The sequence below is a fragment of the Gossypium hirsutum genome, chromosome D09 (assembly GCF_007990345.1).
Source record: "Gossypium hirsutum isolate 1008001.06 chromosome D09, Gossypium_hirsutum_v2.1, whole genome shotgun sequence".
NCBI lineage: Eukaryota > Viridiplantae > Streptophyta > Magnoliopsida > Malvales > Malvaceae > Gossypium > Gossypium hirsutum.
This window is the reverse complement of record NC_053445.1, coordinates 38,815,947-38,960,125: the sequence shown is the minus strand read 5'-3', so window position 1 is coordinate 38,960,125 and position 144,179 is coordinate 38,815,947. Positions and strand designations below refer to the sequence as shown.

General features: G+C 32.0%; 5 protein-coding genes across 6 annotated transcripts; 4 read left to right on the top strand and 1 right to left on the bottom strand.

Annotated features, from left to right (window-relative positions):
* Positions 1-29,884: 29,884 nt before the first annotated feature.
* LOC107901939 (indole-3-acetaldehyde oxidase) lies at positions 29,885-35,868 on the top strand. The gene is made up of 10 exons (XM_016828153.2): positions 29,885-30,159; positions 30,462-32,153; positions 32,248-32,501; positions 32,584-32,787; positions 32,940-33,158; positions 33,325-34,290; positions 34,373-34,468; positions 34,652-34,750; positions 34,894-35,083; positions 35,218-35,868. Exons 1-10 carry the CDS (start codon positions 30,015-30,017, stop codon positions 35,436-35,438), a joined length of 4,086 nt encoding a protein of 1,361 aa, XP_016683642.2. The 5' UTR covers positions 29,885-30,014; the 3' UTR covers positions 35,439-35,868.
* A 5,244-nt stretch (positions 35,869-41,112) lies between these two features.
* On the top strand, positions 41,113-43,308 carry LOC107901859 (transcription factor DIVARICATA). Its single transcript, XM_016828051.2, has 2 exons — positions 41,113-41,669; positions 42,811-43,308. The coding sequence occupies exons 1-2, from the start codon at positions 41,281-41,283 to the stop codon at positions 43,121-43,123; spliced, it is 702 nt and encodes a 233-aa protein (XP_016683540.1). The 5' UTR covers positions 41,113-41,280; the 3' UTR covers positions 43,124-43,308.
* Positions 43,309-52,128: 8,820 nt separating this feature from the next.
* Positions 52,129-56,072, top strand: LOC107901787 (beta-glucosidase BoGH3B-like). The gene is made up of 10 exons (NM_001326911.2): positions 52,129-52,203; positions 52,460-52,719; positions 53,032-53,236; positions 53,449-53,539; positions 53,629-53,774; positions 54,162-54,405; positions 54,491-54,595; positions 54,738-54,920; positions 55,080-55,284; positions 55,524-56,072. The coding sequence occupies exons 2-10, from the start codon at positions 52,500-52,502 to the stop codon at positions 56,009-56,011; spliced, it is 1,887 nt and encodes a 628-aa protein (NP_001313840.1). The 5' UTR covers positions 52,129-52,203; positions 52,460-52,499; the 3' UTR covers positions 56,012-56,072.
* Positions 56,073-77,927: 21,855 nt separating this feature from the next.
* On the top strand, positions 77,928-88,782 carry LOC107901697 (ubiquitin carboxyl-terminal hydrolase 8). Its single transcript, XM_016827824.2, has 13 exons — positions 77,928-78,336; positions 78,771-79,025; positions 80,120-80,261; positions 80,883-80,942; positions 81,026-81,121; positions 82,080-82,427; positions 82,553-82,693; positions 82,811-82,981; positions 83,508-83,765; positions 83,872-84,020; positions 85,612-86,172; positions 87,091-87,364; positions 88,182-88,782. Exons 1-13 carry the CDS (start codon positions 78,215-78,217, stop codon positions 88,293-88,295), a joined length of 2,691 nt encoding a protein of 896 aa, XP_016683313.2. The 5' UTR covers positions 77,928-78,214; the 3' UTR covers positions 88,296-88,782.
* An 8,121-nt stretch (positions 88,783-96,903) lies between these two features.
* Positions 96,904-102,997, bottom strand: LOC107901565 (putative axial regulator YABBY 2). Of its 2 annotated transcripts, none has more exons than XM_016827724.2 (6): positions 102,640-102,997; positions 100,862-100,981; positions 100,241-100,370; positions 99,429-99,477; positions 99,258-99,333; positions 96,904-97,247 (listed from the first exon to the last, which is right to left on the bottom strand). In XM_016827724.2, the coding sequence occupies exons 1-6, from the start codon at positions 102,706-102,708 to the stop codon at positions 97,134-97,136; spliced, it is 558 nt and encodes a 185-aa protein (XP_016683213.1). In that variant the 5' UTR covers positions 102,709-102,997; the 3' UTR covers positions 96,904-97,133. The 2 variants fall into 2 exon arrangements, with proteins under 2 accessions (XP_016683213.1, XP_016683147.1); XM_016827658.2 differs by having other exon boundaries at positions 100,241-100,376; positions 102,640-102,956.
* Between the last annotated feature and the right edge of the window lie 41,182 nt (positions 102,998-144,179).

Sequence of the window (144,179 nt, the reverse complement as noted above, 5' to 3'; positions counted from 1 at the left end):
TCTTTTGCCCACTCTCCCTTCGAAGAGTTCATGCATCTACCTCATGTTCAAATAATTTTATTGTTTAAGATAGGTTGAGTTGGAAACATTTTTAATTTTAAGATATTCTAAAATATAAATATATATTAATGGATTTATTTTGATTTAAATCTGTACTTTGTAATAGCTGGATTACAATTATATTTATTTGAATGTACTTATATCTCATTTATAATTAAAATCATAAAAGTCGAATCCGACTTTTAATTTGAGGTTTGAAAAGTAACAATAAAATCGAATGAAAATGAACTACAATTAATATAATCAAGATTTAAATAACACAAATTTAATCTCTGACATATAATATAATATTTCTTTATAAGCTTAGACATCACTACTTCAAAATATATGATGCAATTTTATCGGGAAGTTTATAAATTATTATATCTTTTAGGTGTATTTATGTTTAAAACCCATTTTACTACGTTAAATTTACTTTTGAAACGATTTTATTAAATTAAAACTACTAACATTTTATTGTCAATTTACTAATAAAAACTCTAATTTAAAAAGGATTAGGAGTGATGTGGAAAAGTTTTTTGAAATTGGATGTTTTTACTACTTTGCATCTTCCCTGGTGCATTTATTTCTATTTTCTGCTCATGTAGTTTATGAGGATTTGAGTAGTTAGTAATAAAAATAGAGAGATTAAATCTTAAATTTTTAGTATAATATAGGGATTAAAATTAAAATTAAACCCGTTAGTTAATATCCTTTTGACTTTTTTAAAGGAGGGTATTGTCTTTTTGTTAAATCTTTAAATGAAAGTGTGTTAAAAGCGTGTGTGTTTTGGTTTTTAATTGTTTATGTTGGACGCGTAGGGATGGGCGGTCCATGAACTAAATCGTGTGGCTAAGACGGTTGATGGAAAGAACAAGTAAACCATAGGGACCAATGAGGCAAGTTTTAGTTTATTTGGTTATGTCATTTGTACCCTCTGAATTTCAGACAAATGAAGATATTATTATTTGGTAAATTGATGTGATGTGACTTTTTTTTTTTCAGTGGTGTATATGTGATTTCATAAAAAAAAATTGGTGTAATGATTATTGAATTAATAGTTCCGTCTAAAATTTTTAAATTTTAAATTATAATAGTTTATGTATTTTTTCAACTAGTGTGGATACTCTTTTTTAATGGAATTCGACGTTTATAAATGTTGAGATATTTGGAAAAATTTTAAATATACAAATTATAATTTATAAACCATTCTTTTAATAGGAGAAGATTTAAAAAATTTAAATTAATTTCGTCACCTATAAATGGTAAGATCTTAATAGAACTCCTAATCGATGTTTGAATCTTCTTTATCACTATCTAATCCTCCAATGGGCACACCCATCAATACCCAGTTTGAAAGGAAAAAAAACATTTCCCTCTTTCGAGTATATAATAAACTGACTTTTAATATAAACATTGTTCAACGTCTTTTACTATTTTTTTTTCCAGTAGCTATATCAAGTGTTCGTCAATATATATAAAAGGTTAAACAAACAAGAAGCAAGCCTATAAATAAAAAAAGGCTAACATAAGCAAAAGCTAATCAAAAGTTGGATAGTTAAGGGCTATGCAATTTGAGTTTTCCTCTGTATGCTTGCCTAGACATTGCTCATACTCTTTTGGAATCATCATGCTCTTGTTTGATGAGAAAAATAACTGGATTAACTGGTATCTTTAAAGACTGGTTGAATGGGGTGGTAAAGATTTCATCATGTCACTGAGGCTAATATTTTAGGATTTCATTGCTTTCCAGATACCAGACAAGAGTAGATTTCTTGTGATAAAAATGTTAACAAAATCTTTCAAGGTCTTGAGCTTGGTCTCATCACCTTATCCTTAACTTTGTCTTTTTTAATATAAACAGATGCTCCACATTCACTTTTGCTGGAAGTCAATTTCTAATGATTTTCTACGGAAGCAAGACCACCTTGTAAGGTAAATTAACTCTTCACGAGTTTCTCCTAAAGGTCTTGTTGGAGGGATTTGAGCTTTTACCTGTATCATACTCACCACTAGCAAAACTATAAGTAGCTCAAGTGGTGAAGATCCCAAAGAAGGTAAACTTCCACATTATATTATCCTCTTCTTCACAATTAGCGAGTACTTTCCTCTTAATCTGTTACGTATTATGTTGTTTAGTTGAAATAAAACTAGCCTCTTCCTTATTCTATTTGCCTTGAACATGGTTGAAATTAACCTTCACTAGAGTAGTTACAAGTTCTGCCAGAGAAGGGACCCACAATTGGGATATCACCATCTATAATGAAAGCCTTTACAAACCTTTTGTGCATAGACAGTTTCCTTGAAGAAGGCTCTTTTAAACTCAAAAGTCATTTGGTTTTGGTTTGAGCTTTAAGAAATCCTTTTTTTTTCTTCTGGCATTATTTCCTCCTGCTATCACTCTCTAAGTTTGCTTGGCTAAGTGACTCAATTTCATGGATGTATTTTCGTTGAATCTAAGAACCCCTTGTGAGTTAGGGAGACACACCTGTGAAGAAACGGTAGTACATGAATGGCTAGAATCTTTTCCACTGAAAATAGATTCAATCTCATTTAAGCCCATCCTACCTATCTAGTATCCATCCCTCAAATTTGCACCCATTTATTACTTTTGTACCTAATTTTTTTTTCTATCAGTTTAATACCTGAAATTTCCAATCCGTTATTAATTTATCCCAACTGCTAATGCTGTTAAGAAAGGGTGACATGGCGATCAGTAGCCTCATTCTGATCACGGCTTTGGTTGGAACATAAATAGATGAACCCACCAACTTCGTACAGGCGATGCTCAGCCCAATAAACATTGTCACTGGGCCGCCATTTACGCCCTCTACTATGGATATATACATATCATTAGCCCTAATGAAGTTAAGCTTCCGAATGCCCAAGTTGTGCCCAGCAGCACCTTATTCCAGAAACAGTCGCCATGAAAATAGCTTATAGTGTAGGGTTCATACTTCACAACTAATGGGAAGATTACAGTTACATCCCTAAAAGATTATATATTCATTAATGCGCAAATATCTACTGATGTACGTATTGTGCCAGCTAACATGCTTGGTTTCAGTTTAAATGTTTTATGTTTTATGTTTTATTGCATTATTTTGGTTATGGGCATCAATTTATTGCATTATTTTGTCTTACGTCTAACTATATCCGTTTTCACACTTTATTATTTTAAATTTTTTTTGTCTTATTTTTTACTTAAATTATTTTTTCATCATAATTTTTGGTCAAAATGTTTAACAATATTAAAAAAGTAAGTCGGACACTCAAACAATGATAATGTATCTTGTGTTTGGCTTTTCATTTGTCATCGATGATATAATCATTAACCTATGATTGACCTATGATATGATTGTTGAATTATGATGAGAATTGACCAAAATGAATTTTGGACAAATGATCATTTAAGTTCTTATATTATTATAAAATTTTTAAAAAGTTGTAAAAATTATTAAAAATTTATAAAAAATATATATAAAATCTTAAAAGTAATTAAAAATTATTAAATTTATAAATTTTTAATGAACATAAATAAAATGACGCTTATGTATATTTGAATCTGGATAATTATTTGTCCAAAGTCTTTCTTAACGTAGTTTAGAATATTCTAACAATTATTAAAAAGTTGTAAATAATTATAAAATTATTAAAATTATTAAAAATTATAAAATAAGAAAAATAATATTATTAAAAATTAGGTATTCATCAAATGTAAAAAAGGAAAAAAGCGACTTTGATTTTTTGTTTGAATTATGAATATAAAAAATTTTGACTTTTCACTTACTATATTCATAATTCATATGAAAAATCAATATGAAGATCTCATTAAATGATTTTTCTTGATTTGAGACATTTTGATAAATACTCAATTTTTAATAATTTTTTTATGATTTTATAATTTTTAGAACATTATAATAATTATTAATAATTCTTATAATATTTTGAATTACATTGATATCAATCATAATACAAATTAAGCTTCTATTTTTAGTATTTTTATTAAGTTTTAAAGTTTTTTTTTTAAATTTAAATTTTTATAATCTTTTAATAATTTTTATAATTTTTTATAATAGATTTTTATAATCTATTTTATTGTCAACATCAATCAATGGCCACATCATCAATAACATAGGAAAAATACAAATATGCAATGCATCCTTTAATTGAGTGTGCTATCTATTTTTGTTAATATTATTAAATTTTTAGATAAAAAACTATAATAGAAAATAATTGATGTACCATAATAAAATAAAAAAAATTTAGGTACCAAAATAGAGAAAAGAAAAAAATTTATCGACAAAATCATGAGATAAATATTTTTCATGACACTTGATCTTCTGAATGGGATGTAAGTTGAACATGTTTACTAGCTTTTATCATAGCACCTCAACAAGTGTAATAAATGATGGCATAACACCCCTAACCCGTATCTTTCGCCGGAATAGGTTTACGGAGCATTACCGGAATTTATAGATTAAATAAACAGATATTTCACATCATATAGCATTCATATTAGAAACCAATTGAAATCAAGCATAATGTCTCTTATGTGAGCCCTCGAGGCCCAAAATACACATTAGAAACAAGTTGGGACACACGCCCAATGGCCAGGCCGTGTGGCTCACACGGTCAAGAGACACGCCCATGTCTTATGCCATGTGGGTATTCGAAATAGGGGCACACAGTCGTGCCCCAACCTGTGTCCAAACTTGTGAGCTCTCTGACTTGGGTCACACGACCAAGCCACATGCCCGTGTGCTAGGCCGTGTGAGTATATTGACTTGCATTCTTAAAAAAGATACAGGGGACGCACGACCGTGTCACCTGGCCGTGTCATACACGGCTGAGACACACACTCGTGTCTTTGCTCGTGTGGACGATAATAGGCCATTTTACAAGCCATATTTATCACCCAATTTGGTGTTAGCCTACAATCAACATTATGTATATCAACAAGCCAAAATTAGGCACTAAAACAAACCAAAATCAAGCTTTTCACATACAATATCTTCACATACAACCAATATGTTTTTAAGCACCTCAGATGACAGATTATAACATGTGTACTCATGTATTCAATATATTCATATGTATAACTAACTTTATGCATATTTGTACCCAAGGTTTACCAAACTAATTTGCATTATTTCAAACCAAGTCACTTACCTACGAAAACATACCATTTGATGCCAAAATGTATTTTAAATACTAGCATATTTAGTTATATATACCTTACATATCAAGGTACCGATTTATGATCAACTCATCGCATACTAAAACACATGAATATAAATGCACGTTTAGCTAACACTTTACCTTTCACTATAAAACCATAAACCAAACCACACATCAACCAAATAAGGCAAATATGCACAAAGTAAAATGTGCCAAAACACAAGCCAAATAAGTGGCTAAGCTCCACAAAATACATATAGGCCAACATTTAGCCAAAATAACCTATATATTCCATTATAACCAAAATCAAAACATCCAAAAGTACCGATAAAACTGATGGATAGTGTGATATAACTCCGACAAGCTTCCAACTCAATCGAGCTTCTTATGATCTGAAAAGCAAAGAAAAACAAATACGTAAGCAATGAATGCTTAGTAAGCTCGTATAAACTTTAATCATATCAATTCATTTCAAATATGAAATTTATACATATCAAGAATAATCCAATATCGATACCGCAAGATTCATGAAGCTATATTCAACAACTCACAAGGTGAATAAATCCACCATCACTTATACATATCATTCCTAGTATAGTAGGATTTTAAATAACTTTAAACATTACCACTCTTTCATGAGCTCAAGCATATTTACATTTGAACACTTACCATTTCAATACAACTTATAATTAAACATATTACCATTCAACCAACAGTTTGGCATTTGCCTAAGCATCAAACAACAACACTTGTTACTATGCTTGAACATATTTCATATAAATTCAACATAGATAACCTTATTATCTCAACATGTCATACTTGAGTTTATTACTCATCTCAACTTACATAATTTCCATGTATCAACATATCAAAGATATTTGTATATGTTCACGTCATGATACATATCATTCTCTTACTATTTCTTCATATACATATATCATCCATTTCAATATATCAATATATCAATATATCATATGCCATCATTTCCATGTATTTCATGTATATACCTGTATTAGTTCGTATCAAACTCATATCGTCTCGTAATAGAACATTTCTCGTTGAACCACTTAGAATATCGTTGGATAACTTTCAAATTCATTAAATAAATCACTTATACCAAGACTTTCCCAAAACGAAAAATGAGTTACGGATAATAGTACATCGTTAACATAAGCTCATAAGAGCTGGGCCTTCCAGATACGCCAACAGAAGCTCGAAAGCTTAATAGAAGCTCATAAGAGCTAAACAGAAACTCATAAGAGCCTGAACAGAAGCTCGTAAGAGCTGAACAGAAGCTCAAAAGAGCTGAACAGAAAGTAAAACACAATAATTTGCAACAAATACTGAACCTTGTTTTACTTGGGTAATTTGCCGATATCTTCCTTCAATAGCATCATGCGCCAAATAACGAATGTACTCAAATCCCGTGTTCCATTCAACCCGAATATTATAATTCCAACAATAATTTATTTTCAACAATAAAATAACTGCATAATACCATTCATAAAATTAATACAAATATTAATTTTTAACCGTACGAACTTAACTGGATAAATTACAGAAATATTAAGATTTAGGGGCATTTTGGTAACTTTCCATTTTCCTCGGTTTTCTACCCGATCTTGATCTAAATTAATAATTTCATTCAATATATTAATTTAGACAAAAAAACAATTCATTTCATGTAATTTGGTCATTTTTTACATTTTTACAAAATTATCCCTAAAGTTATATTTCTATTCAATTTAGTCCCTGAACCCAAAACATGCAAATTAACCATTTTTAATACAAATCCAAGCTAGCCAAATTTTCATGGCATTCAATACAGCATATTTTTGCAATAATTTCACAACAAACCCTTGTATTTATACTATTTCAACAATTTAGTACTTAATCAGAAAATTAATCAAAAATCACTTAATAAAATACTTTTAAATAATAATTAATATATTAAATTCATCGTTTAATATAAAAAATCACAAGGTTCATCAATGGAAACTTTCAAAATCTTTAGCAGTTTCAAAATCGAAGGTACATGCTAGCTGGATCTAGTTGCAACGATCTCAAAAACATAAAAATTATTAAAAACGAGACAAAAAATCACTTACCGATTGGATTTTAAAGCTTGGCCAAACCCTAGCTCTATTTACATGGAAGTTTTCGGTTGTAATTGGGGAAGAAGATGATAACCACACCTTTTTTTTTCTTATGTTTGTATTTTAATTTAATTTAATCCATCAAATTACCATATTACCCTTAGTTAATAATTAATTTAAAATACCAAATCTATGCACATATTTGTCCATCAAATAAATATATGGCACAATTACCATCAAAGGAAGGTTTAATTTTACAATTGGTCTTTCAATTTAATTAAATTCTAACTAAATAAACTTATTTACAATTTAATCCCAAACTTATTAGGACTAAAAGAGAAATTAATCCAAAAGCTAGTGGAATCAATCATAACACCACCGCTTGGAAACTTTGACCATGATTTAATTACCATTTAAGTCCCTTTCCTTTATCAAATACCCATTTAATCAAATAGTGATTAAATTTTGTATCTTTTACAATTTAGTCCTTTTTAATTAATTAACTATGAAAACGTTAAAATTTTTCAACGAAACTTTAATACCACCTTAATGCCACTCTGTAAATATTTTAAAAAATATTCACGGTTCTGTTTATAGAAACGAGGTCCCGATATCTTACTTTCTAAAACCACTTGACCTAAGATTTTACCACTCGAACCTAATAATTTATTATAAAACATAAATTGCCCATTCAAAAATATTTTTAAAACTATATTTAACTCGTAAATATTAAATAATAAAATTTACGAGCCTACTTGCTGAATTTGGTGATCTCAAATCACTATTTCTAACACCATTGAAAAATCGAGCTGTTACAGATGGAGTAAAAAAACTTATCAATGGAGTATTGGTTAAAACTTCCGTTACACTTTTAGATGACACAAAATTTAAATACTCTCATTTCCTCCACTTTTAATATTGTATTGATAAAATACTTGGCTTTCTTTTTTATAACTACAGATATCTTCGTCTATTTTATAGTTTGAGAATAATTTTATGAGATTTGCTTAAATTTGAAATCTAATTTCTATACTTTCATTTTGAAATAATTTTGATTAAAATTTTAACATATCCAAATACACAATCTTTTACTCTCTCTCCCTGTCTCTCTTTTAGATTATATAACAATGGTCAAATTTTAATTTTGGTTTCTATTCTATGCTCAAAATAAAAATTTAATCTCTATAATTTTTGACATAATTTGGTACATCATTTTTTAATTTCATTAGTTAGTCTCAATATATTATTCTAGTTAAAATGTTGGCATGAATTTTGCCAATATTGTCCAAATTCTCTATTTAATTCACGTTTTTTTTGTTTGATTGATACGATATGATTTTTTTAAAAATTTTAATATGTCACACCAATAAATTTAATAGAAGAATATTAACGGCCTTAATAGCTAGACTTGAAATTTTAAATCTAAAAGGTGAAATGACTAAATTTGTAAAGATAAAAGTATCAGAATTATATTTCAAATGTATGAAAAAGAGTGTATGGAGTTAGAGCATATTTTAAACTTCAAAATTTTACTCTATAATTTAGTTCAAAAAATTAATTAACCCAATACAAAGCGTGATGAGAAACCATGTTAGTATTTAATAAAAATAAATAATTTATTTTAATAACTAATTATAATAAATAAATTAATAAAAATTAACTAAGAATGTTTATTTTAAAAATAAATCTGAACTTCTCTTCTTCTTTTTTTAAGCATTTTAAGCCTTGCTTTCAAAACTAATTTATGAAAATTGGCTTAATTTTTATTTTTTTATACATCAAAAAATATTTCTTATTAAATTTTGTCTTCTAGCCATCTAAATTAGTGCTAAGTGCAAAAAATAATTAACAAAACAAGTGAGCCGTAAAAATCAAAGTTTGGTTGTGAAATTTAATCATGTGAAATAGTAAATATTAATCAAAGTAAAATAGTAAATATCTTCATAACATCGTTGGTCCAATCTTAGTTTTAGTCCCTCTATTATGTCTACTTTTGAGATTTAATCTTATACTTTAATTTCTAACGTAATTTGATCTTTATATTTTACAATGTTATTAGTTAGTCCAATAGCTAATATCATTAACTACTTTAATTAAAATGTTAGGTGTGAATTTTTTAAAATTCAATTTCGATTTTTAAATTCATGTTAGCTACTAGATAAACATTATTTAAACTAACTTATGAGATTATAATAATAAAGAGATATAGAGACAAATCAAAGATTTTTCTAAACTAACACTTTTTTAAAATTATTTACCAACAAATTAAATTGATTGACAAATGTGATTTGACGACAGAAAATCCATTTGTTTCCAGCAGCTTACCTTGGGCCTTCATTGGTGCTCTTGGATTATTATCCCAAATACCATCTCTTAGTGCTTCATATTGTCTTTTTAACGACAATGAGTTTAGGGTTACTGATCAATATAATTTTTTATATTATATTATTAAAATTTTCATTTTAAATATATTTTTGTTACTTTTAAGATCTATTACATTTATGAATAAGTGTTTAATTTTACTGAAATAATTGGTTAAAAAAGAAAACCTATTTGATAATATACACAAAAATTTGACTTGATCATTCGGAATCAAATTTATTTATAACTTGAAAAAATAGTTATAATCTCTGAAAATTTATTCAATACAAAGAAAAATATTATTTAATTCTTGATCCAAGGGTCGTTTGACTTTTTCTCAGAATTTCTTTAAGTTTTTCGGCTTCTTCACAGAGATTTTCTAGGTTTTTTGAACTTGTCCATGTGTAGAATGGCTTAAGGTGACCCTTTTTATAGATAATCAATTAGAGATAAAAAATAATCATTTGATATTATCACTTAATTATTTTATTTTTAATTAGTGATAATATAAAATCTTCATATTCATATCTTAATTAATTTAAGGTAATTAAAGAAAAATGATGATGACACAAATATGATGCCATCACTTTTACCATGATAACTTTGACTTTAATCCACAATAATTTTGACATGACATGGGACATTTTGTGATTCGTCCAAAATTTTCTTTATCTATACATAAAAAGCTAAATGAATTTATATATTAAATAAAAAAAAGTTAAAATTTAAATCTAAACTATTATGTTCCCATTAGCCAAATATAAAAAAAATATTTCACATATAAAATCTTATAAATAATACATTTCTATAATATAATATATTTATAGACTATGGAGAAAAAATAAAAATTAATTTACAATATTTCAATTTTTAAGTTTTTCTATGGAACTCCTACTACAAAGCCATAAATTAAAAAAATAAGATGTGCCTCATCATTCGAACATTTTTCAACATGAATGGTCATATGCCACTTTTAATATATAACATTAGTTTCTCACAACAAGAACATGCTCCAAATCACAATTAAGCTACACATTATTTTACCTTAACATCAGTAGTAAAAATCTAAGCTAAATTACTTACTAAGATGCATTAAGAAAGCTATCAAACTTCAACAACTTTTTTCTTCCCTTTGGCCCTTTACATATTAAAAACACACACACAAAAACCGACCAACGTGATGCAATTTGGTACAGCGAGACATTTTCTCACTTGTACAAAAACTCTAAGAGGACTCCACTCTAGCTTAACTAAAGCTAAAATCTGGACTTCTAAACCACATAAACCCACTAGTAGCACCACCCATACCTCTTTCTCTCATTAAAATCTTCTAAGCACTCAATAATGGCAAATTAAGAAATCTTGATTCCTAGTTAACTCACTCCATTCTAAACTCATTTCTAACTACTTGAAAACATGCTTAAACACGAAAACTAAATAGTGATAGAATTTGAAAATCATGTTTCAATGGTTTAGAAACTTAGGTTAGGATTGAAAAACACTTTACCTTTTAAAAAAAATCTCAAAGACCGATCAAAGAATTATCCCACCAAAATTCATGTCAACTTTGAAATTTATCTTTCAAAAATTTATATAAAGGTATTTGAACTTGACAACTTATGCCTATATAGTACTTGAACATTTTTTTTGGAACGTAATTGATACCTAAACTTAACAATTGTAAGCCAACTTGATACCTTTTTTTAGGTACCTAACTAACACCGTTAAAATATGTTAGCGTGACACTAATGACCAATATAGCATAATGATACATGGTAGCCTTACATATATTATATTAATACATTACAATTTTAAAATTTAAATAAATAATTATTTTTATTTAGAGGAAACTTTTTAATTAAAAAAAACCTACTTTTAGAAATATTTTTGTTGAGATTTTCTTTTAAAAAGTCATAAGGGGGTATACACAAATTTAAGGTAAGAGAAATTTTACATAAATCTAATAATTCATGTATTATCCATAATTTATATTATATACATATATTTATTTCGTGATGATTTTATTTTATTTTTGTCGGCATTCTTATATCCTGAAGTTGTATGGTTTCGTGGAGGGCATTTATTGGTTGGATGTGAAGATGAGATGAAGTTGTGGGAGATGTTATTATTCATTCAAGTTGTGGAGCCGCCGATCAAGTTGTAGGAGATGCCATATTCTACTTTTTACTGATTTAGATATACAAAAAAGCAAAATCTATTTTCTTTAAAATATGATGAAATTATATTCATCAATCAGATTGTTTTATTGGTTTAAAAATGAAAAATAAAATAAAATTGGCTTTTGTTAAATCGATTTTTGCTTTCTAATAATGTCAAAGGTGTATTAATTTGGCAATTCCTTTTATGTTTTTTTTACATAAAAAAATACTTTTGTTAAATTAAGTTAGTACTCAAAATATGAAAATTTATTTGATAAATAGTAATTTTTACCCTTTATTATACATAAGCCGTATATCCAACATATCAACTTTTAACTCAAACTTTCAATATATAAAAGTATACGAGTTACATACACATAATCAATTACTTACTTAAGATTGAGGAAAAGTCGAAAAGCCGTCGAGACGTCAAGGCAGTCACGTCAACGGGACGAGCTTTTCTTTCTCGTCGGGATGAGACCCATTGTTTAGGCCGAATGAAGACATTCTCCCACATGCTCACTTTAAAAATTAACAGGAATTAAATTACTCTTAATTTTTTTCAGGTTTCAGTTTACTTAATTTCAAAATTGAGGAGGATTGGAGAGGTTTTTTTATCCGTTAAAAATCAAAATCTCTTCCAAAAATTAATGATTTATGTGGGCAAAGTGCAATGAGAAGAAAATGAATAAATTTTGATTTTCAACGAATTTGAGGAGTTAAATGAGAATAGAAAATTGAATTACCAAAGTAAGAATGAAGAAGTTGAAACAAGTTTGAAGAGAAAATGGATAGAATTTTGGTGGCATACTCTTAGGTGAATCACCAAATACGAACCTCCGGACCCCTATTACCAATTCTATTTTCATCCGGATCAGCACAAATTTTGTACTACCAAATTGGCAGACAAACTCAATTGCAACGGAAGCTTATTTTGGAAGGGAAAGGATATTCTTTTGATAATTGGTCCAGAATTCTGACACAATTAATGGTTTCCAACCTAAAACTTTTTAAAATTAAAACTAAGAATGAAAGAAAATGGGAAAATTTTTCAAAAATTTTAAAATTAATGTTTTTAAAATACTTATTTTTTCAATGTTTATTCTTGTGCGTCATTTAATAGTTATATTAATAATTTTAGTAACAGAATGACATAATTGATATAACATTAAGAATGTAATTAGAATTATTTGAAGTTGAATGACTAATTTAAAATGAAGATCATAATTTAAGGATGTTTGTTGAAATTAACACTTTTTATAAATTTATGGAATTAGTACCACTTTTTGCAATGAAGAGAGAAATATGATAAATTGATTTCGCTTTATCTATACTATTATTTAAACTCCTAATTAAGCTGGCGTCACGAGTTAACGAACACCAACTCAATTAGATAAATTACAAAAATACTCTTCTATGATAAAAATAAATCATATTATTGAAGGATATTTTAGTCTTTTCATTTTAAGAAAAATAAATAAAAATACGTATATAATATGATTTAATCCCACACCAACTTAATTAATAAAACCTTAAATTTAACCATTCAATCAAAACTTCATTTTAATAATTTTTATAAATATTTATTTTAATATGCACAATTTATTATTTTCATCAGTTGTATATCTATATTATTATTTAAGCTTCTGACTGAGTTGGTGTCATGAGCCAACCAAACACCAACTTAGTTACAGAACTTACGGAAATGTCCTCCCGTAATTAAAATTAATTGTAACATCTCAAACCCGGCCTAGACAATATGGCCGAATCTGGAGAAGTTACATCAATTCGTATGAAAATCCAATTTAAAATCTAACTTAGAAGTCGTATTGTCGAAACCATTTTTTGAAAAAAAAAATTTTAGTTATCGACTTAAAAATGAAAATTGGGAGTCACCATCGATCTTTTATTGAGGTGTGATCGGATCACCTTGAAAATAATTTTAGGTCTGCGAATTTTGAGAAAACAGATTCGGGAGTCGGTTACGCACAAGGAAGGGTTAGCACTCTCATGACGCCCAAAATTGGTACCGAATTGATTGTTTAATGTCTTAATGTCGAAGTTTCGAAAAGATTTTAAAATACGATCTTTTGGTGAGAAAACTCGAATAAACTAAATTGAACGATAGGACGCCCTTATTTCGAAGAAATAAATTGTCACACTCAGTGAGTTAGGGTGCTACAATTCAAACTTTGAAATTAAATTTGTCCTTTTTCAAGAAAATCATGTATTTTAAGAAGGTTATTTGATTATTTAAGTCAATCGAGAAATCATAATCCAGTAAGTTAGGGTTCAATTCTCGAAATTCTTAAACATCAAATATTGCCTCTATTTTAAAATCGAGATAACTAAATGTCATATCCAGTAAGCTAGGATCTGACATCTTGAAATCTACAAAGTTTTATTTTGAAAATATACGCTTTTAACAAACAAGCATTTGACTATTTAAATTCATCGAGAAGAATTGAAGCCTAGTAAGTTAAGGCACCATTCTTTCGAGAATTTATGAACATCAAGTTTTTAGGAATTAAGTAATAAAACAACTATGATGCCTTAATAAAATACAATTCTCGCAAAAAGAACATGATTGGATAACAATGCATACAATGTAAAAGATGAAACACAATCTAAATTTAAGCTAATATTAACATTCTTTGATCATGTTATACAAACATCCATATTAATAATAAGCAACCTAAAAAATTAATTATCAATAAAAAATCTTCGGAACAATGAAAAATAATAATAATAACAAGTTTGAATAAATTCTAATGAAAGATTTAAAAAAGGAAAGAAAATAAAAGTGAATAATACAAAATTAATACCTACATTTTGATTTATAAAAATAAAATCTAGCATAAATAATAATACATACATAGTAATAATATACAAAAGTTAAATAAATGAAATAAAATAACAAATTTAAGGAATAAGATTTCTATGCATAAAAAAATCATTTGAAATTAATAACATATTATTATATATATATACGTATGTGTACTAAAAAATACCATGTATAAAAATATGAAGTATTATTGAAAGTTTGAAGTTAATTATATATATACATAAACAAAAACATGTGTAAATTATATTAAGATAGAATCTAAAAACATATATAAAATATTTATAAAATTAGGTAAAGAATACATAAAGTAATATTATATAAAAAAATTTATGGTAAAATTTGACTAATTGATATATAAAAGAAAAATAATAGATATACTAAAAAATAAATGAAATTAATAATAAAATGTTTAACTTAATGAAAAAATGGATTTATTTTAAATTCAAACAAAAATTCCAAGGGTTGATTTGAAATTAATAAGCAAACATCTGTGTTGAAAACCATTGAATATCATAGGGACCATTAGGGCAATTTAACGCAAAATCCTCTTGGGCTTACGAATTGGAATTCTCCAAATGACACTGTTCTAAACTGTACTTAATTGAAATCCAAATCAAATATAACGTATAAATTAAAATAAATAAAACAATTGAATCAAATTCATATGAAATATAGAAGGACTTGCTGCATAAATAATCCATAAAGGCAAAACGCGCGGATCCCTCCCTCGGATCGGGTCACCGCTCGGATCCCTGCCCGCAAATGACGCCGTTTCGGAGCCGTGGTCCTAGCATCAAACGATGACATCCCCTTTACCTTCTAAAACACAAAACCCTAAGCCATTTGAAATTTACCCTAATCGAAAAGAAAATCAAAAGAGAAACAAAAAGGAAAAAAAAAAACTCTGCGCCGCTTCCTGAAAAACCGCACAAAACGAGACCTCCGAATCCTCGCTCTAGCCCCGACTGCGACGGAGAGAATGAGGATTCGACCGCAAGGTATGCTTTTTTTACAAACGCCGCTAAAGATAATGTTCTTTAGCAGCGCTTTTGTACAAAAACGTCACTATTTTTGGAATTTTTTTATATTAAATTTTTCATTTTTTCAGCCCTCCTGTAGCAACAAATCAAAAGCTACCAGATCTAAACCAGCCAAAAGCAATAAATTTATATAATATTTCAAATTAAACGAATAAAATAATACTAATATCAATAAATAAATGTGAATTCATATTATTTTTGCAAAAATGTTAAAAGTTAAAATGATAAAAATATTTATGCCATACACTATGACGGCGGAAGTTGCGACTGAAACATCTTCATCATACTCTGAAGTTGCTGCTGAAGTTTGTCGTACTTTCTGCTCTGCTCTACTTCTCTCGATGCCGCATCAGCTTTAAGTCGTAGCTGGAGTTCTTCATATTTCTTTTGAACCTCTGCTTCTCTCGCTGTAGCCTCTGCTTCCCTCGCTGTCGCCTCTGCTTTAAGTTGTAGCTGGAGTTCTTCATATTTCCTTTGAACCTCAGCTGTGGTCGCTTGCATCTGAGTCATTTGGTCTTTTAACCTCTGAACTTCAGCTTGAGCCTGGCTCCCCGAAGCCATGTATTGCTGCGAGCTGGATCCAAAATATTGGGTTGGGCTAACAAAAGATCCTTGAAATCGAACCCGACCATACCTCTCAGGACCCAAAACTTCAGTAATAATCCGGTTATCAATGTCTTCAAGATGAACAGAACTATCACTAGAAGCAATCGCTTCGTACTCCGCCTTTTTATCCTTTAGTTTTTCCTAATAAATAAATCACATATTTAGGAACGCAATATATATTAAAAAACATATGCAACATAACAATAGTCGCATTACAAGCAATGAATTAAACCATTAGAAAATAAACACTATAAATAACTAAAACAAGTCAAATCGTATTAAGTAAACGTACCATTATTTCACCAGTTTCAGGAGTCATGGGAGATTCATCTTTCTTCCTATGTGTAATTTCAAAAAGTTGAAGGCATCCAACTTTTTGATCGAACGACAGTTCCTACAATATGGTAGTAAAAATATTATTTAATGGAAATTTATACATATTTGACAATATTAAAAAATTAAAAATACCTCCGCCTCAGCTACACATGCAAAACTTCTCGACCCGGCTGTGTGAGTGAATTTTTGTTTCTGCCTGCTACTTTTTCCAACTTGTTCACGATCCTACGTTATGAAATTTTTAGTACGTAAATAGTAAATACTATAAACCAAAATAATTACAATAGTTTGGAAGTACATCATACCTCGCCTTTCTTCGAATGCCAAAATTTAACCGCATCTTCCCATTGGTACCTCAACATACCCGGCGGGACATTTTGCTTATACGAGTTATACTCGTCATTGAGGGTTGTTTTTGTCTTATAATAATTTTTCTTCAAAGTACTTTTATTGTCTCTCCATCTTTTTCCCAATGCCTTCTTTACATAAGCATCTGAGACCTCTAAAGCAAACCTCACCTACAAAAAACACAAGTTAATAAAGTAAATATAAATGAAACTATTTCCCAAGCATCACAGATGACATTAAGTAGCGCGTTACCTTAATATTATCGAGGGCTTGGTTTTTCTTGCTATCGGGCATTTGATGCCATGACTCGTAGTTGATAGGCAACATAATCGCATTTCGTGCTAAAATGCCCATGTATCCTGCTAAAAGTCGAGCTTCTGATCCAACAGGCTGACCAAAACTATTTCGTCCAACTTTGACACGCTCGACTGGATCTAACTCGTATAACTCTCTAAGTAGTGTACGTCCTCGACCTCTACGCATCCCACCATTTTCAGCTACAAATGGTATATTATAATATAAGAATTTGAAAAATAAATCAATTATAAGTCAATAGGCATGTAAATTAAATGTAAAATTACTTTAAACTTCTGTAGGATCCTCAGGTGTAATCGGAACATTCGAAGATCCAATTACTGTCTGTTGTTCAATACTATTTGTTTCTGTCGAGTTTGGATCATTTTGAAAAATGCTTCCCCTTATATTTTTTCTTCTAGGCATTTTATCTGCAATACACATAAAATAGTTGAAAACTTAAAACTAGTTACAACAATAACAGCACATATAAAATAGTTGAAATATATAATAAGACCAAGATTTAAATTATGATATTACATATAATTAAACAATCATAAAATCTTACTACATTATTATTCGTAAATATCTTCATCCGTATCCTGACGAACCCATTGAAATTGTGCACTAGTACTAAGGATATTATCGTTTAAGTTTTGTTCTTGAAAGGACAAAGTTTCTGATCTGTTGTCGATGTTATCTCTACTTCCATTGCTCATGTCAAACAAGTCTCTAGGGATGTTATGGAGTACAACGTACCAACCCTCATCAGTTGGATCTTTTGAGTAAAAAACTTGTTTGACTTGAGATAAGAATACATACGGCTTATCTATCAGTTGTTGTCCTATGTGAATCAATCGGTCAAAGTTCACCATTATAAAACCAAATTGATCTTGCTTAATTCCACAAGCTGTATTAACATTGGCCCAATCACCTCGAAATAAGACAACTTTTCATTTTTCGTAGTAATCCAACTCAATTATGTCAGTAAGATGTCTGAAATATTCCACATTTCCCTCAACAGGATTATTGTCCCTAGCACTAGCATAACTTGTAATTGCAGAATTAACAACTATTCCACAATTTTGCGTTCTCCTCAACTTCTCGCGATATTTTGTATGAAATCTGAATCCGTTGATGAGGAACGCACTACATCTTTTAACCACTTGATTTGGACCTTGGGAGAGCCATTTAACTTCGTCGTTTACGTTCTTCCCACTTCAAACCTATTGAATGGAAAGTAAACTGAGTAATTAAAAATTATATGAGAAAATATTATTATTTATAAGCGGAAGCTCCAACTGCATACCGTTTGGCTTAACCATTCATAAAAAGATTTTGTAAACAACTTATTGATATCTCGATGTTGTGTTCTTCGGGAGCGCGAACGGGATCTTAATATTTGTTTGTACTCACTATGTTAAAAAAATGTTCACTTTGTTAGAAGATAAACAATTTTTAGTTTGATAAATATTTATCAAATTTGTAGAACTTACTTCCGTAAAGGTTCCATTGATTCGTGGTGAAACAGAACATATCGATGTGCTTGTTCCCACGATAAATTATCTAATTCTGCAATTTCAACTTTGCCGATTGGTTCTTCAAAACTTTGGAACAAATAAGTATCGGCTAAGTTATGGTCCGTGAGTCCAGCATTCCTATTTGGTCTGTTCAACCTTGTTTCAACATCTTCCAAATATCTTGAGCAGAAGGTCATACATTCCTCTGCCAAGCAGCCTTCAGCAATCGATTCTTCTGGATATCGCTTGTTGCGGCAGTAAGACTTTAATTTGGATAGGAACCTAAACACGTTATACAACATTATCAAAAGTTGTAACTAAAGGGCATAGAGGTGAATGAAGGAAAATTTTAAAAATTTTAATTAACACCTTTCTATGGGATACATCCATCGATAGAAAATGGGTCCGCCAAGAATTACTTCGTGCGGGAGATGGATTATCAAGTGAACCATAATGGTGAAGAAGGGAGGTGGGAAGATTTTCTCCATGTTGCATAAAGTCAAAGTGGCTCGATCCTGTACCTTCTGAAGTTCTTGAATATCCAAAACTTTGCCACAAATGACTTTCATTATATTGGATAGTTCAATTATACAAGACGTCACCTTCTTGGACATACAACATCGTAGAGCGACTGGTAGTAAATCTTGCATCAAGATGTTATAGTCATGTGATTTTAGCGAATATAATCTTCAATCTTTAACACTAACACATCGAGATATGTTTGATGCATACGCATCTAGAACCTTTATATCCTTCAACACCATGCAAAACAGTTCTTTCTCCGTCTTAGACATTGAGAAAATAGAAGGTGGCAACCGATATTTCTCATTCGGAAGTGGATCCGGATGAAGATTAGGTCGAATTCCCATCTGAACTAAATCAAGTCGACTCTGAAGATTGTCTTTTGATTTTCCGTCTACATTCAAAATTGTACCAACAATGTTCTCGCAGACATTTTTCTCAATATGCATAACATCAAGATTGTGTCGTAATAGGTGGTGCTCCCAATAAGGCAACTCAAAAAAAATACTTCTTTTTTTCCACAAGTCCGCCTCATACGAATCATCCTCTTCATCGGAATCATCATCAGCTTCATCATTTGATCTTTTATTTCTTTGCGTGTTTACTGGTTGGTTCATCTTCCCATAACTAAAATTCATATCTTCCAACATTAACAAGATTTCAGATCCACTTGTTTGCGAGGGAGCTTCTCTGAACTCTTCAGTACCGTCAAATGCCGAAGTCTGAAATCTAAATCTATGATTTTCCGGTAACCACCAACGGTGCCCCATGTAAGAGAACTTCTTCTCATTGTATAACCATTGCGAACATGTTTGTGCAGCACAACAAGGACACGCATAACGACCCTTGGTACTCCAGCCGGATAAATTGGCATAAGCGGGGAAGTCATTAACGGTCCACATCAAAACTGCACGTAAATTAAAGTTCTCCTTTCTCAGCACATGGTGTGTCTCGACACCAACCCATAATTGTTTTAAATCTTCAATAAGTGGCTGTAAATAAATGTCGATATCATTCCCGGGCCCTTTATCTCCAGGGATAATCATAGATAAGATAAGGGAAGATTGCTTCATGCAAATCCACGGAGGCAGATTGTAAGGAACAAGCACTACTGGCCAAGTACTGTACGCAGTACTCATGATCTTGTACGGATTAAATCCATCAGATGCTAAGCCAAGCCTTACACTCCTAGGATCGCTTGCAAAGCTTGGAAATTTATTGTCAAATGATTTCCAAGCTAAAGAATCTGCCAGATGCCCCATCTTCCCATCATCGGTTCGTCCATCATGGTGCCACGTCATAGACTCCGCTGTCTTCGACGACATGAAAAGCCTTTGAAGCCTTGGTATCAGCAAAAAATACCGCAAAATCTTGACCGGCTTCTTTCTTGGCTGTGTATCATTTTCATCGTCATTCCCCTCTTCTGTATTTCTATTTATCCAACATGATTGGCTGCATATGTGACAGCACTGTTGGTTTCTCCGATTGCCCCAATACAACATGCAATCATTTGAGCAACTATGGATTTTGGTGTACCCAAGACTTAAATCTTTTATCATTTTCTTCATATCTTTGCATGATTGAGAGATTTTTGCAAACGGAAACATCTCTCTCAAAAACTCTAACAGCATTGTCAAAGAGTTCCCGGTCTACCCTCCCAAACACTTTAACTGGAAAAGACGAATACAGAAAGACAATTTTGAGAATTTTGATCCCTCAAACAGTTCTTCATTCATGTCATTAAGTAACGCGTAGAACTTCGCCGCTTCTCCATTCGGCTCTTCATGATGTACACTTCTTCCGGGTTCAGTAAAAGTATTTCCACCGATATTACAATCATCAGATGCCACAAAGTCTGTTGGGAACGACTGTAAACCATGATTGTGAATATTAAATGCTTCCCGCAACATCCCTTCTATGTCATCCCCTCTAACAGACTAATGGTAAGTAGTACTGTCATAAGATACATCCATCCTTGAAGAGGAAGTACTAGGCGGGCATTCTCCATGAAAAAGCCATTGTTTATAACCCTGAACAAACCCATCAACAATTAGATGCTCGTATACAACTTCACAATAATGCCAGTTTATGTTGACACACTTCTTACACGGGCAAAGAATCATGTTCTCCTGGCTTGCATATTGAAATGCAAAATTTAGAAAAGTCTGTACCCCATTTCGATAACCGTCGCTTACTCTTGACAAATTCATCCAAGACCGGTCCATTTCTTATTTCTTGACGTCTGATTTTTACCAGAAATTACAAGGGTAAGTTGTTCAGTGGCAAGTATAAATGAGTTATGTAAGTATATCATGAAGATAAAACTAAAAATGTAGAATCAATGCTTTGATGAATTACAGAAGTTAGGGTTTTAACTTGGACCAAAGAAATATTTATATCAGTTATTTGAATTGTAAAATTTTAATTTTGACTTGAAATTAAAATTTGAATTACAAGTTAACTTGAAAAAAGTAAATAATTTGATTCGATTAACTTAAAATTTAATTTTTTTTTTAATTTTGTAAATCGAATCAAATTTTACTCATATAATTTTCCATTTTTCCATACATGTTAAACTTAATTTATTGTTTAATAAATTTATTTAAAAGTGGAGTCTCCATATTTAAGTTATTTAAAGTTATTTAAAGTTTTTTTTTCAATTTTCCATAAGAATTTTCCCTTTTTTTTAAGTTAAAATTTTAAATATTGGAAAATCATAGAGGAAGGAATTTCTAGGTTCTAAATATTCTTAAGAGTTAGAAATTACGGTAATAAAAGTTGTTAGGAAAATCATGAAACTTTGCTTTTCATCAACTATTAAGGAATATATGTAATTTAGTTCAACATTGACAATTAAAGTTACAAATCAAAATGCAATTGTTCATGTACAACACACTGATAGGCTAGATTATGGGATGCATTTCTGGACTTAGGTATGAGAATATGACTTCCAAAGACGAAAAAAGAATATAAAAAAAATGGAACATATCCTTGTTAGACATATGCTCTTATCTGTCATTCAAACTCAAAGTTGGAGTAACATAGCTAGGAAGTGAAATAACAACTTTAGATCAATGAATATGGCTGCAACTGAGCAGCAGCAACATACTCTAGTAGACAACAAGGCAAACTAACAACACCCAATTACAAGAGCAATGTACTAAATAAAGAAAATAGAAAGAATAGAAAAATAGAAAAGAGCAGTGTACCGGTTTGAAGGGTTACTGTTGCTGCAAACTAACAACACCCAATTACTTCATGCATTGTTTGGGGACGGTCGCAAAAGAAGACAACATCAATGTAAGTTTACAACCAAGCAGACGAGGCATAAAGTCAAAAAAGATTTATAAATTTTTCCCACACTAAAAATATAACTTACCGGTGGTTGCGGGAGCAGAGAGCGACGGTGACGGTAACGGTGACGATGATGCAGTAGATGAGACAGCGATGGTGATGAAGCAGGCGACGGTCACGGTCACGGCGAAGCTGGTCGGGTTTGGGGGGATTAGGAGCTGAGGAAGCTAGGGATTTCGGCATAAAAAATTGGAGGAAAGTGATGAAGAAGAATCGGGTTTTGCCTGGTTAAAAGCATTTCAAAGAAAACGACGCCGTTTCCACAGATAAATGAACCCACTGATTGTGGCGTTTATAAGCAAGCGCCACAAAATGTCCACAGAAACGAAGTCGTTTCAGGAACAGACAGTCATATTTTTGGCGTTTTGGCATAAAACGCCACTCAAAACATTGAAAAACGACGACGTTTTCAATGACTAAACTAACAAATTTGCGGCGTTTCTAAATAAGCGCCACTAAACAAACCCGAAAACGATGACGTTTCCCAAACAGTTATGACAATATTAACCCATTTGCGGCATTTATTCCAAAGTGCCGCAAAATAAAATTATAAACGATGTCATCCCTCAGCCAGTTAGTCAAATTTGTGGCGTTTAGGCATAAGCGTCACTCAATTAACAGTGACTAAACGAATAACTTTACGGCGTTTACACAAAAGCGCCACTAAATTAACCGTCCAAACGAAGTCGTTTCCCAAAAAAGTAGGACAAGTTTCTGGCGTTTTGGCACAAAACGCCACTAAGAACATCGAAAAACGACGACGTATTCATGACTAAATGAACCTGTTTGCGGCGTTTATAACCTTGTGCCACTAAGTAACCACCGAAATGACGTCGTTTGCAACGAAATAAAAATGAAACACAGTCGTTTTCCTGATAATTAGGATAATTTTGCGGCGTTTTTTCGTAAAACGCCACTAAGAACATGGAAAATTTTTAAAAATTAAGTTAATTATATCAATATTTTTGTATATTTTTATTTTTAATAAATATAAATATTTATGTATATATGTCATATTAAATAAAAAATTGATGTTAATTATATCAATAACATGTGTTAATATTTTACAAGCTCTGGATCAAGTTAAACTTCATGTATACAATTGAACATTAAATCATTATTCATGTACGCTTTTGGGATTTAACCCATTTTGCTTTATATTTATATTTTTAAATTGATAATTTATATATATCTTATTTAGATTCAGAAAATATAAAAAACTTAAATTAAACCCTAAACCCTAAATTAACCATAATTAATCTTAAACCATATTTTCAGGAATTCGTGTTGCTAATGTTAGTGTGTAGTACAAAACATATATTTTAACCTTAAATTATAAACTGCAAACCGTTAACCACAAGCATCAAGCCCTAAAACAGTCATCAACCTCTTAACATGACTAAAGCGGCCTAAACCCCAAATTATAAACTCTAAACTTTTAAACCCTAAACCCAAAACAGCAAAACCTACATCATAAACCCTAAACTCAAAACTCTAATATTCACAAAATAATCAACATTATATAATGATTAACCCTAAAACCCTAAACTATATACAATATTAAACTTTTTAACTTATAATAATCACTGAACTTTAATCACCAAACTCTCAAACCCTAAACCAACAACACTAAACATATATCGTAAACCCTAAACCCTAAACTGTAATCCAAAAATAATAAACATTATATAATATAATAAACTACATTATATAATAACCTACACTATATAATAAACTACATATATAATAAACTACATTATATAATAACCTCGCGGCGCTTCCCACAACGCGCCGCTAATAATATGCTTTAGCGGAGTTTTACCATAAGCGCCACTAATGCTAGTATACATCAAGACCAAAGCGCTGCGTTTTTGTTAATATTTTGCGGCGCTTTACACCAAGCGCCGCTAATAATATGTTTTAGCGGCGTTTTACCATAAGCGCCACTAATGCTAGTATACCTCAAGACCAAACTCTGCGTTTTGGTTAAGATATATTGCGGCGCTTTTCACGACTCGCCGCTAATACTATGCTTTAGCGGCATTTTACCATAAGCGCCACTAATGCTAGTATACATCAAGACCAAAGCGCTGCGTTTTTGTTAATATTTTGCGACGCTTTACACCAAGCGCCGCTAATAATATGTTTTAGCGGCGTTTTACCATAAGCGCCACTAATGCTAGTATACCTCAAAACCAAACTCTGCGTTTCGGTTAAGATATATTGCGGCGCTTTTCACGACTCGCCGCTAATACTATGCTTTATTGGCGTTTTCCTAAAAGCGCCATTAATGCTAGTATACCTCAAGACCAAACTCTGTGTTTTGGTTAAGATATATTGCGGCACATTTGACGACACGTCGTTAATACTATGCTTTCGCTGCGATTTTAGATAAGCGCCACGAATACTTTCTTTAGCGGCGTTTCTTAGAGGTGCTCATAGGCCGAGCGGCCCGGCCCGACGGCCCGCCCGAAATATAAGAGGGTTTGTGTAAAAATATAGGCCCAAAATATGGGCTTGGGCAAAAAAACGAGGCCCGATTAAAAAACGGGCCGGGCCTCGGGCACCACTTTTTTGGCCCGGGCCCGGCCCGAATACAATAATTTTTTTTTAAATTTAAAATACTTTTAAAATACTTTTTTTAAATTTTTTAAATTTTAAAATATTTTTAAAATACTTTTAATTTTTTTAATTTTAAAATATTTTTAAAATAATTTTTTTATTTTTGTTTTAATTTTTAAAATAATTTTTTGGTATTTATTTAAAAAACGGGCCGGGCCCGGGCTTATGAATTTTTTCTCGGGCCGGGCCTGGGCAAAATTCTAGGCCCATATTTCGAGCCGGGCTGGGCCCGGGCCTAGGACCCGGGCTAAAATTTTTTTTCGGGCTCGGCCTGAACCTGGCCCGGCCCGGCCCATGAGCACCTCTAGCGTTTCCCCATAATCGCCACTAATTATACAATACACATCTAGTCCAAAACGCTGCGTTTTGGTTAAGAGCTTTTGCGGCGCTTGATAGTAAACGTCGCTAAAGATGTTCTTTTACGGCGTTTATTCAGAAAACGCCACTATATGCCCGACTTTTACCGACGTTTTATGAGGATCGCCGCTAATGCTAGATATTTAGCGGCGTTTTATGCTTTGCGCCGCTAATGCTCGATTTTTAGCGGCGTTTGTAGTCCAAACACCACAAAAGGTGCCGCTAAAAGTCTGTTTTGGTGTAGTGAGTGACTAAAATAATTAAATATTTTGTTACCTCCAATATTATATAAAACAAATAACCTCAAACACATAAATATAGACACAAGAGTATAATTTTAAGTAACTTTAGATACCATCTTATAATCTGAGAATATTAAGCATACAACTTTTGAAAATTTATTTTTGGACTTTGAAAACTCCCTAGTTAGTATTAAACTAATAGAAATCATTTTCGTTTTCTTGAAAAGTGATAAACATTATAGAAAGTGCGTATGATTGGAAATTTTAAAAGTGATTTTTAAAAAGATTTAATACATAATTTAGTATTTAAATTCAATACTTTTATCTAATGTAGTATTTGTGTTATTTTTTATCCAATTTAGTATTTGTATTTGATAAAAATTATATATTTTGGTACCCACACTTAATTGTGTTAATTTTTTAGTGTTTAATTCAGGTATTAGGGTTGATTTGATGAAAGTTTATTGCTAATATTATTAGGTTTGAATTTTTCATTATTCTTTATAGTATTTCCTATTTACGTACTAATAATTTCATAACGTAGGATCATGAACGAGTTAGAAAAAGCAGCAGGCAGAAACAGAAATTCACTCACACGGCCGGGTCGAGAAGTTTTGCTTGTGTAGCTGAGGCCGAGGTATTTTTACATTTTTAAAACAGTTACTTATGTATTACTTTCCATTAAATTCTTTTTTACTACTATATTTTAGGAACAGTCGTCCGGTCAAAAAGTTGGACGTCTTCAACTTTTTGAAATTACATATAAGAAGAAAGATGGATCCCCTATGACTCCTAAAGCTGCAGAAATTATGGTACGTTTACTTAAAACAATTTGACTTGTTTTAGTTATTTATAGTGTTTATTTTATAATGGTTTAATTCATTGCTTGTAATGCAACTACTGTTACTACATTTGTTTTTTAAATATATATAGTGTTCCTAACTATGTCATTTATTTTTTAGGAAAAACTAAAGGATAAAAAGGCAGAGTACGAAGCGATTGCTTCCAGTGATAGTTCTGTTCATCTTAAAGACATTGATAACCGGATTCTTACTGAAGTTCTGGGTCCTGAAAGATATGGTCGGGTTCGATTTCAAGGATCTTTTGTTAACCCAACCAAATATTTTGGATCAGCTCGCAGCAATACATGCCTTCGGGAAGTCAGACTCAAGCTGAAGTTCAGAGGTTAAAAGACCAAATAGCTCAGATGCAAGCGACCACAGTTGAGGTTCAAAGGAAATATGAAGAACTTCAGCAGCAACTTAAAGCTGAGGCGGAAGTGAGGGAAGCGGAGGCTGCAGCGAGGGAAGCAGAGCAGAGTAGAAAATACGACGAACTCCAACAGTAGCTTCAGATTATGATGAAGATGTTTCAGCAGTCGCAACATCCGCCGTCATAGTGTATTGTATAAATTTTTTTATCATTTTAAGTTTTAACATTTTTGTAAAAATAATATAAATTATATTTGATTTATTGATATTTATATTATTTTATTCATTTAATTTGAAATATTATATAAATTTATTGCTTTTGGCTGGTTTAGATTTGCTTGCTTTTGATTTGTTGCTACAAGAGGGCTCAAAATATAAAAATTTATAATTTAAAAAATTCCAATATTAGTGGCGTTTTTCGAAAAAGCGCCGTTAAAAGTCGCCAAACACTAGCGGCGTTTGTGAGAAAAGCGCCGCTAAAAGTCAGAATCCATTACGACGTTTTTGGAAAAAGCGCCGCTAAAGAACATGACCTTTAGCGGCGTTTGTGGAATAAGCGCCGCTAAAGAACATGACCTTTAACGGCGTTTGTGGGATAAGCGCCGCTAAAGAACATAACCTTTAGTGGCGTTTGTGAAATAAGCGCCGCTAAAGGTAATGACCTTATAAACGCCGCAAAACTTAGAGACATTGTAGTGGTGTTTTTTGCGGCGCTTGTGAAAGCGCCGCAAATACTTTTAGTGGCGCTAAAAAGCGCCGCTAAAGACCTATTTTGGTGTAGTGACAGCCCGATGGATGTGATTTAATTCGGGATTTTAGGTTCAATTTGATAAAGGTTAATTTCTAATATTATCATCTAATTATGAATTTTCATCAAGTCGAACTCTAAAACCCGAATTAAACACTAGAAAGTTAACAATGTTACTATTGAGTAATATAAAAATTTTGTCAAATATAAGTACCGAATTGAACCAAAAAAGAACATAGATATCACATTTTAAAAATGTCAAACCAGGCACCAAACTATATATTAAGCCTTTTTTTAAAAATAAAAATAAACATACGTGAAAAATTAGAAAATAATGAAAAAAAACAATGAAAAGTTGCTTTCATTATTTTCACTGAAAATATTTTGTAAAAGTTAAAATGATGAAAATAAGAGTTTTAACATTTAATGATTTGATTCTGTTTCAAACTCATATAAATACAAAATATTTTTTTAATTATTTTCCAAATATTAAATTTGGTACCTAGTTCAAATCCATATAAAGTTTTTTTTTTTTGTAAAAATTTGATGTTTCTATTATAGAAAAATAGTTGTCAAACATATTTTAATTTTTTATTTATCAATTTTTTTTTTAATTTTTCAATGTGCAGGTGCTGCATTGAACATTTTATGAAAGAACAAATACTAGTAATGATTAATTATTAATAAACAGTATTTTAAAAGTTATATTTTTAACAATATTTTCATGATTTTAAATTTTAAATTTTTTAATATTTACTTCTAATTAAACAATATCTTAGTAAATGCATGATGGCTTGTCAACAACTTAATTGAAACCCCCCAAGAATTTAAGCTTGAGAGCTTTTTGAAAGAGAAAACTGAAGTTGAGACCAATAACCATGACTTCCGCTACCTCCCATGTAATGAGAAGAAGTTGTCCCATAATTATCGTATACAAAATTTTATTAGGGAGAAAGGTGAATAGTTCCGTCTCTATATTTTTTAAGTATTCCACCATTATTGCCATGTAATTTTAATTTATTTACAATTTTAATGTGAAAATATTAGTGCTGTTGTGTAACACTGTAAATCTAATTTTGTATGTTTAGTAATAAATTTGATTGTCATACTAAAATGTTATTATGAAAAGCTAATTATTATAAATAGGATTGACTACGTGTAAATGTAACATGAAATTCAAACGAAGCAATCACCACTGGGCTTAAAAGATCATCAATTCTCTTTCACTTTAGAAACCTCTTCAAATAATTGATGCATTTGGTGTAACCAAATGGAGGAGCAGTCGGCAAAGTTGAGCAGCAAGTTCTAAACAAATACTTGAAGCATGGTTCTGGCTTAATGGACAGTAAAGAAGGTGCAATACAAACAACACTCATTTATAAATGCAACATATTAAAACAGTAAAAATTAACTCAGTACTACAAATTAAAGAGCAGAGGGCGGCAAATGGTGCTTCAAACAATCCTCATGCATCATTGAGACAATAACTTGAATTTTAAAAGGGTGAATGCGCGTTCTATTTAACTCCTATCCTTCGATTTGGTTTCCATATATGTTGCTATCTATCTTCTTTATCTATTACTAATGACCTCCACTATCCTGTCCTTGTATGCGTGGTTAAATTGTAACTAAGCTCTTCATTAATGAATTGGATAAATTGTGCTCTGAGTCCTTTGATTTCCTTTCAAGCTTCAAATTGGTCATTTTTACTACTTTATTCACATATAAGTCCCTCTACTAAATTCCTTTTGCTAAAATCATTTAATTCTGAGCCATCATTTATATAAATATATATATGAACATATTACAGAATTACAATCATCTCAAATTTCACTATTCAAGCCTTAGAATAGATGTTATTGACATTGGAAAGTTTAGCACGTTACATTTTATCTATGTATTAAAAAAAGATTACTGATTTATTTGACTGTAATAAAAATAAAAATAATAATAGATGTTGATGTTTCAACATATAAATGGGCTATTATAGAATAAGTTGTCGTGCGTAACGTTGATTAAAATAAATGGATTAAACTTACTTTATCTTTTGCGTACCAGTTGGTGTTGAAATCGAGTTCAATATTCAGTTTTTTTAATCAGATTTGATAAACGGTGAAGAAGAAGAAGAACGCCATGGATACAACAACAAAACAGAGATTGGTTTTTGCTGTAAATGGACAGAGGTTTGAGGTGTGTAGCATTGACCCTTCAACTACTTTGCTTGAGTTTCTGCGGTCTCAAACTCCTTTCAAAAGTGTCAAGCTCAGTTGTGGAGAAGGTCATTTTTTCCCCCTTTTGTTACCACCTCTCTTTTTATCTCTATATGTTTGAATAGAATGGATTTTCTTTGTTGTGTAAGTGGTTTTTCTGCTTCTCAACCTACAAATTGTATATGTTTATTTATTTGTTATGATGGCCTTTCATCTTTTTCATCGACTTTTAAGTGATTGTTCTTGTTGTTTGATCTTTATCCTTTTGAAATGTTTTGAGGAGTATTTTTAATCTTATACTCTGTTAACATATAATGATCCTTGTTATGTTGTTATATGTCAATGAGATATTCGTTCGTATGCCTAACAGGAGGATGTGGTGCTTGCGTTGTCCTACTTTCAAAGTATGATCATGTTCACAATAAGGTTGAGGATTTCACTGTGAGTTCCTGCCTAACATTGTTATGCAGTATAAATGGATGCTCAATCACTACAGCTGAGGGAATTGGGAACAGCAAGGATGGGTTCCACCCCATTCAACAACGATTCTCGGGTTTCCATGCTTCTCAATGTGGCTTTTGCACTCCTGGAATGTGTGTTTCTCTCTATGCATCTCTTGTCAATGCTGATAAGACGAATAATCCAGCAGAGCCCTCACCAGGATTTTCCAAGCTGACAGTTTCTGAAGCTGAAAAGTCTATTGCAGGAAATCTTTGTCGATGTACCGGTTACCGACCCATTGTTGATGCCTGTAAAAGTTTTGCTACTGATGTTGACATGGAGGATTTGGGGTTTAACTCCTTCTGGAGAAAAGGGGAAAGCAATGAAGTAAAGTTGAGTAGGTTACCTCCGTACAATTGCAACTATGTGACTCGTGTGTTTCCCGAGTTTTTAAAGAAGGAAACTGCAGTTGGTCCCAATCTGGGCTCTGAAAGGTATCATTGGTATAGTCCTGTTAGTCTTGAGGAGCTACAATGTTTATTGCAAATGGAAGCTAATGGGGGAACTTCAATGAAGATTATAGTTGGTAACACTGGAATGGGTTATTACAAGAAGCTAGTACACTATGACAAGTACATTGATCTGAGATACATTCCTGAGCTTTCAATAGTTAGAAAGGATTCAACAGGGATTGAAATTGGAGCAGCTGTGATGATTTCTAAAGCTATTGAAGCGTTGAAGGAAGAAAACGAAGGTGGATTCAGTAAAGAAGCTAAACTGGTATTCGAAAAAATCGGTGACCACATGGACAAGATTGCTTCCAAGTTCATTAGGAATTCAGGTAGTGTAGGTGGGAATCTGATGATGGCCCAGAGGAAACATTTTCCTTCAGATATTGCTACAATACTACTTTCTGTGGATACAATTTTAGAAATAATGACAGGTGAGAGACGTTTGAAGCTTACACTAGAGGAGTTCCTTGGAAGGCCTCCATTGGATTCCAAAACTGTTCTGTTAAGTATTAAAATCCCATGCTGGGAATCAAGTAGGGATGCTTCTTCTGATGCCTGCAATAAGTTATTTTTCGAAACATATCGAGCTGCACCACGTCCTCTTGGAAATGCACTCCCCTATTTGAATGCTGCTTTCTTGGCTCAGGTGTCTCTCTGTAAGAATCCTACAGGATTTATGCTAAAAAACTGTCGGTTCGCTTTTGGTGCTTACGGAACCAAGCACTCTATTAGGGTGAAGGAGGTTGAGGAGTTTCTATATGGAAAATTGCTAAGTTTTGGTGTGCTGTATGAGGCTATTAAATTGCTTGAAACTTTGGTAATACCTGAAGATGGCACTTCTAGTCCAGCATATCGATCAAGCTTGGCTGTTGGCTTTCTTTTCGAGTTCCTAAGCCCCTTAATTGACTCCCCTATCGACTTTTCTGATGGTCTTGTTAATGGATTTAATAGTACTTCGTTGTCCAAGAATTCAAATCAGCAGCTTGATCTCGGTCAAATCGAATTCCCAACTCTGTTATCATCCTCAAGGCAGGTGATTCAGTTAAATAAAGAATATCATCCAGTCGGAGAGCCAACAATAAAAACCGGAGCTATCCTCCAAGCCTCTGGTTTGTTATACTTTCTTGTTTTCTTGTAAGTTATTGACAAAAAACTTAAATAATCAAATTGCTCATGTTGCTTACACCATTTTCAATGATGTAGGTGAAGCTATTTATATAGATGACATTCCATCTCCTAAAGATTGCCTATACGGAGCATTTATATATAGCTTGGAGCCTCGGGCACGGGTGAAGGGTATCAAGTTCAACCCTGGATCATCACCAAAAGGAGTTATTGCACTTATTACTTCTAAAGACATTCCTGGTTTGAATTTGGGTTCTAAGATTGTATTTGGAACTGAACCTTTATATGCTGATGATCTTACCGAAGGCGTTGGTCAACGGATTGCCTTTGTGGTAGTTTCATGTTTATAATTAACATTGATGTGTTAATGATGTCTAAGCTTTTAGAACTTGATTATGGAAATTATAATTTCAGGTTGCGGATACGCAGAAAAATGCAGACATCGCAGCTGATCTTGCAGTGGTTGATTATGACAAGGAAAATCTAGAACCTCCAATATTATCAGTAGAAGAGGCAGTTGAGAGAAGTAGCTTTTACGCTCCTTTCTTTTATCCTGAACAGTGTGGTGATTTCTCGAAAGGAATGGCCGAAGCTGATCACCGAATTCTCAACTCTCAGGTATTCCTTTTCGAATAACGACCTTGGAAATCTATATTTGTTTAAATTTAACCATACTACACTTGATATTGACTCATCACTTACTAGGGATCTAATCATCAACTTTTATCATGGAAAGCATGTTAATGTTTCAATTAAATTGTTACATCTAGATCAAACTTGGGTCGCAATACTATTTTTATATGGAGACACAAACCGCTCTTGCCGTGCCGGATGAGGACAACTGCATGGTGGTATACAGTTCTATTCAATGCCCCGAATTTGCTCATGATACTATAGCTGGATGCCTCGGTGTTCCTGCCCATAATGTTCGTGTAAAAACTAGAAGGCTTGGAGGAGGATTTGGCGGAAAGGCTGTAAAATCCATAGCAGTATGCTCCTTTTCCTTCTTTTATACTTATTTTTTTATCATCTCTACTGAGTTCTTCATATTATAGCAAAAAAGAAAGTAAATCCCAAAGGTTCATTGCAATTCATCTAATTGAATAAGTCACGGTGATTCCTTATATCCTATTTTCTTTGTCCTTATATTGATAGGTTGCATCAGCATGTGCCGTAGCTGCTTACAAGTTAAACCGTCCGGTCCGAATTTATATGGATAGGAAGACTGATATGATAATGTCAGGAGGAAGGCATCCGATGAAAATAACATACAGTGTGGGATTCAAAAGTACCGGAAAGATTACAGCCCTGAAACTTGATATATTGATTGATTCAGGGATGTTTGTCGATGTAAGTCCAATATTGCCAGATCATATGCTAGGGTCACTTAAAAAGTATGATTGGGGTGCTTTATCTTTCGATATAAAGCTTTGCAAAACGAATCTTCCAAGCCGAGCAGCGATGAGAGCCCCTGGAGATGTGCAGGCCTCGTACATAGCTGAAGTTGTAATTGAACATATTGCATCGACCCTTTCTATGGACGTTGATTCTGTTCGAAATATTAATCTCCACACTCACAACAGCCTCGACTTATTCTTTGCGAGTGCTGCAGGAGAACCATCAGAGTATACGTTACCTTCAATATGGGACAAGTTGGCCACTTCTTCGAGCTTTTACCACAGGACCGAAATGGTTAAAGAATTCAATAGGTGCCATAAATGGAAGAAAAGAGGTATTTCAAGGGTGCCTATTGTCCACGAAGTGAAGATGAGATCAACACCGGGGAAAGTAAGCATCCTACGTGATGGATCGATTGTGGTTGAGGTTGGAGGAATCGAGATGGGGCAGGGTCTTTGGACAAAAGTAAAACAAATGACTGCATATGGTCTTGGTTTGGTTAAATGTAGTGGAACACAAGATCTTTTGGAGAAAGTAAGGGTCATAGAAGCTGATACTTTGAGTGTAATTCAAGGTGGTATGACTGCGGGAAGCACTACATCGGAGTCAAGCTGTGAAGCAGTACGACTTTGCTGCAAAGTGTTGGTTGAAAGACTTGTCCCTCTCAAGCAAAGGTTGATGGAGCAAATTGGATCCTTAGAGTGGGAGACGCTGATCCTTGAGGTACCCATTTCCACTTCTTTCTTTGACATTTTCATGAGGTGATAACAGTCACGGTTTCACTTTTTTCATCTCCTGTATGCAGGCATATCGCAACTCTGTAAACTTATCAGCAAGTTCACTATACGTACCGAACTTCTCCACCATGCACTACCTAAACTATGCTGCAGCTGTGAGCGAGGCAAGTCTCTTTTTTTGATATTCTCTATTTTGCTTTCTGTTCCATGCTTGTATTACAAGCAATGCAGTTCCTATCGAACTACATTCAGATTTAAGCCAATGAACATGATAATAGTCATGATAGATCATGGCATAGTCTTGGATTGATTTCACAGTTATCACTTTCAAACATTTGATTCTGCAGGTGGAGGTAAACCTTATAACAGGCGAAACTACAATTCTACAGACAGATATCATATATGACTGTGGTGAAAGCTTAAATCCTGCTGTCGATTTAGGACAGGTTAGCCGGGATACAGTCCTTTGTCTGATATATGGTTTAAGAATTTGTTTAGGACTGTCAGAAAGTTATCACCAAGTTCATTGCTCATACTCATGTGATAGTAAAGAAATGAAACTCTTTTTTTTGGGTGGTGGTTATTGCAGATTGAAGGAGCTTATGTTCAAGGAATTGGGTTCTTTATGCTTGAGGAATACACCAAAAACTCAGATGGATTAGTGATTACAAATAACACATGGACTTACAAGATCCCCACAGTGGACACCATTCCCAAACAATTCAATGTTGAAATCTTCAACAGTGGGAATCATAAAAACCGCGTTCTTTCTTCCAAAGGCAAGTTTGGGTTCTTTTTTCTCCATGTTCCAAGGTTAATCATAGTAAATATGGAACTCCACTGAATAGATGGACGATTATGTAACTGCAATGCTAAACTGCAAATCTGTACTGTTTTTGTTTTACCTTTGCAGCTTCTGGTGAGCCGCCATTAACGCTAGCAGTTTCAGTTCACTGTGCAACAAGAGCAGCTATAAGAGAAGCCAGACGGCAACTTGTTTCATGGAGTGGCCCAAACGAGGCTGGTTCAACATTAGTCCAATTAGAGGTACCTGCCACCATGCCGGTGGTCAAGGAGCTTTGCGGGCTTGACAGTGTTCAGAAGTTTTTGCAGTGGACAACTGCCAAAAACTGAGGCCAAAAACATTACTGTACATATATATTCAGGTGTAGACAAGAATAAGTTGATAGATTTCTTCACGTTGAAGCGAAGATAAACATCACTACGCTACAGGTTTATTTAATATATTTGAGTTGAAAGATGAAGCGGTCTAAAAAAAAAACCAAAAATGGACGAGAGATTTGAAATGACACCACACTTGGGTTAATGATAGCTTTCCTAAAACGATATGAAAGTCGAAATCCAGAAGAGTGGACGTCACAAAAAGTGGAACTACTTTCCTGAAAAGATAAGTTGGTTTTAAAATTTTCATCCGAATCCATGTCAGGGTTCATTGTCCCTGATGTATGTATCTAATTTAGTCTACTTCCCGAACCGTCTATGTTCATTGTGTCTGATGTCAAAAGTTTACTGGCAATTTCAGTGACAGGTGTTTGATGCTTCATCATTGCATGCTTGTGTGTTCAGTTGACCAATCTGTGTTTAGGGCCCATTTGTTTTCCGGATGAAACTTCTCTCTTTCACACGCATTGCAACCTCATTCACACGCTCTGCAACATTTTCTGAATTTTGATTTTTTGTACACATGTTTTGTTGGGTTGTATATTTTTAAATAAAATTTTAGATTCACATATTTTGAATGAAATATATGAATTTCAGGAAAAAAAACTAAACATATAGGTTAAAATTTTGATTATTTAGAAAAATAAACAAATTTTTCGTAGATGTGGCAAAAACATGTCATGGAAAAAATATTTTCTACAAAAAGCACATTCTTTTGACATGTTCGTTTCTCTAGTCAGATGGTGGTGAAGCATTACTATCTTCAGTCTTAAGTCGTAAATTTGATTTTTATATCATAACTATATATTTTTTATTTTTTATTTAAATAAAGGAGTTATTTATTAAAAAATATTTTTAACATAATAAAATATATAGAATATATTTTAATTATATAATTACATATTTATTATTTTATTTATATAAATAAAATAACTTGAAAATAACATATTTATTAATTAAAATTTAAAACAATATTAAATAATAATAAACAAATGTGGTTGCAAGGATGAATGAAAAAAGAAGATGCATTTTGTAGAATGCGTTTTTTAAAAAATATTTTTTTTCAAGAATGTTTTTATTACATCTATAAAAAATCGATTTATTTCCTTAAATTATCAAATTTTGACTTATGTCTTTGATTTTCTTTTAAAAATATAACATATATTCTTAATTTTACCTATAAAATTTCATCGACTTAATTTAAACCCATTATAATAAGGAATACCCAATTTGCAAATAAGAAAGAAATTATTAGTGAGCCAATTATGTTGGCTGGCTGGTCAGATAAAAATATAGCTAGAGAGGTGGTTATGTAATCTACATATACACAACCATTAATTAGATTAAAATTTTTATCACACGAATTATTATAAAATTAATGAATATAATAAAATCTGAATGATAAAAAAGTTTATATAATAAATATAATTATTAAGGAGTTTGAAATTTATATGTGAAAATTAAATGTAATTTTAATTGAGATGATATTAAATATTTGAAATTTATTGTGTTAGGTTAAATCTTATAATGATTGAGTTTTTTTTTAATTTAATTTTATATTATCATATAAAAAGACAAAAATGCTTCCAAAATAACATAATTTACTTTGTATACAAAAGGGTTTTTTAATAATTTCTCAATTAAATTGGAATCTAATTGATTTATGACACCAACTTAGTCCGGGGCTTAAATATAAGTATAGATAAAAAATTTCTAATTTTTTAAGGGTAAAAATGTGCTCCCATGTAGTCTTCGTACATATGGAATTTAATCTCCTTACTTTTATTTTTAGGAATTTAGTCCTTCTACTTTTCGAATTTAAAAATACAACCTCAATTTTTTTTTGTTACATAGCTATCAAGTGAGTATTTTTCTTATTTTAAATTGTCACACCAAAAAATTTAATAGAATAATTTTTACGGTGTTGTTACCAATTAGACTTAAAATTTAAAAATAAATGTACAAAATTTTTAAAAATAAAAATAATATATTTAAATTCTGAATGTGCAAACACATTTGAACCTCTTTTAAATATTCAAATATATATATTTATTATTCAAAATATTATTATCTAAAATTACATTCGAGTTATAGATATTGAATATATAAGTAATCTATATTTATTTATTTTCATCAAATATTTGTTCTCAAAATTCAAACAAGTAAACAAAAGATAATTCCATTTAAAAAATGATTTAATTAAGTGAAGAAAAAAAAGAGATGTAAGGTGATGGGGATATAGTATTTTAAATATTCAAACATAAGTTGATTTAATTATATAATATTCAAATCCATTTTATTTATACCTTTCAATATCATTATTCCAATTTACATTTGAATTATAGATATCCAATATCTAATCCCTTATTTCTAGCCATTCATTTTTCTTTTCTAAAAGAAAAGAAATTGGTTTTGGCAGAAAATACTTTTAATTCTTAATACTATTAACAAAACTTATTGCTTAATGTTTAGGATATTAAAAAGAATTTTGAGATAAAAATTAACTGAAATCCATACAATACGTGTCAGAATGGTATTGTGCAGAATAATTGTTGTTCTAGTTATATGCGGAATCACTATGTTTAGAACAGGGCTTTAATTAGAAGAATGGTTATTCGGTGCAGTTCTTATTTGAGAATAACTCCTGTCGAGAACACTCAAAGTTCGAAATAACTCTTGCTTAGAAAAATGACATTTTAGGAATAGTTATGTTTAGAACAACCATTGTTTGAAACAACTTGTATTTAGAATAATTGTGTTTTGTTGAAAGAGTTATTATTCAGAACAAGCTCTATCAAGAAAAGCATAACCGTAGAAACAACTCTTGTTCGGAACAACCTCTATATTGATAACGACAATAACTCACGTTTGGAACAAGTCAAAAAACCATTATTTAGAAACAATTCTCATCCAAGAACAACCATAATCTTGTAATTCAAGAGATGTTCTTGGGTTATTGGGTTGTCTTCACACTTGGGATGTTTTGAAGAGCTTGGCTTGGTGGATTAGATATGGAGGTAGGTAAAAGGTTTCCTCTTAACCTTTTATTGTAACATTAAGTGCATTTTTCTTCTTCAGTACTATTTATCATCACTATCAACAACAAAATGTTTCACCATCCCTTTTTAGGGTGGGTTTGGATACCTGCGGTTAGTGTAAAAACAGCAGTGGCGGTGAGATTAAGTACTGTAGCGTGAAACAAAAAGTAAGCTAAACACACCCCATCGCCCATCCAAACCCACCCTTAATCATTAGTGTCATTGTAACTGAAAATTAATTTCATTACTCATATTAATTACCTAGCTTGTAACTCTCATTTTCTAAAATCTACAAACATGAGCCATTCACAACTAGTGAAGAGACTTTTGGCATTTTGAAATTCTAACTCTCAAAGCTCTTTCTAAAATTCTCTCAACTTGTTTTCTTTATTTAGCCTTATCGTCAACCACGTTTCCTTTCTCCACTTTACCAGTCATCACCTGCCATTACACTCATTGTTACCAAATTTGTTATAATCTTCTTATTTACTTTATCTCGATACATCTTATTCATTTATTTGCAATGTTTCCTCCCTCTAACAAAGAACCCTCTACATTTTTATACAAAAATTATTTTAGGCACCTCAATTGCGCAGTGTGTGAAAGATGTCGGAAGCATGACCACTACGTATAGCTGATTGATTAGGGTTGGTGTCTTTTCTTAGCAAAGGTTGTCCTGCCATTTACACTTCATTTCTTTTTCTTTTTCTTTTTCTTTTTTTTATTCCTCAATGGATACTATTGCTAGCCTTGATAGGGATTTGCTAAGATTGCTTTTCATGGGATTTGCCCATCTCTTTATGGGCTAATATTATTATAGGAACTTTATCCTTCATCTTTTTGGTCTCACATTGTGGTAAAACAATACATTCTCCCAAGGTTAAAGAGTGGTTATAAAGTGATTGGTTAAAGATCTGGAAATCATGTTTAGGGATGTTTATGACAAGATTTTAAGGGTTGCTTATTAAATAAATCGAACACAAGCAAAGCTTATTCAGTTTATTCATGTTCATGACTAAATTCGTTTATGTTTGTTTAAAGCTCGTTTAATAAATCATTTAAAGCTTGTTTACTGTTCCAATAGTATATATTAATAAATTTATTAAGGCTTGTGTGTTTATTTTTTTATTTATAATATAATTATTAATAGTTATATTTGACTATTTCATATCTAAAAAATAATATATATATTTATTGTTTGTTAGCTCGTTTAATAAATCATTAACATTGTTTGTTTAACTTGAACGAAGGAACATGAACACACATAATTTTAAATAAATAAACACGAACAAATGAACATAAACAAAAGTACATTTATTCAAGCCCGATTCATTTACAACCCTAGTTAAGTTCTAACGAAATATTATGATTACATAAGTAACCTCTAAAAAGATAATTCTAATTTCAGCATTTAATCATATTATATGAGCATAAATAATAATAAATACAAATATATAAATATATTATAAAGAAAAAAAAAGGCAAAGCAAAAGAATACTTTTCTTTCATTAAACCCAATCAAATCAAATGGTATTTAAATTACTAATATAAAAAAAATATTTTTATTTATTTATTACTTAAACTTGTATATCAAACAGAGTTGCGTAAAGAAAGAGTTTAGACAGAGAAAAGAAATTAGGAGGAGGAGGTGCACCCAAAAAATTATTTATTTATTTTGAAACCAAATAAAAAATAAAAAATAAAAAAAAATTAGTATTTGACCAATGCTTATATAAAAAGAATTCCGACTAGTTGATTACGCCTTTTATAAATTACCATATCCTGACCAATTTAAAGGTACAACCGGACAACCCTACATTTTCTCTTTTTAATTTTACTCTTAATATTTTATATATCTACCGAATAATCACAACTGAATCCATTTTACTTTCGTGGATACATTATTTAAATAATGAAAATGTTTTATTTAAAAAAAATGTATATAAGCCCTATCCCTAGGTATTACTTTGAAATTATACTCTCTACAATGAGTAAAACAATATGACAATGTTGTTTACAAGACAGCTGGATGGTTTATAATTATAAACAAAAAGGCTTAACATCAAATTTAGCCACTAATATTTGTATTTTTGTCAAAATGAACCTGATTGTAATTTTGAGCTTCTTCTTTTTTGCTATCAACTTTTATTCTTTTTCTCAAATTTCTTTTTTTTTAACAGATTTCATATGTGAAATATTTTGAATGAGATGTAATCTATTACTTAGGTCACTCAGTAAAATAATTACATGTGAAAAATGATAAAATAAATAAATAATTCATGAATTTAAAAAATAAATGTAATTATCTAAAAAAAAGATTTCAAAATGAATGCACACCTTCAATATTTTTGGTATAGATTACATCTCATTAAAAATATTTCATGTCATCCCGTTAAATTTTTTAACGGTAGTTTTATCAAATCTGTTAAAAAAAAGTAATTTGAGAAAAATAATAAAGGTTGATAGTTAAAAAAGCTCAAAAATACAATTAGGGTCATTTTGATAAAACATGTAAATATCAGTGGCCAAATTTGTCATTAAACTTAAAAAGAAATTTATAAAAAAGAGAGATTTATCCAATAAAAAACAAAGCGTGTTGAATAAAAAGTCTAAACAGATACAAATACTGACAAAAAGAATTCAAAAAGAACATAAAATCGTAAAACCCCTCCCAACAATCCGAAATACCAACAATTTCAAATTTCTATCTTCTTCAACTCCAACACAAATTACTTTATTAGCTACCCCCAATCGGCATGTACCAGGATAACAACCACTGCAACGGTGATCCGTTATTTATTGAGTCGGTGGCGGCGGCGAGCACTCACTGGACCCGTCTTGAGGATAAGGTTTTTGAGCAGTGTTTGGTTTTGTTTCCGGAGGGGATTTCTGATCGCTGGGAGAAGATCGCTGAACAGATTCCCGGAAAGTCAGCTAAAGAAGTTGAACAACATTTTCATATGCTTGTCTATGATGTTTATGAGATCGATGCGGGTCGAGTTCAGGTTCCTCAGTATGCTGATGATTCGGTAATGTTGTCACAGGGTTGGGATTCCCAAAATCAGATTTCATTCGTTTCCAAGTCCAAACATCACGGAGAGGGTGAAAGAAAGAAGGGAACTCCCTGGACAGAAGAAGAACACAAGTATGTCGCTTTTTTATTTTTTATTTTTTTATTTTGAACCAAGTCCATTACCTAATTGAATCTAAAATTTGAAGTATGTATGAAGGGTTTTAGGAAATCTAGTATTTAGCGGGCGGTTAGAGTTGATGTGAAATAATTAACGATGTTAGATTTGAATGATTGATTGTGAAAGTTAAAAGTTTTAATGTGAATGATAACTTTCTAACTTCTGAACAGCGATAAATCATGCTGGTTGAGGGTCGGACCCTGAGTGGGAGTGCCTGAACATATGAACCTTAAAAATGAATGAATTTGTGCACGCTTAGACCATGACTTATGACATATAGGCTGTGGTGTTGCTGGAGAGACATTTTCCCGGCCACGTGCAAGCACATAATCAAGGTTCCTGTTTTGGTTAAGGTGTGGATTTAAGTGCTTGCATCCGGGCTTGGCTTTGATTCTCTTTGGTGTCAGAAACTCGATCTCAAAGTTCGAATCGAGTTTTACTTCTGAAACTTGAAAATACATTTGAGATGAAAATTGCAGTGCTTGAACTCGCTCAATTAGATTGGTTTAGCTAGGAAAAAAATGAGTTTGGTTATCATACGCGATTAAAGCTTGGTTATTTGTGTTCAAGTGGAGTTGAAATTTATCACTGTAAATTAAAAATAGAATAGTTGCAATTGACTTATGTTGTTTAAGTCCCTGTTGACATCAGGTCTTGTATATTATATGTACTATTGTTAATTCTGAGTTTATTGTCACTTTGTTTTTCTAACGTATATAGGATTATTTTATATAAAGAACCAAAGAAGCTCAAGCCACTTGAATCAAGTATGACTATATTTAATCCACTTTGCTTGATATCTTAAAACTACTTAAAAGCGACTCAAGAAATGTCAGCTGAACTGAAGTCTTGGAACTAAACCCTAGTATGTTGCGAGCACGGGTTTATGTGTGTTGCTCGTTCAATATTTATCGAGTTATTTGAGGTAATGTATATCATTTTTAATTGACTTCGTTGTTGTCTGGATAGTAATTGTGCTGCAAAATGAATTACACTATTACTATCTTCTGCTATATATGTACTCCATGATTGTTTTCCTGTGATTCATTTAGTGGATAACATGTTATCTTCAATTGGTCTTTAATGGACGAACAGGTTATTTTTAATTGGTCTGCAAAAATTTGGCAAGGGTGATTGGCGGAGTATATCAAGAAACGTGGTGGTGACACGGACACCGACTCAAGTGGCTAGCCATGCTCAAAAGTATTTTCTCCGGCAGAGTGCAGTGAAAAAGGAGAGAAAACGGTCGAGTATCCATGACATTACCACAGTCGATAGCAAAACGATGGATGTGCCCGTCGAACAAAACCGGGGTTCTGAACCACATGGTATGGTTCAACAGGCACCTCAACTGCAACAGATGCCGCATACAGGCCATTTTGTGGGAAAATACGGCTATCCAATGTAGAGATGAGATCAGAGCTCCAAAACTCTGTATATAAGCCAATTTTATTTTTAGAGTATCAAAACTTAGACGTAATTTAATTTGTCAAACCTGATGTTCATTTTAAAGCTATGACATTCTGATGTAAAACCATGTATAGAAAACTAATTCCTTTGAATTTAATTTGGGATACATGAATTTTGATTTAATATGTAATTGTATATATAAACTTTAATTTGGTGCAATTATACATGTAAAATTCTAATTGTGGTTTAAATGTATACTTGAAACTTTAATTTTGATTTAATCATTCACATTTAAAGAAATAAATATATCAATTTATTTTTATATGGAGCTGCGACCGATACATCACATGTTTATTTGCTCTTGGGAGGTTTGTGTTAGACATATTCCCCAATAGTAAAATACAGTGGTGGATCTTTTGGTCAAAATTGAAGATCTAGAGTTATTGCGATTTCATCCAGAGTTATTGCAATTTCACCTATTGGAGGAACCTCTAAATTCTATTAGGGAGCAGCTTATGGCGGATTATAATCTTTTTGTATTGTATTAGGTTGTTCTTTTACCTCGCTTATGCTGTCTTATTTTACTAAAAATATATATATTTATTTATTTATGAAATATATAAATATAAAACGATAATTATCTGTAAAACTATTTTAAATTTAATGTTGTTGACAGTTTCTATATACGCAGTCAATCATTGCAATTCCAACTTACAGAAACTTCATTGTAGTTTCGCATGAGGCATATCTCAATTCTGGCAATATATCTATAAGTTTTATATCATGTATGTAACCTAAACTGGTGTTGCAGTACGGCAAGTTAATCAGCTTTACTGACTTAAGGTGGGTTTGGATGGGCGATTGGGTGCGGTGCGTTTAGCTTACTTTTTGTCTCACGCTACAGTATTGCTACAGTATCTAATCTCACCGGTACCGCTGTTTTTACACTAACCGCAGATAAATGCACCGCCCATCCAAACTCACCCTTAGTTATCATTGACCTAAACTGGTGTTGCAGCACATGTAGTGTGAGTCCACTCATTATTCCAGGATTATTATTTTTATTTTATAGAATGATTAGATTTTTTTTTTGGTAGTTATCATTTACCTAAACTGTGTTTCTTTGCTCTTAAAGTATCCCACATTGGTTAGATTATGTAAAGGGTTAAGACCTCGTGGAGAGATGAGAGAACGTCTTAATATTGTCTATATTTGAAGCTTTAAATCATGTTCTTCAAGACATTTCAATAGATACCGTAACCATGCCAACTTATTCACTTTTAGAGATTAGCTCTATAATCTACATGTAATTGCGAATTTCACTAGCTGTTGATGCATGGTTTGAGGATTGGTGATCGATGGAGGTGATGAGAGCCACTAAGAAGGTTGTTTTGGGGGGGCGGGGGGGAGAGTATGTTGATGATATATGGAACTTTGGATTGAACTTGGAAGAATGGCAATTTTTGTGTCAGACTATAGTAATTTAATCCACATACAAATTATAAAAATACATAAAAATATTGATTTTAATATTTTGAGAGGATCTTTTATACGAGGGAGAAGGTATGTTACCAGCTCAATAGAGAATGATTATTTATTTTATAAAAGATGTCTTTATGGAGTCAAATCGGAGATGATTGGATTATATTAAAGATTTGGTATTGGATTACGACAAGCATAGCAAAAGTTACGAGTGCATGTAATGCGACTTGATTAGTTGATGAGTGTGATTGCCACATTTAATATAACTTGATTAGTTGTTGGATAAACTTTACCTTGTGGGTGAGCCATCTTCTTAGCTGAGATCGATTGAGAGGAACTTATGTATAATAATAATGTGACCTGCGCTTGGACAATGGTGTTTGCATGCAAGTGGATTAGGTTGTCAAGTATAGGCAATTGAAGGACTGCTATTGGTGTGTGGTTGGAACTAGGTTTTCAATTTCCAAGTTGCAATGAATTGCCTGCGTTTGATTAACTTTGGTATGGTCATAATGACGGGGACACTCCATTTTCTCATTCATTTTCCATTTTTGGTGCATGGAATGCAATGATTGACTTCTTTTTTTTTGGCATGTTTTTTTTTTTTGTTTTAGTAGTTATTTTTATTGTGGTGTTTCCTTTTACGAATTGTAGTATTTTATACACAATCTGAAGGTCTAGCTCAAATGCAAAATGTTATACTGGTCATCAAAGCACATAATAATATAAATTTTCGAGCATACAATTATATTTTTTAAAGTCATTTATTTACCAAAACGCAAAATTTAAGCATATTACGAAAATTAGATTGTAAACGAAGAAAATTTACATGTCAATTGCAAAGCACCACATACAAGACAAAATTATTATGGGGTAAAGCCAAAGTTATCATGGGTAAAAATGATGAGATCATGTCACAATTATTTTTCTTTAATTAGTTTAAATGAATTAAGAGATAAATAATATTTTTTTATATTATCACTAATTAAAATAAAATAATTAAGTGATGATCTCTAATTAATTAAATTAATAAATAATAAATAATAAATAATTTTAAATTTTTGTAGAACAATCAAATAAAGTAGTTAAATTCTACAAAAAGAATCACCCCAAGCAATTCTATAGATGAACAAGTTCAGGAAAATTAGAAAATCTTTGCAGAATTCTTTGAAAAAGTTGAAGAACTTGAAAAATTATGAAAAACACCGTATCAATTCTGAATAAAAGCCGTCTTCCAATCCAATTCAATCATGGAGAAGAAGCCAAAAGTCGTTTTTCAATAAAGTCACCTTTAACCCAAATCAGCTGAAAAAGAGGGTCAAACCCGTTTCAAGAGCAAGTCAACACGACACTTGTAGCAATCCACAACCATCCAATATCAAATCAGATTACCCTTGGATCAAAGTCAAATTGGAGAGAAGAATTGAAGAACTTTTCTTGTAGAAATTTCTAGTGTAACACTTCTATACCCGACCCGATCGTCGAGTCAGGATTTTGAGATGCTACATTTGTTGCCAAAGCAATGACAGTCAAATTCATTTGGTTCTGAATATTTATTTAATCAATTTGATCACTTTAAGTTTTTGGTATACCTTAGTGTCATTTCCAAGTTGTATATGGGTTTATTGCAACCTTTAAAATAGTATAAAGAGGAACAGAGACTAAAGTGAAAGGTTCTCAAAATTTCGGGTGACATTGCGACGTCAGGGGTTCCTTGTCACGACACCACAAATTGACTTATGTTGTCACGACGTGGTTCCTCCGTCGTTGCGATGAGAATCATATTTCTCATGTTTTACCATATTTCAAGTTTTTAACTTCTAAGTTTTTTTTCAAAGCTCAAAATCCAATCAATTCAACTCATTTCATATATCATTCACATTTACCCAATTATAATATCAAGTCCACATAATAAAACATGATATTTAATTAGAGATAGTAAAGCTATTAAAATTTACACAATTATCGAAGTTTTACAAATAAGTTCATTAGAGGGCTTACACTTACAGATACAATTTACTCTTTCTACATACCATAACTATTGCCAACATATACCAATCAATTTATCAATTAGGACTACTTTAATTCATTTTATAATCATTATTCACTTCTTAGCAAATCCATTATTTGCAACAACTTCTTAGCAATATCACTCTTCTACTATTTTTCCCTCCTCCTCTCTATTTCACTTCCTTAATATTTATATTTACATGTATATGTATATGAATCTTTGGCTCTTAACATATCATGCTTATATGTAATCGAGGTTATCCATTTGAGTGAGTCACTAATTTATTTATATCTTGTCTATATAATTCGAAATTAAGATCCGTTTGTTTTGTTTGAAACTATACTCAACGAGCTTTATACCATAAAAATTTCAAAATTTCTACTTAAACCAATTAATACAGTTTTTTCTTCAAATCTTCCCTATTTTGCTGCTAGGCAGTTTTGACCTTCTTCACTAAAAATTAAATATCTTTCAGTAAAATTCTTGTATCATGTTTCCGTTTGTTTTCCTTGAAAATAGACTCATTAATATTTTAGGCATATAAATTTCATCTCTAAACATTTTTTTACAATGATTTTTAAAGATGGAACAAGGGAACCCCAAATCATTCTGAAATTGTCTCACAAAATTTATTATATCTCATAATTTACAATATCATTGCTTACACCGTTTCTTCTATGGAAAACTAGGCTCAATAAGCTTTAATTTCATATTTGATTCAACCTCTAATTCGATTTCTACAATTTTTGGTGATTTTTCAAAGTTGAACCATTGTTGTTGTCCATAAACTATTTTAATGCTAATTTTACTCTTTCATGGTTCTTTGTATTAACTTTCATTTAGACATAATTAATCATTATACTTTTAATTATTGTCCAATTTAATCCTTAAAACTCACTTATCATCAACATATGGTTTTATTATAACTTCTCTTATTTCAATTATAAATTTCACAAGTTTACAATTTAATTCCTAATATCTTGAAAATTAATTATTTACTATAATTTCACATTAACATCACTTTGTAACTAATTCTCTAACACTTAACATTCCATTTAAACATCCTTACACAATACTTTATTTCACACATAAACTTTTGTACACTTTACAATTTAGTCCTTATTATAAAAAAATTAATGTAACTTGAATTCACTTTTTATATCATCACATTTCATTTGTATTCTCTTTTAAACATTCAAATTCACATAACCTATTTTGTTTACTGCACAAATTATTCTCTCTTTCTACTACTTCAATATACCGTTTTAATTTTCATACATAATATTAGCACATTCACAATTAATTCAACTAATTTAGCATACTCTATACTTGATTAAAATTAAATAAAGTAAATTTCTTGAAGTACTTACCTTGTCTCTTTAATTTCCTCACTTTTTCTACCACTTTCTCCACTTTCACTTCCAATTTCTTTCTTCCAAGATGATATTTTAACTCTCTAGTGTCTCTATTTCACTTCTTCTTTTGGGTAATTATGAAAATTTTCAAAGAATTTGAGAGAAAAAGTGGAATTTCATAGTAAATGACCAAATTGTAAAGAAATGAAAACCCTTCTACTTCTATTTATAACCAACGTGATAATGTTCTACACTTTTCTCCAAAAATATTTCATTTAGTTATTTAATTAAAATATTAAAATATTTTACAAAATATTAAAATGATCAACCAAGCACAATTGAACACCTTTAGTCCTTAATAATTATAGCATATAATTATCTAATTTGTGTAATGACCATTTTACCCTTCACATTTCTTCAAAATTCCATTCTTGAGTCACTACTCACTTTTGATAAATTTGTGATTTAGTCCCTCATATTTCTTTCACTTATCCAATTTGGTTCCTACATCCCAATTTTATATCTTAAGAAATTGGATTATTTACTTTTGATCCTTTAAATTTTCTCATGTTTACACTTTAACCCCTTGAATTCTGAATAATTGTACTCATGTCTCAAAATTTTTGACATTATTACAATCTAATCCCTTCCTTAGATCGACATTCTTCTTAATTCAATTTTTTTTGGTATCACTTACCCCTTTCTTTTATCATCTTTATATCTTCTTCCCATTTTATCGGTAAATCAATTATACACTATTTTTTAATACTACATTTATAATATATCGATTTTAGGGGTGTTACATCTAGAGATTGTAACTTTTCTTTTAAAGTTCTCAATAAATTTTACTTCGAATTTTCAAATTAACTTTTGGCTCGAAATTTTTGTGTACATAAATACTTAAATTTTTATTTATGAAGGATCATTATTTAAGAATCAAAACAACAAATCAATAGCTCTAATTGAATTTAAGTCAATGAAGCCAAAATGTCTACGAAACCAATCAAATAAAAAAAATCCAAAATTGTAAACAGTCTTAAGTACATACCTTAACAAATTAAAATTGAAGAAATAAAAGCCTTTATGGAAGTAAATAATGCGAAAAACTTGAAACAAATGGCAATCCAAAACGCTAAGTGAGGATGTCCATTTTATAAATAATCATATATATTAGAGTTTTAAAAAATAATTTAAATCTAATAATTAAGGTGTTCATCGTCTCAAGTATATTTAAATTTAAATTACGTTAGTTGCATTGCTATTATGGTTTTGCCCTCCACTTATAATTCACCGAGACAATCTAAAATCACAAAATTTAAATCTAAAAAACATTTTTTAACGTATAAATATTAATTAATAATTTAAAAGTTTTACTCAAGTAACACATAAAGAAATTACATGACATATGAGTATTTAACCATCCAACATTCCAAATATGTAAAGCTCAACTACACCCGAAATATTCGAGATACACGATTCTGGTTTGCCACAATTTGAAGTTAAATAGCTCATCGCATCTCCCATCAATCTACAGTTTGTGGAATTCACAACATTTCCCACTAACCAAATATTCACTAGTGGATATTTATTTTGGCATTCAAAAACATTCCAATTAATCATAACCTAAGGACCTATCCATCAATTTTCAATCTCCAATAACTCAGTATTTAAACTAAATTAATGGATCATCAACAGTCAATTGAGTCGACGTTATTGTCAATGTAAGAAGATATGAGTTCAAGTGTACTGGAGTAAATTATTTTTGTATTTATGAGTTAAGGAAAGACTATAGATAATTTTACGTATTATATTAAAAATAAACAGATATAATAAATCTGTAACGAGATTATTCTAAAAAAATTATAAAAAAAAGTTCACCATGAATTTATAGTTTGAAGGGTTGAAGAGAGGTTCTCTCTTTCTTGTTCCACCAATGAATGAGAGATGGAAAGAATAATTTTCACCTGTCATTTTAATAATGTCGTTTATGATTTTTGGAGAAAAGTCAAAGAAGTTTTTCCTCCTTTTCACAAGACAGCACAAAAGAGAAGACTCACTTTCTTTAGAAACTGCAGCACAATGAAGTAGGAATGACGTGAATTTTGTTTCCATAGAACTTGGGGATATTGACCTTAAGACCCTTGATACATTTACCACTTAAAACTCTCCTATCCATTTTTGGTACTAAAATGAATCCATACCCCAGTTAAAATCTCAATAACTACTAAAATCCTTTAATTAATTTTTAACTCCCAATGATTAATACATTTTACAGTAATTAATTCTCACTGAACTTCACGATAACAAAATTTGACACTACAAATTTCGGAGCATTACACAAATGTCTTTGTAGTGAAATTTAGTGAGACAAATGGCATGTAAGAGTAAGGAAAGGGAAAGATAGCGAATTGAAGCCAAAAATCTAGGCCTATTGTTGTGCTTGTATAGTGTCATGAGTTTGAATGTACAATGACGACGTAAGAAATGGAAAAGATTAATGTTAGAACTTAGGGTTGAGCACATTCCCCATTTTGGCTTTGATTTCAAGATTTCATTTGAGCAATGTGGAATATGGTGGCAGAGGGTTTTACTTGCCCTTGTACTCTTCAGAGGTTGGGTTTTATCTTCCATTGAATTCGTGATTTGCGAAGGTGCTGGAACCCAAGTTTAGTGCCTTTTGGACGATGTTCCAATTAAGTCACTCTAGGAGTGAGAATCCGATTGTAAGTCCAAAAATAAAATTAACTTACTCATGTTTTATTAAAACCTCTTAAAATTAAATATTTACATTATATTTAAAAAACTGATTGAGTTAATATCATTCATCAATCAAATCTCAATTCAGTTTAACAATTATCGAGAACTTTCGCTTTTATAAAATAATAATGTTTTATTAATTTAAATAATGTGAAATTTAAAAAAAATATATTTGATAAAATCCAAACTCAAAATATTCTAACTTTTATCACTTCAGCTAATATTTTAAAATTGAATATATTTATAAAGAAATAAAATTTGTTAAAAGTAATGTGTAGTTGAAGATAGGATAGAGAGATTAAATAATAAAAAGAAGATCCAAATCCAAACTTCATTCTACAGACTTACCCGATTGACCCGTTGGAATTTAATTGGAGCCGTTGATCCCGATTCCCACAACGGTCATATTCAAGGAAAAGCACTCTTTTCTATAATATATAAATATTCCACGCTTTTACCCTTTTATCCTTTCTATTATTCCTCTTTCCCATCTCCAATAACATCAGTTTATTCATATCTTTGGTTAATGGTAGTTGAAAATACAATAATTTAATAAATGATTTTATTTTTATGTTCATTTGCATATACAAATTAAAAAAATTAATTTTTGTAAGTTGAGCCCATGTTACATTTAATATTTAAAATATAAAAAAGTATTCTCTCTCCTTCATTATGATTCATGTTTCAGATATAATGGATAAAAATAAAAAAGTATGGGATTGGAATCAACTGAAAAATAATTACTTGAAATTTTATTTAAAATCAGATTATGTGTTGTCCTGAAGAGATAAGACTTGCAACTAAATATAGATTATTTTTTAAAAAGTTTTCAATAAGAAATTAATTATTTCCCCCACTTTAAGCCGCGTTCTAAGAGGTTGGCTTCTGCCAGGAAGGTACGCACGTTCATGTTATTCAAAATTTCGCACCGAATTTGTTGAAAAAAGAAATCAACTCCTTTAAGAAGTGATGGAATTGTGAAAACAAAGCGAAGTGTGAAGCACTTCAAAATTTTACTAAAATAAAAAATAAAAGGAAAATGTGAGAATACACCCAAAAACACACTCTTTTGCTCCTTGGATTTTCATCTTTTAATTTTTTAGTACATTATTTACGTTATCATCTTTAAAATAATGATATTGTTTTGAGGCGACAAACAGATCAATATAAATTATGATATTTTAAGTACGATTGAGATTTATAAAAATAAAACATGAAAGGAAAATGAAGTGCATTTTCAAAGTTTGAATTCGTCAGTTAAAAAAAAAAAAAAAGACAAACTACAAATAGAAAGAAATTTTGTTGGAAAAAGTAATAATATAAAAAAGAGTGTTGGTTGGGACCCTTTTTTATTATTATGTTTCTCTATAAATGACTGTGATTTTTCATTGGGACTGCGACTCTACATCTCTCTCTCTTTCCCCCATTTTCATTCTCCGTGTATTATAGTTTCTCAGCTAGTAGTGCTTTCCAGTAAGTTCAAAGTTCCAATCTTTTTTAGAGTCTTTGATTTTTGGGGTTGTTTTATTTTATTTTTCCACTCATTTTATCTTTTAACTATCTGATAGCAATGAAAATGCTTATCCTTTTATCTCACAGCAATCAAAATGCTTCAGAGTATTTGAGTTTTAGCTTACAACAGATAGCCTTCACATTTGATTTATATGGTCTTCTGCCACTTTCTAGATTTTAATCTTCACATACGGTCTAACTTTCTTTACATCTTCAGACTTTCAGAGCTAAAGCTTGATCCGGGAACTCGAAAAAATATGGGTAAATTTTCTATACCCAAGTTGGGATTTCTACTGCTATGCTGCTTAGCTGCTCTTACGGAAGCAACCTATGTGAAGTACAAAGACCCAAAACAGCCATTGGGTGTTAGAATCAAAGATTTAATGCGTAGGATGACTTTGGCTGAAAAGATTGGCCAAATGACTCAGATTGAGCGCACTGTTGCTACCCCAGATGCGATGAAGAACTACTTCATTGGTATAAAACCAAACCCATCTTTTAACAGTCTTTAATAAGTCCACATTTTAGTTTTTTCCTCGTGTTTTGTTTATATGCCGAATTTCTTCCAAGAGTGTATGTTTGATGGACAATCCTCTATGATTTTGTTTATTTAGTTTCATTTGCCTGTGGATTTATGCCCTTGCTGCCAAATATTAATTTCATTGAATATGCTAACTCTTTCGTTTTATTTTATTATGTTTATTTATGTAAATGGTTGCCATGCTTAATGCTGTCGTTTTAGGAAAATGAGTTATGTGGTAATTGGAGGTGGTTTCATGGTTTGTGCAGGGAGTGTTCTGAGTGGTGGAGGGAGTGTGCCAGCTCAAAAAGCTACTCCTGAAACTTGGATTGAGATGGTGAATACGATGCAAAAGGCATCTTTATCCACCCGTCTTGGAATTCCGATGATATACGGGATTGATGCAGTTCATGGTCACAACAATGTGTACAAAGCCACCATTTTTCCTCATAATATTGGTCTTGGAGTGACCAGGCAAGTCTTATATCTTGAGGCAAAAATGATCATTGAATTATTTCTTTATCAATTATTCAAGGTTTTGCATTTTGCCTTAGATATAGACTTTCATCTTTTGTCTTATTATGAAGTGGCTAAGAGTTCAAGATTCGCTTTCAACCCGCATTGGTCTAATTGGAACTAAATTTAGTGGATGAAATGTTGAGCAATGGTGATTTTTTTCCCTGCAGGGATCCTAACCTTGTCAAGAGGATTGGTGAAGCAACTGCACTCGAAGTTAGAGCTACAGGAATCCCATATGTTTTTGCTCCATGCATCGCGGTAATTAAACATTAGAACATGCTTGAATGCTGACATATTTTGAAGCATGCACCATGTGTACTAATTTCTTTTGTTTGCTTTTACTACAGGTTTGCAGGGATCCAAGGTGGGGTCGATGCTATGAAAGCTACAGTGAGGATCATAAGATTGTTCAAATGATGACTGAGATTATAACTGGTTTACAAGGAGGCCTCCCTGTCCATTCTAAAAAGGGTGTTCCCTTTGTTGCTGGAAAGTAAGAGTCTTTACTATAAACCAACCACTTAAAAGGCTAGCGTTCCTAATTTTACTTGTGATGAGAATTTCCCGAACTACAAGTGTCCCAAATTTCTCTTAAATCTTTTGGACGTCGTTAGGTGTAATCATGTGGCAGGCTTTCATTGTGGGTCACTTAGTCATCTAAATATAAAACAAGACTTGAATAATGAAGCAAAGTAATAGGTCCACCAAACTCTTCTGTATCATACCCTGTTAGATAGATCAGATTGAGTCATCTGCTCTTAGTTATGAAGATTTATAGGTTCTCCTAATGTACATTTTCAGATTAGACATGAAGTAATAACTTAATTGGTTGAATTAGAAAGTATTGAGTTTCCCATAATCAATTAATTTCTTTTTCTAGGAACAAGGTGGCAGCCTGTGCTAAGCATTATGTGGGAGATGGAGGTACGACAAAAGGCATAAACGAGAACAATACTGTTATTAGCTGGAACGGATTACTCGGCATCCACATGCCTGCATATTTTAACTCTATTGCAAAGGGCGTTGCAACAATTATGACATCCTATTCTAGCTGGAATGGAAAAAAGATGCATGCTAATCACGATCTTGTGACCGACTTCTTGAAAAACAAGCTTAAGTTCAGGGTAACATAAACTAAAAACTTGTCTCCACTCACTATAACCAGTATAAACCATTTGGTTTTGACTTGTTTCTTTGGGTGTATTTCAGGGTTTCGTTATATCAGATTGGCAGGGTCTTGATAGGATTACCTCTCCTCCACATGCTAACTACTCATATTCTGTAGAAGCTGGAGTCGGTGCCGGGATTGATATGGTCAGTCCATATTTAGTACTATATATGTCAGGCTATTCAAACTTTTTGAGTCTATCAGAGTACCAATCTTTATTTTGCATATGGTACTTTGACAAGTTGAGCTTCTCTCTTGTCTTCTAATGAAATCTCTGGTGTCGTGCAGGTCATGGTTCCTTATAACTTCACAGAATTTATTGATGACCTAACCTATCAGGTTAAAAACAATATCATTCCAATGAGCCGGATTGATGATGCTGTAAAGCGAATCTTGAGGGTTAAATTTGTGATGGGTCTCTTTGAGAATCCAATGGCTGATAACAGCCTGGTCAACCAACTTGGGAGTCAGGTATGTTGAATCCATTCTGTTGTTATAATAGGACTTGTATGCCCTTTGATTATCCTCATTTATGCGATCAAAGAGTCATATCTGCAATGCGGAATGTTGGGTTAGCATATTGGTGAAAAAAAAGCATAGTTTTACTAAATGGCAACATGCTTTGAATAGGAACATCGGGAGTTGGCAAGGGAAGCTGTGAGGAAAAGTCTTGTCCTACTGAAGAATGGCGAGTCTGCCGACAAGCCATTGTTACCCCTTCCAAAGAAAGCAACTAAGATACTAGTTGCTGGAACTCATGCCGATAACTTGGGCTATCAGTGTGGAGGCTGGACCATTACATGGCAGGGTCTTGGTGGCAACGATCTCACAACTGGTACGATTTTAGACTTTACACTCGAAACAATTAAAAACATAAATAGGTTGACAAATAAAATGACCCAGAAAAGCATTTAAGTTGTGGTGTTGCCTCTGAATTTGCCATTATTTGTTAACTACTCCTAACTTAAGGAGTTTGTTAATATCAAAATAGATAGTTGGGCTTTGTTTAATCCTTGTTGAATCCCTTATGCACTTATCCCTTATGAATTGACTGAACACAATCTTCTCAAACAGGTACGACTATCCTCCAGGCTGTCAAAAATACAGTTGATTCAAGTACTCAAGTTGTATACAGTGAGAACCCGGATGCAGGGTTTGTCAAGTCTGGCGAATTCTCTTATGCCATTGTGGTTGTGGGAGAACCCCCGTACGCAGAAACATATGGTGACAGCCTGAATCTTACAATATCAGAGCCGGGTCCCATGACTATTTACAATGTTTGTGGGTCTGTGAAATGTGTTGTTGTTGTCATCTCTGGTCGGCCGGTTGTTGTACAGCCATTTGTCTCGTCGGTTGATGCACTTGTAGCTGCTTGGCTTCCGGGGACCGAGGGCCAAGGTGTCTCTGATGTCTTGTTTGGTGACTACGGGTTCACCGGCAAGCTAGCAAGGACATGGTTCAAGACCGTTGACCAGCTTCCAATGAATGTCGGTGATCCACATTATGACCCTCTCTTTCCCTTTGGCTTTGGTTTGACTACTAAACCAACCCACCAGAATTAATATCATTGTAGAGACTGAGTTTGCTGCTTTATATTAGGCATTTCCCCTTGCATGGTAGAAACTTTAAATTATTTTTCCTCTACATTAGAGGTATTTATGAACCGGGGCCAGGTTGGGCCTAAGGCATCACATATCAGCATTTTACTATACTGCTTTAATTCTACGAATTTCTTGAAATATCCATGTCCAAAATTCGTATTAAATGCTTATCCAAACAGGATTCAATATCATAAGGAAACAATTCTGGGCTTTTTTTGAAACAATTCTGCAACACTTTTAAAACAAGTGGCTTTTAAATATGTTTAGAGCTAAGGGCTTAAACTTTCCAATGGAAATTATTTACGAAAATGGATCACTCCAAAAAATAATAATGGGTATTGACTGAAAACATTAAAATACGCTGATGTGGGCGTGTTTTCAGAGGATAATGTAAAAAAATGCTTCTACATCAACATTTTTTTCCTTGTGTCAGGCAATAGTACGTTAACATAGATGCGCTTTTTTCGTACTCAAACTAAATTTTCAATAAAGGTTATTTTTTTAAAATATTATAAAAATAGACTAATATTTTTAAAATTTAGGAGAATAAGCCTTTATAAAGACCCAAAGTGACAGCACCACTTTTTAATTTTTGTGCCACTAATTAATGTGAAAATAAAACTTACAAAACAGATATTTATATAGATCCAAAGTCTTATTTTCCTTATTTTCTTAAGCAATGTAGGATGTGAAATATGTGTATATATAAACTAATGAATAGGTTTGCACCTTGTTCCTAGACAATGCGAGATCCCTCCCTCTTTTAACTAACGACATAAGATTAAATGCTACATTATATTTTAGATTTTTTTTTACATATAGAGTTTTTTTTTATAAAAAGTTAACATTTGTTACATTATAAATCATAGTTAAGTGACTACTAATATAATTTAATCTAGATAAAATATGAAAAATAATTATTATATTATATATTTCTATAAAAAAACTTATTTAACATTATTATATACTATTTTTAAATAGATTATCTATCTAGTCAAAATACATCTGAAATAAATTTATCATCATTTATTAGGTGATGAAAATTAAATTAAAAATTAAGATTAAAAAATTAATGAGCATAGTAAAATAGTAAAAAATATCAATTTTTTTAAATTACAAAAAAAATATTATCTGAGTACCAAATACTCACTATTTATTTATTAATCAAACATTCATAACTTAAAATAAAATAAATAAATAAAAATTAAAAGTATAACTTCTAAATTGAAATAATAGAAAATTATTTTAAAAATTAGAATTGCATGGATATTAACTTAAAACATTTAAAATTGAATAGAAGATTAGTGCATGTACAAGTTTTATACGTGCAGTTTGTTCCTTTTTTTATGGTCTTTTTGTATATGCTAACAATTCTAAAATGCAACCAGATTAAAGATCTTAAAGATAATTTTATAATATGAGAAAATGTTAACAAAATATAAAAAAATTTATTTTGTAAAAAAATATAAAATATAGTGTAGCATTTAATATTATGTTGTTAGTTAAAAGAGGAATGAATCCCACATTGTCTAGGAACAAGCTGCAAACCTATTCATGAATCTATATAAAAATTTATTTTGTAAGTTTTATTTTCACATTAACTGGTAGCACTAAAAAAAATGGTGCTACCACTTTGGTTCTTTGTAAAGGCTTATTCTCGTAAATTTTCAAAAATTTGGTTTATTTTTGTAACATTTTTTAAAAATGACATTTTTTAAAAAATGACATCAGCGTGCTTTTGCCTGACACAAGGAAAAAAACACTGACGTGGAAGCGTTTTTCTGGGTTATCCATTGAAAACGCGTCCACGTCAGCTCGTTTTGGGATTTTCGGTTCATACCCGTAATTATTTTTAGAAACAACCTATTTATTTACGGAAATGGGCCTTTATTGGTACTATGCCCCTTTCCAACATCACCAAGCTTGATGAGGTCAAAATCAACTCTGAGATATGGAACCAATGCTACAGTCTTGATCATCATGGGTGCTTCAACCACGATTATTGGAGACCCAATTTTAAGGCTTGAGCTTCTATTTAAGTCAATGGAGGGTGACTTACACCTTGAGCAGCAAGGATGGATTTTGAATCCGAGTGGCCGAGCTGCTGGGTATAAAAAATTGATTGTTGTGCGAAGTGGAGCATGGATATGTTGAAGTATAAGAAAGTGAATATGTGATACATGAGAATTGAGATATGAGAAATGTTTCTGTGGCTTCAAGGAGAGGCCACTGTGTTTTTCCTGCCTAACTTTTATAGTCATTCAAAAAAAATTGCATTAGTTTTTTTTTCTTTTCTTGGGAATAAACCTGATTAAGCAAAGAACAACTAAAATAACGAATAAAATTGAAAAGATCGAATACAAATATTTACTTGGAAAAACTCTTCAAATTAGGATAAAAAATTGTAAACAAAGATAATTTCACTGTAATGGCAAAAAACTGAAAGTATAAAGATGAAGATAAATACTAAACCTTCAAACCCGAAAATAAGAACTCTCAAAACTTAAACACAAAATTCAATTTCGTAGGTCAAATAATATTAAAATAATTTATACTAATTAGAGTTTGACTGAAACAAATAATCAGTTTAACTAGGAGAAAAAAACTAAGAAAATTGTATGACACGTTGCCACGTTGTAACGTGGAATTTGTGTCGTCGAGATGAGGTGGCGTCGCGTCATTGAGATGACGGTCTTCTTCTCATTGTGACGTCAGCAGCTCGTTGGGACAAAGAGCTCCTCCTTGATATGGCATCACTCTCTAATTGTGTCCTAATATTAACGAAATACGGGACAAACTCCACAAATCTTCACCCTGACTCGTATTTCTATAACATTTTCTTTGCCAAAACTGCCACGGGTCTATCTCGAACTATGCAGAATATTAACTGAGTCGAATTTGTACTTGAACTTTGAAGCTAAAAGACTTCTAGTCTTCAACTTGTTCAATGCCAAATCAAAACTGACCCAAGTCTGATTTCCACGAATGCAGTACCTTATCTTTTCAAAACCTGCACCCAAAAGAGAACCTCTCTTATACAAAATAGTCATAAATTTTCCCTCCTATGACCAGGTTACCTCCGCTTTAAACGAGCCAACTTTAACTTCTTAACGGATGAGGGACGTATTGTTTCACCGGTCATTGTTGATCCCTAGAACATAAAGACTGTCAACCCTTTTACCTTTCATCAAAACGAGAACCCTACGAGATACCTTAATGTCACTTAACTCGATGTTAATTCTACAATCCTTCAAATTTAAATTTCCCAAGGAGATGTGATTTTTCTTTAAATCGGGTACATACTTGACGTCTAGTAGTGTCTTGATTGTCTTATCGTGCATCCTGATCTGAACAGTACTGATACCGATTACCTTACTAGGTGAACCATTTCCTATACGCACAACTCTACCTTCAACTGAATTGTATGTGGAGAATCAGTCCTTATTGGAACACATATGGAAATAACACTTCGAATCTAGGATCCACTCGGACATAAGCTTGGAGCTTTCACTTGTTGACACCAATAAAAAATCATCACCCTTGTTAATAACCAATTTTTCTAACTTGATTTTTAGATTTTTTTTATAAATTTTTTAGAAGCATATATTTTTATAATTTATAATTCTTTTATATTTTATATATTTTTCTTTTAATTTTTTTAAATATCTTTATAAAAAAAATAGATTATGGCACTATTGGTGCCATGTATCTTATATTTAACACCCTGACAAGAAAAGTACTAAAACCCTTGACGGGTTAAAAATTCAAGTACCAACTTAGTGCAAAAAAAATCGTAAATACCAACTTGGGAGAATGTGTCAAGTTTCGGGGGGGGGGGGCTAAATGCATATTTGAGCCTCATAATTAAATATAAACACATATAAATAATATTATATTTTGTACTTTTTCATAATATATACTTTATATTTAATTATATGTGTTTAAGGATTAAATTGATAGAATGTGTAAGTATTGAGAACTAAATGCATTATTATACCAGTTAATAAAACGTTACATCGTCACTTTGGTTAACTATTGAATAGAGAGTGACCAAAATAGAAATGATATAAAACATGAGTGACCAAAATAAAAATTATTTAAAACTTTAGTGGCTAAATTAAATCTTTTTTATAATTTAGTGACTAAAGCAGAATGGTAGTAGTTAAGTGACTATTTTTAGGGTGTAGCCCATGATTTGTGGTGCTTGAATTATTTTTCCATCCACCCTTGTACGCGGTTAAATTCAAGACAAATGACGTTGACACCAAAATTAAAAATATAAAAACTTTATAAATACAAAGTATGAAACTGAATGGCATCAGGGCTGAGAGGTGAGGTGAAATCAGTAGAGGAAAAAGACCTTCATCAGTGGATACCTTTTAATTTACGTCTTCTGTTTTTCTTAATCCATGCGAAACTCATTTGGTGGCTAAAAAATGTGAATGGAAAGAAATGGCTTCATATAAAATAGAATTAAAAGACACGACACTCCTAGTGAATGAATATTTTCATTATTCTTTTTTTATTTATATATATTTCTAATTCTTTTTTGTTTTTTTGAGGTTATAAAATATTTGAGTAAACTATACTCAAGGTCACTCTAAAATAAAATTTGTCTTATTTTAATCACTCTAATTTTTTTCTTAATTTAATCAAGATAATTGTACGAACTAGTCACAGCAGTTAAAAATTTAACTAACTGTTGACGTGGCACATTAGCTAATTATCTTAATTAGAATGGTCAAAATAGGACAAATCCTATTTTAGAGTGACTTTGAGAGTAATTTACTCAAAATATTTTGATTTTTTATTTAAAATTAAAAAATACATTTTTTTTACTTTTAAAAATAGATTTAAAGAGTTTTCGAATGATATATCATTATAACATAATAACTACCAAGTGTCAATGTCACAAGGTGCCATTTGTAACAATGTTATCAAAAAGTACCGGAATGATGGACGGAAAAATAATTCCCATACCAAATTTAAAAAGAAAGAAGAAACTATAAATATTAATCGAAGAGAAAGTGTGAATTGCTAAATGCATATTTAAGTTTTTCTTTTCCATCTCTATCTATAATTTTGTGATATTGGCAATTGAATCAAAGCGCATAATCCCTTATCCAAGCAATCTACAAGGAGCCCGCCCAAATATATTAAATAATGTCTCCCCAATTCACTCTTGTGCTTACAACAACCTCCTCTCTTTTTTTCCCCTTAATTGATTAATCTTTTTTTATTATTGCATTTGGAAGGATGAAATGCATAGCCTCATAATTTTAAACATTAAAGAATTGCATGTATAAGTTGTGCTCTTCTAGTATAAGTGTAAAAATAGAATGTCGGTAATAACAATATATCGCAAAGAAAAGAGAAATAAAAATAAAGAACATACAGATTTTTACGTGGAAACCCTTTTGGGAAAAAGCTACGGGCAGAGGAGAAGAAAATTCACTTTGTCGAATTCAAATAATTACAAGAGGAATAGATTATGTCTTTTTATAGGCTTGTCAAACCATATTCTAATAGGAGTGTATTAAGATTGAAACACCTTATTCTAATTAATATCAAATAGATGGAGTTTAATAAAGTTTAAAAAACATTATTCTAAAATAAAATAAAAAAATGTAGTTCTATAGGGATTTTGCTTTTATTTTATTTTACCATTGTATTTTATTTAAATAAGGATTCGGGTCACTTAATTCTAACAATCTCCACCTTGACACGAATTCTCAATGAACAAGTTCTTCACTGCGAACTCTCAACGAACAAGTTCTCCACTTCTTCCATAAAACCCCTTAAGAGTTTAACTTCAACAATGAGCACCAATCAAGTTTAAGCAATGCTCAAACTTGGTTATAGGAAGTGACTTAGTCATCATATCTGCAGGATTTTCATGAGTACAAATTTTGCTCACAACAATATCATCACGAGCAATAATATCACGAACAAAATGATACCTAACATCAATGTGTTTTGTTTTCTCATGAAACATTTGATCTTTTGTAAGGAAGATGGCACTCTAACTGTCACAAATACTATATTGATTTGAAGGTCTTCATTGAGTTCACTAAAGAGTCCCTTCAACCAAATAGCTTCTTTACAAGCCTCAATAATCGTCATGTACTCAACTTCAGTGGTAGACAAAGCGACTGTAGTTCTTCCAACCAAAGATATCTTCTTATATTAAGGTTTCCAGCAAAATCAGCATCAACATATCCAATGACTCCATCTCTAGTTCTTTCAACCTGTAAGAAAACATCAGTATTACCTCGTAAGTATCTTAAAATTCACTGAACTGCTTTCCAATGTTCTTTACTAGGATTCGCCATGTATCTGTTAATTGCACTGACTGTATATGATATATTTGGACGTGAAAAAGCCATAGCATACATGAGAGATCCCACTGCACTAGAGTATGGAACATGTGGCCTGTACTCAATCTCATCATCTGATTGTGGAGACAAAGTCGATGAAAGTTTGAAATGGGCTGCTAAATGAGTACTAACAGGTTAGCACTCTGCATATTGAACCTACAAAAAACTTTCTTAATGTACCCCTTTTGACTTAGGTACAATTTACTTACTTTTCTATCTCTGAGAATCTTCATACCAAGTATCTTCTTTACTGGTCTCAAATATTTCATCTCAAATTCTTCACTTAGTTGGGCTTTGACATTTCTTATCTCTCCTTTATCTTTCGCTGCTATCAACATGTCATCAACATAAAGGAGTAGATACACAAAAGAACCATCACTGTTTTTCTTAAAGTAAACACAACTATCAAAGCTACTTCTTTGAAATCATGAGAAGTCATAAAGGAATCAAACATCTTGTACCACTGTATTGGTGACTGTTTCAAATCGTAAAGAGATTTTTTTCACCAAGCAAACATAGTCCTCTTTTTCTGAGATTGTAAAATCCTCTGGTTGTTGCATGTAAATATCCTCATCAAGTTCTCTATGTAAAAATGCAGTGTTTACATCTAACTGCTCAAGCTCTAAATCATGCATGGCCACAATACCAAGCAAAGCTCAAATCATACTATGCTTCACAACTAGGGAGAACACATCTGTGAAGTCCACTCCTGGAATTTGACTGTAACCATTTGCAACAAGCCTTACTTTATATATGGGTTCTTCAACTCTTAGAGTCTCCTTTTTCTTTTTAAACACCCATTTACAACGAACAACCTTTTTACCTTTAGGAAGTTTCATAAGATCTCATGTTTTGTTTTTGTGAAGTGATTCCATCTCCTCTTGCATAGCAAACATCCACTTTTCTGAGTCTTCACAGCTAACCGCCTCAGAATAATTAGATGGCTCTTAGTTTGCATCTATATCTTCAGTCATATTTAAAGTATAAGCAACTAGATCAGCCTCGGCATACTTCTGGAGGTTTAATTTCTCTTCTCGTTCTATTTTTGGCGATAGAGTATTGTGGTGAAGAAACAACTCTATTCTAAATTTTTTTTACTAGCTTAAAGAGTTGACTCTATTGTCGATTCTGGATGAATCTGATGTTCCACCTGCTTTTTATTTTCTTTATTGGAAGAGCCTTTAAGAGATAAGTTAGGTAGCATAGAAGTTTCATAAAAAATAACATCTCTGCTAATCACAACTTTTCTATTTTCAGGACACCATAACTTATACCCTTTTACACCAGCTTTATAACCAAGAAAAATACATTTAATGGATCTCGGTTCTAATTTTACATTATCAACATGAGCATACACAAGACACCCAAAGATCTTTAAATCAGAATAGTCAACAGGATTACCAGACCATATCTCTTGTGGAGTCTTTTTCTCAATGGCAACGGATGGAGATCGATTGATAAAAAAACATGTAGTAGAGGCTGCTTTAGCCCAAAATGACTTTTGTAAGTTGGCATTTGACAACATACATCGAACCTTCTCCATGATCATTCTGTTCATTCGTTCTGCAACACCGTTTTGCTATGGAGTATGACGAACTATCAAGTGTTTCACGATCCCTTTTGACTTGCATAGTTTCTTAAAATCATTAGAACAAAACTCTAAGCCATTATTTGTGCAGAGGTACTTTATTTGTTTTTCCATCTGTTTTTAAATAATAGTTTTCCAATACTTAAATGCAAAAAACACATCACTTTCCTGCTTCAGGAATAACACCCAAAATTTTCTGGAAAAATCATCAATAAAAGTTATCATGTAATTAGCTCCACCTTTCGCACTCTGGATGGCCCCTACAAATCAGAATGAATATACTCCAACGTTCCCTTCATTTTATGAATTCCTCTGGTGAATCAAACTCTCTTTTGCTTCCCAAAAATACAATGCTCACAGAGCTTCAGTTTGTAAATTCCTTGCCCATCAAGAAGTCCTCTTTTGTTCAATTCTACCATGTCATTCTCACTCATATGCCCTAGGCGCATATGCCAAAGTTTAGTAATATCATCATCTGACAAGGAAAAGGAAGCGACAATTGCATCACTAGTAACAGTAGAACTCTGCAGAACATATAACTTTGCAGTCTTTCTCTGCCCTTTCATCACAACGAGGGAACCTTTGAAAATATTGAAAACCCCACTTTCAGCTGTGTATTTGTACCCTTTTAAATTAAGAGTACTCAACGAAATTATATTTCTCTTCAAATCTGGAACATGTCGTACGTCACTAAGTGTTCTGACAACTCCATCAAACATATTAACTTTAATTGTTCCAACACCTGCGATTTTACATGAAGCATTATTTCCCAACAAAACAACACTTTCAGACATTGTTTTATAAGTTGTAAACCAATCTTGATTGAGACTCATGTGGAAGGTGCAGCCCGAATCAAGGATTCACTCCTCGCTCACTTTGGAATTGTTGACAAAAGTGACTAGAAGTTCACCATCGCTGTAGTCTTCTACAACATCAGCTTCACCAGAATTTTCTGGTTGTTTCCCCTTTCGATCATATTCTGTAGCTTATAGCACTCAGATTTAATATGTCTTTTCTTCTTGCAGAAGTTACAAGTTTTACCTCTGTTTGAAGATTTCGATCTACCCTTAGATTTATCGCGAGGATTCTATTCCTGTGTCCTTCCACAATCATCATCAGTATTTCGATCTTGTCTCCTACAACAATGAGACCCTCTCCTTATGAGTCTATTTTAACCATAAGATGTTTCATCTTATCATACGAGGTCGAAGAATCGTAAACCTCATCAACTGTGAGAGACTCGCGGCTATATAAAATTTTATCTCTAAAGGTTGAATAAGACGGGGGCAACGACCAAAATAGAATCAACCCTAGATCTTCCTTACCATACTGAACCTTTATGGCCTTTAAGTTTGAGATAATTTCTTTAAACACTTTTAAGTGTTCGTGCACAAACGCACCTTTCTTTAAACGATGAGCATAAAGACGCTGCTTCATATGGAGCTTGTTGGTTAGAGTTTTTGACATACATATTTGTTCTAGCCTTTTCCATAATACAGTGGCGGTCTTCTCCATCATCACATCTTGTAAATTTTCGTTAGACAAATGCAGATGTAACTGTGTTAACGTATTTCGTTCCTTACGCTTCTTCTCTTCCTCCGTCAATGTCGAAAGCACCTTATCTACCCCTAACAGGGCTTCCTCTCTAAGTCCATCTATGCAAGAACTGCCTGTATTTTTATCTACCACAACACGAATCTGGTGGTATTGCGATCCAACAACGAAATTTCATACTTCAAAGACGCCATTACCGTGATTAAAATGAACAACCTAGAAGCTCTGATACCAATTTGTAAAAATAGAATATCGGTAATGATAATATATCGTAAAAAAAGAGGAATAAAAATAAAGAACACACATATTTTTACGTGGAAACTCTTTCGAGAAAAAACCACGGGCAGAGGAGAAGAAAATTTACTATGTCGAATTCGAATAATTACAAGAGGAGTAGATTATGTCTATTTATAGGCTTGTAAAACCATATTCTAATAGGAGTGTAGTAAGATTGAAACACCTTATTCTAATCAATATCAAATAGATGGAGTTTAATAAATTTTAAAAAACCTTATTTTAAAATAAAATAAAAGAAGTGTAGTTCTATAGGGATTTTACTTTTATTTTATTTTACCACTGTATTTTATTTAAATAATGATTCGGGTCACTTAATTCTAACAATAAGAAACAAACTTCGTTGCCTACCAATCAATCTTTGCATTTCTAAGTTCAAAGGTGGTGCACAATCTTTATGTTAATTGCCTTGTTACAAGTGGTACCCCTAAATAACAAATCACAAATGCGTAAGATTATTATTTTTTTCACTTAAAATAGTATTGTAACAATCTAGCTATATCCAATATCTTAGATAAAATATACATCACTTTCACAAAAAGATAATGGGAGAGCGAAATTTCTTGTTAAATACCTCTAGCTCCTTTGAAATATCCAAGACCACCATTTTTTGATATAGAATATTTGCAGTGGCGAAGCCAGGGGGTTGGTAGGGATTTCAGTCCTCCTAAAATGAAATTTTTTTCATTTAGACCCTTTATAACTTATAAAATTTTAAATTAGTTACGGTAAGATTACATTTTGCCCCCAATATGATAACAATTTAATTCTGCCACCCCTTAAAAAAAATTTTGACTTCAGCCTTGAATACTTGGGTATAGTAATACATTCCTTAACCTATGAAATAAACAAAAAAAAAGGCAACCCAATAGTTGTTAGAAAAACAAGCAAAAGAATCCAACTAGTAAAATCAAAAGCTCTTTGTAAATCAATCTTTAAAGTAGATCGAAGGAAAATATTCTTCCTACCAAACCCTTTACAAGTGTTAGGCAAGTATTTAGTTAACCTCCTTGTTAAAATTCTAGTGATGCAATTGTAAACTACAGAGTAGCAAGATATGGGTCTGTAATCCTTTATGTAATTAGGATTTGGTTTTTTAGGTACCAAAGCAATTGTTGCGAAATTAAAATTAGTAAAAACTAAAATGTGTACGCATCTAGCCCAAGAGCCTTATTTTCATTTTCTTATTTTTTAGGTATTTGATTGAGTTGGTGTCACTTATCAACTACATCCCAACTTGGTTGGAAATTTACCGAAAACCTATTATTTTTACAAAGTAACAAATATTATTGTGTAAACTATACTATTAGTCACCTAACTATTAGTGGGTTTTTATTTTGGTCACCAAACTATAAAAATTTTCAAAATTTTGTCACTAATGTTTTAGATCGTTTCTATTTTGGTCACTCTTCATTAAATGATTAACAAAAATGATGACGTGGTCTTTTTCTAATTGACATAATAACACATTTAGTCTTCAATGGTTACACTTTCTATCAACTTGATCCTAGTTCTAAATAATTCAATAAATTTAACCTTTTACATTTACAAATTCTATCAATTTAATCCTCAAGCACTTGTAATTAAATATAAATATAATTAAATGATCATTATATTATGAAAAAGTAAAAAATATAAGATATTAAGACTTTTACGATTGATGGGTTTTAGTTAAAAATCTTTTTGTAAAAATTCTACCTTACATCGATGACAATGTTTTTCTTGTTAAAAGAAGCATGAAATAGTTTAATTTTTCAGAAGGTGAGATATGAGAGAAGCAAGTTTGCTTCATCATCTCCTCACATTCATAGGAAAGATTCAATTGAATTTTGGAGTCTATAAATTCAATGTTAATAATTGTACAAATGAAGCTACATTAATATACGATGAAACTGGATTGAGGTTTTCCTTTTCCTTTTTATGTTCATTATATTAATAATGGAGAGTTCAATCATGGTACTTTTAGTGGATTGTAATTAATAGACAAAGAGCCATAATTTAATTACAAATTATTTAAGCCCTAATTATATATTCGAATTGGTCCCTCTGCTAGCTCAACACAACCATTTACGGATTGCATTTGAACTGGTATGTTGAATGAATGAAAACGACGAAAAGAGAAATAGTTTGCATGTATCACTATCAATAGTGAATGCATTTTCTCGCAATGATCAAAAGATGACTTAGTAATTAAATAAATAATATTTTAGGAATAAAAAACTAGTTATTGGGTTGGCTAAATTATATGAGTTGGTTTAAAGACTAGATAACACGTATAATTATACTCAATACATGAATGAGCCCAATAAGCCCATTTAAAATTGAATGGGCAACACCATGGTTCCTAGAAGGGGTATGCCGCCGTTCATCATGTAGTAGTCCCAATAGGACTATATGTATTTTATATTAAATTATCATTATTTTGTCTCCTCTTGTTCAAATTAGAACTTTTGTGATTTTTTCCTATAAATATGGACTATAAGTTAAGTTCAAAACACACATTCTGAGCATAGCTATCCTGTCAGAAATAGTGAGATTTATTAGAAATGGAGTTAGATTTCTTACCGATGGAAAGAATTAATTTTCCCACTTGAAAATTAAAAAGTTTTCCTTGTGTATTTGATTTGTGAATAAGTGCTCACTCTATAAACAAACCGAGGGTTTGAAAATAGTGGAGAAGATTGTGTTGGTTGAAAGTTGAGAATCAACTAGAACTATTAAGCCAAAAACACAGGTAATAATTTGGTAAAGTTTATTGCTATAAATAATACAAAGGTTCGATTTTAGAAAAAAACTTAAATTTTCATCATGCAAACAAGCATGTTTTCTAAACTGATTTCTCTAACAACCTTTTCAAAGTTCTTGTTTTTCCTAATCAACTTGTTGAATGTCTTCTTAAAGTTTTTGGTGAAAGGGGCTAAATGCTCTTATAAGTCTTCAACAATAGTTTCACCTCCAGTTACAACTAGGGATGCAACTAATAGCGCAAAGTTCTTTTTTGCGTTGCCCTTACTCCTTTCTCTTCAAGATTCATCTCAAAAGTTTGTAAGGAATCAATGAGTTCATCTCTCCTCATTATGTTATATCTTTGACCTTTTCAATAATAATTACCTTAGCCGCAAATCGTTTCAAGAGAGACCTCAAAACTTTTATGACTAGCTTAACATTGGAGTACTCTTCACTAGGAGAAATGCTTGGTTAGTATGTCACAAAGTTTTGCATAGAAATTTGATAATAATTCATTATCAAGCATTCTGCAAGTTTCAAACCTAGTTGTTAACATTTGAAGTTTGAACTGCTTGGTAGTGCTTGTGCTTTCATGAGATGTTTCTAAAATTGTTTATGCTTATTTGGTAGTGGTGCGTTTTGAGACCCGCCTAAACTCGTAAGGATACACGTCACTAAAAATGGTATTGGCATTTGCTAACTTGTCCTTATTAGTAATCTAGGTGACTTTTGGTTTGAGAGCCTTTATGTCACCCACGTCAATTATAGGAGGCTCCAACTAGTCAATATAGTTTTCTATGCTTTCACTTAATAAATGCCTTCATCTTTGCCTTTTAGTAGGTATAGTTGGAGCCATAAAAGTATAAGGGACCTTGAAACTAAATTCATTTCCATATCTTAAGCAATTCAACAGCAGGATCATCACTTAGTGAGTCAAGTGTCTAGTTTTGATACTAATTGAGAATTTGTTAAAATTGCTTATTTAATGACCCGAAATTCATTGGTGTCAGAAATTGTGATTTTGGAATCCCATTTCCGTAAACTGAACCTATAAAATATTTACAAAGTTAAGATATAAGTGAATTGAATTTCGGTCAAGTAATTTTGTTGAATTAGTGCTTAATTAGGGATCATGACTAAAATGTAAAAGTGATAAAAGTTCAATTACAATATGTTTTTATTAATTAGAAATGGAATAATGACTAAAGTGGTAATTATACCATTTTAGAGGTATAGTGGACGGTAGCTTGATTATTTTATAAAGAAAAAAGTTATAAAATTTTAAATTAAAATAAATAAAATAAGAATATGTATAAAATAAATTAATAATAAAATATAAAGAAAAAGAAACTTAGTTGAGAAAAACAAAACATTTTCCCCCAAATTGTTCATGCAAGCGTGAGGTGAGAAGAAATAAAGGGGAGTGTTCAGTCCAGGGGTTTCCAACTTCAATTTTAAAACTGGTTAGTGCAATTTAGTCTTTTTGTAACAACTTATTTTTTAGTGGTGTTGGAATAGTAGTTTCGGGGCCATAAATTCGACATGTGAGTCCGTAAATATTATTATTTAATATTTACGAATAATATATGGTGTGATAATAAAATTTGATTTAATGATTTTTGGTTAAATAGAAGAACAAATAGGTTCAAGTGGTATGACACTAAGATCAAGTGGTTTTAGAAAATAAAGTATCAGGACCTCTTTTCTATAAACCAAGCTGTAAATATTTTTATAAATATTTACGGAGTGTTATTAAGGTTGTATTAAAGTTTCGTTAAGAAATTTTAATATTTCGATAGTTAATTAAGCAAAAAGGATTAAATCGTAAAAGTTAAAAAAGTCAATAGCTATTAGTTTAAAGGTTTTAATTGATTAAAGAATCATAATTGGATGGACTTAATGGATAAATAAACCATCCTTAAAATAGTGGTACAGTATGATGCTTTAATTTATTTTAATTTTAATGTTTTATATGTTATTATAATATTAAAATAAAATAATAAAAGGTAAAAATTATAAGAAAACATAATGTTTTCTTCTTCAAATTACTTTGTTCACCACTGAAACTCAATGGCAAGATGCTTCAATTCATGCATGGTAAGCCATTTTTCCACCCGTTTTTAATAATTTTTATGTTTTTGAGATCGTTGCAACTAGGTTCAGCTAGCCCGTACCTTCGTTTTTGAAACTGTTAAAGATTTTAAATGTTTACATTGATGAATCTATGTGATTTTAAATGTTAAATTATGAATTTGATGTATTATTTGTGATTTACAAGTATTTTCTTAAGTGATTTTGATGAATTTAACGATTAGGTATTAAATTATTGAAATAGTAAAAATACAAGGATTTGGTGTAAAATTTTTGCAAAAATAGGCTGAAATGGAAGCTATCACTATTCAAATGGTATGAATTTGCAATAAAAATGGTTAATTTGCATGTTTTAGGCTTAGGGACTAAATTGAATAAAAATAAAATGTTAGGGGTAATTTTATAAAAATTTGAAAAATGAATAAATTGTATAAAATGAATTAGTTTTACTATCTAAATTAATGAATTGAATTGAATTATTAATTTAGATCAAGATAAAATTATCAAATAACCCATATACTTTGACATTTCTGCAATTTAGCTAGGTAAGTTCGTACGATTTAGAATTTATCATCTATATGAATTGTTAAGTAGAATAACATGGTACGATATATATTCAATTTTTAATAATGGATGATTATTTGAGATATATAGTTGAATTTGATGCTCAGTTTGGATTGATCGCTGGATAAAGTACAGTCGTGATTTGTTGTGTTATGGAGGGATTGGAGTGGAGATGGTTTCGGAGTGATACGTATATATTACCCTGAGTAAATCGAGTTTCAATATTTGTTGCGAACTCTCATGTTATACTCTCTGTTTGGTGTGTTTCGGAGGGACTAGCTCTTTGGAGCATTGGTGTGTTTCGGTTGGACTAGCTCTTATGAGCATTGGTGTGTTTCGGTTGGACTAGCTCTTATGAGCATTGGTGTGTTTTGGAGGGATTGGCTCGTGTGATCATCTAGTGTGTCTTGGAGGCATTGGCTCATGTGAGCATCTGGTGTGTTTTGGTTGGACTGATGATGTACTCTTATCCGTAAGTTGTTCAAAGGATTAAAAATCTTTGTAAGGTAAATTGATGAGTAATTTTTGATGAATTTACCATATATTTGATTTGAATTGAACATTTGTAATCTATCGGTTGAGATTGTGGATGATAGGAACACATATGGTTGATTTTTTTTAAGTTTATACTTTGTACTATGCAAATGAAATGAGTAAGAAAAGAAAAGGAATGATAAGTATTCAAATGACTTATATTATGAAAGCTATGAAAAAGGAATGAAAAGAAAATGTTAAATGAAGGTATGTCTATATTCATGAAATTGATGATTTCAAGTGTGGTATTTCATGTTTAATGACTTGTCTTATGTTAATTCAAGTGAATTATGAATTGATGCACTAACGTGTGCTGCTGATGATGCTTAGGCTTGTGCCAAACTACTGGTTGGATTGCATTATGTTTACTTTTAAAGTTATGCATTGAAATGATAAGAATCAAAGTATGTATTTTCTAATAAAATGGTTTATCATGTGGGTGATGTTTATGCTTATGTCTTGTATTATGCAAATGAAACAGGTAAGAAAAGGTAACGAAACGGTAAGTTCAAAGTTGTGATGTAATATGATGAAAAGGGGATTGATGAGTTGAATGATGTACATATATGTGAGAAACTTACGTATGCTATGGATGAATTTACCTAGTTTATGAGAAAATATACTAATTAGTGAATTGATGTTGTTAATTAAGTTTATGCTAAGTAAATGAAATGGACAGTAAGTAAATGGAATGGTAAGAAAGTAAATTGAGTGATTCATAGTATTATGAAAGGGTTAATGATTGAGTAATATGTTTTATAAATCCTAGTATGTTAGGAATGAAAAATATTTGTGATATTGATGAACTTATTGATTTATGAGTTGATGGTTATAAAGTTTGATAAACTTTGTGGAATTGGTATAGGTTTATAATTACCCCATAAAGTTCATTATTAAAACGGTATGTTATGTTTAAAGTTTATACGAGCTTACTAGGCATCTATTGCTTATGTAGTTATTTTCTTTTACTTTTCAGATTATCAGAAGCTCGATCGGTTTGGAAGCTTGTCGGAGATCTATCACACTATCCAGAGATTATATTGGTAGATTTTGATGTTTTAAGCAAGGTTATAATGGCATGTATAGGTGGATTTGTGTATAAATGATCTAGTTGTTGTGTTGGTATGTATAAGTGTCATTATGGTTAATGTACTTATGGTATTTTGATGGTTGGTGTTAATATGGTCAAGTTGATGCATGGTTCTATGTCCAAAGTGGTAAGTTTGGCATGTTTGCAATATGGTTAATTATCTTATAACTTGGTATGGAATTAAGCTAGATATACATGGATGAGTTATGGTTAAATATGTACAAGTTAGGTATATGTGTTTGAGATGAATGAGAATAATGGTTCAAATAGTAAGTTATATTGACATGGTATAAGTCAAGTATGGTATGTTTTGTAATGGTAGTAAGGTGACCAATTATGCACATGTGTAGTTAAGCTGAATGCTTGCTTTTGAGGTGCCTTATATGGCATATTGTTTGAATGAAATTAGGTCATTTGAATTGGTCATATTATGTATGTTTTGGTATGTTTATGATGCCTTTGTCATATGTGCAAAATGTGTTTAGGTACAAGCTTGAAAGGGGTGATGGAAATAGCTTGTTTTTGGTTTATTTCTTGTCCACATGGCCTAAGACATGGGTGTGTGTTTGATCCATGTGTGACACACGGTCATGCGACACGGTCGTGTGTCCCCTGTAAGTTTTAAAGGGTTGCAAGTCAGGCAGTTACACGGCCTAGCACATGGGTGTGTAAGGCCATTTCGAGAGTTACATGGCCTGGCACATGGGCATGTGGCTTGGCCGTGTGACCTAAGTTAGAGAGTTACACGGGCACGGACACGGGCTGGGACACGATTGTGTGTCCCTATTTCGAATGTTACATGGCTTGAGACATGGGGTGTGTCTCAACCGTGTGAGTCACACGGCCATGTGACCCCTGTAGTTTAAGTTTTTTCCAACATTTTCCTCAAAGATTTAAATGTTTTCAATTTAGTCCCGAATTGTTTCTAAAGTGTTTCTAAGGTCTCGAAGGCTCGATTAAGGGACGTTATGCATGTGTATGAATAGGCTTTGCTATGTTTAATGAAATAATTAGAAATTTATGTTTTTATGTTACGGTTTTACGATAATGTTTTGTAACCTTATTCCCACGATGAATACAGGTTAGGGGTGTTACACATTTTCTTGTAATTTTTATTTTTTTTGGAATCCTAGGAGCTTAAGTTAGCTGACCCGTATATTGATTTTTAGAACTATTAAAGATTTAGGATGTTGCCATTGTTGGATATTTGAAGTTTTAGGTGTTAACTTGATACATTTTAAGTTTGGAGTTGAAAAAAGACTAAATTGTAAAGTCAATTGATGGTTTTGTCCAATAGGGACTAAAATGCACAAATTTAAAAATTTGTGGTAAAAGTGAGAAATATGAGGTCCAATAAGGACTATAGTGAAACTGACATGAAAAATTGAGGATAGAATTGAAAGTTATGTTAGTCCCGATTTTAGGGATTAAATTGAATAAAATGCAAAAGTTGCTTAAATTAGCAATTGAGTGTGAATTTGTTTGTATATTGATGATTTTGTATGTTTATGTTAATTCGTAGCTAATGTCGACCCAAATTCCTCAAAAAAGAAAGGAAAAGACAAAGTCGTTGACGAATAACTTGAAGTTTATGGTTTGTGTTTCTATAATCCAATTTACATTGTAATTGACGCTTATTGAATTGTTTGTGCATGGTAAGAACATAAGGTGAGATACCTTGTCACAATGAGTTACTTTGGATCAATTTGAATTGATAAATGTTAGGGAGGACTGAAACGAATACAAGTGAAAAATGTGTATGTTTATATAAATATGTGATTGAATACATATTGAGATGATTTGTGTTGCCATATGCATGGATAAATGATTTCATGGTAAAAATACATGTGAATTGAGTTATTGGTTGATAATAAAATGAGAAATGAATACCCTATTAACTGTTCGAGCAAAGCCGAATATAGTTGGCATGCATAGGATAGGAAAAGTTTAGGGTTACTTCGACCATGAGTCGATGAGGCAACGGGTGCCAAATTTACTTCGGCGTTGTTCGATGAGGCACTGGGTGCTAAATTTACTTCGGTTATATCGATGAGCGCTGGATGCGACTTATTACTTCAGATTTATCCGATTAGGCACTGGGTGCCAAACTGGTGTGTTGGTTGGATATGTGTATCCATCCGAGTCCGAGTCTAGGGAGGTATATGGTAAAGATGAAATATTCAAAATTGAAATGGTGATGATGAATAAATCCTCAAATCCATGATATTGAAAAATCTAATATGAGATGTGGAATTTGTTATTGAGATTTCAAATGAATATGAAATGGAAGTGAAATGTAAGATAGAATATCTATTTGTGAAATGAGTTGAAACATTGATTGTTATATTCATTAAATTCATTAATTTGGAAATTGATATAGAATGAGCTACCTTATGAATTGAGATATAAAATGATATTTGAAGTGGATTTTCCATGCTAATATATTACTGATTTATGTTAGATTGAACAAGGAATGTGAGAAATGGTATAATTGACATGTTAATTGCATATTATTATTTGTTTTTGACTTATACATTTTAATTGATGTGTGTTATGTTATAATGTTCGTATTATAGAAATACCACTGAGTTATACTTAGCATATGATTTTGTTTTCTGTACGCAAGTTAAGTTCTTTTTGGTTCAATCGTCAACTTCAACATTCAGCGACAATCCTAGACTCAAAGTGTTGGTGATGTCTCTTGTTGTAATGGCATGTACTTAGTAAGGTCTTATGTTATATAATGTTATGCTATGAATGGAATTGCATTTTGAATGTCATGTATATATATATAAAAGAGTTGGTAATGATATTTGCTAATGGTGATCGTGTTGAGTATTATACATGCATGTCTATTTGCTTAAAAGGGTGATTAGGTGATCTGCCATGAAATAGATAGGAGAGTGATTCATATGCCTATGTTATACTTGAGGTAATTTGGTAAGTTTAGTGCATGCTTATAAGGTTGAGTTTGAGGTTGCTTGAATGGCTAAATTGATGTAAATTTGTTGGTTGTATCGAGGTGCCCTTGAAGGCATACCAGAGTGTTTTGGATATAGTATTTTGGTTGATTTTGAATTGTTGATTTGAGGTTCCAAATTGTGACATATTGGTTATGCACGTAGGATGGTTGTTAAAGTGATGTTTTTGGCATGTTTTTGATGCTTTTAAATTGGTTGAGAGAATGGTATAATGCTTGCTTGTGGCTTAAGTGAACTTAGGACTAGAAAACTTATTTTGAAAGGTTTTTTCAAGTATACATGGCCTGACACATGGTCGTGTGGTCTGTATAATTTGGGTGATAATTGGTGCACACGGTCACAGTCTCTCACATGGCCTGGTGGCACGACCATGTGAATGTTTGCAATATTTTACAATTAGGTACACACATGACCATAGTCTATTACATGGCCTGACAACACGATCGTGTGACTCTGTATTACAAGGTCTTTCTTCTTGCACACGATTGGGCTATACAGTTGTGTGTTTCAATCCCACACGGCCTCAACCTTCCACATGGTCAGGGGACATGATTGTGTGACCCTTGCTTACAAAATTTTCCCATTTTTTTTATGTTTGTTTGAAAGTGATCCCTGATTCATGTCGAGTTAAATTAAAGATTTCGTAAGCTCAATTTAAACCTGAATTTGGTTGTTTTGCATGTTATAATCGATCATATGCGATAAATTGTTATTGAATTGAAACTCTGAACTATGAATTGCATGTAAACATTCCGTATTTGTTTGTAGCACCTTATTGATCGGGTTTGGCAACCGGATCGAGTAATGGGTGTTATAGCTTATTATTTGCACGTCCAGTTTCAGCGAGAAGAGTAAAAGTGGATATGGGCACAAAATTTGTTTATATAGTTCAGAAAACTTTTCTACGTCTATGAAGCCTTACTTAGAGAGTAATCCACTATCAATTTGCAATAGAAGATGTGATTTAAGTTTAATTGACTTACCAAATTGTAATCTCATTCTTATACAACAACTAGATCACTTTTCCACTAAGACTTTTCCATTCAAAGATTACTTACAAATTGAACATGAATAATTTCTTTATAAAGTAATTGCACTGAAAATAATTCCTCACAAGAAATAGATGAATGCTCTCTCACTCAATCTTATATTATGAAAATAGACGAGCTTTATTTGTAATAAGTGTAAACGTTCTTCCTTTATAAAATGCTTTAAAAAGTCTTCAATAAAAAAACTAAATATGTTGAAGTATTGAAGGGATAGATTTTTAAAGAAACTGGATCTCTTTAATTAAGGGCATAAAGTCTTCAAAAAGATATCTTGCTTCAGTGATATTCAGCATGATCTGATCACTAATTTACTGCTTAAGATATTTGGATGAAAATAATACCAATAAATATAGCAAATTCCAAATTGTACAACTCCCTTGCATTTGAGATGGGAAGCTGCGAACAATTAGCAAAGTTTTAAATAATCGAACAAACTATCATTTAAATTACTATTTTTTGTTGAGTTTTTTTTTATATGATTTTTTGATGAAAAAATTAAATTTGTTTTAAGTGGTAAAGACTAAAGATAGATTAATGTAAGGTTTTTAATTCCAAGCTATAGTTTTTGGAATCTAATATCGGATTGGTGGAATTAGAATTTGATTTGAAATAAAAAGTTGGGTCGGTTAATCCATAAACGGATATGAACCAATTGAACCGACTAATAAGTTGATTATTTTTTTTTTGTTTTTATGATTTTTAATAGAATTGATCGAACTGATGAATTGATGTATGACTGATCCAATCATTGGTTCAATTTTAAAAAACTTAATCCAAAAGATCAAATAAAATAATCATATCGAAAAAAATTCTCCAAATTGTTTAATTATAAAAATATTAGAAGTTAATATTAAATTTAATAATAGAAATTAATTAGAAGTTAATATTAAATTTAATTAATATTGTAATTTATACAGTAAATAAAATTTAATAACAACTTATTCCATCACCAATCCGATCAAACTTACTGAAATGAATCTAGGCCTTGATTATTTATTTATTTATTAGTTTTTCAATTCATTTGTCCGAAAACTTATTTTCCAACATCAATCCATAAATAATGGAAAAAATAAACCCAAAAATATATGTTTTCCCCTCCTTGAATCCTCTTCACAAGAAGGGGAAAAAAAAAAACTCCACTTGTTTTGTTTGTTTCTTCCTTTATTTTGAGAAATCCGGCATTTTTTTCCCTCTCTGTTCTCTCAAAATATATAGCGAAAAGCAATAATGATGAGTACCCTTTTCTCTCTTCATTTGTAAGCTCTCCTTCGCTCTTTCTTTTCTTTTCTTTTCTTTCGTTCTTTCTCTTCCGGAAATGGTGGGTCTCCCTTCTGAGGATTCCTCAGATTCCACTCACCGAGTCGACTCAGACGACGATGGCAACAACAACAACATCAGTAACAACGATGACCAGCGAGTTTACTTTGTGCCCTTCAGGTCAGTTTCCTTTACAGCAAAACATTTCTTGAAATCTAAAATAACCCAACTTAAAAATTGATCCAATCACAATAAAAAAAAGGGTTTTTCTATTGTTGGGTATTGGGTATTAATGTAGTAGTCAATCTCGGGTAATGTGATTTGGAATGTTGATAAACATTTACTTTTTATGGTGTTCTTTAACGGGTAACTTTCTTAGTAACCAAAAAGATAATGTTTTCGATCCTTCATTTAGATTTGCTTCAATTGGGTTTTCGTTAAAATTTATAAGGATTTGCTTGGATTTCTTTTTTACGAACTGTTTGAAGTGAGATATCTACCTTTCAAAATTTTTAGTGTTGTATTTTAAGATTTTGACCTTTTTTTTTTATTTGATAATGTCTACACTCTACATTGGTTAAGAGTTGATTCATATTTATACTTTTCTCTTAAAGGTGGTGGAAGGATGCACAGGATTCAACTTCAAGCGAATCTGATTCGAAGAAGGGGATTTTGTATACGGCTACACCAGGAACCTCGTATGCGGGTCCCATGAAGTTAATCAACAACATTTTCAACTCAGATCTAGCTTTCAATTTAAAGAAGGAAGAGGACAGTTCTTTGCACAATGGTGAAAATGGAGAGGTTGGTGTTTCAGGAAGGGACTATGCATTGGTTCCTGGTGAAATGTGGTTGCAGGCTCTTAAGTGGTGAGTGTTTTAAGATTGATTTTTCAGTATAATCAGATCAGATACTGTAGCCTTTGATGTTAAATAGTTTGAATAGGTGGTTCTACTTATCTACTGTTCTTTGCATGCTTTTTGGTTCCTGCCTTGGGTGCATTGCATCTAAGAGTTTAAGCAATGGGTATTAATTGGATTGATAGGAATAAAGAGGAAAGAATGGAACTTGTATGAGGCAAGTGAATCAAAGTGAAGTGTGGATCTGCTTCAAATGTTCGGATTAGAGAAAAGTGATAATTTTAGCATATTCTAGTTTTTGATCCCAGTCTACCTTTAAAAAGATCCTTAAGTTCTCTGTTAAGTATAGTTTCTTCATTAAGTGAGCTATTTGCTTCCTCTTTAAGATCGTGGGAATGTCTCCATTGCTCCTTGAAACATAAGCACAGTAAGTCTATGGAAAACTAGGTCAACAATTCTTGACATGGGGAATTATCCTACTTTGGGATCTTTGCATCGCACCTCAATATATATTCTAGTACAATTCCTGCTTTCTTGACATGGAAAACTATGTGTGACCTTTTAAAACTGATTTTGCTTAAGATCTGCTTTCTGAACTTTTATGTCACTGTAGTCTTTATTAATCAGGGAAGCCCGCTAATATGGACTGAAAATTTATGACAAGCTTATTTCAGATGAAAACTGTAACTGCGCATATTCCACATCTTTTCTAAGATTGCTCCTTCATTGTAGCAAAATTAAACTTGTTAATCCTAGTTTTAGAAGAGTATGACCTCCTATATTAAGAATGATCTGTTTACTCTATTTGCGACAACAGTCAATTTATAATCAGCTTTTATGCATCATTTCCATTTTTTTTTGGATCTTTTACTTTGGGATATTTACATGGCTTATTCTTCCATTTCTGCTTTGCTTTTTATTCTCCTGTTATTTGCCACTGGTCGAATGAATTTTAGAATGAAAAGCAATGTGTATTTGACTTACTAAGATTTGATACCTGGAATTCTGTTCTAGCGCTTGATGAATCAATTCTATGTGGCCCTTAGAAACTAAAAAGAGTTTTTTAATATCTCTCAAGTTCTACTTTGTGCTGTTCCTTGCAGGCATAGCGATGCTAAAGTTGCAGCAAAAGGTGGAAAAAGCTTTTCAGCTGCTGAAGATGACATGGCGGATGTGTATCCCTTACATCTAAGACTTTCTATTCCAAGGGAAACAAATTCATTGGCAGTAAAAATTAGCAAAAAGGTAAGTTCATTTAAGTAACCCATTTTTCCACATTTGGTCTGTGACTCTGGTCTGGCCATAGATTTGTATAAGTCTAATTTTTAGTTTTAATGTTTCCACCAATCTTATTTGTAAAGTGGATATTGAGCATGATATTGATAGCATAAGACTAAAGGTCTATGTTCATTTTTCACTCTGGAGATGGGCTTAGTTTCTTCATTCCATGTTTGTTATAAAAAATGTTTAAAAAATAATTAGTTCTATTTTCATAGGACCAGTTGTGTTATTTATATAATTTTTCCAGTTAGAGGACTAAATGCATTTCTGATTTGAGTCCTTTGTTGTAATGTAACGACTTAGTTTGAAACTTTATTATTGACAGACAAATCGACTCCATATAAATTGAATTTTTGATTCATAACATTTTGCTTGCATCTTGGGATTTTAGATGTTCTTACAATTAAAGTGTTCTAGAATCATGCTATAGTTTACAGTTTTCTCACCTGTACTAAAAGATGTTTTCTCATTAGTTGTTATTTGGTTAAATTTTACGTGTTCTTGCATTTCTGAATCATTAGCCCTCATCCTTATTATTGAATGCCCTTGGTTCTGTGTGCCCACTTTATGTTTCACTTTTTACAGGACAATGCAGTGGAACTTTTCAGAAGAGCCTGCAAAATCTTTAGTATAGATTCTGAGCAGGTAATTTTCCTTATCTTTAGGGAGGATTTTTCTTTTTAGTTATTTTTCAATGAGATGGCTATCTATGTTTCTCTATTGCACAGTTACGCATTTGGGACTTTTCCTGGCCGACAGCTCTATATTTTGTGAATGAGAGAGATAGATTTCTCAAAGATTCTCAACGCCAATCAGATCAGGAGGTAAGAGGTATCTTTTTGGGTTTTAAATGAGATATTGGTTTACATCTACACGTTTATTTGATTCTGTTCACTCTCCCTCCAAGATGTCATCCTTAGTTTTTTAAAACTCACTCTTTTAACTATTGTGCTTGTCTGCAAGCATTGTTCTTAATAAGTTCATAATTGGCCTAACTACTCAAGCATATAGAATCTGACACTGTCTTCATGTTTAGTATAACATTTTGATGAAATTCATTTCTAATATGATTGTTATAAATAAAACTAAATACTAATTCATAAACGTTGAATCTGTTGTATGTTTCATGCTCCAGTGTTTGGCTAGTCAATAAAGAAAATTGGAAGAATCCTTTATTGATGTGATTAAAGATTACATGAGACTTTTTTTATGAAGTAAGATTACATGAGATTAATTGTGCCTTTTGAGACAAATCTTGACATTTGAATTTCCTTCAAGAGAGTTTCATGTTTCTTTTCCTTACAAGGGATGTTCTAATGCTTTCCTTTTCCCATTTGATTGATTCTTTTTATGGTACAATTTAAGCCACTTGTCATGTATCAATTATTCCTACCATATACTATTGTTTTTTCATTGATTGCTTTATTATACTAAAATTTCTAGCAATTATGTCTCACCAAATTTGAGCCCCCAAAAGGTCAAATTCTGTGGCAATAAATAATCTTATGTAACCTTAAAAGGATATTTTATATACTTGAGGTAATTTTTACTATGACTCAAATTTTAAAATAAGGGGATGAATCTGAAGATGATGCCAGCTGTGAGTAGGAAGCAATGTGTGGCAGAGTGTCAACCAGTATTGACTCTATGGGCAAACTGATTTTCATCTTCATTTTAATATACTGCTCTCTTCTGCTGTCTTGTTGATCAGATCAATGACAAATCATTTGTTGTAGTTTTGATGCATGCCCATAACGGTTTGTTACGTTTGTTTATCTGTAGATTCTCCTGGAGTTGCAAGTCTATGGGTTGTCAGATTCCATGAAATGCAGGGAGGGGAGAAAAGATGAAATGTTAGGACATCCAGCAAATTGCTCTTCTGGTGCTCCAGTCTTGTCAAATGGTTGCAATGGCACTGCAAATTCCAATTTTGGCAGCACAAATGCTTCAATATTCTGTGGACGATCTGGAGAAGCTGGTTCTTTGGGATTAACTGGATTACAAAATCTCGGGAACACTTGTTTCATGAACAGTGCCATTCAGTGCTTGGCTCATACACCAAAGGTGGTTGATTATTTTCTTGGAGATTATACTAGAGAAATAAATCCCGACAATCCTTTGGGAATGAAAGTACGTTATATTTACATCAGTCCCTCTGCTTTCATGTTTCATTACATTTATTATAGGTTTCAGAATAGTTTGAAGTTTGAACTGTTCTTAGTTGTATGCATCCATAAAGCATGCGAATTTTTCAGGGTGAGATTGCTTCAGCCTTCGGGGATCTGTTGAGGAAGTTATGGGCCCCTGGAGCAACCCCTGTGGCACCGAGAACATTTAAGTCAAAGCTTGCTCGTTTTGCTCCTCAGTTTAGTGGCTTCAATCAGCATGATTCTCAAGTCGGTGAACGTTTTCTTGATCTCAATAGTTGAGTTTTGTTTTCCCTTTGGTGGGTGATTGTAATGTGATAATATTCCATGTTTTTCTTTATTAATTTGATGTGCCTTTTATCTTAGGAACTTCTTGCATTTTTGTTGGATGGACTTCATGAGGATCTCAACCGTGTGAAAAGTAAGCCTTATGTTGAAATGAAGGACAGCGAAGGTCGCCAAGATGAAGAAGTAGCTGATGAATATTGGCAAAATCACATCGCTCGCAATGATTCTATCATCGTTGATGTGTGCCAAGTAATTTTTCCCCCTCTGATTTGACTTTGTTCTGAGTACTCATTTAAAGGTTCCATCAGTATTGTTCACATAGTAATCACTTTCATTTTCCGTTGGTTGTTATTTAATTTCCATTCTTTTGAACTTCTAACTTCTAAAGATATTCATTACTTGTGTAAGTTGTATATGGCATTGGTCCCCACCAGGGGGTGGGGGGGGGGTGGGGCGGAAGTAATGGATAGTATAAAATTCCTTTTCTTTTGGAGGAGGGGGACACGGTGATAGCATTTTGGAAGATTCACTATTCATTTTTGCTTAAATGTTTCATTATAGAATTATAATAATGTTGCTTGTAGATTGAATCAATTATTCATTTATACCATAGTTAATTTTGTTTACTTAATCAAATACCTCAGGCAAGTTGGATCTAATTTTGTTACGATCTTAAGTAACACTATGTATTCCAGTATAAAAGTAGGTGGTGTTTGCTTTATTTGTTTGCATGTTTGTTATTCCACTTAATTGGTCAAGATCATATTCATTGCAGGGTCAGTATAAATCAACTTTAGTTTGTCCACAATGCAAAAAGGTTTCTGTAACGTTTGATCCATTCATGTACCTGTCACTACCTCTACCATCAACAACTTCGCGAACAATGACTGTAACTGTCATCAGTACTGATGGAACCTTTCAACCATCTCCATTTACAATTACTGTCCCAAAGAGTGGGAAACTTGAAGACCTTATACAGGCTCTCAGTGTTGCTTGTTCTTTGGGGGCTGATGAGACCCTTCTGGTGGCAGAGGTATATTACATTCTTTACAACATTTGCATTTGTTGGATTATTTACTAATATTGTTTTTATGCTTATAAATGTTTAATTAATCTGTAAGCATTAACTTATATTGCAGATATACAACCACCGAATTATACGTTATCTTGAAGAGCTTTCTGATTCGTTATCCTTGATTAGAGACGATGACACGCTGGTTGCTTATCGATTAAATAAAGACATTGAGAAAGCTCCTTTAGTTGTGTTTATGCATCAGCAGATGGAGGAGTAAGTTCGTTTAATTCCTGCTTGACTGTTTTCAGCACTCAACATCAATGTTGTCAAGAGTGCTAGGTGCACTCGAGGCGCTAAGACCTCTATATAGCCTGAGGTGCAAGGCACAAAAAAAGCACTCACCCAAGTAAACTGAGGCACAAGCATATAAATATAAATATATAAGTAAAATGTATATAAAAACATATGTAACTAATACATATAATTGATAAGTATTAATCAGTAAAAGAAAGATAAATTTTAATATAGTTCAATTTATAAATTCAAAACATTGTTCTATAGTTTAAGTTGAATAATTTACTTGAATGTATTGTAAAATAAAACACCATAAGAATGAAATTAAATATATCATCAGAAACTAGCTCTAAATTTCCTTCATCTTCTCTTAAAAGTTTTAACTTTTAAGAGTTAACTAGGATTTTATATAATAAAATTAGGTCAATAATTAATTTAAAAAAAGTCATTTATTATACTTTTCTTTTAAAAGTCAAAATGAAAAACAAAAAGGGGGAATGGAATGGCTCTTTAGTGAGGCATGCTTCTTTTGCGCCTGGGTTTGCAACAAAGGCGCCCGAAAAGCACACCAGGAGCTTGCCTGATTGAAGTTGCCTCGCCTTGAGGTGGCTGAGGTGGTAATTGCCATTTGCACTGTGCCTTAGCGCCTAGGTGCTCGCCTTGACATCACTGCTCAACATCCCATTCCCACCCTCTTCAGGATTTAGATTTGACTTTTATATGTTTGCATCTCTTGTTTTACTTTGCTAAAAGAATATTCTAGTTCATGTAAATTGAAAATAAGTAGTTTGGGTTATATATGACTACCAAATTTTGCTATTCCTAGTCTATATTTTGTATTTACAAGTGCTTGTTACTGAAGGCGCATGTTTGAGCCAAAACATGTTAGTAAAGTTGTCCTATAGTTGCATCTTTGTATTGGTACTCAGAATTCTTGCATCTCTTTATGGTATTATCAAGTTTAATGGCTTTATAAAGTTGTTTACCGATCATTTATTGTAGATTTGATAGAATACAATTCATTTCATATTATTTAAACCTTACTGCTTGCTTCGTAAGGACACACATTTTGAGATTGCTTGATGGATCCTATGGGTAAGACAACTAAGGTCTGGCTCAATCAATGCTTGAACTTAATAGCAGAAACTGATGATATATGTATACATATACATATATGTATGTATATATATCAAATGAATTATTTTGTAAGCTCTAGTTTTTACCTATCTATGTTACTTGGAAAAGAAACATGGGTTTTAACATGTTGAGCATTAAGCTCTCACATGGTGTTTTACCTTCTAAAGATATAAAACTCTCACATGGATTGTACTGTTTTTCCTGTTTCTTCTTGTTCGTTTTCCTTTTCCTTTCTCCACTTGCTGATAACCCCTATGATTGGCTAGATATATTTTAATTAAATGTTACTTGTTTTCTTTTGACTCAAAAAATTATCTTTGTTGTTCACCCACCTACTGCTGCACAACAAATACTTTGGGTTTGTTTAAAGAATATCAGTTAGTTTGGTTGGTGTATCCTTATAACCTAAGGTTTTTGAATTTCATATTTTTAGGCAGTGTATGCTTGGGAAACTGACTTCAAGTTGGAAAACATTTGGAATTCCTCTTGTAGCAAGGCTTTCTAATGTTGAAACTGGATCTGACATCCATGGTCTATATCTCAAATTACTAAATTCATTTCAGACACAGGCTGAAGATGTCTTAGAAGACCATGATACCTCTGAGAGTACTGCAGTTGAAGACATTTCTCTGAAAGAGCATGATGCATCATCTCCGATTTCAAACGGCATTGAAAAGCCTCCCGATGCAAATGGGGTTTCTGCACTCTCAGAGGCTGAATTACAACTTTACATAACAGATGACAAGGGAATAGTCAAGGAATCCCAGATACTTATGGCTGAAGCAGTACCAGCTGCTGGCATGTCTAGAAGGTTACATGTGCTCGTTCCTTGGCCAGAAAAATATGTTAAGCAGTATGATACACAGCTTCTTGGCTCTTTACCGCAGATTTTTAAGTCCTGCTTTTTTGCTAAGCGACCTCAGGAATCTGTTTCTCTTTATAAATGTCTTCAAGCATTCTTAATGGAGGAGCCACTTGGACCAGAAGATATGTGGTTAGTGTCTAAATTTTCACTTTTGTAACTTTGCTTAAGAAATATTTTGAATCTTAAAGTAACTAGAATGTGTTCCTTATTTGGGAGGATTAACTTTTATCAGCAAGTTGAATATTATTTTGCTGATTATTTTGATCCTAGCAATGTTTCCTTGTCTTTGCTTTGCATTGTGATAGAAAACTTTGTCTACAGGTGTTTCCTATTTGGAAGATGCAATGTCCTTGTATGAACTAATAGCTCATCATTACTATTCTATTTGTTAAGAGGTCCCTTGATTTAGGATTTAATATATATCTGCTTAGACTCTATGTTCCGCATCTGTTTTTCAAAGCTATAGACCTCTAGTAGGCTTGCTTAACCAGTCGATGCATTTTTTTGCAGATCAAAAGAAAAAAAATGTCATTCTGTTTTTAATGCGTGAGATACAGTTTTTAAAATCTATTTGTTTCTTGAATTGACACAATCTCTCCAAGCCTCGATTAGTTGTTTATATGAGTACTTGAAACATTAGCCTACTATATATATCAATGCATGCATGTATATTAGGAAGGGTTAATATTATATTTGGTACTTGAGTTTGGCTTTAATTTTCAATTTAGTACTTGAGTTTTCTTGTCCCAATTTGGTACCGGAGGCCGAGTTTTCCATTTTGATACTTGAGTTTTTTATCCCAGTTAAATACCTGAGTGTGGCTTCAATATTCAATTTGGTATCTAAGCTTTTTTCCTTTCAATTAAGCACCTGTATTTTGTACTAGTACACATGGGTCAAACATTCATCGGGCCATATGATGCTTTTTGGTCTGGGTACCAAATGTTGAAGCCAAACTTAGGTACCAAATGGTTTATTAACCCTTCGCGTGGAGGCTTTGGTGGTCATTGTCTATCTAATGTCTGGTCTTGTTTAATGTGATTTTAGGTACTGTCCACGCTGCAAAGAGCACCGTCAAGCCAGTAAAAAGTTGGATCTTTGGAGGCTGCCTGAGATTGTGGTTATTCATTTAAAACGATTTTCTTATAATCGATTCCTGAAAAACAAGCTGGAGACATATGTTGACTTCCCCATTGACAATCTTGATTTGTCAAATTATATTGGCTCTAGGAATGGCGAGTTATCTAATCGTTACATGCTTTATGCTGTCAGTAACCACTATGGAAGCATGGGAGGTGGTCATTATACTGCATTTGTCCATGTAAGTGATGAAATAAGCTGGAATCTGATTTTTGTTTCCATAGAATAAAAAAGGGCAAAAAGCTTTTTATTGGCTTTTTTAATTAATAAATTAATTTCATATTATCATATTAGCATGTGCCATCATGAACTGTAGGTTTGTTCATGTGGAAAGAACAAAACACACTCACACTAACACCCCTAGAGTTGCTGTAAACGTCAAACCTGTTTCAGTAAATTCGAAACCATGGTGGTCAGTCTCAACATTGGTCAGGGTAGGGGAACCTTTTGAAATAGTGCATGGATATTGCTCTGTACCAAAGGCATAGTGCCTTAATCTTTTAACCTTATGATCTGATAGCAAAATTTCAGGTGGACGATTAAACTAATTAGTTTAGCATTCTTGAGCTTAGCTTATTTACTTCTTTGTAGTTATCTCAATTCGGCACATATTAATGGAGGACTTCATTCGTGAAGTTAATCCTGAGTACAACATCTTTCAAGTTTCAGAACGTGCTTCTTGCACTTCTCAAGCCCCAGACCCTCCCCCAGTCCCCCTAAATGTTGTCCAAAATTTTGACATTGGATTGTATGATGCAGGCTTGTATCAGAAGAGGATGCACATGTATAAATACCAATATATTATGATGATGCTACTGATCAATTTGTTTAGCATGAAATATAGAAGTATTCAAACCCAGGAATTAGCTCATTTAATTTATGTGGTCACCCTTCTAGGATTCAAATCTAAGAAATATAAATTCCCCTTCTCATTCGAAAGATTTGTGATTGCATGTTGGCATTGCTAGAATAATCTAAATTTTGTTTTTGTGATGTAGCATGGGGGTGGACAATGGTATGAGTTCGATGATAGCCATGTTTTTCCCATCAGCCTGGAGAAGATAAAGACATCTGCTGCTTATCTTCTTTTCTACAGAAGAGTTGTAGAATAAAAACATCCGAGACATCATTTACCGAGTAAACAATTTCAAGCCAGGTATTATTTGTTGGTGAGTATATCAAAGTTCATGCTGCCTTACAAATTATCAACTAAATCTCAAAAGAGTAGCATGCTTTCATGTTTGGCACTGTTTAAGCCTAAGTTGATAGCAGCCAGTGTTACAAAGGAAGGGGAATGATAATCTTAGAGTTGATGCCATTGATGATTGTAACATAGTAGCAAGAAAGAGGTGAGAGTGATCGAAGAAGGGGATCTTTTCTTTTTCCTTTTTTACCCCCTTTTATACCTATAATCATTTGTGAAATGAAGTGTCTAGCCTTATCTTCTTCTTCCTCCTTTTTTTTTTCTTTTATAATATTGTGAAAGGTTTAACAAATGTTGTTGGTTTTAATCCATGAAAGCGTAGTTTTTGTTTACCGTTATTAATGTACAATTGTTGATTGAACACTGAATTAATTGATTGATAGCTAATTCATGAATTTCCATTTTGTCCAAAATGTGATTTCATAACCCATTGCCTGTATGCTTCGCTTATAATCTAAATGACATCTTGATGCCTGCATGCATACATGCTCAAATTCAGATTTACATAGGGATTGCCTTGAATTTTGATGTGAAGACAGAATGAAGTAAATTCTCAGGGAAAAATGTCTGTTTTTGTTTATAATGTAGGATAAGAAGGAAGATGCTATGTGTTTTTTTATTTCAGAGTTCTACCAGTAATGGTGGGCCACAGTTCTTTTCCCATTTTGGTGTAAGATGTGACCAGACTCTCTTCGATAGTACCATGGCAGCCATGAAATGAGCCCGGTTAAATTCCAGGACCACTATCCCTTGGTTCACATTTTGGTCAGGTCATGTCGGGTCCCTATCGCAGCCCCTGTGGTTCTCATTATTCACCCTCTTTAGCCCAATTGCCTTTTCTCCCATAAAAACCAAAGTTTCAAGCTTTGATGCCTCTATTCCCTACATGGATTTAAATGAATAACTTAAGCTCGTATCATCCCTTGTTTATCTACTAGCATTGCTTTAAATAATTTTCTTGTTCTTTATTCTTAACGTTACCTACATGTTAATGAAATTACGTGATCCATCATCGTTGCTAATGATGTTATATTCAGTACAAAAATCCAAAGACGTGATATTGATCCTTTTTTTTTTAACCTTAAAATGGATATGCATATAGGGTAACCCTGTCATAAAATAATTTGATCAAAACAAGACCAGAGGGGGGGGCATCATTTAATAATGTGGGTGAGATTTGGTTTCTGGTTTTTGCATCAAAAATAAGATGAACAAACAGCCACCACACGAATTCCTTCCATCTTTTTGTGTTGATAGGAGGAAAGTTTTATATATTTGCAATGAAGGGAGTTGATATTGTTCAACCATACTCTGAAATGGATTGCTATCATTTCCATGGATTTTTTATATATCCATAACCATTCTATCTCATCCCTTTTTATTGTACATTTGACCCATCGGTCGATCCTGTTTTTGGATCAAGCTTGAGTCTAGATATTAGATTATTCAATAGGCTCGTTTTATTTATAATTAAATTTAAAGAAAATATTTTATTATTATTCTTAAGCGGTAAGATGAGCCATTTTGACAGGGCAGGATAGCACCTCTATTTGACACAGAAGAATAAATTATAAATACCTCATTTAAATATATAAAGTGTTGATGCGAAGATGAACAAGGGAAGAGAAGGGGAGCAGTTCACCCTTGTCGTAAAGAAAGAGGGTAGAATGGTAGATAGGTCTGCTTAGGCCCTCCCTCATAGGTTTGGAGGTTACTAATAGGAGATTTAGTCGTGGAGTGCGTATGGTGGGGCCTATACTATTCTATCCAATCTTGCTTAAATGGATCCCAAGAATGTTGGCATGTAGAGATGTGGGTGCCCGGAGGAGTGGGTAGCGTCTTTTGGAATGAATGATCAGAGCCCTTCCGGGGAAACGAGAGGTAGAGCTTAAACACATCCTGGGCAATGAATAACGAAGTGTCACTCGCAAGCTTGCGCTTCTCTAATAACTATATTCAAACTAACACAAAATGTGTCTTGAAACCCCAGTGTTGGAAATGGATGGGGTTGCTGGCATTTCACCATCCCTAATTAATGTTACCCTTTATATTTTGGCTGACCACTACAAGCTTATCAATCTTTGATTCGTCAACGCGAGTGTGTTTTTGAATTACTTTTTTCTATTTTTAATATTTCATAAATAGAATTAAAAATTTATATTCAATAATAACAATATAAAAACATGAGAAATAAATTCCATAACAAAATTGATATTTAAAAACTGTCTAAACAAAAGAATATGTTTTAGTTCAACCATCATCAATTTATTTCAAATTTACCAGCCTTAATTTCAAATTTTCAATTTTACAAAAAAAAAAATTTAGTGAAAATAAATGAAAAAAACTTTTAATTTTTTTTCTTTTACATGTTTTTATTTTCATTTTCAAAAATTAAAAATTTCAATTTTATTTAATGTTTTTTATTTTCAAGAAAACAAAAATGAAAAAAAAAAAACCTTCTATTTTTTATTCCAATTGGAACCTATTTTTTAAGGGGTGAGTCTTTGGTACATTAGTAGTTTATTTCTTTTATTTCACAATCAACCTTAAAATATTGACATGTGTCTCTTTTTAAAAATATTTATTTTTTAATATTTTACTATATTTTTATAAGATATTTGTCAATCCCCTAACTCTACTTGTGGGGTCTAAAAACTCCAATTACAATGTACCAAATAAATTCCTCTTTTTAGTGGTTCATTGAGTTTCTAATTTTATATATGATGTGAAATCAAAGAAGTATCTCTTATTTCTAATTGAATCAATTTAATTGATCAAAATTTTGAAATTTAGGATCGACACACTAACAAAATTGATTTCATTTAAAACTTAATATTTTAAATAAATTAAAAATAAATTCTAAATTTATAGTGAATTTTACTTTTTTTCTTTAATAAACTCATTATAGGTTCTAATCGTATTTTTTTTACACAATGTCTAAAACTATTCATAGTACCTCCCCAACCCATCAATAAGCACACACGAACTCACATCCTCTTACATTAACAATAATGCTCATACCAGACTACTCATCACTTTCAAAGTTTCTGGGACTTCGATTGTCTACTTGCTCATCCCCAATGACTAAAAAACTTACAGCTAATTGAAAAGGTTGAATTACTTTGTAAAAGATGAGACTTAGGACAAAAGAAAGTACCAAATAATGGAAATTTGAAAAAGGTAAGAAGAGTGTATAATATGAATATATACTTTTTCATTTGTTTAAAATTTTGTTTTTTAGATGAATTAAATCTGTAAAATGAGAATTAAAAAAGAAAAAGAATTAAACTGCTCACAAAGGAAAAAAAAATGGGGACTTGATGTGCGCTTTAACCTAAATTTTTGTTTAACAGTGAGTACAAATCGATAATATTAATTAGTGATCATTTTATAATAAATTAAAGTTGGGTGACCTAAACCACACATAAGTGACTATTTTTATATTTTACCCTTAAAATTTTTAACTAAAAAAATTCAAATTAATAAAAAAAATATAATTATAAATTTTGGAAAGCTTGAATTAGCAGTTTAGAAAGTGGAGTGGGAGTGCAGCGTCTCTGATTTCTCAAACCAAATTTGTACAAATCATGATTTTGTATGTGATTTTTAATTTGAATTTAAGAAATTAATAATTATAGTTCATAAATTTGTGTAATATTTTATTTGCTTTTTTAATGTATTATGTGATATCATATATATATATATATATTATCTCAACATATCTTATATAATTTATGATAATTATATAATATTAATATTAAATTATTTAATATAATTAAAATTATTTTTATAAATTAATTATTTAAACCGGAGTAAGAATATCTACTATTACTATCTGATATATAGTTTTTTTTTTCTTTTTTCTAATTTAGAATTTGGACATCCATTTTAAGATATATTTTGTACTGATATTAGAAATGGAGATAATGCATGACGTTGGGTTTTTTTTTTGGAAAAATTATATAAAAAATGACCAATTTGCTATTAGTGGAAGTTAGTGTTACTTGACCTACCGGTGGCACCATCTCTTTTTTACCCTTGATCATTACTCATTCATCAATTTTTTTTAAAAAAAAGATTATATAGGTGTCGTTATTGTGTCAGGTGGCACATGTATGTATTTTTTTTGAAATACTTGTGAAAAATATAAATATTCACGGTGGAGAAAAAAATATTTTTTTAATGGGTGTTGTCGGTCTGACAGGCAGCACCGGTCCAACTTTTTTTGAAAAATATGAAAAAAGTTTTTTTTTTGTTGGTCATTGATGCATCAAGTGACAACTGTGAGAATTTTTTTTTAAAGTGAAACAAAAAAAAAGGTTGAAAAGAAACCGTTAAAATAGAAAAAAATCGAAAAAAGAATAAAGGAGAAAGTCTGTGATCGATGCTTGCTTCATAGGTAGCTCTTGTCTTCTTAACTTGCCAATGCCACCATTAGTGGATTGAAAAACTCAGTAAAGGACAACTAAATAATATTTGTGTTTAGTTTTCATTTTCTAAATTTTTCAATCCACTAGTGGTGGCATCAATAAGTCAAGAATAGAGCCACCTATAAAACAAGCATCGGTCATAGGCTCTCTTCTTTATTTTATTTTTTTGGGTTTTTTTATTTATATTTCAATTGTTTCTTTTCATTTTTTTTTGTTTCACTTGCTTTTTTTTAAAAAAAATTGACCGGTGCTACCTGACACATCAGCAACACTCATTAAAAAAACATTTTTTTCTTTTTTTTATCTATTATGGATACCTATATTTTTCACAAGTATCTTAAAAAATATATACGAGATTTTTTTTTTAAAATCTAATGATTGAGTGATGATTAAGAGAAAATGGTACCGCCAATGTATCAGATAACACCATAAATGAGTCATTTTCATATATAAAATATCTTTCATATTAATTTTGTAATTAATTAATATTTTTAGATTATTTATATAAAAAAACCTGATGTTTTGGCAAGCGAGAAAATAAGGTTATGTCACTACTGACTTGACTCATCCCCTTTTTTCTTCCTACCTGCTACTGCTGCTGTCTGCTACGGAAACCACCAACATCTCTCTCTCTTTCCTCAATCTTAGGCTGATGGAATTTCTGTAGAGTCGAATTAAAATTTTTAATCATAATATTCAAATTTAATATATTACTTAAAAAAATCAAAATTATTACTGTTTGAATTCAAATTTTAATGTATAAAAATGTATAGCCTCTGATTTATACCCGACATGACAACACAATCCACTCATCTTCTTCGTATCAGAAAAATATAAAATATAAAAAGAAAACCAGGCAGCATACATATACATATTCTTCCAACTGGGTTGTAGACACTTCCATTTACACCCCCAAATCTTTCACTTTCTCTTTCCCTCGGCCATTTTTACTTTGGCTTTTTGCCCAAATAGCAAAATGAGTTTTGTGAATGACCTCATTTAAGAATCATTTAGGCGTGATATCATATTCATTATGCAATTAAACCCCACTTTATTATGACTCACATCAATTATTGGAGGAGAGAATAGAAGTGTAGAATACGATCTGGTGGGATCCTTGAATCTATATGCACAGCATAATGCATGCGCATTCGACATCTGTGGTAAACAATTATTACAATTAACAATAAACCCAAAATATGAACTACTATGTCTTTGTCATGTGTATTTATATGATATTAAAAATTAAAAATTAATCAAAATACATACATGATTGTCTTAACATTAGTCATTCATTATGAACTATGTAATCAAGTGAACAATATTTGAGATAAATATCAAAATTATACATCAACTTTAGTTCAATCTGTGATTTAATACATGAATTTTGATTTAGTGTAATTATTTACATGTAGTTTAAATCTACACATGAAATTCTTATTTTTATTCGATTGTGTACATTTATAAAAATAAATATTTTTATTGAATAAATATAATTGTTTCTGCATATATATATATATATATATCAATTATTGTATTTGTAATTTGTCAAAACTTTTTTATTTTTTAACTCTCTATCAATATTCTACCAACTAAATCAGACCTTTAAATTAAGTCTTCATCCTCAAACATGAATCCAACTTTTTATCGAGGGGAGTGAAAATGCAGAGAAATAAAAGCAGAGTTGAAGAGAGGTTTGAACTGAAATTGGAATACCAAGCATCCTCTGTATGACAAGTGGCAGTCCTTGAACAATATTTGTATGATTGGGTTGGTCAATCCAAAACCTTATAAATGTTACTTTTTGTGAACTCCAAGGTGGTGTGTTTGTGTGTGTCCGTCGTGTATTGGTGTAACTCTTTCTGCATGGTTTTTGTGCCATCAAATTATGTGGAGAGAACCCAACAATATACTTGTTTCACTGAAAATAGTTTTCTGAAAATAATTTTTAAAAATTTAATATTTTTTGATATTTGGATGAATTTGTGTAAAATATTTTCTGTTATTTGATAGACTTCTTACAAATATTTCATAAAAATCGTTTTCAATAAAACAAACATACATTTGAGATTTTTTTTATCTTTTCACTGTTTAATTGAATTTATTTTATATCTATAAATTTATCTTTTATATATTTTTTTACATATATTAAAAATATTTTGTTAAATTTAGGTTCAGTATAATGTCATTTTTTAGCTACATGACTATCAAGTGAGTATTTTTTTTAAATGTGATATAAAAAAATTAAAAAAACTCAACAATTGGATTTGATTTTCAAATCTAAAAAATAGAGGGACTAAGTTTTTGAAAATAAAAGTACAAAGACTAAATTGCAATTTTGTGAAGAGTACATAGACTTATTACATATTTTAACCTTTATACTATAAAATATTTATTATTAAAATATTAATATTGAATATTTTCAATAATATGTGAAGAATATTATTTAAAATTATAATTTTAAAAAATTTGTTATTAAAATAAAATTGAAATATTAAATAATTTATTAATATAATTTATTATATGACTAAATATAAATAATTAAATATGTATGTTTAATATTATTTATTATATGACTAAATAATTTATTAATATAATTTATTATTAACATTTCAATAATTTTAAATATTTTTAAAAATAAAAATCAAACTTATTATCGATATAATAATATTAAGCTTTATTTAAGTTAACTTTTATATAAAAATAAAATTACCTATAGATGAGCTCTTTTTTGAAAAATGACTTACCCTTTTGAAAAGCGTAAGTCATTTTATGGGAAAAGAGCTTATTTTACAATTACCTATAAGTCATTTTTCATTGACTAAACTGTTTTCTGTGAAACAAACACAAAAAAAATGTAAAAAATATTTTTTTGTAAAACTTTTTATATGTAAACAAACAGACCCGTAATATTTGATCATTTGAGTTTAATTTGACATCTAAACACCAATGGACACATGCGAAACAATGCTTATATATCAATATTAATTATCATATCTCACCTATTGATAAGATTATGTGAAACAACCTTGAGAAAGCTTTTATCATGAATTTTCTAAACTCTCTTCTATGTGTAATAATAAATATAATTAACAGATGAGGTTTTGATTGAATGTTAAATTATAAAGTGTTTAAAATTATAAATGTTTGTAGCGGCGGATCTTGAGATTAAATTTTGAGAAGAGAGTTTAATAAAATTTTAAAAAATTTTAAAGAGTTTAATGAGAATTTTTTATAAAAGAATTAGGGTCCAATTAATCTTTTTGTGAGATTAATGAAAGTTTTCAAAATTTTTAAGAGAGTTTAATTAAAATATTCAAAAAAATTTTAAAAAAGTATAAAGAGAATTTTCAAATATTTGAGGGGCTTAATTAAGATATTCTAAAAATTTCAACCAAAAAAAAAAATCAAAATTTCCTAAAATTTGGAGGGCAAGAAGGTCCCCTAGGCCCTCAAAAGGATCCCTCTCGATGTTTGAGTTCAAATCTTATTATGTGTATTTATATTTCTATTTTTCTATATAAAAAAAATGATTTAACCGCACAAACGTCTAAAGCAAGCATTAAATCATGAACAAAATGTCATATTGGCTAAGTAGTGAATGAATCAAAGTGCCTGTCGTGGACTATAGAATTGAAAAGAATTAAGAGAAAAACAGAAAAGAGAGATTTTGGCAGAATTTATTTGTTATAACCTATTGGTTAGTGGCGGAGTGGATTGATTTACCCTATTTAGGATAGGGGGAGAGCCGATGATATGGTGGCTGGAGTGTGGTAAGGAAGCTTAGTGCTTCTCTAGAGAGATGATTCAGATGGAGAGAAGAGAATAGAGGCACCCCTTGCAGAGGGTCCATGCTTAACTATATAAAGGGGCCTTAGTAGGTTTTTGCTTAAACATTTAAGTTATGTATTTTTATGAGAATTAAAATACAATTTCATCAATATTGTATATTAACTTGTATATATTTATAACTTTTAAAAGATTAAATTAAAATATTATTATTTTGGGGGTCAAAATGCAATTTGACAATTTACTAAAATCTTCCCATATTAGGGGGACTTAGTATCTATCACCCCTGTCGCATGATGAACCAAAAGAAATTGCAACATATTATTCCCTGGAATAAAGTTATGAGCTGAATTCAACATGCATAAATGCAAGCGCTAGAATAGAAGCAAATTAGTTGTGAACAGTGCAAAACACGCAAATAGCAAGGTCAGGAGAGGACAGCCTTCCTAGTAATAACTTTGTTTTGTAAATAAACATATCTATGATGATTGGCTTGTGCCTTGTAGTCACAAGTTGCCACTGTGTATTCAGTAGTAGTTGTTAGACTTTTGAGCACCTTGGTCTGCAAATGACTGGTCCAGTTTTGCTTGCTTGTTTCCCTCCAGTTTTAGCCCAAAGTGAATGTGAGGAAAATGTGCCCACTGCAAAAGCATTTATGTTGTTATTTGCATTCTATCATGTCTTTGGGAAGGATTAGTGCAAGTCTTCTAAAATACACTTATAATCTTCCAATATAAACACATATTCATATAAGAAGTCAAACCCAAATAATCGGGGCTAAATTGTTTCTTCACTTGTCAATATAAAGACAGGATGTGGAAGATATTTTCAAGGCATGGCAAAAGTCCTACATTTCTTCTTTCCTTCAACATGTGGAGAACAAATCATTAGCTCTCAACCCAAATTAATAGCCTGGCATTAGGGACGTAATTTCATTACGAAAGGTGTGTATTATTCATTGGATAAATGGATAATGTTTAAGTATTTTTTAATATATTTTTTATTTATATCTATATAATAGATTATAACACAATCACGACATGGATAAAAAATGTATATAATAATTTTTTTAAAAAAATTATAATAATCGAATATAACTTTAGTTGAAATGATAAAATTAAAATTAAAAATCTTCAAAAATAACTTAATCCTAATTTAGTGTAAAATACACATATCCCTATGATTTTTAGAATGCCCTTATGCCTCCTATTTTAAGAAAATTCTATAAACCGTTAGATCTATTAGCTAAGCAATTTTTCAATGAAAAGATAAAATAATAAAAATATTGTCACTATTTATCTATATATTTTCTATTTTTTATTTATTTTTATAGTTTTAATTACAAGTTAATCAAGAGGACACGGGTTCAATTACATGTTGAGAAAGGTTATGGTAGAAGTAGGCATAAATTGATTGTATAAAAAATAAAAAATAAATAAAATTTAATTACATATTGAAGTATTATAATATTAAATATATTTTATTATAAAAATTATATTTGACTGCAATTTAAATTAGGTATTTAAATTTTATATTTAATTTAGTTATATGTTAACCTTAAGATGAATTCTATGTAAAACAATAAGTTACCATTATTCAAAAAGTTTTAATGGAAAAAAATACTAAAATATAAAAAATCTCAAAATTAATATATAATTAAATTTTAAAAGGTTGTAACATGTATTTGCATAACAAATTATTAGAAAAAAAAATAAAAGAGAAGCTAAAAATAAAATACGGGCAATGAAGTCTTACATTAATGGGTAAGGTTAAATCCACAATAATTTTAACATCTCAATTTCAAGTACATTTTGTATAAATCATGTATAGATTCTTAATTCATATTTATTTCTTATTATATTTGGGTCATGTATAAATTTATTTTAGTCTGAGTTTAAATATATTTTGTTATCAAATTAATCGTGCTTTATAATAATTAATTATCGTTATAGTTATTCCAATCTATTTTTTATTAATCGCAATGTATTTTTAACTTAAAAAAATTTATTTAATATATTAATTGAAAATACATTATATTTAAAATATGATTATTTTAAAATATAAAACAATTTATAATTTAATTTGTTTTGATATAAGCCTGGATCATATTTTGGTTATTAATCTAATCGTATTTTATAATGATTAAGGCTATCCGATCTATTCTTTGTAGTTACAATGTGAATGTATTTGTAATCTCAAGAAAAACTTGTATATATTAATTGAAAAATACATTATGTTTAACATATGATTACAAAATAATTTATAATTTAATTTAATAATAATTAAAATATTTCATAATTAATTATGTTTTTATTATTTTTAATTTAAAATTATTGAAAATAAAGATTGAAGATAACAAGAACAAATTAAAAAATAAGAAATTATTAAAAGGGAAGTTTTTATTTTATTTACAATTTGTTTAATAAGTAAATGTATTTTTATCAAACTTTAGGAGATAAGTGGGTATTTTTCAAACTTTAGGAGGAAGTAGATATTTTTTTTTATCAAATTTATTTCTTCTTAAAAAGAGTAAGTTCGACCCATCAACTTAAAACAACAACAAGAAGAAGAAAAGATTTCTTATAATGGAGTTATGGTTAATTGCATTAGATAAGCAATGAGTATATATTGTATGTATCCCAAAAACTTACATTTTTTGCAGCAGTGCTGAAAGCTTCCCTGTGGCTGATGTCTGGATTACTTGCCTTAATCCTTTGGATTTCCTCCCTAAATATAGCATTATCCAAGTAAAGAGAACGTGTGAAAGATGGTTTACCATCCATCATCCATAATCAAGTAACCATGTGTTTGGTTCAACTTACTTTATAAACCTGTTATATGCAGAAGGAACACGTTGTCTCTTCTCAGGGGCTGCATTATTTCATCATACTTCATCAAACATTTAATTATAAGCAAGCTTAAATTTAACAAAACTCTGGATCTAAGGCTTCACATCTCTATGCAATGTTTTTTCCATACTTATGTGATCATATATAGAGAATGTAGGCAGATATATAGTAGATGCTAAAACATAGGAAGGAAATTTTTTCAACTGGCATAGGCAATCAGCATTTGTGGCATGTGAAACTTGACAGTATAGGGTTCCAACCTGGGTGCTCAAATGGTGGTCCATTTTCATGCAGACGTAAGCATACGAATTGTTTGTGATAATTAATATATAACAATTTAACGTATGCTGTAGGGGCAACTTTGATATGGTATAGGCTATGGTGTAGGAAACTGTTAATAATTAATGAGGAGTTAAACTTGTTATGTAAGGTCACCATCTTGTAGGGGCTATGATTGGAAAGGAGAGCTCAGATAAGTTGCTTAATGTGTTGATTTATTTACTTTTGCCAGTTGTGAGGGAGCCCCTTTTTATCCTTTTGGTTCCAAGTTTTCCATATCCGTCATACAAAAGCTAGGTATTTGGTTCTACATTTAACCTTATGGTATCAACTATGCATTGGGCTTTTGCATAAGGAACTTAGCTCAATGCATTTGCGTACATATATATATATAAGTACAATAAATATGAGTTAAAAATTTGATGTATTATCAGTGAACTAAGAGAGCATAGAATTTGATAGTCCATCAAATATAAATACTATATATGAGAGGGAGAGAGACTAACGGCGAATAGGAGGCATTCTGGGTGCTTCGTTTTGTGCAGAATCAAATGCAGAAAACTGCTTGTTGCATTTGGAAGACGACCCACATTCCTTATTTGAAGGATCTTCATCAATGTTTATGATCTGCTGTTTCTGCAACTCCACTCAAAACAAAGTAAACAAGTGAATCCTCCAAACAGTCCCTTTCTGATTTGGCCCACAACGCTTTTGATAGCATTGAGAAGAGCATTGAAGCTCCACTTTGGCCTTGGTTTAAAAAACACATCCAAAGACCAAGGTACATATATTACTTTTAACGAAAAACACCCAACAAAAGAAACTAAAAGGGTTAGTATGTATAATAATATCAGAGTATAAGGGGAAAGAGGTCAAATCAACTGAAGCAACAGATTTATTGTTTTATATAGTATTTTGAGAACACACCAGAGTATAATATTATTAATATCAGCTAAAAGGGTTAGGAACCCATAAAATAATAGTATGCTTTGGAATCTTTGGTTAATGAAAAAATATGCATTCCTTGTCTTAAATGCTTACCCTTCTTTTCCATAATCTTTTAGTATTGAGTTTAATATTCAGGAAGTCATAAGAGGGGGGCAATAGAACCTTGATTATATTTATACCTGAGCATCTTGAATGGGAACTGTTTGCTGTGAAGTTCCCATATTTACAGACAGCAGATTGGCACAATGCCCGCATCTAACAGTCACAATTTTGAACAAGCTGTTGTATGGAACACTAACCTGCAAAATGTTAGCATTTGGGAAGCTTAGTAAAGTAGTGAGAACTGATTAGAAGCAACAAACTGTATATATATATGTGTTATGTTTGTTTCATATATTATAATATTATCAAACCCTAAGCGAAGAAATCAAAGTTCCAAGCCTAATATCCTCAGAGACCATGACATTTTCCTTCTATGGTCCCCGGATCTGCCATTTTCTGAGAATCCAAACACTTGCAAATGAGAGAAAGAGGGGAGGGGAGTCATGAACATGAAGTAATCCTTTGTTAAAAAAACTACGTATGGCTTTCAGTTTTCGTTGATGGTTCTATTTATATGGGGGAGGAGATAGACATGATAGCAGGTGCCAAGTTTATACTAATAAGACATCAAAGTTGAAAGAGGTGAGTGATTTGATTAGCTCACATGGGCAATAACTACAAGTACAAAGGACTTCTCATTTCTCCCCCAATATTATTATGTATTTTCCTTTCGGTGCGCCTCACTTTTTTGGCTGACACCGCAAGCTAGATGATAAAAGATAGAAAAAAGAAAAAAAGAAAACCCAGAGTGAAAGAGAGAGATGAAAACGACGTGACTGGAACAGAAACCATAAAAGTCATGAGCTATCAAAGATGGCCATTGAATAAAGAAAAAGATTAAAAAAACATTTATCATGAATGGCGATTGATTTACTGATCTATGTGCAGTATTTGGGATCCTGTAAATGTGGTTTTATTTGTTTTCGGAGCATGTTATGAGGAAAAGATGGTTGAAAAAGAAAAGCAGCACTTGGGTTTTATTGCTTGCTGCTTATTATCCATGACCACCTCTCTCTCCACCTCTTTCTTTTTGATATTTATATCGAATACATGTCCATCACAAAAAGCACCCATAAGAGTAAAGATCTTAAAAGAAGAAAGATTGTTGATGCAGTAGCTGTTTAGCTGATAAAATGAAGAAGATCTAAGAGGATTTCTAATTGAAAAAACCTAAAGCAACTTGTAGGCTTGAATTTGTAGAGGAGAGGAGTGGTAAATCAGACATGAAATACCATGAATAACATTGACTTTGAAAGGTAGGAAAAGGAAAGAATCTCCTCCATTGTTGACTTGTACCTTGACCTGGAAGAACCCTAAATAATGCTTACCTGTAGCCCTAGTCATAGCCCGAAAAAGCTTTTACCACCAGAACAAGTCCCTTTGGAGGATATTTTGTTTCCCCTTTTGAACTGTTGAAACTCACTTCATTTGCTTGTTTATGAGGGATCAATCTTTTGAAGAGTTTCAAATCATAGAATCCCCAACCAGGCTAAAATTTCTCATAAAATATGACATAAGAAGAAGAATTTTAAGCTGCTTTTTTCCAAGTCAAATCAAGAAATCACATGATCCGTGAATTATGATAGGTAAAGTGAGTATTATTTTTGTGTTTTTTTTGGCCATAAAATTAAGAAGAAGAAAATTGGAGGAGTAAAAGGGCATATGTTAAGTGTTAAATCTTTTCAGGTGAATTCCCACACACTGTTCTTCAAGAAAAGAACCCAATTCAGCAAAACCAAAAGGGTAGGCATTGAAAACAAGCCAGTCATGGGCAATTCAACTCTCTTTTCCCAAAAACAAAAAAAGAAAAGCTATATAAACAGAGAAAAAGAAAATCAGAATTAGAGTGGTGTACCGCTAAAATGGTGTTGCAGAAGTTGCAGTGAACATAACAAACACGTTCAGATGCCAAATCCAGTGACATTTTTGTTCCAACTTTTTTTCTCTCTTTTTAAATATATATATTCCCCTAGAACCAACAACAACAAAATAAAGAAATGATGAAAGGTTGAAGAATTGATGGAGAGAAGTGGGAGGACAAAGAACAAGAAATTTGTTGGGTTTTCTTTTGGCTTATAATTTATATAGAAATGTATAAAAATCTGATAGGACTAGTCTGGTCGGGAGAGAGAGAAAGAGTGTAGTGAAGTGGGGGTGGAAGAAGTGATAGTGGGTAGGGAAGTGTTTTTTTTATTTCCCTTTTCATTATTAGCATTTTTTAAAATTAAAATGTGGTATTTGAATTATATTAATAAATCATTTAAATTTGAACTATCATATTTTTTTAAAAAAAATCCTAGACCCACATGTTTCATTTTTAAATTAATTAATTAATTAATTATTCTAACATTGTTTTACATAATTAAATTACTTAGGTTATTATTATTTCAACTAATTTTTTTATCAAATAAATATAGTTTTTCTTCCTATTTTCTTTTCTAGTCAGCTTGTAAGTGCGTCATGATCTTCTTCTATAAACATACCTTATTAAGTTGTATAGAATTTAAAAGTTACATCTGAATACAATTATGTAAAATAAAGATGACATCAAGAAATATCAATGAGGCATTACTTTCATTTTGATTGTGGTTCGGATGTATATTGTTTATTTGTGACTATATTATAATTTCGAGAAAAATGTATATAATAAATTTAAAAAACTTGATACAATAATAAAAAATGGTTTAAGTAGAAATGATAAAATTAAAAATCACAATAATGTTTTAGGTTCAAATCACTGCAAGTATTTTGTAGATTATATATAAAAAGATGGAATAATATCTATTGATTATTAAAAAAGAGGGGTTTATGGTAAATTCATTACTGGACTCGTAATTTAGTTCAGGGTGACACCAACTCAATAAAATATTTAAATACAATCAATTACAAATGAGGGGCTTTTAGTAAATTCATTAATGAGTTGGTGATTTGATTAAGGGTGACACAAATTTAATAAAATATTTAAATATAGTAATAGAATATACAATAGAAAAATAAAAGTATATAAAAAATTTATATGAAAAATTATTTGATGCATTGCCAGTGGAATATTTTAGACTGTGCAAGCAAATTGAGTATACGATAAGTGTATCATAGGGTGTAGTAAAAAATAAAGTAAAAATTTGTATAAATAAATGTGACATTTGTCACGCCCTTAAACCGCTTGTGCTAACAGTATATCAAAAAATTAAATTACGATAAACACACATGTGGGAGAAAAATAAAATTATGTAACAAATATATTTATTAAAATTTGATATAAATAGTAAATGTGACTTTGGTTGAATGGTAAAGTTTAAATGTTGAAAACTTTGAAGACGTAGGTTCAAATTTTATCATGGGCATGTTTTGCTATTTTCTATGTAAAATATATAAAATGATAAAAAAGCCCATAAAAATATAATTTACTTTGTAAAATAAATGTATTTTTGTTACCTTACAACTGATTTGGGACCCAGTTAATGGGTAACACTAACTCAATCAAATGCTTAATAATAGTATAGATAGATATAGGTGAAAGCACTTGAGAAGTCCTTTTATAATAGGGACATGATCAAATTAATCCCTATATTATTAAACGGAGGAATTTAATCATTTATTTAAAAAATCAAATAAAACTAAATTAGAATATACATAACATTTATTGTTTTAAAAATGACATAAAAATATTATTTTTATTTACAATTTAACTCTAAATAAAATATTTCATTTACAAAATTATAAAAAGTTTTAAAAAAAATATTTTAAACTAACTTCATTAAAGTTTGACTTTATTTAATTATTTTAATAATAAAAAGATTAATTCAAGTAAATTTATTGGTAGAATATAAAATAGGATTGGGATATGAAAAGATAGGAGGGGGGAGAGAGAGAGAGAGGGGGGGATGGGAATTATGATTGAGGGAATGAGTGGGTGGGAGTTACCCAACTCTCAAGTCATTTAAGTTAACCATCCATTCATACCTGGGTTTGTGTAGCGGACGAGGAGGAGCCCCCACTCTTGTTTATGCTTTCGAATGTTTTAGGGATTTGAGATTAAATCCCCCCATAAAATCTCTTCACATTGGCTCAACACATCAGCTTTTATCATCATCTTATTCAACTTTACTTTTTTCTATAATATTAATTGATTAATATTTTAAGATTACTCTTTTTTTCCCCTTAAAAACTGGGTTAAAAGAGATGTGAAGGTGATTGGGGAAAGGAGAGATGAGGAAGTTGAATGTATATATATTTTGATAACATCATTACTTCATTAAATAGGCAGTTGGTGCGTTATAATCAAATTTGTTGATGAGTTTGAATGGCAAATGTTTTTTGTTTCGGAAAATGTGTACAACAAACTAAACATCATGTAATCTTAAAAATATATATTATACATATTATAAATTTAAAAATAATATAGAATAAATAGTGAAATGTACGGTTTGAAATTAATTAATAATACACGTAATATTTATAATATTAAAATAAAAAATTGATTATATTGTGAATAAAATAAAATTTAAATACGTAAATATATCAGATTAAGAATATTAAATACACTATAATTATTTATCATAGTGTTGTCATCAATCTTTAATTGATATCAAGTTAACTTGCGACACCGACTCATAACATTATTAATGTATAAAATTAAAATGTATTAGATATTTTAAGATAAAGTTTTGATTTAGTGATAAAGTTTTAAGTTTGTCGAATCCCAGCATATACAAATTATTTATTATTTCTTTTAAAATAAAAAAAGGCTAAAATATCGTAGAATAACATAACTTATTTTAAATATAAAATAACATTTTTTGTAATTTTTCTAATTGAGTTTTTACCCCCATTGATTCATTACACTAACTCAAAATAATAGTATAAATATGCAATTTATAGAGGTAATATAGTATGCATAAAAAAATTAAAATACTATAAATATATTAAAATAAAACTTTGATTAAGTGGTAAAATTAATGTTTTAACAATGCAAATGACATAAGTTCAAATTTCATCCTATACAAATTATTTATTAGTTTTTTTTTTAAATTAAAAGACCAGAGTGCATTAGAATAATAAAACTTATTTTAAATATGGAAGGTCATTTTCATAATTTTCTTAACCAAATTGGTTTCGATAGACTCATGTCACCAACTCAATAAGGGGCGTAAATAATAGTATAGATTAAATAATTATAATAAGAAGTGTATATACAAATGTTATACATATTAAGTAAAATTAAAAATGTATGTAATGAGTTTCACCTCAAATTATAATCTTTTAACTTGTATAAAGTGGTGGTTAAAATTTTTATCAGATATTTGTTTTATACAAATTTAAATGTTGTTATGACACTCTTCAAAGTTTTTAAATATAAATAAAATGAACAAAATGAATATATTAATTAACAACAATGTATTAAATATATTTATTGATAACTTAGTTTACCATTTTCATAGCCTTGGACGAAAAACGTAAAGAATATTTTTAAAACCAATTTTTTTAGACCTGCAGCCTAATTTTAAGGAACCAATTAATTGATGAATTTGTTTAAGATTTAAAGATTAATCTTAAAATTATGTATGAATTTTGATTTGATACATGAATTTTAATTTGGTGTAATAACATACATGAAATTTTTATTATGATTTAAATTTTTAATTTTGATTTAATCATACATATTTAGATAAATATATCAATTAATTTTATATTAGATAAATATAATTACTTCTGTATGTAATAAATAAACATAAAATGACGTTACATTAATAATTGTGTTAATAATTTGTGAGAATTGAATCAAATTGGAGTTTCATTTATAATATTATTCACGTATACAATTACACATTATTATTTTTTTAAATAAATTAAAATTTTAAATATATATATATATTTCAACATCTAATGATCATATTCCATCCTGCTATTGCTTAGCCACATAATATGGACAGAAATAGATTTCATCTTCTTCTATTGCTTGTGCTTGTACACATGTTGGAGGAGGTGAGACCTTTGACTAATATATTCTAAGCAACTAATTAAGCATTTTCCTTAATAATGAGATTTCGCATAATAGCAGAGGGTGAAACCTTTGTCTAACATACTCCAAGCAACTAATTAAGAATTTTCCTAAACCTAAATATTGTTTAGCTAGAGAAATCTAATTACACATGTCTGATTATTAGATCTAACTGTGATACATAGGATTAGTTTCTTCTTCAAATTGCTTTTAACATATATATGAATGATATGTCAATCCACAGTAAAAAAAAATTGTTAAAGAGATCAAAATAAAGTAACAAAATGTGGGAAGGTAAAAATTAAAAATTGCATTAAAAATTTAAATTAAATTATTATATTTTTAAAAAACTAAAAATCTAAAATATTCCATTTAATTAAAAGCTAATAAGGTTAAATTAAATATTTTAATTCTTGGAAAGGCCAAAAGCAGAGCCAACCCAAGGTCCTACTTCCCCTATGTCAATCAAACCATAAGTGAAACAGGAAAAAATTTGTGTTAAAATTTTCAATCCATGCCTACTATCTGAGATTAATAAATTCCTTTGCTTCTATCCCTATTCTTACGATATTGGTTAGCAAAATTAAACCGTTTTTGTGGAGACTTACCTTTAGAAGAAATCTAGGGGAGCATATATAAAGTGATTCTTAATGGTCTATAATATTTTCTGTTATTCCAAACTACATGCTCCTTTATAAAAAGATATTAATTCTTTTTGAATTAATAAAAAGATATTAATTAAACCTAAAAATATTGTTAAAATATTCACCAAGTCTTGGGTGCAGTATTGCAGAAGTCACATACCCAACACACCAACTTTTGATTCCTTATCTATTTAAACTTAGGCTTTTACTTACACCAAAGTATACGAGTCATACATACGTAGTCTGTCATCTATTTAGGATTAAGGTATGTCACACTTTGAATGTCACAAGTGAATAAATTCATAAACAAATTCACGATCTATTCTTCTTGGGTCTTGATGCAATGATACGAGTCTCAATGCCCAATTTCAGGCCCATGGATGTGATGAGTTTACACTACCTCAAGGCCCAACAACATGGTCAAAGGTCAAGCAAATCAAACTAAGATTCGACCAAAGCCAGCATGTGAGGATGAATCTTTTCGAGGAAACGAGGAATGATATATGCACAAAATGGGTGAATTGTATTAAAATCAATTCAATCGAACTGTCAATTTTTAAGTTGAAAAGATTAGTCAACTTGCGATAAATTTTTCGTTGGGATCCAAACATTTCTGGATTAAGATGTCTTCATAGTATTCTACTCAGTCATATCTATGTCTTTATCATCTGGGAGTCATCCGTTCTGATGCCCAAGCCAAAACATCTCCCCAGTTGGACTTGATAGACAATATATTAGTCTTTCAACCAATTTGCTCATTTTCGATTAGACTAAGGACATGTTTAAGTTCATCTACTAATATAAGTTGTCTTTCCGTTTTACGATCCGACCACGTAATATTGTTTAATATTAGTTTAAAATTAGACAACCAATGAGCCAATATTTTCTTCTATTTTACTTTACATGCAAAAACCAAATTAGGAAATTATACAAAATATTTTAATGTAATCCATGATTTATTTTATTAACCAATCCGTTTGAAAATATTATAAGTGTACTTAGACGAAAATACTACACTTAAGGCACCAGATCCAAAATTTTGCATGACATAGTTTCACTTACAATAATGAATTCATAGCCTAATAAATGGTAAATGATATCGCCTTGTTGATATTACATGATAGATGAAAAGGAATGTGATAATGAGTCATTTGTCTTAGAGATAAATGATTTAATTATTATTTGTTAGTAATTGACTTTTCATGAAGGAAGATGTAATGGTTACCATGAGATAGAATAAGATTATAGTGGAAGAACAAATTTATCCCAAAGAGATTAAGGTTATCTTATGAGGGTAACACACATATGATAAGGTTATTGGACGAGCACTTAGTAAATTAGCTTTCGTAAAGACATATAATAGAGAGAAAATAGTCATGATACTTTAGTGGAATGACTTAATGACTAAATAATATTGTAATTAATAGATGAAGAGTCGGAACTTAATTACAAAATATTTGATCCCTAATTTTATATGTTCTGTAACACCCCAAATTTTGGGGTTAGAAGATTTGAGGTTTGAAGTAAGGTTCATTGAGTAGGTCGAACAATTGAGTTAATTTATGCGTTTTAGTGTGAAAATGGGCCTGTTGGTTTGGTCTAGTGGTTGGTTGAGTGTTAGTGTACCTTTGGGTTCTGGGTTTGAATCCTCATGTGCGTTTTGAAGAATTTTTTTATTTTTGTTGCTTTCAAGTTTTCAGTATCTATTTATTTATTTATTTTAAGACTTATTTTATTTTTATCTCAAAATCAAAGATTCCACGTTCTTTTCCTCTCTTTTCATGTTTTTTTCTTAATTTTCTTTTAATATTTGATTTTCTTCTTCTGCTCCGTTTTTTTGGTTTGTTTTCGTCTCGATTGGAATCCTGTTCTTTTTGCTTCTACTCCATTTCTTTTGCTTTGTTTTACAATTTCATCGATGAGAGTTTCCGGGTAAGTTTTAGCATTGTTTTGTGATTATTCTCTGAATTTTAGATTAGCTGCTTAAGGTTTTATGTTGATTAATGAGGTTTTCAGAATTAGTAGATTTGAGGCATCGATCGTTTTAGGGAGTTTAAGTCGCAAATTCAGGTGTGTGTTTGGAAACTTTTTTATTTTGGTTTTAAATTTCTGAGTGGAATCTGTAGGGATCGAGATTATATGAAATCTTACAATTTCTGGTATGTTTTTGGGTTTAAGCAATTGGGGGGTCAGTTTGGTGATGAATTACGCCATTGGCAGCCAATTTCGGTGTGGTTTTGTGACCACACGGTGTGCCTCACATGCACAGTTCACACGGCCGATTCACACGACTGTGTGTAATTGAGAATTAGGGTTTTTGAGAAATTTTAGGGCCACGCGATCTTGTGGCTGAATTTGGGGATTTTAGTCGATTTTCACACGAGTTTGTTTTCTGGACACACGGTCGTGTCCCGTGGGCACACGAGCATATGAGACTTTCACACGTCCGTGTTTGCCCTGCACCTTATTTTAGCCAATTTGGACAGAGAGTTACACAGGCTGTTCATACGACCATGTCCCTAGACACACGGGCGTGTGTCATCTTCACATGGTCGTGTAGACCTCCACACGGCCTAGGCACATGGCCGTGTGGCCTTTCACAAATTTTCGTTATGTGTCAGATTTTGACTTGTTTGTGTTCTTGTGTGTTCCGACCCTCGGCCAGGCCTTAGTAAAGGTGGTTAGGACTCTATTTTGGCTCGGACTTATGAATTATTTGTAATTATTGCACTAGTTTAATGATTTGTTTAAGTGTTAAGTGATGTTACCTAGTAATTAAGTATTGTTATAACTGATTTTGAATCTGGTCGATTTAATATGTTTACCTCTAATCCTATTTAATTGATGTACGACTGTTTGTAAATTGTGTACATTGTTTTTGTAACTCTGTTATTGATCTGTTCGCATACATAAATTTGCATAAAATTTTGGGTTTGGTTTCGAAGAGAATGAAGTCTAATCTGATTTGGCAGTTTTAATTGCAACATATTTGTACAGCAGTTTATCGTAATGTACTGTACATATGCTAGCTCAGCTTCATATTGTTACTTCAATGGCTTAGTTCCATGTGTGGTGTATAGGGTTGGGTGGGCCTTTCAAGGTCCTATATGGTGTGCAGGGTTGGTTGGGCTTGATTAGCTCATATGTGGTGTGTTGGGTGGTCGAATGGGTGTTCGGTTGGTTGGGCGGGATTTCTGATTATTGCATAATTCACACGTCAGAGTCTATGTATGTTTTTTTGATTAATTAACATCTAAATGAAACGCTCTGATTAATCCATATTTGTTTGGGTACATGTGTGCTTGGAATGATAACGTATATGAGTTAGGTTTGTTAATGTTAACTCTCAATTTATCAGATTGTCATTTGAGCTATCCGTATGTGATTTGTAAGAACCACCCATTGGACTACTATTTTTTTTTGTCTATTTCGAACTCACACTGAGCTCGTGTAGCTCACCCCCTTAGTTTTTCCCTTTTAGGTACTCTCGTGTTCTAAAGTTGGACTTGGCATGCCAGAGGTCTCGGAGTGACATGTTTTTAAACATGCTAATAAAGTATTTCTTTAATTCTATGTGTAAATAAATGTTTTGGATTGTAATTACTATTTTGAAAACTATGGTACAAATTTTGTGTCATACATAAGTGTTGTTTGTATTGAAGTTTGGAAATTGGGGATTTTATTTTTGAACATGTTTCATCGTATCCTAATTATCGTTTTGATTTCGGCATATTTTGTTAAATGATTGAGCTCGATTAAAGCAAAAAAATTTTGACGAAGTCTAAAACAGCTCGTTTTGTAAAAACTTTCTACGATCACTTCGGTGATCAATGTAACCTCCGAGATTCGGTCTAAACTTCTAGGTTGGGTTTTGGGGCGTTACATGTTCAATCAGTCCCTCTGTTAGCTCGATATAATCTTGATGGTTTGCATTTAATTGATAAAACGAAAAAATGTGAAACGACGAATTAGAGAGATAAATCGCATGAATCAATATCCGTAGTGAATGAGATTGCTCACCATGAACAAAAAGTTACTTAGAAATTTATTTATATCTTTGAATTATTATTTAATTTGAAATTAAATAATTGAAATTTGAAGTACAAATTAAGTTAATTAAGTCCTTATAATTTCATGGGAGCATCTCATAGATTCTAGTATGGTAAAGTTGTCATGACTTTGACGGAATTTTAATTGGGTTCAAAAAATAATTTAATTAGTTTAAGTAATTAAAAGTATAGATAATATTTTAGGCATAGGAAAATATATTTATTAAGCTTGGATAAATTATATGAGTTGGTTTAAAGACCAAATAACATATATAATTAACTTGATACATGACGAGGCCCAACAGACCCAATCTAATAGTAAGGGGTGGCAAACCCTAGTATTAGATTAGGGTTGTCATCACCCCTATGATATACTCCAAGTAGGAGTTGTATTTTCCTAGTTAAATATTATTATTCAGTTAACACTTGTTCAATTAAAAGTCTTGTTACATTCTATATAAATAGAGATTAAGGGGTAGGTCAAAGATATACCTCATATATATCTATATTCTGTCAAAATATAGAAAAGTTATTTTCACAAATATATTCTATCTTTTGACAAGAATTCATGTTTTGGTTTTTATCTCTTAAAAGTTTCACATTGAAGTTTTCATCGATTTGATGATAGAGTCCACACTCTAACAAACCAAGGTTGATGATAGCGAAGAATATCAAGTGGTTGAAAGTTGGAAATGATTTAGTTTGTCTCATACAAAACCTAGGTACGATCTAGGTAAATAGGTTTATTACTATAAACATCACAACTGGTCGTTTTCAATTTTTTTTTTAAATTCTACTGTGCACTATTTCGCTATTTTCAAACCGATTTTTCTAACACCACCCACATATCCAAGCCCTATTTGGCATCTCCAACCTCTTAAAGCCTCACCATAATCCTCTGTCATCACCATACTCCCCATTATTGACCCTATAATTAACCAACAATCCTCTATTGAACCTTAACACGAGACCTTTTTCCTAGGAAAATATCCTTTTCTTAATAAACCAGAAATAAATCGCAAGAGCAAACAAAAAGGAAACAATAACAACAAAAAAGTAGTCAAAACAAAAAGGAGTCGAGGAAATCGCAAGCTCAAACCTAAAAAAAAAGAAACAAAGAATACAAAATCAACAAATAATTAAAAGTAGAGAGCTAGTGAAAAGAGAAAGGAAAGGAAAATATTTTAAAAACCTAAAAACAAATAGATTAAAAATGAGATAAGAGGTTTTATTTGGGGTTGTTTTGAAGTCGGTTCTCTAGTGAGCCTTTGGGAGAGGAGAAGCCATGGATGTTGTAGTATGGAGTTGCAATTCTTTAAAGTTAAAGGTGGGATTTTACATCTTTGGGGCTCTTCTTTTGAAATCTAAATCGTGGTGGAGAAAAGGCTTCGATTTGAAACCCTTTGTAACGCCTTGATTTTTAGGAAGTTTAATTTTTAGCTAGATTTCTTAAATAAGCTATTTTGGGAAGTTAAATAGAGAGATTTTTAGGAATGAGCAATGTGTTAATTTAGAGGTTGATTAGTGTGTAACACCCTTCACTCGTCTTCGTTGTTGAAATTGAATTACGAGATGGTACAGTAATAAATAGAATAGGAACATGGGAATTTAATTTAAAAATTTAACAAAACATTCATCATATTTAAATTATTCAAACAAACATGTTTTTCATACGATTTCGAGCTTACAAAAACTCTACAATCATCTCGAAAACAATCAAGGACAGAATTGAAACATTTCAAAAAAGAATGGGAAAAAGTGTAAAACTGAAGTCACACAGCCGTGTAACCAGGCTGAGACCGTGTGGCATTGACTTACACGACTGTGTGTCTAGGTCGTGTAACTTACTGAGGTTATGTGGGTCAAACTGTAAAGTTTCAACAAATGTCATACGACCGTGTGGTTGGACTATATAACTGACTGTGGCCGTGTGATTTGAAAGTAACCAAAAATCAAATTGCACATGATTGTGTCATAACCTGTGTATGACACACGGCCGTGTGGTAATTCATGTAACCCAAAAATGTACCTTAATATGCAAGCTATCAACCCAAACCTTCATCTATGTCACGAATATGAATATTATTAGATTGTGGGTATTCCTTGTGGCACAGTGAAAACTTTATTACGGTGATCGTCAACCACGGATCCATGTAGAAGGCATGAATCGGGTCGAAATAAGGTTGAAGATATACCTTTTAAAACTGAAAATGGCGAATAACGTTGTTGGTTGAAATCTTTTGAACGATGTCAATCCTAACTGTAACAAAATGTCTCGGAGAGTATCCAAACTTTTAACTACTAGACCTAGTTTGATTTTCTTACTCACCTTTACATAATCCGGGGTTGTATTCCTTTTTTTAATAATATCATGCATATTAAAATGGAATAAATCCCTTTTACTTTTCAAAGAAAATCATAGAAGGTATTTAAATTATATTCTTTTCAAAAGAGTACTAACTTTCATAAATATTAACTCTGGAAAGAAGTTGTGAATCGTATCTGCTAATTGCGAATCATATTTTCCAAATACCATTGGCCGCTAGGCAATGTTGTCCCATTGGCAATAGTTTCCACCAGGCGAAACTGTCCGCCAGGTGATCCTTATCCGCCAATGATAAGAATTCGCCATAGTTTTATGTAGGAGGGTATACGCCCATTCTATTGGTGTAAAGTTTATTCGCTTTAACCCTAAGGTGTGAACCTGTATGTTCTTATAACGTTGGTAGTAATACTAGAACATTTCTAATGTTACAAGTAATGAGTGGCATCTAGCAATGCATCATTGGTACCCAAGTTACATGAAGTCGTGATTCGACATACCCTTTAGGTGATAAAATTTTCATGCATCATATTCTTCTATCATTTATATCTAGATTGAAAACAAGTTATGATATAGTCACACTTGTAAAATCCAATATCATATTTCTTGATATTATGAGTAGACTATGTTAAACAAATAAGTGTGATATCTCATATATTTGAGCATGACCATGCATTTTTAGTCTTACTGCATAAAGTGATCCAAGATATTACTCACATTATAGCAATAAACTTTTCCTGAAATTTACTTGTGCTTTGTGTGTGACGGATCCTAGATATTCCTGGCTTTTAACTGAATAGACTTTTCTGCTATTCTCGTACCACAAATCGCTTTGAGTGTGGGCTCGAACAATCACAAATCAAACACAAAACCAAAAACAGTTTTCTTATTTTTAGTTGGAAAGTAAATCTCTCTCTTAATAGAAACCAGTAGATTTGTTATTCTTGGATTATAAAATTTATACTTAGAAAATAAATTCTCACTATTTTTAGGTAAAATAAAAATATTGAAAACTTCTATTATTTTAGCCCTACCAGTGTCATCTATTATAGAGAGAGATAGAATAATCCTGTTTGAATCAGTAGAATACAAACAATACTTATCTGATAGAAAAACTAGTCCCCTAGTTCTACTTGGTGAGAGGGTCGACACACCTTAATTAAATATACTAGGGTTGTCACTTCATCATAAATATTGTGAGGGGTTTTGGGCCTCTCTTATATTGAGTTCAATTATATGTACGTCCTGGACTTTTAACCTAGCACTTTGTAATTCAATCCAACTCAGTACATGTTTTTCTATTTCCCAAAATAAAAACAATTTAGTAAATTAATTTAAATAAATTAATTGTCCAATTAAATAATTTTCTCAGCCAAATTTTAATTCTGTTAAAGTCATCGCAACTTTACTATAAAAATATCTAGGGAGAATAAATTTAATTTCCATATTCAACGGATTCACAATGACCTATTAATTTAATTCTATTTTCGAAATTCAATTATTTAATTAAATAATAATCTGGAAAACTTAAATTAACTCTTAGGTCATTTTCATACTTAGTGAGAAATCACATTCATTTTCGAATGTAACCCGTTTCTCTAACATTATAATTTCTATCCACTTGATTCTACATGCAATTCATTTCTGGTTTCAACGAGCTAGCTGATGGACCGATTGGAAATATGTAATTAGGACTCAAATGATTTATAATGATTTATAATTACAAACTCATTTAGTCACAAAGTCATTCCATTATAGTATCGTGACTAAGCTCTCCCCAATTATGTACCATTACAAAAGCTACTCGATAAGTGCTCATCCAATGACCTTGTGTAATAGCCCATTTTTAATGAAATCAGAATAGTGGTTTCGGGACCACAATTCGAGGTCAAAAAATTTATTTTAATATCTACAGCATGATAATATGATAGTATAAAATTTTCGTTAAGAAATTTTACCGTTTGTATGCTCAATTTGTGAAAAAAGACTAAATCACGTAAAGTGCGAAAGTTGTGTTCTATTAGCTAAGATTTAAAGAGCTATAGAACATTAAAGTGGACGCCCTTATATGGTAATTAAACCATTAAATGAGTTAGTAGATGTGCATGGCTTGGTAATTGAGTAATTTTTAAAGTTAGGTAAGGGTAATTTAGTAATTAGGTAAAGAAATGATAAAATAAACTAAATGAAAGCTATCATCTTCCCCATTTCCCCTTGTGTTGGTCGAATATACCATTATCGAGGAGGAAATTTTGGTTCAAGCTCTCCCTTTGCATGTAAGTGAAAATGTAACAGCCCAGTTTTAGTTAAATCGAAACAGTGGTCTCAGAACCACAAATCTGAGGTTTGAAAATTATTTTAATACTGTTTTTGGTATTTAAAACATGTGAATATATATGTGTGAAAGTTTCGTAAAGAAATTTTACTGTTTGAATACTTAATTCGGTAAAAAAGACTAAATTGCGTAAAGTGTAAAAGTTGTGTTCTATAAGCTAAAGGTGTCTAATAGCTATAAAACATTAAAATAAAGGTCCTTAAGTAGTAAATAGGCCATTTATGAGTTAAGTGGATGATAGTGGAGGGACATTTGGTGTAATTACTAATTTTTTTAATGGTAAAATAGTAAATAAGTAAATTAAAGATAAAATAAATAAAACAAAATTTACCAACCCATTTGCTTCATCCTCTCCACCAAAATTTTCAGTAGAATAGGGTTTTTGAAGCTTAAAATTTCAGCCACTTAATTCCTTTGCATGTAAGTGATTCCTTATCTCGTTTTTGTTAATTTTTATGTTTCCGGGATCGTTGCTTTATATTCTAGCTAGCCCATGCTTTAATTTTCGAATTTGATACTGATATTGAGAAATTCCATTGATGACTATTCAAACTTTTTGTTGTTTGATGATGAAAATAAATATTTTTTGATAGATTATCATATTTTATTAAGCGATTTTTTATAAAAATGCTTATTATGGATTAAATTATGAAAATTTGCAAATTGGGGGTTTGAAATGTGAAATAAATGGAATTAATCGGTTGTTAGGGACCTATTGAAGATTTGGATATGCTTTGGTATGATGAAATTTTGTGTATTTTGTGTAGTTTTGAAATAGGGACTAAATTGTAAAAATGTGAAAGTTTAGGGGCAAATATGTAAAATAGCCCTAATGTGTGTTTTGGATTAAATTGAATAAATAGTTGATTAAATAAGCTGATTTTGATAATATATAGATCAAGATAAGTTGAGATTGGGATTAGATCGAGGAAAAGGAAAAGTGGACGAATAGTCGATAATTTTCATCCGAGCAACTCGAGGTAAGTTCATATAATTAGAATCGAACTTTCATTTAATAGCAATTGTATGAAATGCATATGTATATATATGTGAATTGAATGGTTGAACTAAACGATATTGAATTGCCTAATTTGAAATGTATTAAGTAATATTGAGCCCCGTTTGAACTATGAAAAATCGTATGATACGAGTGACATGTCACTAGGGTTGCCGTTTTGGTCGAGCTCCTGCATGTGTTGCGGACTCACCACAGCTCGTATGAGCTTACCGATATATCAGCTCTTATGAGCTTACCGCTTCAGCTTGATAGAGTTTACCGTTCTTAAGCTCGGAATGAGCTTACCGATCATGGCTTGAAAGAGTGAAAATAATAATGAATTGACGGATTACTGATTAATGCACATAGTGTGTATCACCGAAGTATCATTCGATGTCTCATTAGGTTCAATGGGCATTATACTGTTACCGATTATATGATTGAGAATGAAATGGAATATGATCTATGTGAATTGTATAGATGAAAAATGATATGTTTCATGAGGACGTATGGAACTGGAAACGAAATTTTATGAAATGTTTGAAAGAAATCATGAAAGAGTAAAATTTGCAATAAAATAGTTTTAGGCAGCATTAGTTGTATAACTTTGAAAAATCACTAAAAATTGTGGGAATCGCATTAGAGGTTGAATAAGACATGAAATTAAAGCTAATTGAGTCTAGTTTCACATAGAATAAACGGTGTAAGCAAAAGAATCTTGTATTATGAGATATTTGAATTTTTGTGAGATAATGACAGAATGATTTCTGAATCCCCTATTCTAACTTTGGAAAGCCATTAAAAATTGTATAAAATGAATTATGGGTTAGAATTTATATGATTAAAAGTATTAATGAGTCTATTTTCAAGAAAAACAAATGATAGTATCATCCGAATCCCGTACTAAAAGATAATTAATTTTTAGAGAAGAAGGATTGAAACTATCAGACAGCAGAACATGGACGACTTTGAAGAATTAACTGTACTTATTGGCTAAACCAAAAATTCTAAAAATTTTATGGTAAGAAGATATGTGAGTCTAGTTTTGGGAAAATCAATCAGATCTTAATTTGAAGTTCCGTAGCGCAAGATATAAATAATTTAGTGACTATGACTCTAGTAGATAGATTGATGTGAACATGAGTAAATAGTGGAACTATGTGCAATTTTGATTGTATTATCTTGAGAAAATGTTGTGAGGATTGGTAAAAACATGTTAACAAATTTCTTATTATTTACATATCAACTTACTAAGCTTTAATGCTTACTTAGTTTATTTCTTCATGTTTTATAGTGGTTCGTTAGCTAGCTCGATTTGGACGACGTTAGAGATAAGCATCACACTATCCATTCTATTTCTCGGTACTTTTGAACTCATGAAAGTTGTGTAAATATGGCATTATAGGCTAGTTAATGGAAATATGTTGTAGGTTACTTAGCTTATTGTATAGTTATGTGTTTTGATGTTCTTAAGCCATGAGATTTGGCTTAGTTGTTATAATGGTCAAATGTGTATAAGATGATATGTTTTGGCAAGTTTGCTTATAAATGATTGATAATTACTGAAATGAAATGATATTTTTTAAATGTTTGATGAATTATCTATCTGAACTAAGTTGAAAGTCCGATAATGCCTCTTAACCTATTCCGGTGACGGTTACGAGTTAGGTGTGTTACAAAAAAATTATCTAGTTTTTAATGATTTTTATGTTTTGGGGATCGTTGTAGCTTAACCTAGCTAACTAGGGGACTAATTTGCAAAACTATTGAATAGTTTGAGATTTTCCATTGATGAATATGATAGGGTTTTTAAGTTTAATGGAAGAAAATGAATCCTTATTGTGAGTTAAACACTTTTTGTTAAGTGATTTTAAATGAAATTGTCAAATAGAGATTAAATTGAGAAATATAAAAATTATGTATGAAATATGGGAAATTGTGAAATGTATGGGCTGCTATAGGCTTATAAGATTTTCAGCTAGGCTTGGGTGTGGTGAAATTACATGAATTTCATTTTTACAAGCCTAGAGACTAAATTTAAAGAAGTCAAAAGTATATGGGCAAAATAGTAATTTTGCCATAATATGAATTTTGGGTTGAATTGAATAGAATGATGCTTAAATGAGTTAAATTTGATTACTTAGATCAAGAAAAGCAACATTCGGAATTAAATCGGGGAAAGGATAAAATCGTGGATTAAACAATCGTATTTCACCGTACAAGTTCGGGGTAAGTTCGTGTAATTAAATTGCATATTTATATGCTTTAATTGAAATATATATATGTGAATGATTTAATTATTATCTATAATTATCGAGTGCATAACCGATGACATACGAAAAATTACCGAGCCCAGTTTGAACCTTAGGATTTCGTAGGATACAAATGACATGTGATTAGGGTTACTGATTTGGTTGTCGTCCTGCATGTGTTGCGGACACACCATAGCTCGTATGAGCTTACCGATTTTAGCTTGGCAGAGCTTACCGTTTATCGCTCGTATGAGCATACATGTACAAGAATTAATGGATTTACAGTTCAGTACACCTCGTGTGTACTACCCGCGTATCTAACGATATTCTAAGTGGTTCAATGGGCATAGTGTTATTACGAGATTATATAAGTTCAATATGAACTAGTACAGGTGTTGACACCATTTTTTTTTAAAACAGGGTCGACTAGGATTTTGAAAAAAAGAATGAAAACGGGAGTCGCCACCAATCTTTTTTGATGAGGTGTGATCGGGTCACCTCGAAAAATGGTTGTTTTTAATAAATGATTTAATTTTTATTAAAAAACGATTTCGGTCTATGAAATTTAGAGAACGGGTTCGGGAGTCGGTTACGCACGAGGAAGGATTAGCACCTCGATACGCCCAAAATTGGTACCTAGTTGGTTTATTAATGTCTTGGTGTCGAAAATTAAAAAAACTCGAAAAGAATTTAAAAATATGATCCCTCCTTATATTGCTATTTTAAAAATGTCTCGAATAAATCAAAATGAAAAATGCCTTCTTATCTCGAATTAACAAGATGTCACATCCAGTAAGTTAGGACACGACACCTCGTACTTTTTTTGAGAGTAAGCTTGCCTCTTATTTTGTTGTTTAAACTTCATTTATTTTAATTTTTAAAGGATACTCGGTTATTTAGGATCAACGCGAGAAAAATCGAAGCTCAGTAAGTTAGGGCACGATTTTCTCGAATTTTCTAAATATGGAATATTGCCTTTATTTTCGAAAGATCCTCGTATCGAGAAAACAACGTGTCATATCCAATGCGCTAGGACACAACATATTGAAACCCCGATAATGAGCTTTTATTTATTTTTTATTTAAAGAGGATTCTCGATTATTTAGATTCGATAAAGAAAATTGGAACCCAACACGTTATGGCTCAATCCTCTCGAAGATCCCAAATACCGAGTATTACTTTTATTTTCGAAATCTTCCGTTTTTACAAATCTGAGTAAAAATGGGTGTAATGGAATAACAATGATGATGATGTAAGTAGAATGATAATACGAGCAATAGCATCAAAGATAAGATAAATAAAAGAGGATGAATCAACAACATACAAGAAAACAAGCATATAAGTAAATGAGATTAAAATATTTTAAAATAATGATGAAAACGTAAATAGATATAATTATAAAGAATGTAAGAAGATATATATGTAAGTATACATCAAAGTTTAAAAATAATAAAAATATAAGTAAATAATGATAATTTATATATAAAAAAATGTCAAAAGTATGTGCGTATATATGTATTTTAAAATTATAAAACCTAAAAAGTATATATGTATTTAAAAGAAATATATATATGTAAATAAAAATTATAAAATATAAAAAATATATAAGTGTGTATATATTCGTGAAAGTAGAAAGATGTATATAGACAAAAATATATGAGTACGTATGTATGTATGTATGTATGTATATATATATATATATGAAAATAAAAAAGGTATATAGATTATAGAATATAAAGAATATATGTATGAGTATGTATACATATAAATTGGGAAAAATATGTACGTGTATTATAAAAATGCATGCATGTATTTATATTGACTTAAATCAAGTAATACAAACAATAAGAAAAATATTAGGTAAATAAAATATACACATATATATAACTTAAAAAAATAATAAAGGAACTCTCCTTTTCTTTAAAAAAAATTAAATGAACTAAAGGATGAAATTAAAATCAAACCAAAATCCGGGGGTCTAAACTGTAAATAAAAAGCTCAGGGACTGAACTTGGATACGCCTAAAGACTGGAGGACTGATCAGGCAATATGCCCCAATCCCAGAGTGCAGCGTTTCAATGCAAATGACCGCACATGGTCAAAGGACCAGACTGAAGCAGAAACAAAATTCGCGGTCCAAATAAAAAAAATAGAAAGGTCAGATTGCGCATCAAGCGCAAGATGGAAGGACCAAATGCGCAAATTACCCATTAGGGCAAAACATGCGCAGATCTCCATCAAACGGCGCCGTTTAAATGTTTTTATTACTTAAAAAAAATTGAAACCCTCATTTGCAACCTCTGTTACAAAAAGAAAAAATGGGATCCTCTTCAGCCCCCTCCCACTATTCAGCCACGGAGCCACCGCTTGCGCCGCCGGGATCAAAGACCGACGACGAAGAACATAGGCTTTTCAGCCCTTGTTTCGCGGCGTACCCGAGAGTCGGGTTTCCAACCCGAGGGCCATTAGACCCACCTTAAGGCCCGATTCCGCCGACGGCAAAGGAGATCTCCGTCGACAGAGCTACGCGGTGGTTCCAGGTACGCTTCTTTCCCTCTTTTCCCTTTTTATTTTCGTAGATACAAAAGAAATAAAATAAAATAAAATAAATAAAAATAAATAGAATAGAATAGAACACTAGATCTGAAACAAAAAATGAAATATCACATTGGAATATTTTTTATTTCCCTTGTGTTCGTAAAAAGAGAGGAACCCCCTTTACAATGGTGAGATTTCGACTTTTATAGCCGATCTATATAACTTTTAATTTCTATTTTTTGTCTTTTTTCTATTTGTTTCTTCTGTTGTTGCGTGTTGCTCATTTTGCAGGTGGGCAGCTGGGCAATGGCGGAAAGTAGGTGAACGGCGGAGCAGGTGAGGAGGCCAGGAGCAGGTGCGGCACAACAAGGGGCTAGGGTTTCTGCTAGGTGTTTATGTTTTGGGCTGATTGGGTTAGGCTAGTTGGGCCTGGGTAGTTTTTAGGTTAAAATTTGTTATTGGGCCCTGGGTCAAAAATTGGGCTTGTACAGCTGCCCCTCTTTGCTCGTTGTCGTGTAACGATAACAGAGCAAAGACTAAGAAAGACCAATTTTTGTCCAGTCTTTGCCGAGTATTGACTTCTCTTGACGCTTCTTTTCAAGTAACTTTATTCTAGTCCACTGTGTCTTGTTGCGTCGACCCACTCCACTGTAACTTCCAAAAGACAAAACTTGTAGCTTCAATCCACTCTATTGTAGCTTCAGGGGGTAAGGTCCATCATTTTGACCCGCTCCACTGCAACTTCAGGGAGATCGGACTCATATCTTCAACTTGCCCCACTACAACTTCAGGGGATAGGATTCGTGACTTCAACCTGCTTTACTGCAACTTCAGAGAGACAAGGTTTGTGACTTCGCTTCCATCTATTCCACTACAACTTTAGGGGAATAAGATTAGACATGATAAGAATTGCCATCTACTGTCCGCTCCGCTACAACTTTAGGGGGACATGACTTGTTGTTTTCAGTCTATTCCACTGCATCTTCAGGGAAATAAGACTTGATGCGACCTACTCTGCTGTAACCTCAGAGAGATAAGATCCTTTATTTTAATCCACTCCACTGTAACTTCAGGGAGATAGGATAGTGTCTTCGATCTGCTCCGCTGTAATCTCAGGGAGATAAGATCTCTGGCTTCAATCTGCTCCACTGTAACCTCAGGGAGATAAGATCTGAAATTCTCTGGTCTACTCCACTGTAACCTCAGGGAAATAAGACCTGATGTGATCTTCTCTACTGTAACTTCAGAGAGATAAGATCCTTTATTTTAATCCGCTCCACTGTAACTTCAGGGAGATAGGATTATGTCTTCGACCTGCTCCGCTGTAACCTCAGGGAGATAAGATCTAAAATTCTTCAATCTGCTCCACTGTAACCTCAGGGAGATAAGATTTGAAATTCTCTGGTCTACTCCACTGTAACCTCAGGGAAATAAGACCTGATGTGATCTTCTCTACTGTAACTTCAGAGAGATAAGATCCTTTATTTTAATCCGCTCCACTGTAACTTCAGGGAGATAGGATTATGTCTTCGATCTGCTCCGCTGTAACCTCAGGGAGATAAGATCTAAAATTCTTCAGCCAGCTTCACTACAACCGAGAGAGGTAAGGTTCGTCTTCGACCTGCTTCGCTGTCAATGCAAGAAGGCAAGATCTTTTGTCTTTAACCAGCTCCACTGCAACCAATGAAGGCAAGGCTTTATTTTCGATCTTCACTGATCTGTTCTCTGGGAAACATGACTTGTATAATGAACCTAATTATGCCTAAAGATTAGGATGGAATGATCAAAATGAATCAAATGCTCCTAACTAGACATGTGTGAACGGTGTTTGCATGAACGCAAAATTTTATTTTTCCGAGAATGATCCTGCCGAGGTTATCATTACTCGAAGTTTATTAAGGCTTTGTGACTGACGTGCTACAACGTCTTCTCACTTGACCGACTTCTCCAAAGCATCACTTCAGTCAGATTGCCCCCACTGTGAAATCCACTAGGACAAAATTTGTACCATCATTCTCCCACTGCAACCCAATAGTAGAAATATGTGGCCTTTCCTCAATCTTCTCCTATCACAATTCAAGGATACAGGACGCAAATCATTCTAGTTCCTCACACTATTCCCAAGGTGTCATTCTCATGTGCAAATAAATGATCTCTTCTCCGAGGTAAGCTCTTACTATTGCCTGATGATCATTGCTTGCTTGTTCATTTAAGCTTTGTCGCCAACATGACGTCTTGTCAATCAATACATTTGACAACAAAAATCCAAAGAGAGAGTCTAAATTTAGACTATTCCTTCTCAAATTTCCAACCTTTAAGTTTGGTGTGTTCTAAACAATAGTCCTGTTTCAGGTTCCTGTATTATTTAGAAACTTTTCAGAGTAATATGCAAAACTTCCTTTGTGAAAGTTTTATTAGTCCATTAATCATTATTCCAATGCAACATGTTTGCAAAAAGGTCATAACAATAGATAAGAATAAATTTGGTTCTGAGCATAACTTGAAAGAACAAATTATCAAAAATAGTAAAGAAGGATGACAAAGAAATTGATTAGGAACGTGTATCTTGGAAAAGAATGAAATATGCCAAGAACAACAAATAATATGAGAATTGGGTTCGCCAGATATCGCAGCTTGAACTTCTCTGTACAAACTTTCTGAAGACCCTTTTGGGTTGGACATGTGTTTGGGAGATCTACAGTGCTCTGTCGATGCCCCCAAGATGTCGCCTATCCTTTCCTGTTGATTCAGGCATAGCAAGATCACCACATGCCCCTAATCTGATCACTTCATGCCTCATTCTGATCAATATTTGAGCTGCCCTTTTCGGGTTTTCAACTCAAATCCCCTTTGGCCTAAGGTGCCCTTTGCGGGTTTTCCCCTTAGCCTCTCTATTTTTACTTTTTCATTTTTCATTTTTTTCACCTCTTTTTTTTTTACTCAAAGTGCCCTTTTGCAGGTTTTCACCTTGGTCATTCCCTCCTCTTTAAACGAAGTGTTTCTTGACTGGATCCGAGTTTATAGGATTAGCAATCTCACTTAGGATCAGTGCTCCTCTAAAAATGGTCTTCTTTACAACATAGGGACATTCCTGGTTTGGCATTCATTTCCCTTTAGAATCCTTTCGTTAAGGACGAATCTTTTTCAACATCCAGCCCTCTTGTGGAATTCTCTGAGACGAGCCTGTTTATTATGGGCTCATATTATTTATTTTTGGTACATCTGACCCTGATGAATAGCATTTAACCCGTTTCCTAGGGCCAATTGATCACATTGCGATTGGATCTCTTCAACAAGCAATAAGGAGATTTTAATAGGTAGAACTACCTCAACCCTGTAAACCAAAAAGAGAGGTGTTGCCCCAGTACAGATGTTCGACAAACAATGAGGGCATATGGTAATTTCTCACGTCAATCCTTGTAAGTCTGAGTCATTTTCCTTCAATTTTCGATGTTCAACTCTAGGAACTTCAGTGACGAATCATGGTGTCCACTTCTGAGTTAATTTGAGACCTCAGCTATCATGCTATTGTTTAAGCTCAAAGCATTCTCCAACACCATCCTCTCTGAAATTCTGTATCAGTATAAGATGACCTTGATCCATGCAGTAGCCTCTAAAAAATGAAGCAATGCCCATCAGAAGTCTTCGATAATGGTGATGTCCATGCCCTATTTTGCTCAAAATTTGAGTCGCCCTTTTTCGGGTTTTCAACTCAGATCCACCTTTGGTCAAAGCGCCCTTTGCGGGTTTTCGCCTTGACCTCTCCTTTTTCTTTTTCTTTTTTCCTATTTTTGACTTTGACTTTTTTTATTTTTATTTTTGTTTTTCTTTTGATATTTTGATATTTTGATTTTTTTGATTTTTTTTTTGAGTCTGAACTCATGAGATCAGGCAAGTCCTGGTCACGTTTTTCGACCAGAATCAATGTTATTCTAAAGTCTTTCACATAAGATCTTCCACTTTCATCTTGTATGCGAAAAACCTTCTTTGGTACCAGATTTCTTTCATAGAGCCCTTTTGGGACGCAACTACGATAGAAAACTTTGGATCTTCCTCTTTAATCAGGATAAAGTCCAACATCTTGAAGGGATGGAAACTCGACTTCAAATGGACAAAGCTATGCTGACTCAACAGAGAGGCATTGCCCCGGTAAAGAATTGCATCGTTCGCACTGTAAATTTCTGCCATCGTGCTGTTGTGCAGGCTTTAAGAATCGAGGCATACCCTGGTATGATCATACAAAGACATCTTTGAACTCTAGAGGTAACTCAACAAGGTATTGCTTCGTTTCTGTGGTCAGGTCAATTCTAGTCTTCATCAAGCTCACAATTTCTAATGATTCCTTGAGAGGTAAGATCTGTTTATCCACTTGTTCTACCATCCTCAACAAGTCTAGAGATAGGCTACAATCTATGTCATCTTCAAAGGCGTGAGATCCCTCTAAACACATGTCTCACTCAAAATGAGATTCTAAGTCTGTAACAATGTCATTCATGTCATTGATATCCAGGGACCTACTGTAGGTACAAAAGAATATACAAAGAATGTATGAATTTAAGAATAATTATTTATACAGTATGATTATGAATAAATGAATGATGTGGAAGAAAATCCAAAAGAAAAATAATCAGACGTAATTATTCAAAAAGAATATTGGCTCAAAAGTGAATGCAAAGATGTATTTTATTAGAATAATAACGTTCAAACATTAGCCTATTTCACAAAGGAATTTCTATCGCTTCTAGGCTAAAAACAACAAAATGTTCTGAACATTACTCTAGATAAGCCCTAAAAACTAAAGGGATTTTTTCCGCAGCCCAGTTGCTTAGAACACTCCAGATTTATAAGGGCAGATATCTAACAAGGTTCCTTTTCATTCGTGTCTTCAAATATGTCATTGGTGTGAACGCTTGTCAACATTGAACATATGTTTTCCTCCTCTTTAATTTCCTCACGAAGCTTCATCCCCTTATCGTCCATCATGTCCTGAACCAAGGCCTTGAATTCCACACTCTCTTGGGTCTCGAACCCCCTCTCATGATGGAAATCACAATGGTTCCGTGTCTTTCCCTTATTTCCTCCTGAATCAGAAATAACCGATCCCCTTCCTACCTTCATGTCTACCCCATTATCAATATGGCTAGGTAGTAGATTTTCTGCGCTAGACGAGTCATCAAATCTGACAACCCCCATATTAATGAGCTTTTCAACCAGTTTCTTGAAGGCAATGCAGTTCTCTATTGAATGCCCCGTAATTCCCGCATGGTAGTCGCATTGTACATTCGTGTCATACCATTTGGGATACGGAGGCTGTATGGGTTTTAAGTAGAAGGGGGACACCACACGTGCATCAAATAAGCTTCGGTATAACTCACTATATGACATCAGAATTGGTATGAACTGGAGTTTCTCAGTACCTGGCTTCACTCTAGATTCTTGCTTTGAAGACCTCTGATGGCTGGTGGTTTCTGTCTTTGATCGGCCCACAGTGATTGGTTTTGAGTGGCCCTTGTTATATATATTCGCATTATTCCCCCTATTCCTCTTCTTCTTTGGGGTCTCTATAATATCTGGGTACTCTGCCCCTACCTGCTTCATTTCTTCTGGATCATCACGTGCAACAAGAAAATTGTTCCTCAAATTGGATCTTGGGCCCGTCAAGCCACTTACTGGTGCTGTTGTACCAGTCTGATATTGTTGAGATCTTATGGTAAAGAGTGCCCCTTGTGGACGCCCATCCGGCTGGACTTGGACACTTATCGGAGTATAATCTAGGGAATGGGCAAGATCCTTATTATCAACCCCAAAGTGGACCACTGGGTCCTTCCTTTTTTTTCTAACTCTCCAGCTGGCAGTCGGTTGAACTGACTCATCAAGGTTCTTTGTAATTCTAGCACCTGATCTCTCATCTCCTGTTGAAATTCAGTCAAATTCTCCCGCATCTGAATCTGCATTCACTCTAATCTCTCCAAACTTTGGCCCATTCCTTAGTTTCTATTCGGGTACCGCAAAAATGTTGGTTTTCCAGATTTTCTGAAACGATTTTATTCGATTAGGTTTTTTTAATGGTCATTAATGCATATGATGTGATGCAATGCATGAAAAGAATGCAAAGAAAAAGAGGCACTGATTCTAATTCAACTTCATTAGAAAACTTTACTAGATAAAGAGTTTCTTTACATAAAATAGACTACATATATGGCTTTGCCCTTACACTCAAAGCCTTAACATTTCTAAGAAGCCAAGCTAATTCTCGGCCCCTGTCCGACTCTGACTCATACTTCAAACTTAATAGATCAGCCTGAACCGCTAGAGTTTGCAGATGATCAGCTACTTCGCGTACTTGAGTCACCGCCTCTCCCATAATATAATCTCTTTTTCTAATATGCTCTTGAGACTGACGGAATTGTCTTTGCCACTGCTCATTATTTTCTTCCAGAAGCTCTATCCGGATTTCACTATTTTGCAATGCATTCTCTAGCCCTCCTATTTGTCCTTTTAATTCTTCAATTTTGTCTAAGCTAGCCCTTAATTCAACCGTAGCATCACGATTACAGTACTGGTGAAGCGATCTTTCTAGTTCAGTTATCCGGACCTTCAACTCCGTCTTCTCGTCTTGGCAAACTAGTAGACTCTTTCCCAAGGCGACTTCTCGAGCCCGAGTATCCTGGAATTTCTTTTCCCATTGATTAGCTTTCGTCTTTTCCTCCTGAATTTCTTGTCGCCATTGTTCTGGTGTTTTACCCAAGCCAGCAGCTCTTACCGACCTACGCAACTTTTTGTAATCTGTCTTCAGGCTGTCCAAATCTTCTTCTGCTTTGTTCTTTCCTTTTCTCAATTTGTTGGCCTCTAATCTTTGAATGTCCACGTCCAGTCCTAACTGCATTTTTTCTTCCTCTAGTTGTTCTATCTTCTTCCCCAATTCTGAACTCTTTTTTTCGAATTCTTGTTTGATGATTTCTATCTCAGAAGGCAAAACTTGTAAGTGTTCCTCTAAAGATCGAGCAGTTTCTGAATTTGACGCTGGGATGTTGTCGTTGATCCTTTGATCACGCCACTGACCATACTCGGGGTAATTGTCGGACCCACGGCTAAGATCTTCATTCGACGAGTCTGGTTCCAGGCACTAGATATTTCTCGAACCTTCTTCTTGTAATTGTCCTCTCTATAGGAAAAATCACTATAAGCCAACCCCTGGGTTGCTGGTATGAATTGTCGTGATATATACTGTCTTGATACGAGTAGAGGAGTATATCCGATAGCTCCTCATATCCCGAGCAGCGGAACCCAGTCAAAATCTCCACATCGGTACAATATCTCATCAGGAATTAACCAAGGAGCCCTCCATTCAATATCTTCATCCCGGAGATTCTGGAGTATCTCTATCCATTTTTCTTCTGAAATATCAACCCGTCTTGGCGTGGCCACCAATTCTCCTAGAGGGGAGTAGCTATCAGAGAATACCCGATAAGAGACCTTTTCGACTTTCCAGAAGTGACTATGGAACCATGCCAATAAGAGCTGCGCGCATCCAATAAACCTTCCCTCCCCTGCTTTTCGACACGCATTCAAGGATCTAAAAGTTTCAGCGAGTATTGCCGGAGCCGGTGTAACCCCTTTACTAAGCTGATCAAACAAATCAGATACAGCCTCGTCTATGTGTCCTAAAGCTTTGGGGAAAACCACTAGTCCATAGATACCTAAAGCGAAGACATCGACCCTTTTCTTTAAGTCAGGATGTACAAGCACCAAATCTCGCAAACTTTTCCAAGGAACACATTTACTGTCGCCTTTCTGTTGGATCCGGGCAGCGACCCACTGCTCGCTCATCCCAGTGATGTTCATTAATTTCTTTAACAACGGAGGGACACAAGCAGCTCTGGAATAAGCCCTGTCGACTTGAATCTTTGGGCACCGAAGCAAGGTCGTATACTCCTCCACAGTAGGCGTCAAATCTACTTTCCCAAAAGTGAAACAACTGTAGGCAGGATTCCAAAACTGAGCAAGGGCTCGGAATAAATACTTGTCTACTTTGACACTAAGCAGATAAGGTAGGTCACCATAGTTGCAATAGAATAGCTGCTTGGCCTCGACATCCCATTGATCCCAGACTTCTTTCATTTCTCGAAGGTCATTCTGGATTACACTGATACGGGTAAAATCCCACAATTCTGACACGTACCCTTCGGTAAGACTATCGCCTTTCTCCCGTTGTGTCGTTTCAGCCCATATTCGCACAGCCGCATTATCCTCTACTTTATCAACAAACCCCTTTTCCATGATAAGCTTTCTACCAAGAAACTGAATGTAAATCGACACCTCTTTTAGAATGAAGATGCCATGCAATCACAAACAAAGTAAATTAGCATTAAACACAGAATAAGATTTAAAATAAGCGACAATAAATACAACATTCATTTAGGTAAGCACTAAAAATTTGGAGTAGCTCTACCTAGGTCAGTTCCTATGGCTCATTACATGTGGTTTGGTTCTAAAGTAGGGTACCTGAACCAGCAGATTCCTCGATCCTCACCCATTATAGGCTCATACGGACTGAGTTCGATTCAGGGGGATACATTTCCCTGTGGCCATGCGGAGATGAAAATCTCACGAAGACATAGGTACGGATATATCCCGAAAGCGATTCACTATCCCATGCAGAGGTGAAAACCTCACGAAGGCGTAGCTTCTCACTCCCACTTAAAAAGGTGTGACCAACGGTCATGCAATGCAATGCGGAAAGATACCAAAATTTAAACAAACAGAGCAATTGTAAACCCTAATGATGATGATTATGATAAAGACAGATAAAATGCGATGAAAGGATCGTAATTTTAAACCGAATTTCAATTTTTGACAAAAGACAAAAAGTAATCACCACGTGGCTTGACCCTTTTAATCTTATTCCCCAGTGGAGTCGCCAAGCTGTTGACACCATTTTTTTTTAAAACAGGGTCGACTAGGATTTTGAAAAAAAGAATGAAAACGGGAGTCGCCACCAATCTTTTTTGATGAGGTGTGATCGGGTCACCTCGAAAAATGGTTGTTTTTAATAAATGATTTAATTTTTATTAAAAAAACGATTTCGGTCTACGAAATTTAGAGAACGGGTTCGGGAGTCGGTTACGCACGAGGAAGGATTAGCACCTCGATATGCCCAAAATTGGTACCTAGTTGGTTTATTAATGTCTTGGTGTCGAAAATTAAAAAAACTCGAAAAGAATTTAAAAATATGATCCCTCCTTATATTGCTATTTTAAAAATGTCTCGAATAAATCAAAATGAAAAATGCCTTCTTATCTCGAATTAACAAGATGTCACATCCAGTAAGTTAGGACACGACACCTCGTACTTTTTTGAGAGTAAGCTTGCCTCTTATTTTGTTGTTTAAACTTCATTTATTTTAATTTTTAAAGGATACTCGGTTATTTAGGATCAACGCGAGAAAAATCGAAGCTCAGTAAGTTAGGGCACGATTTTCTCGAATTTTCTAAATATGGAATATTGCCTTTATTTTCGAAAGATCCTCATATCAAGAAAACAACGTGTCATATCCAATGCGCTAGGACACAACATATTGAAACCCCGATAATGAGCTTTTATTTATTTTTTATTTAAAGAGGATTCTCGATTATTTAGATTCGATAAAGAAAATTGGAACCCAACACGTTATGGCTCAATCCTCTCGAAGATCCCAAATACCGAGTATTACTTTTATTTTCGAAATCTTCCGTTTTTACAAATCTGAGTAAAAATGGGTGTAATGGAATAACAATGATGATGATGTAAGTAGAATGATAATACGAGCAATAGCATCAAAGATAAGATAAATAAAAAAGGATGAATCAACAACATACAAGAAAACAAGCATATAAGTAAATGAGATTAAAATATTTTAAAATAATGATGAAAACGTAAATAGATATAATTATAAAGAATGTAAGAAGATATATATGTAAGTATACATCAAAGTTTAAAAATAATAAAAATATAAGTAAATAATGATAATTTATATATAAAAAAATGTCAAAAGTATGTGCGTATATATGTATTTTAAAATTATAAAACCTAAAAAGTATATATGTATTTAAAAGAAATATATATATGTAAATAAAAATTATAAAATATAAAAAATATATAAGTGTGTATATATTCGTGAAAGTAGAAAGATGTATATAGACAAAAATATATGAGTACGTATGTATGTATGTATGTATGTATATATATATATATATGAAAATAAAAAAGGTATATAGATTATAGAATATAAAGAATATATGTATGAGTATGTATACATATAAATTGGGAAAAATATGTACGTGTATTATAAAAATGCATGCATGTATTTATATTGACTTAAATCAAGTAATACAAACAATAAGAAAAATATTAGGTAAATAAAATATACACATATATATAACTTAAAATAAATAATAAAGGAACTCTCATTTTCTTTAAAAAAAAATTAAATGAACTAAAGGATGAAATTAAAATCAAACCAAAATCCGGGGGTCTAAACTGTAAATAAAAAGCTCAGGGACTGAACTTGGATACGCCTAAAGACTGGAGGACTGATCAGGCAATATGCCCCAATCCCAGAGTGCAGCGTTTCAATGCAAATGACCGCACATGGTCAAAGGACCAGACTGAAGCAGAAACAAAATTCGCGGTCCAAATAAAAAAAATAGAAAGGTCAGATTGCGCATCAAGCGCAAGATGGAAGGACCAAATGCGCAAATTACCCATTAGGGCAAAACATGCGCAGATCTCCATCAAACGGCGCCGTTTAAATGTTTTTATTACTTAAAAAAAATTGAAACCCTCATTTGCAACCTCTGTTACAAAAAGAAAAAATGGGATCCTCTTCAGCCCCCTCCCACTATTCGGCCACGGAGCCACCGCTTGCGCCGCCGGGATCAAAGACCGACGACGAAGAACATAGGCTTTTCAGCCCTTGTTTCGCGGCGTACCCGAGAGTCGGGTTTCCAACCCGAGGGGCCATTAGACCCATCTTAAGGCCCGATTCCGCCGACGGCAAAGGAGATCTCCGTCGACAGAGCTACGCGGTGGTTCCAGGTACGCTTCTTTCCCTCTTTTCCCTTTTTATTTTCGTAGATACAAAAGAAATAAAATAAAATAAAATAAATAAAAAATAAATAGAATAGAATAGAACACTAGATCTGAAACAAAAAATGAAATATCACATTGGAATATTTTTTATTTCCCTTGTGTTCGTAAAAAGAGAGGAACCCCCTTTACAATGGTGAGATTTCGACTTTTATAGCCGATCTATATAACTTTTAATTTCTATTTTTTTGTCTTTTTGCTATTTGTTTCTTCTGTTGTTGCGTGTTGCTCATTTTGCAGGTGGGCAGTTGGGCAATGGCGGAAAGCAGGTGAACGGCGGAGCAGGTGAGGAGGCCAGGAGCAGGTGCGGCACAACAAGGGGCTAGGGTTTCTGCTAGGTGTTTATGTTTTGGGCTGATTGGGTTAGGCTAGTTGGGCCTGGGTAGTTTTTAGGTTAAAATTTGTTATTGGGCCCTGGGTCAAAAATTGGGCTTGTACAACAGGTATTTACATGGTAATGGTTTTATATGGTATACGATTACACGGTATAGATGCTACATGTATATGGAATTTATTAATTGCTGAATTCATACATGATTCTCGGTTTTTATATAAATACATGGCTAATTTGGTTAACGATTATGTGATAGGCTTTGGCCAAATTGAATTGTGTTACGGTTTGAGTACTTACCTAAATTGTGGTTAAAGGGTAAGTTTAATTTTGTGCTATATGAACTTACTAAGCTTAATTGCTTACTCTGTTTATTTTTTCGTGTTTAATAGTGTTTCAGAAGCTCGTTTGGATTGGAAGTCGTCGAGGATCTCATCACACTATCAAAATTTATTTTGGTACTTTTAACTTTATATTTTGGATTAAAGAGCATGTATAGGTCATTTTGGCTAATGATAGCCTATATGATTTGTTGTGTTTTAGCCATTTGTCTTGGCTTGTTTTGTGAACATATTTTTGGTTATGTAGATATGTAAATATCCTTTGTGTATATGGTGTATAGTTGCAATGTGAATGCCTTGTTTGTGAATTGGTATGTTGGATACCAAATGGTTGAAATGGATAAGTGGCATGCATGTAAGTTTTAGGCACAAAGATTGCATATATGTGTTTGACCATTTAGGTATATTTGGAATCATAGTTTCATGATTATGAGTGGTCATTTGAGGTACCTATATGTATCATGATGGTAACTGATATTATTACATGTTATAAACTTGACATTGGTTGGTTTTGAATGCCTATTTATCCCATGGTTATATGTATATTGATGAGTGTAGGTTGGTACAAATTTGGGTGAGAAATATTGCTTTGAAAATGGTCTATTTTTGTCAACAATGGCGTATGTCTCAGCCGTGTGTGACACGCGGCCAAGTGACACGGCCGTGTGTCCCCTGTAACTCCCTTAGAAAATCAAGTCAGTAGCTTCGCACGGCCTAGCACACGGGCGTGTGGCTTGGCCGTGTGGCACAAGTTAGTATACCCTCCAGTTTTCACATGGCCTAGCACATGGCCTGGTAGACGAGCATGTGAGGCCATTTCGAAGGGTACATGACCTGGCACATGGGCGTGTGGTCTGGCCGGGTTAGGACACGGGCAATGACACGAGCGTGTAGCTCTATTTCGAATGCCTACACGGCATGAGACACAGACGTGTCTATTGGCCATGTGAGGCACATGGCCTAGCAACACAAGTGTGTCTCTTGAGTACTCAGTTTAGTTTCGAACCATTTTTAATGTCTATTTTGGGCCTTAAGGGCTCGTTTTATAAACTATATGAATGAAGCTAAATGGTTTTTGATTTGAATGAGAAATGAATATGAAATGTATGATTGTTTGATCTATATATTCGGTAATGCTCTGTAACCCTGTTTCGGTGTCGAATACGGGTTAGAGGTGTTACACATTGTCATAATTTCATTCTCCCAATATGTTCCTATTTTATCTCAAGTTCATGAAAAGTTAATTACTATAAAATAGTGATAAAGTTATTTATCACAAAGACAAATGACCCATAGTCACGTTTACTTTTCATCTATAATGTAATGCCAATGAAAGTATATCATTTACCCATTTCTTGAACTATGAATTTTACTATTGTGAATGATACTACATATACTATAAAAGTCGTATACCTAACGTACCAGCTTTCAATTCCTTATCTATTTGAACTCAGGCTTTTACTTACATCAAGGTATACGAGCCACGCATACATAGTCCATAATCACTCAGGATTAAGGCATGCCAACTATGAATGTAATAAGTGAGTAATTCATAAACAGGTTCATGATCTATTTTACTGACAATGTTCAAAGATGTCTTAACTGACAATGTGCTTCAATCAAAGAAAGAACAGTAAGAAAAGCCACGGATCGAGGAACCCACGAGCTGAAAATATAAAGACCATCAAATACATGTTCTTTACCAATAATATGTTTTGTCACAAGATCCTATAAAAGACAGTGGTTGGGAAAAAATGATATGGTGCGATTTAGCTCATGGGTAAGTATACTGATAGATATTAAAATAAAGGCGAGTTTAGGTAAATTTAATACCGATAATAAGGTGATAGATGAAGTTAGGTTAATACTTCCAAAACCAACAATTTTATAGTTCGTTCCATCATCAATAGTAATAGGAGGTGAATTTTGTGACTAAAAGGTAGAGAAAAGATTAGGATTACCTGTTATATGATTTGTATCCCCTGAATCGATGACCCATTTGGATGAAAAAAAAATAAAACATGCATGAGATTTACCTGAGTTGCAAACGAAGGAAAGGAAGCCATGACGAAAGGCAGCGAAAACCGCAAAAATAAATACTAAAAATAATCCAAAAGCAATACTTGTGAACAATACCATGAACAGTATCCGCGAACAATACACAAACAATAATCGTGAGAAATACCCAAATACTACCCATGAAAAATACCCAAATAGTTCTGAATAGTACCCCCGTAAATAGTACCAAAATAGTGGCAAGAAACCCAAAATACCCTCGAACCACTTCCAAACGATAATCCGACCAAACACCATTGCACATAGAGTAAAAATATGGTGACCAAACGCCATCACATGCGCCCCCACACACCAGCACCTGGAAGAAGAATTTGAACACTCTAGAGGCGCGTAATGTTCACACTCAACCTTGCTGAATGCCGAAAACTATAGTTTGACCGTAGATCTAGTGGTGCTCCTTTTTGTGTCGACGGCGTAACCAAATGAACACTTTGAAAAACTCACCCAAAAAATACCTTGATGGTTCATGTTAAAAAGCAACAAATACGAACCATTAAATCAAGCCAAGTGGCTTTAATACCATGTTATTGTGTTATAAAAAATGGAGAAAAGAAAATATACGAGAATAGAATAAAGAGAAAATTCATTGTATTTCTTCTCTTGAGGTTGTATGTTTATATAAAAGTTTATATAGTCAAAATAAGGAAAAGAAAAATAAATTAACACCCTAAAATCAATCCTAAGAATTTGTAACACCTTTAAATTTTGTAATTCCTATTTTAAACTTAGTGTTTTAGGCATGTACCTAGGTCTCTAGGGAGTCTTTGGATGGTATGGTTGTTGGATTATGGTATTTTGGCTTTACTTGACTTATATGGTATGCTTTGGTACCTTATAGGACTATTGATCACTTTTAATTTGGATTTTGTGGAGTAGTTTTCTTTATTTATGCATGCTTTTATGTTTTACAATTTATTTACCTATTGAATTTTTTTCTGAAATGTTAATGACCATGATTTTTCGTATTTTAAACTTGTTTTGACTTGTCAAATATGTTAGCATTGGTTAGGTAGCATGATACACTTGTTTAGGGACATTTATAATCCCAATATCCATTACTAGGCTCCATGTTTGACCATCTTTGACCTTATTTTACTGTATTTGGGCCCATTTAAGTTCATTTAACATGTTTAACACTTCTTCATTTCATGTGTTAATCAATCTTTTTTTGAATTCAAGAATTTTGACAAATGTTTTAGTTGCTTCAGCAACAGATGTGGCTTCTTACATCTAATTGACTTCTAGGTTGAGTGTAGGGTGTTACACCCTTTTTAGCTAAATAAGACGCCGATGAGCAAAGATGTGAACAATGGGAAAAGATGGCTACGATTTCTATGAAGAAGATGATGAATTTTTGCAAATGTTGTAAATGATGACACATTTCTAAGGTTTTTCTTTTCATTTTGGGTAATAATAAATTTAAGTTAAATTAGTGTTTAGTCTTTATAGATGGCACAAGAGACTAATGATCTTAACCCCCTTAGGTAAGTGGTATATAATCACATTTAGTCCTTTTTAGTTATAAAACATTTAATTTAAGCTTTTTAACAATTTTTTAACCTTTTCTATCCAAAGCTTTTAAAAGAAAATTTCTCACCAATACCAAATTGTTGAATTCGCCCTATATGTAATGATGTGTTATTTATATATTGGTTTGACGCCACATCATTAATGGTGTTAAATGGATACCATGCCATCATTTTCTATGTTTCAAAGAGTGTCACATGGCACATTCCCATTGGATGGACATGTCACTTACTTTTTAACTTTATTCTATAATGAAATGATAGTTTAGGAACTAAAATGTGATAGAAAAAAGTACAAAAAATGTGAAAACGAGTATTGTTTAAGAACTAAATTACAATATAAATCATTATTTTTTATATTTGAGATATTTGGATATTTATTAGTTTCAGAATTGATTATGAAATAACTATATATATTTATAAAATTTATATTTATATTTTAATTAGCATTTTTTTTAGAGTGTTGGATAATTATCTGCTAAATGAGAGTACAAGTATTGTCAAAACGAAGTGATAAGACACATAACATGGTTTTTCTTTAATTATATGTTTTTAAGAATCGAGTTGTTTGTTGATCTTAACCAATTATTTTATACGATTATAGGCTATAATGTGGGGGTGAATTTTGAAATCTTTAAGGGTTAAAATTAAATTATAAAATTTTGAAATATTAAAGTGTAATTTTTTCATGTATAAAATTATTATTTTAATATTTTTAAAATACTTAAACATAATATTTTTCACTTTTAAAGTCAAAAGTATTTTTATCATATATTAATTTCTAATTTTGAAATTATTGAGGGGATTAAAAAAAATCTTTCATTTTTTTTGGAGGGGTAGTGTTGCCCCTATGCTAATGACATCCTGGTTATGTCATTAAGGTTAATGTTTTGTGATTTTCAAGACTCTCGTTTGAGTTTTACCATACATAAAACGTCGAGTTTTTTTAGATTAATCAAAATTTAAGTTTCACAATATGTGACTTTATTTAGATTGAATTTATTCTAATTTTAATTGATCGAATATGTATTATTTACAATTTGTATTTATTTATTTTAAATATCTAGAGCCATATATATATTTATTTTAAAAAGCTAAATATTATCATATCATGTAATTGTTTAAACTTTTGGAGATAGATTTGGTGAATTCATGGAGGTCCTAGTGGTCCAAAGATCTACACCTAAAACTTTAATCTTAAGATTGAATGGTCCAAAGATCTAAACCTCATTAATTGTTTGTACCAAGCTAGTCCTTTAACAAGGAAAGATTGTTTTTGCAAATATTTCATTTTTAGATCATAGTTTTTACTTAAGAAATAAATTACATCTTCCTTTAATATTTAGATACCATATAACTTCAAGCGCAAGTTAACATTAGCATGAAATTTTAACTAAAACAAAGTTTATGGTAAAAATAGAAAAAAGAGGATGGGATTAAGGAAGAAAAGGGTGATAAGCAGGCTCAACAACCATGTATTTATAAATTAATATATGAATAATAAAACAAGTCCAACAAATTCAAACCTTAGGTTAAAAATTTTCTTTAGCCAGGACCACGTTCAATCCAATCTATATGACAAAGCAAGATTATATTAGCAAGAGGGAAGTGCCCCACTTTTTACATGAAAATCAAATATATATGTCACATGCTTTTTCTTTTATACAAAATTTTACGTTTTCTTTAATATTTGTACAAATATTATCACATGGGTCTTTTCACTCATAAGTTTTACGTGTTAATCAAAAATATTGGTTTCATCATCAGGGGGTTTGAAAGGTAGAATAGATTTTTTTATTGATATTTTTATTTTTGGGAGGGATTTATCTGAATAACATTTTGGTACTAACAGAATTTGTCTCGTATTGAAAAATGAATGAAGACGCTTATGATTATAGAAAAAAATAGATTTAAAATTTTCTTATTTGTTTATCCATCATATAATGTCAAATTGTGGCATTGTGATTAATCAAGAGCTAATTTATATTCTATCAAATAATAATAATAATAATAATAATAATAATAAAATCTAACTAAAAAGAAAATGTGAAACCCTTACAAGTAGACTTAAAATTTTTGAAATACATAATTATTCAAAATATAAAAAATGTTTAATTTATAATTGAAAAATCTGTAAAAAGAATAAAACTAAATTTCAAATTGTACCAGACGTGTGTGAAAAGTGTTTTTCTAAATAATTTTTTAGACGAAAAAGTGTATGTAGCTTAGTAGAAGGAATTTGAAGACACAAAGCATTCTAAGTACGCCTTCAAATTCACTAAAGCTTTATATAAGTTGAAAAAGGTGCCTAGGGCATGGTATGAGAGGTTGTCTAAGTTTCTTCTTAACCAAGGATATCAAAGGGGCTTAGTTGACAAAACCTTGTTTGTTAAGAAGGACAGAGGCATCACTACTATTGCTGAAGTTTATGTAGATAATATCATCTTTATTTCTACTTTTCTACAAGCAAAAGATCGTTTTGTTAAGATGATTTAGCTTAAGTTTGAAATGAGCATGCCGAGAGAACTTTTATTTTTTTTTCTTGGAAGATGAGATATTTTGTAAAAATATGCCAAAAATCATGTGAACAAGTTTGAATTGGAAGGAGCAAAGATTACTGGAACTTCTACGTCAACAACTGAAAAGATAATCACGGATTTATGGGGGAGTTGCAATTGTCTCAACCACCTATAGGAGTATGATTGAAAGTTTACTCTATCTGACTATTAGTTGGCCTGCCTTTCGTTTTAGTGTAGATGTTTTTGCAAGGTACTAGTCTAGTCCAAAATAATTTCATCTAAAGATAATAAAGAGAATAATAAGATATGTTAGTGGCACAAAGGAGCTAGGTATTTGTGTAATATGCCTAACACCCCTTTAGATGGGAATAGTGTTATTTCAAGATTACATGTGTTAGAATTTTCGAAATAAATAAAGTAGGAATTTTTAATGTTAGTAGAAAAGGTAGTTAGATATTGGAGGGAATTAAAAATGTTGTGTATTTTGAGAGGAATTAATTCGAGTTATAGACTAAATCGTAAGAGTGTGAACGTGTTGGGGAAGAAGTGCGAGAATTATAGTACAACTTGTTAGAGAAGACGTTTGACAGTATCAAAATATACGACATACAATGTTGGGATAATAATGATCTCAAGTCTAAGAATCGTATACATAGGTATCACTATGAGTAATGTTGTGACTATTACATAATAATCCAAGAAACATACTCATAGCGGGTCAGCCTGATATGTTATTTTCTAGCACATACTCATGTATTGGTTTTGATGTCCCTCTGTCAATGACAACACTTTGTCATCAATTAACTACACATTAGTCTCAATGCATTATTGTTGTCCAAGCTCACAATAATACTTGACTAATGACCTTTTAAGAATAATCATATTTTTCTTAGGACTTTATTGCAATTAAATACAAAAAAAAGATATTGAAATAATAATGGTAATGCCTTATATTAATAAACAAGGTAAAATAAGTACGTAATTACAATCACCTCATGATTAGTCTTTGGGCATACTATAACAAACACAACACTAAAATTATAAGCTCTTGAGTCTGTGTTGTACTTTAGTGGCTTGGGAAGCTTGTTCATCACTCGTCCCAAGTTCCTACGTCCATTGAGCCCTAAATTCAGCATCCTACACGCTTAAATAAACAGATTAGAACTACCTAAGGCTCGTGTCGACCTAATAGGTCACTAACACTCACAAAATGTGTTAAAAACACTTATTTTTGTAACTTTTACTACCAAACTACTAACTATTGAAAATGCAATAAATAAATATAAAAGTACTAGAAAACAAGCTCCTTAAGTGCAAAAATATACTAAAATTAGTACTGCATTTGGCGGCAGGTCAAAGCAACCGAAGACGAATAATGTCATCGTTCACCCTGTTAAATTTAAAATTATCACATAATGTACAAAAAAGCTTAAGATATTGAATTGATTCCTCATTCATTGAGCCCCAAAACTGTAGGTTACTCTAGATCATATGGATTATGGCTGGTTTGATTTCAAAGTTGTTCGCATTGATAGTCGGCTTGTTGATGTTGCCCCGCACAACATCTAGGTTTGGCATTGCGTAATTCCGCAATGTGCGATCGTGTTCAGCCATTGGTTCCTCTATTGGTTGAACTGGCTCTTTAAGTGATGGCACTTGCTTTTGGTTGCTCCTTGAAAAGCGAATTTTCCCCAGGTGGATCAATATTTTGTGGCTTTTCCCTAAAAAATAAAGCTTTCCTTGCTTTACGTAACGTTTGCTTAGGTTCAACGTCTGGGTTGATCAAGTCGCTCCTACTTTGAGTCATACACTGCAAAACGAAATAGCTAAATTAATCAAAAACAAAATAAAATCAAACTATAAATAAATAAATAAAAAGTGACGTATCTATAACTTTCGAATTCACTACTTATCCTAACTAGCCAGCACAATTTACTATTAAATCAAATTAGCACATAAACCTCCCTGACAATGACGCCAACAACTTGACCGTGACTTATCTTAACTAGCCTACACAATTTACTACTAAATCAAATTAGCACCTAAACCACCCTGGCAACGACGCCAACAACTTGATCGTGACTTATCTTAACTAGCCTACACAATTTACTACTAAATCAAATTAGCACCTAAACCTCCCTGGCAACGACACCAACAACTTGACCGTGCCTCGCGTGCCTCCACCAGGGCTTAGAAAGATGCAATTATATATGTGAAGTGCAATCTACAAGTTTACAGGTCAAAACGTAATATAGTAAGTTTACAATGAATATTGGAACTATTCTGTGGATTGTAACCAAATGAGGTCTGTCTAAATTGAATTAATAGTAAAGACTAACACGCTAATCTAAGTCTAGACAACTACTAATCTACTAATTATATTACGACTAATTACTACAATTTTTTATTTAACTACAAGAATGACTAAATTGCATAAATATCGAAATTGCCAAATTAACAATTAGAAATAACAAGCAGAAGATTGATCAATATCCATAGTTCTGGTTGATATAAAATTAGAGATTTTACCAATTAATCAATTACTAATTAATCTAATTAATACCTTTCGACCTATAATTAAATTAACTAATCGACTTATTCCACTTATATTTCGATCTGATGGATCTAAACTGGGCTAAATCGAACTAGTAATAAGAAGAATACCTTTTGATCTCATCTACCTAAATTACTTCATAGAGTCATCAATTCTAGGGTTTAAGCATATTCGATCTAATCCAATTAATTGATTTTTAACCCTAACTTTAGACTAATCACACCAACTTTGATTAACCAACCTTCCTAAGGGTTTAGTTACGCCTCATTCTAAATGCAATTATCTTAGTCGACTTGTGAAACATTAAAATAATGCAAACAACAAGAAAAGAGTAAGAGATGCTTAGAAAATCAGAAGACTCCAAAGCGTGAGATCGATTGAGTGGCAATGTAACTCCATGAAAACATGTGATTGGTAATCCGGAATAAAACACAAGCGAAAATAAAATAAAGTAAAAGACTTGAAAGATAAACTAAAAATTGATTATTTAGAAAATTGTAGACAAACAAAGAACAAAGTTGAGAATTCCTAAAATCTATCTAAAACTATGAAACTAAACATAAACCGAGCTCCCTAATCTGATGTTTACATGTTATATTTATAGTTTGAATTTTTTTGACCTAATTAGGTTGACTAAACCCTTAGTTACAAGCTAATTTCAATTGTACGAACGAAAACACCCTTGCAGATTTTAGGTCTGTCGAGCTTTAATGTCGCAACATTCCAGGTTAGTGTCGCGACTTTGCAGGCAGTTTGCTTGAACCTTAAGGATTGGGTTGAATGTCGCAACTTTGCTTCTCAATGTCATGACTTTGCTGCACTTGGGATCAACTTCCATCTTCAAGCTACTGCCTCGGAAGTTGCTGCTTCCAGGCGTGGATGTCGCTTATAGCCCAATGTTTCGACTTTGCTTCCTCAATGTCGTGACTTTGGTACCAAATTGCTTGCCTTGTAGGCATCTGTTGAAAATTCATCTAAGTATCAGAGCAGCTTCAATGTCGCAACTTTCACGTCTAAATGTTGTGACATTCAATCCAACCCACGAACTCCTTAGCATTGATTGTTTTGCACACTTAATTAACTTGTCAGAGCTACCTCAAACCCGAATCAACCTAATTGGTCACGAAACATCATCAAAAGCTCATTTTATTCAATTTAAGCTAAATACTAAGTAATTCTTATAACTATAATGAATAACATAAGAATGCTTGAGTATAAGCTCTTTAAGTGACGAAAAGTATGCAGTACCCATGCATTAACTTGATTTCTTATACATATAACATCTTGCATCAATCAGACTTGTATTAGTCTTCATATATTATTGTTGTTCCAACCCACAATAATACCTAAGAATAATTTAAGAATAATTATATTATTTTAGGCACTTAATTATTAATTAATTTAATACACATAAATAAACACGGAATGTGATAATAGTAATAGAATGTCAAAATAGTACACCACGTTGGCCTTACACAAACCTCCCTTTTCACCCAAGTCTTTAGCTCCTTTACGGTGTCAAAATTTTCTCCAAAGACCCCTTCCCCAATTGGCTCTTTGTTTTTGGAGGACTCCAAAGAATTGCTACTTACAGCATTGGTATCGCTGACACTTAGCTGTGCATTGAAGGGCTTGTTAGTCCATTCGTCTTTATTCTAGAATTATAGAGCCCATCACAACGTTTAAACTTGCCATTAAACTTGGCCTTTTTCCTCATTGCTACTGCCTCTTTTTACATTCCCCTTGTTTGTTTGTTTGTTTTTTTATCCATTGGACTAATTT

Excerpts from the sequence above, each read along its gene's own strand:
- LOC107901939 (XM_016828153.2), top strand. The coding sequence starts at position 30,015 with ATGGATACAACAACAAAACAGAGATTGGTTTTTGCTGTAAATGGACAG. Across the intron at positions 32,788-32,939 it reads ACCGAATTCTCAACTCTCAG|ATCAAACTTGGGTCGCAATA; the intron begins GTATTCCTTTTC and ends TGTTACATCTAG. Across the intron at positions 34,469-34,651 it reads ATGCTGCAGCTGTGAGCGAG|GTGGAGGTAAACCTTATAAC; the intron begins GCAAGTCTCTTT and ends TTGATTCTGCAG.
- LOC107901859 (XM_016828051.2), top strand. The coding sequence starts at position 41,281 with ATGTACCAGGATAACAACCACTGCAACGGTGATCCGTTATTTATTGAG. Across the intron at positions 41,670-42,810 it reads TGGACAGAAGAAGAACACAA|GTTATTTTTAATTGGTCTGC; the intron begins GTATGTCGCTTT and ends ATGGACGAACAG.
- LOC107901787 (NM_001326911.2), top strand. The coding sequence starts at position 52,500 with ATGGGTAAATTTTCTATACCCAAGTTGGGATTTCTACTGCTATGCTGC. Across the intron at positions 53,540-53,628 it reads TTTTTGCTCCATGCATCGCG|GTTTGCAGGGATCCAAGGTG; the intron begins GTAATTAAACAT and ends CTTTTACTACAG. Across the intron at positions 54,406-54,490 it reads AAAACAAGCTTAAGTTCAGG|GGTTTCGTTATATCAGATTG; the intron begins GTAACATAAACT and ends GGTGTATTTCAG.
- LOC107901697 (XM_016827824.2), top strand. The coding sequence starts at position 78,215 with ATGGTGGGTCTCCCTTCTGAGGATTCCTCAGATTCCACTCACCGAGTC. Across the intron at positions 79,026-80,119 it reads TGGTTGCAGGCTCTTAAGTG|GCATAGCGATGCTAAAGTTG; the intron begins GTGAGTGTTTTA and ends TGTTCCTTGCAG. Across the intron at positions 82,428-82,552 it reads ACAATCCTTTGGGAATGAAA|GGTGAGATTGCTTCAGCCTT; the intron begins GTACGTTATATT and ends CGAATTTTTCAG.
- LOC107901565 (XM_016827658.2), bottom strand. The coding sequence starts at position 102,708 with ATGTCACTGGATTTGGCATCTGAACGTGTTTGTTATGTTCACTGCAAC. Across the intron at positions 100,982-102,639 it reads TCTGCAACACCATTTTAGCG|GTTAGTGTTCCATACAACAG; the intron begins GTACACCACTCT and ends AACATTTTGCAG. Across the intron at positions 99,334-99,428 it reads GCATATAACAGGTTTATAAA|GGAGGAAATCCAAAGGATTA; the intron begins GTAAGTTGAACC and ends TGCTATATTTAG.